Raw genomic sequence first — 144,179 nt, 5'->3', positions numbered from 1 at the left:
TGGAAGAAGCCGGAGAGTGGTAGTAGAGGGTTGCCTCTCTGACTGGAGGCCTGTGACTAGTGGTGTACTGCAGAGATCAATGCTTGGTCCTTTGTTGCTTGTCATAAAAAGGCCAAGGTAACATGTCTGAATGACTGGCGTCCTGTCACACTCACCACAATAATAAGTACAAACGTTTGTAAATGCTTTGAGAGGCTGGTCAAGGACTGCATCTGCAGCATGCTACCGCCCACAATGGACCCCCCACAATTCGCCTATCGACACAACTGATCGACAGATGATGCAATAGCCACAGCTCTACACACTGTCCTTACATATCTGGAGAAGAGGGATGCTTATGTGAGAATGCTGTCCTTGGACTACAGTTCAGCATTCAACACCATAATTCCGTCCAGGTTCAACAAGAAGCTCAGAGACCTCAGCCTTCACCCTGCCTTGTGTAGCTGGTTCCTGGACTTCCTGTCAGATTGCTTGCAGGAGGTAAGAGTGATCTCCCTCACCTCTCCCCTCTGACCCTCAACATAGGAGCCCCTCAGGGCTGTGTACTAAGCCCCTTCCTTTACTCCCTGTATACCCATGACTGCATCACCACCCACAGCTCTAATCTTCTAATTAAATTTGCTGACGACACTACACTGATTGCCCTCATTTCAAATAATAATGAGGCAGCCTACAGAGAAGAAGTCATCACCCTGACACAGTGGTGTCAAGAAAACAACCTCTCCTTCACTGTCACAAAAACAAAGGAGCTGGTTGTGGACTACAGGAGGAATGGAGACAGGCTAACCCCTATTGACATCAATGGATTTGGGGTTGAGAGGGTGAACAGCTTTAAATTCCTCAGCATAAACATCACCAAAGATCTCATGTGGTCTGTACACACCAGCTGTGTGGTGAAAAAGGCACAACAGCGCCTCTTTGATCTCAGACAGTTGAGGAAGTTTGGTATGGGCCCTCAAATCCTAAGAACTTTCTACAGGGGCACAATTGAGAGCATCCTGACTGGTTGTATCACTGCCTGGTATGGGAACCGTACTTCCCGTAATCACAGGACTCTGCAGAGAGTGGTGTGGACAGCCCAGTGCATCTGCAGATGTGAACTTCCCACTGTTCAGGACACTTACAAAGACAGGTGTGTAAAAAGGGCCCGAAGGATCACTGGAGACCTGAGTCACCCCAACCACAAACTGTTCCAGCTGCTACCATCCGGGAAATGGTACCACAGCATAAAAGCCAGGACCAATAGGCTCCAGGACAGCTTCCTCCACCAGGCCATCAAACTGCTTAACTCATGCTGAAACAACTGCATTACTGACTATTCTGTTGTATATACTATTTACTATAAATTACTATAAATTGCACTTTGCACATTTAGATGGCGATGTAATGTAAAGATTTTTACTCCTCATGTAGGTGAAGGATGTAAGTAATAAAGTCAATTTAACCTTGTTCAATGGTCTGGATGACAGTGTGGTTAACTAGATCAACATATTTGCAGATGACATCAAGAATAGGGGTGTAATGGACAGTGAGAAAGACTATCATAGTTCACAGAAGGATCTGCATCAGCTGGAAAAATGAGCTGAAATATGGCAGATGGAATTTAATGTGGACAAGTGTGAGGTTTTACACTACGGTGGAACCAACCAGGGTAGGTCTTACACTGTAAACCGTAGGGCACTGAGGAGTGTGATAGATCAAAGGAATCTGGGAATACAGGTTCATAATTCATTGAAAGTGGGGTCACAGGTAGATGGGCTTGTAAAGAAAGTTTTTGGCATATCAGCCTTCATAAATCAATGTATTAAGTACAGGTGATGGGATGTTATGTTGAAGTTGTATAAGATGTTGATGAGGCCTAATTTGCGTGCGGTTTTGGTCATCTACCTAGGGGAAGGATGTAAACAAAGCTGAAAGAGTACAGAGAAAATTTACTAAGATGTCGCTGGGTCTGGAGGACCTGATTTATAAGGAAAGATTGAATAGGTTAGGACAGTATTCTGTCATAGAAGATTAAGAGTAGATTTGATAGAGGTATACAAAACTATGAGGGGTTAATGCAAGCAGGCTTTTTCCACTGAGGTTGGGAGGGGCTACAACCAGAGGTCATGGGTTAAAGGTGAAAGGTAAGAAGCTTAAGGGGAACATGAGGGGAAATTTCTTTACTCAGAGGGTTGTGAGAGTGTGGAATGAGCTGCCAGCACAAGTGGTGAATGCAAGCTTAATTTCAACATTTAAGAGAAGTTTGGATAGGTACCTGGATAGTAGGGATATGGAAGACGATGGTCCCAGTGCAGTTCAATGGGAGTAGGCAGCTTAAGTGACTTTGGGATGGACTAGATGTGCTGAAGGGCCTGTCTGTGTGCTGTATTTAGAAACATAGAAACATAGAAAACCTACAGCAAAATACAGGCTCTTCGGCCCACAATGCTGCGCCGAGCATGTACTTGCTTTAGAAATGACCCATAGTCCTCTATTTTTCTAAGCTCCATGTACCTATCCAGGAGTTCCATTAAAGACCCTATCATATTCGCCTCCACCACCATCGCCAGCAACCCATTCCATTCACTCACCACTCTCTGCATAAAAAACTTACCCCGTCATCTCCTTCTGTAGCTACTTCCAAGCACCTTAAAACGGTGCCCTCTCATGTGAGCCATAAAACCATAGTCATACTTCGCTATGACTTTATGACCGAAAAAATGCCGAATTTTATTTCTGTTTCAAGCTAGCATGGATTAGAGAGGAGAGCAAATAATCTATTCTGGGATCAAGGAGAATTCTCCCTGAGTTGTCCCACCTTCTCAACATCTGACTATCAGAATCAAAATCAGGGTTAATATCATCAGTATATGTCGTAAAATTTGTTAACTTGCGGCAGCAGTACAATGCAATACATAATAATAGTGAATAAAAACTGTGAATTACACTGTGTGTATGTGTGTGTGAGAGAGAGAGTATATGTATATGTATAGCTAAATTAAATAATAGTCCAAAAATAGAAATAAAAAAAAGTAGTGGGGTAGTGTTCATGGGTTCAATGTCCATTCAGAAATCAAATGGCAGAGCTGTTCCTGAATCATTGAGTGTGTGCCTTCAGGCTTCTCTCCCTCCTTCCTGATGGTAGCAAGGAGAAAGGGGCATGTCCCGGGTGATAGGAGGCCGCCTTCTTGAGGATGTCCTTGAAGATGTCCTTGAAGATGTCCTGGAATGTTATGATGAGGTTGTATAAGGCATTGGTGAGGCCGAATCTGGAGTATTGTGTTCAGTTTTGGTCACCAAATTACAGGAAGGATATAAATAAGGTTGAGAGAGTGCAGAGAAGGTTTACAAGGATGTTGCCGGGACTTGAGAAACTCAGTTACAGAGAAATGTTGAATAGGTTAGGACTTTATTCCCTGGAGCCTAGAAGAATGAGGGGAGATTTGATAAGAGGTATATAAAATTATGATGGGTATAGATAGAGTGAATGCAAGCAGGCTTTTTCCACTGAGGCAAGGGGAGAAAAAAACCAGAGGACATGGGTTAAGGGTGAGGGGGGAAAAGTTTAAAGGGAACATTAGGGAGGGCTTCTTCACACAGAGAGTGGTGGGAGTATGGAATGAGCTGCCAGACGAGGTGGTAAATGCGGGTTCTTTTTTAACATTTAAGAATAAATTGGACAGATACATGGATGGGAGGTGTATGGAGGGATATGGTCCATGTGCAGGTCAGTGGGACTAGACAGAAAATGGTTCGGCACAGCCAAGAAGGGCCAAAGGGCCTGTTTCTGTGCTGTAGTTTCTATGGTTTCTATGGATACTATGGCTAGTGCCCACGATGAAGCTGACTAAGTTTCCAACTCTCTGCAGCATACTTCGATCATGTACAGTAGCACCCCCCCCAATACCAGATGGTGATGCAGCCAGTTAGAATGCTCTCCATGGTACATCTGCAGATTCGCAAGTATTTTCGGTGACATACCAAATCTCCTCAGACTCCTAACGAACTATAGCTCCTGTCATGCCTTCTTTGTAGTTTCATTAATATGTTGAGTCCAGGTTAGATCCTCAGAGAGAGTGACACCCAGGAACTTGAAAGTCCTCACTCTTGGACAGCCAAGTACCACAAGTAGAATTTAACTGTAATCCATTGTTTCTGGGTCAGATATTTCTAAAATACTTTGAAAATGCATTTGACCTCTCTTCTTTAATAGGCAAAATCATTATAAATTTGAAATATTCTGTATAAACTATGAGGCTGACCCTTTCAAATTGAATTTGGAGCCTAAACAGATTGAAAGAAAGAGAACTTTCAGTGAGGAGTAGAGCCCATTGTCCTGCCTCTCTTTTCACCCAGCACACATTTTCGGTGGCTTTTTTTTTTGATATAAATGAGAAGAAGTGGCATAAAAATAACTCTGTCACTTTCAGTAACAGAAACCCTTTATGCCACCGGCAGGATGCAAACACTTACTCTACACCGTTGTGTGGCAGAATGATACCCTTTGCTGTTAATCAGCCTGGACAGGAAATCTGCATCCTTCCTGAGGGACTCTGCAAAATGATGTCACACTTTCATGACCTTCTCTGCTCATTAAAATGTTCCCAAAGACAGACCTCTGCATGGTGCTACACAGCTTCAATGAGCATGAACTAATTTGCAGCCCTTATTTTGGTCACACAGTGGTGAAAATACTAAGCAATATTTTTCTTTAGAGACAGAGAAATCTTTCAGCAGCTCAGCAGGCCCAAGTGCCCTTTTAAACTCTACACACCTACTGATTTGCTCTTTTCAACACTAATTATTTCATTTCTTCCATTCCTTACAAACTTAATGGTCAGATCTTCATTATTTATCAAATTCAATTCTTTGCAATGCAGCAGCTAGGGGGGACTTTACTGTGGAGCTGCAGGGGGTGAGACTTGTTAGGAAAAAAAAGATGATATAAGGACTCTGTCCTAAAACTGACGGAATCAAAATTTTAGGTCTGCTTCTGTTTGAAGCTAATGGATCCTGCTTCTATAACAAGTGTTTTACCTTTGGATAAAGGAATCAAAGGTCAGTATACCAAGTATTCGAATAAAAGGAATTCATTTTCTTAACATTGGAGATCAAGTGGAGGTGGATATATAAATTTATTTTTCTAAGAAAAGCGAGTTTATTCAATGAAAAAAGGCGTATAGCGTGCTTGCTTTTAGCAGTCAAGGTACTGAGTTCAAAAGTCAGGAAGTTATAAAGCAGCTTTATGGTGAGGCTGCACCTGGTGTACTACATTCAGTTTTGGCCACCCGTTGCACGACGGTGCAGAGTTTTTGAAGAGGGTACCAAAGAGGCTTCCCAGGATGCTGCCTGGATGAAAGGGCATGTGCTTTAAAGAAAAGTGGGAAAATCTCAGGTTGCTTTCTTGGTAGCACAAGAGGCCCTAAGATTCTGAGAGGCATAGATAAAGTAGACAGCCAGTATCTTTCTCCCAGAGTCAGCCTGTCTAATACCAGATACCATGCATTTAAGGTGAGAGGGGAAAGTTCAGAGGAGATGGGTACGGTGAGTTTTCTCACACAGATAAAGATGGGTGCCTGGAGTGCACTGCCAAGTGTGGTTTGGGGGCAGATATGATAAGAAGAATTCGAGAGACTCTCTTTCATCACTTCCTTTAGCCTTGTCCATTCCTAGTCAATGGTGGTTCCATACCAGGCTATGATGCAACCAGTTAAGATACTCCCCACTGTGCATCAATAGAAGTTTCTCAATTTTTTTTTTGGTGAAATACAGCATCTACACAAACTTCTAAGAAAGTAGAGGACCTCTTGAGTTTTCTTTGTGATGACACTTGTGTGTTGGTCCCAGGATAGATCCTTTGATATGTTAACGCCAAGGAATTTAAAGTTACTGACCCTCTTCACCACCCTATTATGATTGGTGCATGGGGCATAGCTTCTTCCTCCTGTAGTCAATAATCAGCACTTCAGTTTTCCTGACGTTCAGTGAGAAGTTGTTGTTTGTCACCATGCAACCTCCCTCCTCAACGCCGATTTGTCACCACCTTTGATTCCAATAGTGGTGCCACCAGCAAACTTAAACACAGCACTGGAGCTATAATTAGCCACACAATCACTAGTATAAAGTGGGCAAAGGAGGGGTAGGCACACAGCCCTGTGGATATGGCTGAGAAGATTTACTTCAAAACAGGATGTGGGTGGAAGAACCGTTTATCTCGTTTCAGTTGTTAGGATCAACAATGGAAAATCTTCCAAATAGTCCAAGATAAAGTAGGACTAATTAGATGTAACCGGGTGACCGTCGGATCTTACTCAGTATCATTAAAAGTGTACTTAGGCATCCATCCGGGTAATGCTAGAGTAGTTGTCTGTGCCTTAAGTAAGATGATGATGTCATTACGCACGCGCGGGATAGTGGGGAGACCATTTTGTTTCTGCTGAAGACGCTGTTGGGGCGTTGGAATTGAGTTCCTCCCCGAGTCTGGGCATGGTGAGGAAAGGTGAGCATTAATTGATGATATCCATGTGAATTTGTTTGGCAAATTGAGAAAATCAGTAATTTGACATGTTTTACATGTGGATGCTTTAGATTTCCACGAGTGAAGAAATCGACGCTGGGTAGCGTGGCTTATACAAAGTTCCTCACCAGCCAAGTAGGTCAGTTTTCCTGTGATTTAACTGCCAGGCAATATCTTGTAAAAGTTGTGCCGAAGTGTACCTTTTGTCTAACTTTATTGTATCAGGACTGATCGTGCATGTAACCGCGTAACGTGAATGTTTGGTCGCTGTTCGGAAGTTCAGCACGTGTGTACGTCTTAGATGAGATGTATTCACTTACATTTTTCGTTGCTATGTATAAGGTGCAGGGTTGGAGAGACTCTAATGTTGTTTGTGTTGTGTTCCTTCAGGATTGCCACTACTGTATTAGTACCGTATTAATTCTGGTATTTTTATACTGCAATAGCAATTCTGTCCATACACAAGGGTGTGGATCGAAAGTTAAACTGAGATTGCAGCGGCAAGAACTGGTTGTAAATTCATTCGTTGTGTTTCACGACCCTCTGCTGGCACCTAAACGTCTAAAACAGATAAAGGAATTAAAACCTGAAAAAGTATTTGTCGTCCTGAGCATGTACTTTTCCCCAGGCTACATAGATGCTTCCCTATTTCTTCTCTCAGAGGATAAGGAACCTCTGGAATTCTCCGTGCTGAGGGGGGTGGATGACAGATCATTAGATTTATTTAAGATGAAGGTAGATAAACATCTGAAAGATGGTAGAATTGAGGAACTAGCACTGAAGAAGAGTTGAGGCTAGTTCGGCCATGATCATATCAGATTGTGGAAGAGGCTTCAGTAAAACTCCATTATGGTAAGGGATTTCCAGTAGACTAAGAAAAACACATATAAGGGGCTTCTCACAGACTCATTGAAAAGACAACATCCTCAGCAACCTAACTGCCTGCAATCACTCAAAGGGAAGGAGGGAGCATCTCCAAGTCTATTCAATGAAATATATGCAGACCAAGTGAACACTTCCAAAATCACAGCCCATACCCCCAGTATCTGACCCCCTTGGCCAATCAGCTCCCACCTCACATATGGTCAAGTGTACAGATCGCACTCCCACCTTGGCCTCATCAATTACCTCACAACGTACGGAATTGAAGTAGAATTAATTTTCCCTTAACTCAGGGGACTCGTTAAGAGAAAGTGAGTCAGAATGGCAAAAACGTGAAAAAGGGTTTGCAGAGTAGAAAAATTAGGATGCAAGCATAGGCAAACCACCTGTCAGCACAGTATTCGTCAATGGCAGTGCTACTCCAGATTATTTAACCTTCTTAAAGATGAATAGGATAGGAGCAGAATGTTGTTGGTAAGGAGTTTGTACATTCTCCCCACAATCATATGGGTTTCCTCCGGATACTCCAGTTTTCTCCCAAAGACACACAGTACACGTTAGAGATGGTAAGTTGTGAGCATGTTAGCTTGATGCCAGAAGCATGGCAACAGTTGTGGGCTGCCCCCAGCACCTACTCACACAGTTTGCTATTGATGCAGATGATGCGTTTCACTGTATGGCTCGATGCACTTGGGACAAATAAAGCTAGCCTTTGACCTTTTTTCAAAGACCAGGATTTAGTCTTTGACTTTGTAAATACCTGATTTTTCTCAACTGTACACCAGTTTCTGGGGGCTAAGATACGCTATGAGTTCAGGGCGAAGAGGTGCACTGCTGTAGTCAGTAATAGAAAGAGAGCTGGAAAAATTGCATCAATTCAGCAAGGGCCAATCAGGGCAGCCTCACTAATTGACATCCCCACCGTTTTGGACAGAGCACTGCAGCTTGATGGCTTCACCATTCTCCACAAAGGAGGTGGAGTATGCTTTATGATTAACTCATCGTGGTGTTGCTGCCTCAGTCCTGATCAGCCGACAAGCAAAATCTAGCAGCCAAATGTCATCCAGTATATCTGCCCAGGAAGTTTTCTGCATTATCTTGGTAGCGGTGTACATTCCACCTCAGACCAACACCAGGCAGGCACTGGAGGAGCTGAGCAATGTAGTCAGCAGGCATGAAACTGCACACTCTGATGCCTTCCCTGTCACTGCAGAAGATTTCAACCAGGCCAGCTTGAAGAAATCTCTGAACAACATATCACCTGTGGAACAGGAGGAGCCAAAATACATGACTACTGTTATACCACCATCAAGAACGCTTACTGTGCCATCCATAGGCAGAGACTAAAGAACACAGCACCAGTAGTGAGGACCAAGATGAGTGCTTACAGGACTGCTTTGAGTCAGAGGACTGGTCAATATTCAGGGTTTCATCTTTGAGTCTGAATATACCACAGTTTTCACCGACTTCATCCAAACCTGTGTTGATGAGTGTGTGCCTTTGAGAACATACCAGGCATACCCAAACCGAAAGGCATTCATAATCTGCTGAGGCCCAGATCTGTGGCATTCAAGACCGGTGATCCAGAACCACACAAGAAGTCCAGCTGCAACCTACAGAAGGCTATTTTAAGGCAAAAAACAATTCAGATTGAGGTTGGATGCATGTCAGCTTTGGCAGGGTTTGCAAGCCGTTACTTCCTATAAAACGAAACCTAACATCATGAACGGCCATGATGCTCCACTCCCAGATGGGTTCAACACCGTTTATGCACGCCTTGAAAGGGACAATAACAGTACATCTGTGAAAGTCCCTGCAGCACCTGGTCACCCTGTGATCTCTGTCTTGGAGGCCAACATCAGGGCATCTTTCAAGATGCTGAACCCTAGCAGGGCATTAGGCCCTGAGGGTGTATTTGGTAGAGCTCTGAAAACCTGTGCCAACCAACTGGCGGGAGTGTTCAAGAAGATCTTTAATCTCTCACTGCTGCAGTCAGAGCTTCCCACTTGCTTCAAAAGAGTGACAATTAAACGAGTGCCCAAGAAGAGCAGTGTGAACTGCCTCAATGACTATCACCCAGTAGCACTCACATCTACTGTGATGAAGTGCTATTAAAGGTTGATCATGGCTACAATCAACTCCTGCCTAAGCAAGGACCTGAACCCGTTGCAATATGCCTATCGTCACGATAGGTCTAAAGGAAATATAATCTCACTGGCTCTCCATGGCCTACGATCACCTGAACAACAGTAATAACTATTCCAGGGTGCTGTTTATTGACTACAGCTCCACGTTCAACACAATCATATCCTCAGTTATAATCAACAAGCTCCAAAATACGGGCCTTTGTATCTCCCTCTGCAACTGTTTCCTTGACTTCCTCACCAGGAGTCCACAGTTTGTGTGGAGCAGAAATAACGCCTCTTCCTCGCTGACAGTCAGCATTGGCATATCTCAAGGATGCATGCATAGCCCACTGCTCTACTCTCTCTACATCCACAATTGTGTAGCTTGGCACAGCTCAAACGCCATTATAAATTTGCCAATGACACAACTATTGTTGACATAGTTTTAGATGCTGATGAAAAGGGCTACAGGAGTGGAATAGATCAACTGCTAAAGTGGTGCCTCAGCAAAAACCTTGCACTGAACATCAGTGAGACCAAGAAAGTGATGGTGGACTTCAGGAAAGGGAAGTTTGAGAGAACACATATCAGTTCTCATTGAAGGATGAGAAGTGAAAAGGGAGGGTAGTTTCAAGTTCCTGGATGTCAACGTCTATCCTGGGCCCAACATACTGATGCAATTACCAAGAAGGTACAACATCAGCTATATTTCATTAAGAGTTTGAAGAGAACTATTATGTCACTATTGACACTCACACATTTGTTCAGATGTACAATGGACAACATTGGTTACATCACCAACTGATACGGAGGGACCACTGCACAGGATCCGAAAAGTGGCAGAAAGTTGAAACTCAGTCAGATACATCACGGGCACTGGGTTCCCCAGCATCCTGGACACCTTCAAAAGGCGTTGTCTCAACAATTTGTCATCCGTCATTAAGGGCTCCCATCACCCAGCACATGTCCTTTTCTCATTGCTATTATCAAAGAAGAAGAACAGGAGCCTGAAGACACACCCTTAACATTTCAGGAGCAGTTTCATCCCCTCCGCCATCAGATTTCTGAATGAACAATGAACCCATGAACACTACCTCACTATTTTACCCCTCACTTTTTGCACTAATTATTTAATTTAATCTTCTTTTTTATATCTATACTTAATAATGTAATTTATAGTTTTTATTATTATGTATTGTAATATACTGCCGCCGCAAAACAATAAATTTCACGACATATGTCAGTGATATTAAACCTCATTCTGATTCTTATTTGAAGAAACAGCTTAAGGAGACAGGGGGTATAAATATTCACCTGCCAATTATCCAGTTACAATAATGAGGTCACAATAATGATCACAACATTAACTTTTATGCTCTCATATTGTTGTTTTACTCTATATCCTCTCAGAATGACTGTATTGAATCTTTATTTAAATTAAGCTGCTTTACTCGTTCTACCCAGCAGATGGCGCAAGCAAAGCAAAGCTCAACTAACCTATTATCATCCAGATTGCTTGAATAGATAAACAGGGTTTGACCACACTGGACTCTAAAATAGTCTCCATTTCGCACATCAATGTTCCATCGATCCCTCAAAGCTGCTGTGCGTGTTGATAAGATGAGTAAGGATGTATATAGTGTGCTGGCCTTCATTAGCTGTGGAATTGAGTTCAAAAGCCACGAGGTAATGTTGCAACTCTATAAAACTCTGGTAAGACCACACTTGAAGAGTACTGTGTTCATTTCTGCTCACCTGATTATAGGAAGGGATGTGGAAACTTTCAAGGGGGTGCAGAGGACTTTTATCAAAATGCTGCTGGGATTAGATAACACGTCTTATGAAGAAAGGTTGCGTGAGCTGTGACCTTTCACTTTGGAGCGATGGTGGATGAGAGGCAGAGACAGGGTGGGCAGCCAGCATTTTTTTTCCCAGGGCGGCAGTTGCCAATACCAGAGGACATCTACTTAATGTGAGTGGAGGAAAGTCTAGGGAGATGTCAGCAGAGAGTTTTTCACACAGAGATTAATGGGTACCTGGAACGTACTGCCAGGGATGGTGGTAAAAATAGATACAGTACAGACATTTAAAGGATTCTTGGACAGGAAAATGTATGTCAGGAAAATGGAGGGTCACAAGCTGCAGAGGAGGGAAGGGTTAGATTGATCATGGAGTAGGTTTATATACTATTTAGTTTGCTGATGACACAACAATTGTAGGCCGTATCTCGGGTAATGATGAGTTTGAGTGCAGAGAGGAAATTAAGAACCTGGTGGCATGGTGCAAAGACAATAACCTATCTCTCAACGTCAGCAAGATGAAGGAATTGGTTGTTGACTTCAGAATGAGTAGCGGACCGCACGACCCAATTTACATCGGTGGTGCGCAAGTGGAACAGGTCAGAAGCTTTAAGTTCCTCGGGGTCAATATCACAAATGACCTGACTTGGTCCAGTCAAGCAGAGTCCACTGCCAAGAAGGCCCACCAGAGCCTTTACTTCCTGAGAAAACTAAAGAAATTTGGCCTGTCCCCTAAAACACTCACTAATTTTTATAGATGCACCATAGAAAGCATTCTTCTAGGGTGCATCACAACCTGGTATGGAAGTTGTCCTGTCCAAGACTGGAAGAAGCTGCAGAAGATCGTGAACACAGCACAGCACATCACACAAACCAATCTTCCGTCCTTGGACTCACTTTACACCGCACACTGTCGGAGCAGTGCTGACAGGATAATTAAGGACACGACCCACCCAGCCAACACACTTTTCGTCCCTCTTCCCTCGGGGAGAAGGCTCAGAAGCTTGAAGACTCATACGGCCAGATTTGGGAACAGTTTCTTTCCAACTATGATAAGACTGCTGAACGGATCCTGACCCAGATCTGGGCCGTACCCTTCAAATATCTGGACCTGCCTCTTGGTTTTTTTTGCACTACCTTACTTTCCCTTTTCTATTTTCTATTTATGATTTTATAATTTAAATTTTTAATATCTACTATCGATTTGTAATCTAGGGAGCGCGAAGCGCAGAATCAAATATCACTGTGATGATTGTACGCTCCAGTATCAATTGTTTGGCGACAATAAAGTATAGGTCGACACAACATTGTAGGCCAAAGAGCTCGTACTATACTGTTCCATGTCCACACAGATCCATTCTGGGCCTGATTTTCCATGGGATAGAGCAGACTCCCAGTGGGGACCAGACCTCAGACAGCAGAACATAAGGCCTTGTCCCCTTGGTTGCCTTTGAAAGTTCACCATGGTCAAAGGGATATTTCACTGTTCTTAAATGTACAGACATTTACCAAAAGTTTAAATGGATTAAAAATGCCATAATTACTTTTGAAGAAAATAAAGCAACCTTAGTTAAAATATATAACAAAGTTGTAAAGTAATTAAAATATAAAGTGAAATAAACTAAAAAAAAACAACTTGAATTTAGGGAGGGAAATTTAGCTCATTACAATTCTGAATTACTGTTGGACTAGGTCGTGTCCCCTGCAGCAGAACAGGAGATCAGAGATGCTGGCCTCTGACTTCTTCATTTCTGGCTATCAAAGCACTGGCCATATCAAAGCACCCCAGTTCAATGTCCTATGTCACTAATTTATAGCTAGCTCTACAGTAACTGATCCAAGTTATCCATTTGCTGGTAAATTTTAGCTTATAATAGATTACGATCTGTCCCAGGTTCAGCATGTAACTGCCATTACCAAGAAGGCACAGCAGCACTTCTACCTTCTTCGAAGTTTGCATAGATTTGGCATGTCAACTGAAACATTGACAAACTTCCGTAGACGCACTGTGGAGACTATACTGACTAGTCACACCATAGCCTGGTATAGAAACACCAGTGTCTTTGAACAGGGTCTCAGTGGAGGATATAAGGGGAAACCTTGGTTGGTTCACTTATTCTGTAACAGACTTGGAAAGCTTTCCAGAGCGAGTGCTGGTCCACCTTTCTAGTGCTCTGAGGTGCAAACTATATGAGGACACAGAAAAGTTCTAGAGCACAGGGATCACAGCTGCTCAGTAGAAATAAGCTTTGTACCAGGCTCGAGGAAATCTGCAGATGCTGGAATTTCAAGCAACACGCATAAAAGTTGCTGGTGAACGCAGCAGGCCAGGCAGCATCTCTAGGAAGAGGTACGGTCGACGTTTCAGGCCGAGACCCTTCGTCAGGACTAACTAAAAGAAGAGCTAGAAAGAGATTTCAAAGTGGGAGAGGGAGGGGGAGATCCAAAATGATAGGAGAAGACAGGAAGGGGAGGGATGGAGCCAAGAGCTGGACAGTTGATTGGCAAAAGGGATATGAGACGATCATGGGATGGGAGGCCTAGGAAGAAAGAAAGGGGGAGGGGGGAAGCCCAGAGTATGGGCAAGGAATATAGTGAGAGGGACAGAGGGAGAAAAAGGAGAGAGAGAGAAAGAATATATATAAAATAAATAAATAACGGATGGGGTACGAGGGTGAGGTGGGGCATTAGCGGAAGTTAGAGAAGTCGATGTTCATGCCATCAGGTTGGAGACTACCCAGATGGAATATAAGGTGTTGTTCCTCCAACCTGAGTGTGGCTTCATCTTGACAGTAGAGGAGGCCATGGATAGACATATCAGAATGGAAATGGGACATGCAATTAAAATGTGTGGCCACTGGGAGATCCTGCTTTCTCTGGCGGACAGAGCGTAGATGGAATATAAGGTGTTGTATTAGGCTTAAGTTTTTGATCTTCAAACACTCAACACCCACCCTTCTCCAGTCAGCCAAAGGACCAGATGACACACTGAAGGCAATGCTGGATTTCATCATCAATGTCGATATTTGTTGAGACATGATTCATGAAATATGATGAATAGTCCATATTTTCTCGGATTCCTGTCATGTAACTTTACTGTCAAATGACACAATGGTGGGGAGTTTTCATTTTGTAAATTGTCTCTTATATTTCAGTGAAAAGTCAATGATGACTTTGAGCTCAATTTCTGAATGTATGCATATGTCATCTTTACTTGCATGAAGCTACTCAGTGACTGAGGCTATGGTCACCTTGGTTACAAAGAAGAGGCAATGTAAGTTGAATGATTTTCCAGAGGCCTTTTGGATTAGCTCCACTGCAGTGGGAGATGAAATAGAACATGGCAGCAAGAAAAATTGAGAGAGGTGTTGACGCACTAACTCAGCCTTGATCATAGGAACAGGAATAGGCCATTCAGCCCATCAAGTCTGCTCCACCAAGTCTGATCCATCATCCCTTTCAACTCCATTCTCCTGCCATCTCCCCATAACCTTTAGTATCCTGATTAACCAAGAACCTATCAACCTCCACCTTAAATATATTCAATGATTAGGCCTGCACAGCAGTCTGTGGCAATGAGATCCAAAGATTCACAGCCCTTTGGCTAAAGAAATGTTTCCTCAACTCTGTTCTAAATGTACGTCTCTGAATTCTGAGGTTGTGCCCTTTGGTCCTAGACTTAACCCACTTTAGGAAAAATCCCCTCCATATTCACTCTATCCAGACCTTTCAATGTTAAACAGGTTTCAACGAGAGCCCTCCTCAGTCTACTGGATTCTAAAGAGTACAGGCCCAGAGCCATCAAATGCTCTCCATATGTTAACCTTTTCATTTCTGGGTCCTTCCCTGGAGCCTCTCCAATACCAGCACACCTTTTCTTGGATAAGCAGCCCAAAATTCCTCACAATATTCCAAGTGCAGTCTTATAATGTTTAGGTGTTACATCCTCGCTTTTATATTCTAGTCCTCTCGAAATGAATGCTAACATTGCATTTGACTTTCTTACTGCCTGCTCAACCTTGTTGTTGCTTCTTTTCACACCTTGTGGTGGATTGGGCAGTTTTTTTTTTGCCGTTTCTGTAGCATTTGATTGTCTTTTACAAGGCCGAGTTGCTAGGCCAACACTCAACCCAGCACAGATAGAAGGCAGGAAAGGAGTCGGCCAGATTCGAACTTGGAACCATTTGTCTCGCAGTCCGGTGCTGATGCTACCACACCACCGGCCAGCATAAATCTGCAGGTTAACCTTTAGGGAATCCTGCACAAGAACTCTCAAGTCCTTCTGCACCTCTGATTTTTTTTAATTTTCATCCCATTTAGAAAAGGTCCACGCCTTTATTACTTGTTCCAATGTGCATAACCATGCACTTCCCTACATTATATTTCATCTGACACTTCTTTGCTCATTCCCTCAACTTATCCAAGTCCTTCTGCAGACACCCAGCTCCATCAACACTGCTTGCCTCTCCACCAATATTCATATCATCCACAATCTTGGCCAAAAAGCCATCAATTCCTTCCTCCAAACATTGACATACAACATGAGAAGAAGCAGACCCAATACCCATCCCTGTAAAACACTACTAGTCACTGGCAGCCAACTAGAAAAAGTCCCCTTTATTCCCACTCTTTGTCTGCTGCCAGTCAGCCAATCTTCTATCCATGTAGTATCATTCCTGAAATACCATGAGCTATTATCTTGTTAAGGAGCCTCATATGTGGCACCTTGTCAAAGGCCTTCTGAAAATCCAAGTACACAACATCCACTGATTCCCCTTTGTCTATTCTGCTTGTTATTTCCTCAGAGAATTCCAACAGATTTGTCAGGCAAGATTTTCCCTTTAGAAAACCATGCTGACTTTGGCCTATTTTATCATGTGTCTCCAAGTAGCCCAAAACCTCATCCCTAATAACAGATTCCAACATTTTCCAACCACTGAAGTCAGGCTAACTGACCTATAATTTCCTCTGCCTCCCACTATTCTCAAAGAATGGAGAGACACTTGCAATTTTCCACCTCTGATGAACCAATACACTTGCAATTTTCCACCCCTGGTGAGCCAATTTAAAATCCAGTGATTCTTTAAAGATCATTACTAATGCCTTTACACCTACTTCAGAACCCTGCAGCGTAGTCCATCTGGTCTAGGTGACTTATCTACCATCAGACTTGGGGTTCTGGTTAATAATTCCTTTACCTTAAGCTTCCTAATCAAATCTATTGCCTAACATCCAGTCTAGAATTGCCATTCTGCTAGTGGGCTCAACCATTAGCAGCTCCAAAAAGCCATCTCATAGGCATTCTGCAAATTCCCTCTCTTGAAAACCGGCACCAACCTGAAATTTTCCATCTACCTGCATAGTAAAATCCCCCATGATTACTGCAACATTTCCCTATTTACATGCCTTTTCTATCTCCTGTTGTAATTCGTCGCGACATCCTGGCTGCAGTTCGGAGACCCATTAGGGTCTTTTTACTTTGTAGTATCTTCATTCTACCCACAAGGATTCTATAACTTCTGATCCTATGTCACCTCTTTCTAAGGATTTGATTTCATTTTTTGCCAACAGAGTTACCCTACCCTCTACCTACCTGTCTATCCTTTTGATTCAATATGTATCCCTGGATGTTGAGCTCCCAACTATAACCTTCTTTCAGCCATGACCACAACATCATACCTGCCAATCTCTATTTGTGCCACAGGTTCATCTACCTTATTCCATATGCTGTGTGCATTCAAATATAACACCTTCAGTCCTGTATTCATCACCCTTTTTGATTTTGGCCCCCATTACACTTTAACTCATCCCACTGACTACAATTCTACCTGTCTTTCCTCATATTCTCCCCACATTTACATCTACTTGTAGGGCACCTTTCCCATCCTCAGCCTTATCCATCCAAATCCCAAACCCCTGCCAAATTAGTTTAAACCCTCCCCAGCAGCTCCAGGTAACTTGCCCACAAGGATATTGGCATTCCTCTCATTTAGGTGTAAACCATCGTTCTTGTACAGGTCATATCTTCCCCAGAAGAGATCCCAATGATCTAGAAATCTGAAGCCTTGCCCCCTGCACTAATTCCTCAACCACGCATTCATCTGCCAAATCATCCAATTCTTACCCTCACTAGCGCACGGCATATTAGGCAATCCAGAGATTACTACCCCGGAGGTCCAGCTTTCTACCTCATTCCCTAAATTCTCTCTTCAGGACTTTGTCCCTTTTCCTACCTACGCCACTGGTAACACAGCTTCTGACCGTTCACTCTTCCCTGTTGGAATGCTTTGGACCAAATTCAAGACAACCTGGACCCTGGCACCTAGGAGGTAACATACCGTTTGGATGTCTCTATCCTGTCCACAGAATCTGCTTTCTACTCCTCTAATTATGGAATTCCCTATCACTACAGCACTCCTCTTCTACACCACCTCCCCCATTCCCTTCTGAACCACAGACCCAGATTCAGTGCCAGAGAGGTAGTCCCTGCAGCTTCCCCAGGTAGGTCACCCCTACACCCAATAGTATTCAAAGTTGTATACTTACTACTGAGGGGATGGCCACAGGGGTACACTGCAGTGACTTCCCATTTACTTTCCCTCTCCTGACAGTCACCCGGGTACCTTCCTCCTGCAACTTAGGACTGACTACCTCCCTGTAGCTCCTACCTATCACCTCCTCTTTTTCACATATGACCTGAAGGTCATCCAGCTGCAGTCCAGTTCTTTAACATGGTCTCTAAGTTGCAGCAGCACGATGCACTTCATGCAGATGTAATTATCAGAAAGACTGGAGGTCGCCCAAATTTCCCACACCTCACAGAAGGAACATAGAAACATAGAAACATAGAAAATAGGTGCAGGAGTAGGCCATTCGGCCCTTCGAGCCTGCACCGCCATTTATTATGATCATGGCTGATCATCCAACTCAGAACCCTGCCCCAGCCTTCCCTCCATACCCCCTGACCCCCATAGCCACAAGGGCCATATCTAACTCCCTCTTAAATATAGCCAATGAACTGGCCTCAACAGTTTCCTGTGGCAGAGAATTCCACAGATTCACCACTCTCTGTGTGAAGAAGTTTTTCCTAACCTCGGTCCTAAAAGGTTTCCCCTCTATCCTCAAACTGTGACCCCTCGTTCAGGACTTCCCCAACATCGGGAACAATCTTCCTGCATCTAGCCTGTCCGATCCCTTTAGGATCTTATACGTTTCAATCAGATCCCCTCCTCAATCTTCTAAATTCCAACGAGTACAAGCCCAATTCATCCAGTCTTTCTTCATATGAAAGTCCCGCTATCCCAGGAATCAATCTGGTGAACCTTCTTTGTACTCCCTCTATGGCAAAGATGTCTTTCCTCAGATTAGGGGACCAAAACTGCACACAATACTCCAGGTGTGGTCTCACCAAGGCCTTGTACAACTGCAGTAGTACCTCCCTGCTCCTGTACTCGAATCCTCTCGCTATAAATGCCAGCATACCATTCGCCTTTTTCACCGCCTGCTGTACCTGCATGCCCACTTTCAATGACTGGTGTATAATGACACCCAGGTCTCGTTGCACCTCCCCTTTTCCTAATCGGCCACCATTCAGATAATAATCTGTTTTCCTATTTTTGCCACCAAAGTGGATAACTTCACATTTATCCACATTAAATTGCATCTGCCATGAATTTGCCCACTCACCCAACCTATCCAAGTCACCCTGCATCCTCTTAGCATCCTCCTCACTGCTAACACTGCCACCCAGCTTCGTGTCATCCGCAAACTTGGAGATGCTGCATTTAATTCCCTCATCCAAGTCATTAATATATATTGTAAACAACTAGGGTCCCAGCACTGAGCCTTGCGGTACCCCACTAGTCACCGCCTGCCATTCTGAAAAGGTCCCGTTTATTCCCACTCTTTGCTTCCTGTCTGCTAACCAATTCTCCACCCACACCAATACCTTACCCCCAATACCGTGTGCTTTAAGTTTGCACACTAATCTCCTGTGTGGGACCTTGTCAAAAGCCTTTTGAAAATCCAAATATACCACATCCACTGGTTCTCCCCTATCCACTCTACTAGTTACATCCTCAAAAAATTCTATGAGATTCGTCAGACATGATTTTCCTTTCACAAATCCATGCTGACTTTGTCCGATCATTTCACCGCTTTCCAAATGTGCTGTTATCACATCCTTGATAACTGACTCCAGCAGTTTCCCCACCACCGACGTTAGACTAACCGGTCTATAATTCCCCGGTTTCTCTCTCCCTCCTTTTTTAAAAAGTGGGGTTACATTAGTCACCCTCCAATCCTCAGGAACTAGTCCAGAATCTAACGAGTTTTGAAAAATTATCACTAATGCATCCACTATTTCTTGGGCTACTTCTTTAAGCACTCTAGGATGCAGACCATCTGGCCCTGGGGATTTATCTGCCTTCAATCCCTTCAATTTACCTAACACCACTTCCCTACTAACATGTATTTCGCTCAGTTCCTCCATCCCACTGCACCCTCTGTCCCTTACTATTTCTGGAAGATTATTTATGTCCTTCTTAGTGAAGACAGAACCAAAGTAACTATTCAATTGGTCTGCCATGTCCTTGCTCCCCATAATCAATTCACCTGTTTCTGTCTGCAGGGGACCTACATTTGTCTTTACCAGTCTTTTCCTTTTTACATATCTATAAAAGCTTTTACAGTCCGTTTTTATGTTCCCCGCCAGTTTTCTCTCATAATCTTTTTTCCCCTTCCTAATTAAGCCCTTTGTCCTCCTCTGCTGAACTCTGAATTTCTCCCAGTCCTCAGGTGAGCCACTTTCTCTGGCTAATTTGTATGCCTCTTCTTTGGAATTGATACTATCCCTAATTTCCCTTGTCAGCCACGGGTGCACTACCTTCCTTGATTTATTCTTTTGCCAAACTGGGATGAACAATTGTTGTAGTTCATCCATGCAACCTTTAAATGCTTGCCATTGCATATCCACCGTCAATCCTTTAAGTGTCATTTGCCAGTCTATTTTAGCTAATTCACGTCTCATACCTTCAAAGTTACCCCTCTTTAAGTTCAGAACCTTTGTTTCTGAATTGACTATGTCACTCTCATACTACTACCTCCAGACTCATTCTCTGCACTCTCGCTATGTACTAACAGGAAAAATAAACTTCCTAGAAAATTTCTTGCTTACTTAGAACCTCAACCTGTGTTTGCCCAGGCCTGTTCTGTCCTAAGACCACTGAGCTATCGCCAGACCACTCTAGCAATACCCCACTCCAACAATGGTCGCTACATTTACACGTCTTTTCTTTTTATTGGCCCTACACTTATTGCTCACGCTGCGTCACCAATGAATGACACCTCATGCGGATTTCAGCCCACCAAAAACATTATACATATAAATTTTAATGTAAGTATTACAATATATTATGCTTATGTTATATAATATATATTTATAGAGTCTGCAGCATTGTTTAGGAACCTAACAATTGGGGGAGAATAATTAACAAGCTAGAAAGGCAAATGCAGAAAGAGAAAGAGGGAAAACTTGAAATAACGGTTTAAAAACTTTCTCAAAATATAAGCATGTTGATTCAAATATGTTTGCTATATTATCAAATAACCAGCATGGTACTTATAACACACACACACAGCATGGGGTTGATGCCCCCTGCTGGTTCTTCTCCATATCTCCATATTTTTTCAATCATTTGCTGGTAATTTAAATTTTCTGTGTTTTTTTCCAGAGAAGTAGAAAACAAATACTGACTTGAGGGGGGTGAATACTAATGCAATCAATTATTCTGTGTTTTATTATTTGTAATTAATTTAGATCACTTTGTAGGGATTTGTCTTCACATTGAGACAAAAGAGTCTTTCTGTTGATCAGTGTCAAAATAAGCCAGATTAAATCCACTGTGATTCAATGTTATAAGACAATAAAACATAAAAACTTCCAAAGTGGTGAATGCTTTTTACGGGCACTGTATTTACACTGGAGATGACCATGCTTTCTGTCTTCTTGGTGTTGATTGAGAGGCCTCTGCGATTACTTTCTGCTGCCACTATAGTGAGTAGTTCTTGAAGTTTAGTTTCAATGTGTGATCAAGATCGGAAATACAAACATCAAACAAGTCAACAACTTCAGACATCTTGGCAGCCTAATAACAAGTGATGGCAGGTGAGATACAGATATCAAATACAGAATAGCAATGGCGAAAGAAGCTTTCCAAAAAATGAAGACCATATTAACAGACGGAAAGATGAGCACGTACACTAAAAACAGAATACTGCAGTGCTACATTTATTCTATCCTGATTTATGGAAGTGAACGCTGGACCATTTCCCCAGCCATGGAAAACAGACTAGAAGCAGCTGAATTATGGTTCTACAGGAGAATGTTAAAAATATCATAGACCACACACACATCAAATGAAGAAGTTCTCAGAAGAGCCCAAGCAGTTCAATCACTCATACCAACAATAATAGAAAGACAACTCAGATTCCTAGAACACATCATGTGGAAAGATGAACTAGAAAAACTCATACTCTCTGGAAAGATCAAGGGGAGCAAACCTAGAGGAAGACCTCGGCTTATGTACATCAAAAGCCTAGCCAGGTGGCTACACATCGAGGAAATGGAAGTCATCCAAAGAACAAGAGATAGTTCTATATGGAAAACCATGGTCACCAACATCCGCATTGGATATGGTACCTAGACAGACAGACAGTATTTGCACTACCAAGTTACAATTCACTTAGTAACTTCTTTCTACTGACTTCAATGAAACCTTATTTCAGAAAGAAAATACAACATCAACTCTTATATTGCATGGTTAGTGACCAGGAATGAATGAACGTCTTCTCAGCAGGTCAAGCAGCATTTATGGAGGGAAATGAACAGTCTCTGTTTCAGGCTGAGAACTTTATGTCTAAAATTTCCACTGTTTTTGCCCTCCATAGATACCAACTGACTTGGTAAGAATACGTTCATTTATTCCTGCAGCATTTGTGTGTTGCTCATATTTTCAGCATCTGCAGAATCTCTAGCGTTTAAGAACTTATTCTGAAGCTTTCAACATAGATACTTGAAGTGCATTGTGCATTGATAAAGATTTTAAAATGTTGCCATCCAGAAACCTAACATAAAACAATTTTAATTCCACATCCCATTCCCATTCTGACATGTCCATCCACGGTCTCCTCTACTGTAAAGATGAAGCCACATTCAGGTTGGAGGAACAACACCTTATATTCCGCCTGGGTAGCCTCCAACCTGATGGCATGAACACCGACTTCTCTAACCTCCGCTAATGCCCCACCTCCCCCTCGTACCCCATCTATTACTTATTTTTATACACACATTCTTTCTCTCACTCTCCTTTTTCTCCCTCTGACTCTCTGAATATACACCTTGCCCATCCTCTGGGTCCCCCCCACCCTTGTCTTTCTTTCCGGACCTCCTGTCCCATGATCCTCTCGTATCCCTTTTGCCTATCACCTGTCCAGCTCTTGGCTCCATCCCTCCCCCTCCTGTCTTCTCCTATCATTTTGGATCTCCCCCTCCAACTTTCAAATCCCTTACTCACTTTTCCTTCAGTTAGTCCTGACGAAGGGTCTCGGCCTGAAACATCGACTGCACCTCTTCCTAGAGATGCTGCCTGGCCTGCTGCGTTCACCAGCAACTTTTATGTGTGTAACATAAAACAATGAGGGTTCTGAGAATGAGCAACATCAAGGCAGTAACTTTAATCCTAAAGAGAATGGCTTGGGGAGAGATATGATGTAAACCAGTGGTCCCCAACCACCGGGCCGCAAAGCATGTGCTACCGGGCCGTGAGGAAACGATATGATTTGGCGATATGAGTCAGCTGCACCTTTCCTCATTCTCTGTCATGCGCACTGTTGAACTTGAACACATGCGAGGTCATGACCCGTGCGTCATCCATGTCAGCGCGGGAAGGAGAGCAACTCCTCAAGCTTGCAAATGATGGCAGGCTGAAAAATATGTTTGACATAACATCTCTGCCGCCATTCCGGATCAAAGTCAAGACTAAATATCCTGAGGTAGCCACGATAGCACTGAAAACGTTGCTTCCATTTCCAACATATCTCTGCAATGAATGCAACGAAAACTAAATTGTAGAATAGACTGGACATAAGGAACCCCCTTTGAGTATCGCTGTCTCCCATCACCCCTCGATAGGACCGTCTTGTTGCAGGGAAACAAGCCCAGGGCTCCCACTGATTCAGCGATATTGGTGTGTTGCAATGATTTTATATGTTCATACGGGGAAAATATGTGCTGTGTGTTTAATATCCAAACGTTACTTAAAATGTTATGATGCTATTGACTTATAAGTGACTTATATAACCATATAACCAGGAGATTAGTGTGCAAACTTAAAGCACACGGTATTGGGGGTAAGGTATTGGTGTGGGTGGAGAATTGGTTAGCAGACAGGAAGCAAAGAGTGGGAATAAACGGGACCTTTTCAGAATGGCAGGCGGTGACTAGTGGGGTACCGCAAGGCTCAGTGCTGGGACCCCAGTTGTTTACAATATATATTAATGACTTGGATGAGGGAATTAAATGCAGCATCTCCAAGTTTGCGGATGACACGAAGCTGGGTGGCAGTGTTAGCAGTGAGGAGGATGCTAAGAGGATGCAGGGTGACTTGGATAGGTTGGGTGAGTGGGCAAACTCATGGCAGATGCAATTTAATGTGGATAAATGTGAAGTTATCCACTTTGGTGGCAAAAATAGGAAAACAGATTATTATCTGAATGGTGGCCGATTAGGAAAAGGGGAGGTGCAACGAGACCTGGGTGTCATTATACACCAGTCATTGAAAGTGGGCATGCAGGTACAGCAGGCGGTGAAAAAGGCGAACGGTATGCTGGCATTTATAGCGAGAGGATTCGAGTACAGGAGCAGGGAGGTACTACTGCAGTTGTACAAGGCCTTGGTGAGACCACACCTGGAGTATTGTGTGCAGTTTTGGTCCCCTAATCTGAGGAAAGACATCTTTGCCATAGAGGGAGTACAAAGAAGGTTCACCAGATTGATTCCTGGGATGGCAGGACTTTCATATGAAGAAAGACTGGATGAACTGGGCTTGTACTCATTGGAATTTAGAAGATTGAGGGGGGATCTGATTGAAACGTATAAGATCCTAAAGGGATTGGACAGGCTAGATGCGGGAAGATTGTTCCCGATGTTGGGGAAGTCTAGAACGAGGGGTCACAGTTTGAGGATAGAGGGGAAGCCTTTTAGGACCGAGGTTAGGAAAAACTTCTTCACACAGAGAGTGGTGAATCTGTGGAATTCTCTGCCACAGCAAACTGTTGAGGCCAGTTCATTAGCTATGTTTAAAAGGAAGTTAGATATGGCCCTTGTGGCTACAGGGGTCAGGGGGTATGGAGGGAAGGCTGGGTTCTGAGTTGGATGATCAGCCATGATCATAATAAATGGCGGTGCAGGCTCGAAGGGCCGAATGGCCTACTCCTGCACCTATTTTCTATGTTTCTATGTTTCTATGTTTCTATAACAATTACAGCACAGAAACAGGCCATCTCGGCCCTTCCAGTCCGTGCCAAACGCTTACTCTCACCTAGTCCCACCGACCTGCACTCAGCCCATAACCCTCCATTCCTTTCCTGTCCATATACCTATCCAATTTTTCTTTAAATGATAATATTGAACCTGCCTCTACCACTTCTACTGGAAGTTCATTCAACACTTACTTCAAGCTCCCCTGATAATTGACTTATCACTATATTCATGCGGAGAAAATACGCGCTGTGTGTTTAATATTAAATTCGTTAGATAAACCCTTTTAGAAACGAAAATGAGTGTATTAGCCACTTATCACCTATATTCCGGTCATGATTAACACCCCCCCACCGAACAGAATCGCCAAAAATGATTTGTGGGAAAAAAAATTGGCACGTACACGCATGTGCACACAGGTGCCTGCGCAAGGCTTCATGGTCATTGTAGTCTTTCTCAGGGCAAACACAACGTTTTGACTGCTACTCTTCTCCGTTGGCAACCCTACCCCCACCCACCACCCCACCCCCACCGAGTCAGCCGGTCCAGAAGAATATTGTCAATAATAAACCAGTCCGCAGTGCAAAAAAGGTTGGGGAGCCCTGATGTAAACATGTCATAAAAATCCTAAACCTGACTTTTGTCTTTGTTAGAGTGGGCCGAACAACCTAATGGAACTCAAGAAGCTGAACAGCTACATAAATAGGGAGCAATTTAAATCAGTAACTCTGTTACAGATTTAACTCCTGGCCTAGTGATCTTCTCACTCTTACAGGGAAACAAGCAGGTCAAGAGTGGAAAAGTGAGCTTTGAAGAAAAGTGCCCTGATAATACCGCTTTTTTAAATATTGTATGCTCTGGAATTAATTCTGAACAGAACGTAGAGAAACAAGGTCTTCCCAGAAAACTAGGCTTCTTGTCCAAAATGCTCTTCCTGCCCCAAGCCCAGCCACTACTTGAGCAGAGAAACTGGATAAACAAGTACAAATCTGCTGGATAATTATGACAAGGGTTGTTCTAGTATGTACAAAATCAAGTAGTAAAATAAACAGAGGCACGTTGAAACATCAGCAGACATACAACTGAAAGTTCACCTTCTTCCTGATGGCAGCAGTGAGAAGAGAGCATGTCCTGGCTGGTGGAAGCCACTTTCCTAAGGCAGTGTTTCATGTAGATGTGCTCAGTAAGGGGGGAAGGTTTACTTGTGATGGACTGGGCCATATCCACTACTTTTTGTGGCATTTTCAGTTCAAGGGTAATGCTGTTTCCATACCAGGCTGTTATGCAGCCAGTCAATATAATGTCCAATACACATCTAATACATATATGATAAACACAAGCTTCCCACAGTTAGCTACCTTGTTCCACAGCACTAGCCTGTAGATTCTACGACCGATTTCAACCTTCTTAATAGCGCTTTTCCCAACCTCTCCTGTAATCCCAGGTGGAATCATCAATCATAAATAAACAATTTGGCCCGGCCCTCATTGGCTTCTATTCAATTTCTCTTCATAATTTATTTTCAGAAGTGAGTGGTGCTCTCTCCATTAATTGACCATCGTCTGGAGTCCTTAGAGCACAAACACATAGTGCATTTCTTGGATATGCGGTGACACACCTTCATTGTAAGGATTGTAAACACAGATATCAAACTGCCATCTGACAAAGATGAGATTCCTTGTGGCTTTGGCATCTTTATTAAATGAGACCACAAGGCTAAGGCCTCCAACGTGGCCACAACCTTGCCATTATTTGGAGGCTTGCATCTCTCAATGACCCAGAGAACTATGCTGGCTTTATACTTTGGCTCTTGGTCGGGTCACCCATGCCAAACAGGTCAAAGAGTAGAGGCCAGACTAAGAGTGGTCCACCGTTCCTCCAGGTTCAGGGGTTCAGCTCAGGGCTAACAACCCTGACTGGTCAAACAAAACTGTTACGGAAACAACAGTGAAGAATCCTTCTGCATCTGTGTATGACTGTATTCCTGAGTCTCCTCCGGGGAATTGCATGACTGTCAGTAATTGAAAGGAAGCTACTGACACAATGAAGGAAGCCGTGACTGCCGCCAGAAATGGAGGACCTTCATTGCTGCCCTAAACGCCATGACCAAAAGAACATGGCTAAGGAATGCTCGTGAAGTCCACCTAGCAAGTTGCTGCAATCCGAACAGTATCTATCACAGTACTAATGAAAATATGAGTATACATTGCATTTAATACACTGCCTTGATTTAAATGGTGTAAAGCTGAATGCTATTGTAGCAATCACAGGATAGACCTTCAGATGATATAAATGTTTCTTCAGGTCAAGAAGTAGGGCAATCATTTCAGCACATTTAATCTACACCCTAATTTTGCAGTTAAGTTCCTGATTCTATAATGTTGGCTGTATAGGATTCAGTAATGGTGCTTTGGAAATCAGAGAAAGGATTTTATCCCCTTTGTGTTGGAATTATCACTATAAATGTGTCAAAATGGTTGTTGTGACGCGTCTAGTGTGGTAGTGTAGTGGGTAGTACTTGTTGCTCTCACTTTCAGCTTCCATCGCTGGCTAGCAGTCTTGTGAAAAGGAGAGCTGAACGTCTAAGTATCTCCCAGGCAGTACACAGCCTCTGCGACAGCAAACCTCACGTCGTGCCTCCTCGCTGGCAACACACGGAAGCTGAACTGCTTTTGGCCTCAGGCTGAACTACAGCATATGGGGAGGAGATCTAGTCCCTGCACACAGAGCACGCAGGCCCACCAGTGTGTGGACATGCCCTGGCGCTTGTGAACCTGTTCCCCAGCTATGGGTAAGTAGCCCCACTGCCTTGTGGGCAGCCTCGGGAGAGATGAAGGCTACAGGAGTAAACCCAGACAGCAAATCCAGAGTGGAGCCCCTAAGGCGGCTGGACGTCATTGAACATCCTTCTGGTGGCTCCTGCAGCCAAGTTGGTGCTAAACGTATTGCTTCATAAGTTTTCCTTTGGACTACACTGGTGAGGCCAAGTGGGGGATCTTGACAACTGGGTATCTCAGGATCTCCATACCTTCCGCCCAGACTTGTGATGATGATCATCATCACCCATCGTCCTTCAAGACAGATGGATGCCTATACAACATGTCCAAATATTACTACTGCTATCCATGTTCTGTTGCAAGCTGGTAATAGCTGATTTGAAATCAAAGGAGCTGTGAAAGGAATCAAACACGGCAGATCCATCATGAGCACAGGACAGCAAGTAGGTCACTAATAAAGATTGGTGTACGAAATCTCACCAGATGTTATTTGTAAACACAAGAAAACCTGCAGACGCTGGAAATCCAAAGCAACACTCACACACACACAAGATGCTGGAGCAACTCAGCAAGTCATGCAGCATCCATGGAAATGAATAAACTGTTGATGTTTCAGGCTGAGACCCTTCCTCAATACTGGAAAGGAAGAGGAAGACACCAGAATAAAAAGGTTTAGGGAAGGGAAGGAGGATAGCTGTAAGGTGATAAGTGAAGCCAGGTGTGTGGGAAAGGAAAAGGACTGGAGAGGAAGGAATCTGATAGGAGAGGAGAGTGGACCATGGGAGAAAGAGACAAATGAGGGGCACCAGGAGCAGGTGAGAACAGGCAAATGCCAGAGTGGTGAAGAGAAGAAATGGGAAGCGGGGTGAGTTTTTTACTGGAAGAAGAAATCGAGGTTCATGCCATCAGGTTGAAGGCTACCCATGTCATGGTCCGGATCGGGGGTCTCTTTAAATTTACTTTGTTTATGTTACGATCCGGACCGTTGACTCCCTGTTTCCTTTTGGTTCCCTGTTTTCCCGTGTCCCTCGGCCTTGGTGATTAGAGGCAATTTACTCTCGGCTGAACCGATAGTCACCAAAGGTACTGCATGCCAATGTCATCTGGCCGGAGCAAGCCTAGTCTCCGCCCGAAGCGAGTGCCGGTAATTCACCTTTCCTCACCGGAGCAACCCTGTCAAGTTACCTCGCCAAAGCGAGCCTGTAAAGTTTCCTCACAGAGGTGGGTCCGTCAGTTAACCCGCCGGAGGGAATCAAGAACCGCTGTCTACTGTTCCCGGGCTGAGTCGAGAGCTCGCCCCTACCCGGAGGCTCCAAGTCAAGTCCTGGCTCTGGGGGCATCCAAGTACCGAGTCAAGTCCTGGCCCTGGCGGTCTGTGATTCCTGTCCTACTTCCTGTCTGAATCCCTTCTCTGCCCCTTTCGCCTCTAGCCCTCGTCTGCAGCCATCGCCTGCACTTCAGTCTAGTTCTATCGCTGGAGCTAGATAGGTACTGTCCAGAGTTCTTTCGTGTTGGTCTTGTCCTTTCCTCGCCTCCGTGGGGTAAGTCAGGCCATCTTGCTGTTGCCCCGCGGGGGGTCATGTCTTGTCTTATCTTGTCCTCGCCTCCGTGGGGTAAATCAGGCCGTCCTGCCGTTGCCCCGCAGGGGTCATGAGTCCCGGCCCTATGTCCTGAACCCAAGGAGGGGTCCCGACTGTGTTATGTGTATGTGTCCATGGTTCCATGTACCTGCTCTCCCGAGACCGAGGCTCTGTTTTCCACGTTCCTCCTCTCCCTAGCCCATGTCATGTCCTTGCCTGGTTCTGGGGTCTGAGCCTGAGGCAAGACCCAGGTACTGGGTCCTTGCCCAGTCTCTGGCTCAGAGTCCATATCCTAGCCTCTTCATGTCTCCTCTAGTTCTGGGAGCCGATTCAGAGTCCAAGCCCAGACCCCTAGTCCCAGCCTGGTCATAGTCCTGAGTCCTTGTCCAGTTTGCTATTCCTGCTCCTGCCTTGCTCTCCTGGTATCGAACAATAAACTCAATTCAATTACCTCACGAGATGTGTCTTGCATTTGGGTCCACCCTTGATCCTGATGCCCCACCACTGTGACAACCCAGACCAAATATGAGATGTTGCTCCTCCACCTTGAGAGTGTCCTCATCGAGGCATAGAGGAGACTATGGACAGACATGTTGGAACAGGAATGGGAAAAAGAATTAAAATGGTTGTCCATTGTGAAGTTCTGCTTTTGGACAATGGTGCTCCACAAAGCAGTCCTCCAACTTACCAATGTAAAGGAGGCTGCATTGAGACCACTGGCTAGAATAGATGTTCTCTACAGATTCGCAGGTGAAGTTCTTCCAGGTACCTCACCTGAAAGGACTGTTTAAAGGCAGGGTGGAAGTTGGAGGCAAAGTTAATTAAATTGATGAGCTCAGCATGGGTGTACGAAGCAGCACCGTGGCAGCTGTCAGTATAGTGAAGGAAGAGCTGGGGAGCATTACCAGGGATTCTTAGGCTTGGAACAGGGACTGTTCTATGTAGCCAATGTAAAGGCAGGCATAGCTGGGCCTACGCATACATATCCCTTGAGTATGGAGAAAGTGGGAAGAGCTGAAGGAGAAATTGTTGATTTGAGTTTGGAGCTATACTGTAGATGTAAACTAAGGGAAACTAACCAAGGGAAATTAGATAAGGGAAATTTCGTAAGAAAACCCAGTCCAATGTTATATTTAGGTCAGGACTAAACTAACCACTTCTAAATTTCCCTATTTTAGTATATTGCCGTTTTGGCCAGAAGTGAACTTTAAGCCTTATAAATCTTGTACAATGGTGTGATTCAGTGAATCAGCTCTAATATTAACATCAGGTGGGTGTAGACAGGCGGCTGTTCTTTCTAAGAATGAAAGGATAAAATAAGGCAGCGAGGGTTTGTGTGTTGAAACACACGTAGCCTTTGATCACGATGCACTTGAAAGAACACAGGTTTAAGACTGCCAGTAAAGACTAAGTATGAAAGAGAGTGATAGAGATAAAATCATCCAGTACAGTCCACTGTGTCAATTTACACAAGAATCATTTATCAGAATCAGCTTTAATATCTACTTGCATTTGTCATGAAATTTGTTGTTTTGTGGCTGTGTGTGTGTGTGTGTGTGTGTGTGTGTGTACGCGCCCTTAACTCCTGGTGGAGTCGTCGGGGCGCCATCTTGACAAGTTTTTTTTGATATGCTCATCTGCTCATCGTACGGCGTATCTTGGGCATCTGAAACCTGGTGGAGCCCATCCCTCTCCAGGTTTTTTTTACGAGATCAAGTTGTTAGCTCGGCACTCAACCCAGGCACGGATGGAGAGCACGCAAGGGAGCCGGCCAGATTCGAACTCTCGACCTCTCGCCCCAAAGACCAGCGCTGATGCTGCTACGCCACCAGCCGGCTACAATAGTACATTGTAATACATAATAAAAACACTATAAATTACAAAAATACATAAAAAGATAAATTAAACAAGTAATCAAAAAGAGAGGAAAAAAATTAAAATATTGAAGTAGTGTTCATGGGTTCACTGTCCATTCATAATTCTGATGGTGGAGAGGAAGAAGCTTTTTCTGAAATATTGAGTGTGTGTCTATATGTTCCTGTACCTTCTCCTTGATGGTAGCAATGAGAAGAGGACAAGACCTTACTGCTGGGGGCCCTTAAAGATGGATGCTGTCTTTCTGGGCATCAACCTTGGAAGGTATCCCGTATGCTGGGGAGGATATTGCCCATGCTGTAGTTGGCTGAGTTCACGGCTTTCCGCAACTTTTTTCCAATCCTGTGCGGTGGCCACTCCATACTAGATGGTGACACAACCAGTTAGAATGTTGTCCACGGAACATCTGCAGAAATTTGCAAGTGTCATTGGTGACATACCAGTTCTCCTGAAACTCATAATGAAATATAGCCTCTTTCGTGCATTCCGTGTAAATGCATCAATGTGATGAGCCCAAGATAGATCTTCAAAGATGTTGACACCCAGAAACTTAAAATTGCTCACTCTTTCCACTGCTGATCCCTCAATAAGGACTGGGTGTGTTCCCTTGACTTCCCCTTCATGAAGTCTACATTCAATTCCTTGGTCTTATTGATGAAGAGGCAAGGTTGTTGTTGCAACACCACTCAACTAGCTGATCCATCTTACTCCTGTACGCTTCATCACACCATCTATGCAAACAGTAGTAGTGTTATCAGGAAATTTATGGAAGGCATTTGAGCTGTGATTCATCGGTGGTGAGAGAGTAGAGCAGTGGGCTAACCACGTATCCTTGAAGTCTGCCAGTGTTGTGTGTCAGTGTGTTACCAGCGTTGTTTGTCATACTCACTGACAAGAATCACTTACACTGATCTTACATTAATGTCACTTTATTCACCCTATAAACACTGCAACTCTCCCCAGACTCTACCCTTCCCTTGTACACTAGGGGAAAATTTACTGGCCAGTCAACCCACTGACTTGTATGTCTTTAGAATGAGGGAGGAATTTGGAGCAATTAAAGGGGATCACAGGTCAACATAGTCAGCTCCAGAAGTCAGAATTGAACCCACGTCATTGGAGCTGGATAGCATCAGCTCTATTATCTGCACCATTGTTTCACCCTCCAAAGCTTTAAAAAGCACAGTCAAGAGCTATTAATTTCTCATCAAGACATGTTTATATCTTACTTAGGAACCAGAAAAAGACAACAGGCAACAAATGTCAAAAATATGTAAACAGCACCGATACTGTAATCCATCCTCTGTTCTGTTGGCTAGGTTGTGTTGCCGGGAAATGTGACTGAATGAGAACTGGTGCCTGGGAGAAGGTAGCACTAGAGACAACAAAAGTATTACACGACTGCATGAAATTTAATCTGAATCACTGCAAGAAATGTACCAGCTGGTTGAAAAACAATGACCAGTGACAAGTATGAATTCATGATAAAATGGCAGAAGGAAGGGACTTTGTGTCAGCAGGGAGGCCGGGTACAAGAGCGGCAAGAGTTGCAGATCCCCAGTTGGGATACACAATGTTTATCCAAAATCTACTTTCAAAGGCATCATCAAAAACCATGTGCTTCCATCGCACATAGAGTCATAGATCTATGAAGCTGTAGAGTTATACAAGATGATGACAAGTATTTTTGCCCATCTTGACTATGCCAAATACGGTGTCGACCTAAGCTGTTCCCATTTACTCGCACTTTCTATCCATCTATGTGCTCAAAAAAACTTTTAAAGATCGTTCTGTAATTGTACCTGCCTCTATCACTTCTTCTGGCATTTTGATCCTTATACCCACCACCTTCTGTGTGGAAATATTTGCCCCTCAGACCCCCTTTCTATCTCTTCTCTCACCTTAAATCCATGCTCTCTAGTTTAAAACCATTCTCCTGACCTTGGGAAGAAAACTGTGACCTTATCCATCTTATGAATGTTGAAAGGCCCTGATAGAGTGAATATGGAGAGAATGTTTCCTACAGAGGTGAATCTAAGACCAGAGTACACAGCCTCAGCAAAGAGGGACGTCCATTTAGAATTCAGATGGGCGGGGGATTTCTTTATCCATTGAGTGGTGAATCTGTGGGATTTGTTGCCAAGGGTGGCAGTGGAAGCCAAGTCATTGGGTATATATAGGGCAGAGTTTGATAGACTATTGATTGGTCAGGGCATGAAGGGGCAGTGATTGGGGCTGAGAGGGAAATGGACCAGCCATGATGAAATGGCGGAGCAGACTCGATGGACCAAACGGCCTGATTCTGTTCCTATATCTTATGGTCTTCCCGACGCTCCTCAGGATTTTATAAATCTCTGTAACGTCACCCCTCGGCCTCCTTCACTCCATGGTAAACAGTCCCAGCCTAACCTCCATCTCCCTTTAACTCAAGCCTTCCAGTTCTAGCAAATTCCCTGTGAATCTTTTCTGCATCTTTTGTACAGCACATGGTAAATAGAACTACACGTAATATTCCAACTGTAGTCCCAAAGTCTCGTACAGCTGTAATAGGACATCCAATACTCAGTGCTCTTTCTGATGAAGGCGACCGTGCCATATGACTGCTTCACCACCTTCTCTATTGTGTTGACATCACCTGCAACCTTGGCAGAAGCACTGCTCTACTCAAGGACCAGTGCCTGGTCTTAATGACAAAATCAAAGACCGTGTGAGTTACACCAGTTTGTGCTGAGTTCCTCCAGCATCTCTTGTGCTTATGATTAGTTTTCCCTAGGCGCAATGTTTGGAAAAGATTGCATGAAACTAGCTACAAGAATGATTCGATGCTGGCCATGGAAGACAAACAAAAAAGTCAATTTTATTTTGGCAAAATCAATTAAACTGTGAGTATCCTGTCTGAGCAAATCATTTCGCTCAGGCTACAGCCTCCTTTCTCTTCTAAGTGCAAAGGCCAAGCCAAGTATCCACAGCTCAATTATATTCAGCCCCTGCCAATGATTAAGAAGAGAAGACTAACAGTCTTCTCACAAAACTCAAGATTTACTCCAACATTTTCAGCATTAATTATTTTAACATCGGTAACAACTGTACAGCCAATGGTAGGTTGTATTTAACACTTGAAAGAAACACAGCAACAATTGAAATTGGCTTAGCAATGCCAGGATCCTGGAATAAAGATAACCACCACACAGCACACACACATTGGGGTTATGAAAATGGAAGCTAGAGAACTGCAAAAGTACAGTTAAGCCACGTGGACGAGAGGAAGAGGAACAAACATACAAATGAGGAAGAATTCACAATAGGAATTTTCTGTAGAAGTGACAGGTGAAAACAAGACCACTTAATTTTTTTTCCAGAATTATCAAGATGTTGGGAAATTCCACAATTCATATGAATCTGCTGATAGCAAGGTCAGAAATGGAATTTAACAATTGAGAGAGTATTCTGCACTGTAAAGCTGATTTTCAAGACTGACCTGACTCTGTTAGTTGAAATGACAGAGTCAACTGTCAGTCAACACACATAAAACTGCTGGTGAACGCAGCAGGCCAGGCAGCATCTACAGGAAGAGGTACAGTCGATGTTTCGGGTCGAGACCATTCGTCAGGACTCACTGAAAGAAGAGATAGAAAGAGCTTTGGAAGTGGGAGAGGGAGGGGGAAATTCGAAATGATAGGAGAAGACAGGAGGGGGAGGGATGAAGCTAAGAGCTGGAAAATTGATTGGCAAAAGGGATACGAGGCTGGAGAAGGGAGAGGATCATGGGACAGCAGGTCTAGGGAGAAGGAAAGGGGAAGAAGAGCCCAGAAGATGGGCAAGGAGTTATAGTGAGAGGGACAGAGGGAGAAAAAAAAGGACAACAATAATAAATAAATAAATAAATAAATAGATAGATAGATAAAGGATGGGGTACGAAGGGGAGGTGGGGCATTAACAGAAGTTAGAGAAGTCAGTGTTCATGCCAAGAAGTTGGAGGCTACCCAGACGAAATATAAGGTTTTGTTCCTCCAACCTGAGTGTGGCTTCATCTTGACAGCAGAGGAGGCCATGGATAGACATATCAGAATGGGAATGGGACGTGGAATTAAAATGTGTGGCCACTGGGAGATCCTGCTTTCTCTGGCGGACAGAGAGTAGGTGTTCAGCAAAATGGTCTCCCAGTCTGCGTTGGGTCTCGCCAATATATAAAAGGCCACATCGGGAGCACTGGACGCAGTATATCACCCCAGCCGACTCACAGGTGAAGTGTCGCCTCACCTGGAAGGACTGACTGGGGCCCTGCATGGTGGTAACGGAGGAAGTGTAAGGGCATGTGTAGCACTTGTTCCGCTTACAAGGATAAGTGCTGGGAGGCTTACAAGGAAACTGTCAGTGTTCACAATCGGTACATTTTAAAAGTGACAGCACCTGCTCTTTACGCATGGGCAATCAAACATACAGAGGAGCAAAGACTGCTGTTAATGATACTCTGTTCCCCTACAATGCTGCATTCTGTGTTGATCTGACCAGAACTTCGAACGGCTGGTAATGGCATATATCAAAAACTCCATTCCTGCCGCACTGGGCACTCACCGGATGCTTACCAACAGAATCACTCTACAACAGATGCCAAAGCATCTGCCATGCACCTGGTCCTAACACATCTAGAAACCAAGGACACTTATGGCAGAATACTGTCTCTGGTATTCAACACTATTCTCTGCAGATCTTGGTGAACAAACTCCTACTCCTCGGTCTAAATACATCACTGTGCCACTGGGTATTGGACTTCCTAACCAATACACTTCAGGCAATCAGAATACACAACTGCTCCACCCTCTCCATCATCCTCAACATGGGTGTCCCTTGGGACTCGTGGTGAGCCCACTGCTGTACACACTTCTCACACATGACTGCACAGCCAAACACCCGAGTAATCACGCCATTTTGCCAACGTCATGACAGTGATGGGACTCACCACTAACAACAATAAGATGGCCTACAGAGAGGAGGTGGAAGAGCTCGTTGCCTGGTGCTAGGCAAATAACCTCTTCCTCAATGTCAACATTGACTTCAGAATGCCACCGCAAGGGCCTGGTGGGGAAGGACCACGGTTTAGGGTTCTTCTCCTGTGGGAGTGGGAGGGGTTGGGTGGAGGGGAGTATCCTCCTCAACAATGATGTGGTAAGGTGAACAACTGGAGTACCACGTGGGTGGCCATAAGAATGGATATATACAGACTACAATGGAAAGGTATGTAAAGGATGGAAAGTTATTGAATGGTTTATTGTATATAATTTTATTTTTGAATAAAGTATATTTTGAAATAAAAAAAACATTGACTTCAGAAGAGCTCGTACCACTCACACCCCTCTTTACATCGGTGGCACAGTGAGCAGATTCAAACTCCTGGGAGTGCGCACCTCACACAACCTCTCATAGTCCCAGAACACATCGTACACAATCAAGAAAGCTCACCAATGCTTCTCTCTACTTTCTGAGGAGGCTATAGAGAGCTGGGCCATGTACATCTGTACCATAGAACCATAGAACACTACAGCACAGAAAACAGGCCATTCGGCCCTTCTAGTCTGTGCCGAAACTTTATTCCGCTAGTCCCATTGACCTACACGCAGTCCACCAGTATCTGTCATTCTTGGAGAGCATGCTAACAAGTTACATCACTGCGTGGCACAGAAACTGTATAGCAGTGTGTGGGAAGGCTCTACAATGGGTAGTCAAAACCGTCCAATGCATCACCAGCTCCAGCCAATCTGCCATCAAGGATACATACACAGAAAGGTGTTTGAAAGGAGCCTTTAACATCAAGAAGGATCCCACCCACCCTACTCATTGTCTGTTTGTGCCACTCTATTAGGAAGGAGACTATGTAGCATCCACACCAGAACCACCAGACCCAAAAGCAGGTTTTCCCCAAGCAGTAAGACTGATCAACACTTCCACCCACTAAAACACCCCTTGACACCCCAACCACCACTACTTTATCATTTCCTGTCAGCCACCTTATGTACACACATTCATATGCCTACCATTATTTTATGGACATACAATCCAACTGTGTATATAAGCTATCTTATGTATTTGTATTTATTGTGTTATTTTATTATTATTGTGTTCCTTATTGTGTTTTTTTGTGCTGCATCCGATCTGGAGTAACAACTATTTTGTTCTTCTTTACTCTCGAGTACTGGAAATAATATAACACGATCTTCAATCTTATTTTGCTTTCTGGAAAATTGAAAAAGTTAAATAGAATTATTGTTATAGAATAGTACAGCATAAATATATTATATATTTTCTGCCATGATATGTGAGAATTCTTCAGTTAGATTGAGTGTGCTGCCTGATTGATTACATCACTGCCTTTTGATGGCATAACTACCTATAGGGGGCGCCTGATTTGCAATTTCCTAAGCTTGCAGCTACTTAGGAAATGAAATCAACAGAACAGAGAAAGGTGAACAACAGGAATTCTGCAGATGCTGGAAATTCAAGCAACACACATCAAAGTTGCTGGTGAACGCAGCAGGCCAGACAGCATCTCTAGGAAGAGGTGCAGTCAACGTTTCAGGCCGAGACCCTTCGTCAGGACTGACTGAAGGAAAAGCTAGTAAGAGATTTGAAAGTGGGAGGGGGAGGGGGAGATCCAAAATGATAGGAGAAGACAGGAGGGGGAGGGATGGAGCCAAGAGCTGGACAGGTGATTGGCAAAGGGGATATGAGAGGATCATGGGACAGGAGGTCCGGGGAGAAAGACAGGGGGGTGGGAACCAGAGGATGGGCAAGGAGTATATTCAGAGGGACAGAGGGAGAAAAAGGAGAGTGAGTGAAAGAATGTGTGTATATAAATAAATAACGGATGGGGTACGAGGAGGAGGTGGGCATTAGCGGAAGTTAGAGAAGTCAATGCTCATGCCATCAGGTTGGTGGCTACCCAGACGGAATATAAGGTGTTGTTCCTCCAACCTGAGTGTGGCTTCATCTTTACAGTAGAGGAGGCCGTGGATAGACATGTCAGAATGGGAATGGGATGTGGAATTAAAATGTGTTGTCACTGGGAGATCCCGCTTTCTCTGGCGGACAGAGCGTAGGTGTTCAGCAAAGCGGTCTCCCAGTCTGCGTCGGGTCTCGCCAATATATAGAAGGCCACATCGGGTCCCAGAGAAAGCAAGATCTCCCAGTGGCCACACATTTTAATTCCACATCCTATTCCCATTCTGACATGTCTATCCATGGCCTCCTCTACTGTAAAGATGAAGCCACACTCAGGTTGGAGGAACAACACCTTATATTCCGTCTGGGTAGCCTCCAACCTGATGGCATGAACATTGACTTCTCTAACTTCCGCTAATGCCCCACCTCCCCCTCGTACCCCATCCGTTATTTATTTATATACACACATTCTTTCTCTCTCTTTCTCCTTTTTCTCCCTCTGTCCCTCTGACTATACCCCTTGCCCATCCTCTGGTTTCCCCCCCTTGTCTTTCTCCCCGGACCTCCTGACCCATGATCCTCTCATATCCCCTTTGCCAATCACCTGTCCAGCTCTTGGCTCCATCCCTCCCCCTCCTGTCTTCTCCTATCATTTTGGATCTCTCCCTCCCCCTCCCACTTTCAAATCTCTTACTAACTCTTCCTTCAGTTAGTCCTGACGAAGGGTCTCGGCCTGAAACGTCGACTGTACCTCTTCCTAGAGATGCTGCCTGGCCTGCTGCGTTCACCAGCAACTTTGATGAGTGTAGCACAGAGAAAGGCTTCTCTGAGGTGAGCAAGAATCAATCCCTCTCTGCTGATCAAAGCAAACATTTCCCCAAATGATGATGGCTCATTGACCTGAAATATTAACTCTGTTTCTCCCTCTAAAGACACTTCCAAATCTCTTCAGCATTTTCTGTTCTTATTTCACATTTCCAATGTACGAACTTTGTAGATTTTCAATTAATGCACAATCCTGAATTTGAGAGAGATGGGAAAAGTTAGAAATTGTGAATCAATTGAAAAAAGTAGCTGCGGTCCATATGAATTTGAAAGGAAGATTCTCAATGCATATGTTGCCTTAGGACAAACCTGAAAGTCACTCACCAAGAGCAAAAATACTATACAACAGCCCTGCTAACAGTAGATTCTATCTTGTGCAGCCATAAGGCAGAAATCGGTCTCTGCACAAGTATAAGCTTGATTAAATTAGAAGAACACATCTCTTTGGTTTACATAGCTGAACTCACACCCCTCTTTCAACATAATCAGGAATCTCTACTGATACTGTATTATGGTAGGCAGAGGTAACTGTACTGTTGGACAGTTAATGTTTTCCAAGCTGGTTCCAATGCTACAAAGATCAAAAATCTCCTCCTGGTCACCATTACTCTCCTCCAACAAATTAAATTAAAAATGATCATCTCTTGGTCATATGTGCAACTTTGGAATCCCAGAGAATGAGCTGAAAATCAATACAAATAAAAAATATCATGGAGATGTGAAAAGTATGGGGCCTTGAAGAAAAATATTATTTTCACATTTTACTATCTCATGTTCTAAATTTAAAATATGTTGAAGTAGGATTTTTGAGCTAATCTATAAAACATTGGGCATCATGTCAAATCAAAAGAAAAATTCCAAAAGCTGTCAACAATTTACTAAAAACTAAAAACCAGATTTGTGAGGCTGAGAAAGTACTTATCCCCTTTATAAACACTATGCTAACTTTCTTCCAGTACAATACTGTGTATGATCTTACCAACTCACCCAATTTGTTGATGCAGAAATTTGGAGGATCTCCTGAATAAATAGCTCCTTCTCTTTGTAAGGTCCAACGGTGTGGTAGATTTTCAACAGACCAAATCAAAATGAAGACAAAAGAGGATCTAAGACAAGTCATGGAAATGATAACAGAGAAGCACAAACCTGGGGAAGGGTACAAGACCATCTCAAAGGCACTGAACGTACCTCAGACCTCAGGGCAGTCCATCATGCAAAAACAGAAAAAACAGGAAACCACAGCCACCCTTCTTGGTTCTAGCCACCCCTCTGAAGCTAGTCAAAGGAGAAGAATGGCACTTGTAAGAGAGGCTACTGTGATACCAACAGTCACTCTGACTGAGCTACAGAAGTCAGTGGCTGCAATTGGAGATGAAGTTCATGACTCTGCAATCTCTAAGGCCTTGCACAAAAATGGTATTTATGGAAGAGTTGCAAGGAACAAGCCCTGGCTAAAACCAAGAGCACATCATTGCCCATGAAGACTTTCCAAAGCTTCACTTGGAATATATGATAAAGATGTGGAAGAAGGTCTTGTGGATGAGACTAAGGTGGAACTAAGCAGTATGTGTAGTGGAAATCTAATACTGCGCTTCAGCCAGATAACACTGTCCCTACTGTAAAGTATTTTGGAGATAGCATCATGCTATGGGGATGCTTTTCTGCAGAAGGGACTGAAAATCTGGTCAGCAGTGATGGAAAGATGAATGCTGCTAAACACAGAGTGATCCTGAATAAAAATCCGCTAGACTTTGCCAGAAAGCTTGAACAGGGAGCTCCTCCAGCATTTTGTGTGCGTTGCAGGGAAGGAAGTTTATCTTTCAGCAGGACAATGGCCCAAAGCACACTGGGAATTGATGTCCTTGAGTGGCCCAGTCTGAGTCCTGACCTTAACCTGATTGAACATCCTTGAAAAGACCACAAGATTGCTGTCCACTACCACTCCCTGATTAATATGGCACAGCTTGAGCAATTTTTCGAAGTGGAAGGGGCAGATCTTGCTCCATTACGTTGTACAAGACTAATAGAGATTTATCCAAAAAGACTACTGGCTGTATTAGCTGCGAGAGGTGGTTCAACTAAGTACTGGGCAAAGGGGGATGAATAATTTTGAACTGCTGATATTTCAGTTTTTGCAATTTTCCCTGTTTTTTGGGCTCTACTGTATTAAAGCAGCATGAAATAAAAAACCTCAGTTTAATTGATCAAATCTCTGGTTGTATTACTCATTTTTTTAAATTTCAAAATATACTTTATTCAAAAATAAATATATACAATAAACCATTCAATAACTTTTCATCCTTTACATACGTTTGCATTATACACAGTACATATCCGTATTTATAGCCACCCACGTGGCACTCCAGTAGTTCAGCTTACCATATCATTTCATTGTTGAGGGGTATACTCCCCGCCCTACTCATGTATCTGAACAAAGGGTTGGGGCCTGAATACCTTTGAAAGGCACTGTATTACTGATCTGCCTCCCTTATTTTGCGGAAACACATCAAATCAAACATTACCTCCCTCTGTGTGAATAATCAGGTTAATTTTATCAATGTCGCTCTTTTGTTTTGCCACAGTATAATTAATTGAAGACTCTAATTACCATTAATTACACTCCCAAGCCTTAATTTCCTAATTATGTTAAACTGAGCTCCGGGGTTGTGTGAAATGATTAATACAACTGAAGCTTTGAATTTGCAGCTTTGCATGTTACTTGTTTTATAGGAAGAGAGGAAAATGTTTAAAAGTCATTTTGGTGTCTAACCCTGCCTAAAATAGGACAGAGTTGAAGCAAAAGATTTAAGTTTCAACTGTGAGTGCAGAAATACAAATTATATACATCTGAATCATTACACAGATCAAAAAAAAAAGCATATTTGCATTTCAGAGAGACATTTAAAAAGACATACTGAATCTTTATAAAATAATATTAAGTAATTCTCAAATAAATCCTTCTGAGGAAATTAAACTCAGTACTTTATTTTCTAAGGTTTGGAAATTGTTCAGTAATAACTATGTCTAAACTTGCTATTCTAAAGCTCACTCCTTCAGATTGAAGAAGGCTTAAAATGTTCATTAGTGTTTACAGAAATGAAAAAATATATAAGTTAAAAAAATTGTTGATGGAAACTGCCAGATTTCTGGGTTTGAATGCCAAAATTGGTTGGTAATCTACACTCAATAATAACTTGTGACTGCTAACAGCCTTGCTTATATCACCACTAAAAACCCTAAGTCAAAGTAACAGTCCTGAAGAAGGATCTTGGCCTGAAATATCAACTGTTTGTTCATTTCCATGGATGCTTCCTGACCTGCTGAGTTCCTCCAGCATTTTTTGTGTGTTGCAACAGCTATTGGTTCCTGTGACAAAAGGGATTCTGCAGATGCTGGAAATCCAGAGTAACATAGAAACATAGGAACATAGAAAATAGGTGTAGGAGTAGGCCATTCGGCCCTTCGAGCCTGCACCACCATTCAGTATGATCATGGCTGATCATCTAACTCAGAACCCTGTACCAGCCTTCCCCCCATACCCCCTGATCCGTTTAGCCACAAGGGCCATATCTAACTCCCTCTTAAATATAGCCAATGAACTGGCCTCAACTGTTTCCTGTGGCAGAGAATTCCACAGATTCACTACTCTCTGTGTGAAGAAGTTTTTCCTAATCTCGGTCCTAAAAGGCTTCCCCTTTATCCTCAAACTGTGACCCCTCGTTCTGGACTTCCCCAACATCGGGAACAATCTTCCTGCATCTAGCCTGTCCAATCCCTTTAGGATTTTATATGTTTCAATAAGATCCCCCCTCAATCTTCTAAATTCCAACGAGTATAAGCCTAGTCGATCCAGTAACATGCTGGAGGAACTCAGCAAGTCAGGCAGCATCTATGGAAAGGAATAAAGTCGACGATTTGGGCTGAGACCCTAGCATTTTGTATGTGTTCTTGGTGTCTGTGCACATTCTGTTAATTAGATAAGTTTGTAAGTCAGAACTGTAATATTGTCAAATTGACAGTAACGATTGCTGGTGATGAAAATATCAGACTGGATCCTTTTATGCCATTGAAATTCCATTTCATTCTCCCTCTGGTCATCCTGCCATCATCAAGAGGTGATAGCTCTAGAAGGCAGCATCCATTACAAAAGGCCCTCACCATCTGTGACATACTCTCTTTTTCTGACTACCATCACGGAGGAGCCTAAAGACCCACACTCTATATTTTAAGATCAGCTTCTTTCCTTCCACCGATTTCTGAAAAGTCCATGAACCCATGAGCAGAACCTTGTTATTCCTTGGTTTGCACTATTCATTTATTTTGTAATTTATAGTAATTTTTATGTCTAATTGCACTGTACTGCTGCTGCAAAACATATTTCACATCATATAAAGCAGTGATAATAAATCTAAGTCTGATTCTGACTGTTTAACTACCATCCCTATTTATAACAAACATTAAGTCTAACACCTATGTTATTGCCTAAGGAATGATTTAGCTGTCAGAATGCATATTTGAATCCCTACAGTAATTAAGAAACCACACAAGGCAACATTTAATATCCTATCTATTCTGATAACCTTTTTCCAAGATCTTATTACGTCTTTATAAACACAAAGTACAGTATAGTTCAGGTTAGTTTAGTTTAACTGTGCTTTTCTCATTATCATGATTGACAAAAGCATTTATGCAATGCTGGAAAAATCTGGCTTGTGCAGATGAAAACTGTGAATTCTTGGGAAAGTTAATGCCCGGTGTTAATATTGCGTATTCTTTTTGGTATGAGATTTTCTTGTAATATAGCTCTTTTTGTCTGGTGTCTGGCTGACCTATGACATCATCAGTTGCGCAATGTTTAAAATGTGTTTCTCGTGAAATTGTTTAAATAATAACTAGTGCAGCTGACTTGTGGAAGAGTTCATTGTAACTAAGTGAAGGTTCCAAAGCAGAGTTTTTTTTTCAAAGGCTAGACATTCTTCTACTGCATGTATAGCAATATGGTGCACAACTCTCTATGAGATAAACCTTATACTGGGATCCCAGACACCACAGCACCAACTAGTATCGGCAGACTCCCCCTCAAAATGTAGTGCTCAATAATGTGAGAAGAAATCTTCCAATAATTGAAGTGGTGTGCCCATTAAGTGAGAAAAGAGTGAAAAACAAAAGGAATTGACAAGCAGTAAAGCATGTAGCACCTCATCCATCTTAGTTTTAAGGGGAAATCATCATCTTATCAACATCAATTTCTCAAATTTCTGGTAATTGCCCCCCCCCTTCACTATTCCCCATTCCTGTGCATCTCTCTCTCTCATCTTTTTCTTTATCTGCCCGTCACCTCCTTCTGGTGCTCCTCATCTTTCCCTTTCTTCCAAGTTCTTCTAGCCTCTCCTATCAGGTTCCCCCTTCTCCAACCCTTTATCTCTATCACCAATCAACATCCCAGCTCTTTACTTCACCCCTCTCCGTCTCCTAGTTTCACCTATCACCTACCACCTTGTACTTCTCCCTCCCCTCCCCCCACCTTCTTACTCTGTCTTTGCATCTTTTTTTTCCCAGACCTGATAAGGGGGGCCTCAACCTGAAACATCATTTCCATAGATGCTGCCTGACCTGCTGAGTTTCCCCAGCATTTTGTGTGTGTTGTCTTGGATTTTCAACACCCACAGATCTTCTCGTGTTTGTGATCTTATCAACAATATCTGCTGGAGCTAATTTCACAAAGACCACTCTTCCACTAGATCAGGGGTTCCCAACCTTTTTTATGCCATGGAGCCTTACCATTAAATGAGAGGCCCGTGGACCCCATGTTGGTAACCCCTGCACCAATTAGTCCTCATTCAGTTCTCGAATCCCAGAAAATTTGAAGCCAAGTCATCCTCATTGTCAGAAACAGACTGAGGGCCCTTTCAGGCTACTTATGGTAATATATGCCAAATATCTCGTTTTGCTTCCCACTACTGCAGTATGAAAATCATCTTTCAGGCAGGGTCATATTTATATTTTGGTCAATGTGGCTTTTAAATTCAGAGTTGTCAGCAGCATTTCTCTCATTACAATGGTTCCCAAAGTGCAGATATTTAAAGTGGTTACATGTTCTGCTACAGATATTCTTGACACTTACTGTGAAAACCATCCCTACACAAGGAAGATACATACTCGTGTGCTGTACTTCAGCAACATGAGCAAGTTCTTCTGCACCCTCCAACCCCCTTACCCCCAACATCCCCATCTCCAGTTTCAGTATAATTCCATGGAAAGATCTCAAGCTGCCTGTGATGATCATTTCCAGCAGTTGTTTATGCTGAACAGACCTGGCAGGCACTCTGAAGAAAATGAACGTTGAAAGCTAATTGTAATTGGTCTTGAGATGTATTAGGTAAGGGTAAGTGGAAGAATGCAAGGGAATTAGTGGGAAATAGATGTCCTAATTAATTAAATGACATGATATTTCAACCCAACATAAAATGTTCCTATCTCAGAATTTTGTTCCCAGCATCTCATTGCGCCAAACCAACTTTAAGTTCCCAGGGTCTCATTAAGACAGAAACCCTGCCTGTTTACGAGATCTCACTGAGATCAAAACTCTAGATATCCAGAATATTGTTGAGGCACAGACCCAGTCTTTTCCCAGGGAGACAAGAGCCTTCTGTCATCCAGAAGTCATGTTGGCATTTCTGGGACACCAGTAGCAGGGCCAGGATATTGAATACTATAGGGAACTCAGTGGAGGCCTGAGCTTCACCAATTGAGGCTGAAGCTGAATGGAAGATTAGCAAAAGTTTACCAGAGATAAACGAAAGAAAGATTCAATGGGGGCTTCATATATAAGCTTTTACCCAACTTGTCCAAGCAAACTAAGATGTCTTTGTGAGCTGGTCACATTTGGCCCAAATGACCCTGATTTTTTTTTTAATCCATGTACCTATCTAAACATTGTATAAATATTGTAATTGTACCCACCTCCACATCTTCCTCTGGAAGTTCGTTCCCTACACCTACCGACCTCTGTGTGAAAAATATTTCCACTTCTGGTCCCTTAAGCTTAAATTTATATTCTTTAGTTTTAGACTCCACTACCTTGGGAAAAAGGATGTAACTATTCATCTTATCTATGCCTGTCATGGTTTTATTTTGTAACTCCATAAGATCACTCTCAGTCTCTAATGCTTAAGGGAAGAATGTTCCAGCTGATCCCACCTCTCCTAACTCAAGCCCTACAGTTCCAATAATATCCTTGTGAATCCTTTCTGCACCCTTTCCACCTTAATGATAACCTTCCTATAGCTGGGTGATCAATACTGCAGACAATACTCCAAGTGTCTCACCAACAACTTGACAGTTGCAATGTGATATCCCAACTCCTGTACTCAATGCCCTGACCAATGAAGGCAAGCATAGCAAATGCCTTCTTCAACACTCTGTCTATCTGTGTTGCCACTATAAAAGGACCATGTACCTGTTACCGAGGTCTCCCCAATCTGCAACACTATCCTGGATCCTACCATTTACTGTGTATTCCTGGCCAGGTTTAACTTCTTCATTTCATTGAAATCCCATTGTAAGCTTAGATAATTTTCATCATAGTCCACCACACCACAATTTTGATGTCATCCGTAAAGTTAATTACCATGCTAATAAAACTGTCATCCAAATTATTATTATGCATGACAAACAACAGGGGACCCAGCACCGATCCACTGGCTACAGGTCTCCAATCTGAATAACATTCATCCACCATCACCCATTGTCTGTTTCCACAGAGCCAATTTTGTACCCAATTGGTTAGTTCACACTGGATCCTGTATGATCTAAACTTCCAGACTAGCCTACCATGCAGAACATTGTCAAAGGCCTTGTTAAAGGCAATGTAGACGAGGTGAACTGATCCATTCTCATCAATAGCCCTTGAAAGCTCTTCAGGAAAACTCAAATAAGTTTGTAAGATATGATGTCCCATGGACAAATAATAAAAGATAGGCACATTGCAGGAGATTCATTTTGTTTGTATCATCCTATGATGCCGATATCATTGGACATATTCTATACCCTTAAAGGCTCCTCTTTATTTTAACTTCAATATTGTTTTGTGCATTAATCAACCTAATAAATATAGGTCTTTTTAATGTATCACATTATATACAGGTAACTGACTTACTTGATCTCAGCTCACCCATCCCCTGAAATCTGTTTAATATTGCATCCATTTTTGTTCAGTTATAGCTCTACAAATGATGCCCTACAAAGGCAAATTATTGTTTATCTCAAGCTTTGCAGGGTTCAGTTGGTGCCAACATGAAAAAGGGTGACAAGAGCTGCCAATAGTTATCAAAATTCTCCAAATAATGCTGCTTGATGATCAGGCCATTCATTATAATGATTATTGTGTACCATATTCACTCAGATTTTTGGTAGTGTGAGGCATGAAACAAATGATGATGTTCATGTTGTTACTAGAGGATCTGTAACAGAAAGAAATGTTCTCTCATTCCACTTTCAATGTTTACCACAAATCACTCACATGACAAAGGCCCAATGAAAGGAAATCCTTTAGTAATTTTGCACATGCTTCCATACACCACATACAAAAAAACAAATCATGTTTTCATGTTTGATCAGGTGCCAATAGCAATAAAAACATTCCCATGATTGCATGTGAATTTATTATGTCACTCCACTTGGTCTGCTTCCGTTTCTTTTGAAAAATGAACAACAGACCCTGAGAAGTCTTCAATAACTCAGAGGCGACATTACTGGCAGAAAGAGTTCTGAGGTACATGGGACAACTGTGATCCATGTCCCAGTGATAGATATGAAAACAGGTGCAATGGTTACATCTGTTATGTGTCTTATATGTTCTTGTGTGGAATGAATACAGGATATAGAAGAGTACCGCACGGGGGCAGCCCTTTGGTCCACCATGTATGAGCCATGATGCCAGTCTAACTGATTCCATCTGGCTGCACATGATTGGTATCCCTCTGTTCCCTGCCTCTTCATGTATCTGACTGTCTCTTAAATGTTGCTATTACATCTGCCTCTACTACCTTCTCCGGCAACATTTTCCATCTCTCTACCACTCTCTGTGAAAATGTCTTTCAACTTTAAACTTTAAAGTTTTACTTTAAACTTTTCTCACCTTAAACCTATGCCCTCTTGATTTAGACTCCCTTAGTCTGAGAAAAAGACTGTGATCATCCATCTTACGATTTGCCCCTATAACTTTATATACTTCTATGTTGTCACTCCTCAGGCTCCTATGCTCCATGGGGAAAATGTCCCAGCTTACCCAGCCTCTTCTAGTGATTCAAATCTTTCAGTCCTGGTGAATGTTTTCTGAAACCTCCCTAGCTAATAAAATCCATCCGGATTTTATTAGCTAGGTGATCACAACTGAAGACTATATTTTATTTTATTTGGAGATACAGCGCAGAACAGACCTTTCCAGTCCAACAAGCCACTCACCTAATTAACCCAAGCCTAATCTCAGGAAAATTTACAATGATCAATGAACCTACTAACTGATATCTCTTCAGACTGTGGGAGGAAACTGGAGCACCCAGAGGGAACCCACATGGTCACGGGGAGAACCTACAAACTCCTTACAGACAGTGGTAAGGATTGAACCCGGGTCGTTAACCCTGTAATAGTGTTACACTAACTGCCACGCTACCATGCTGCTCCAAGATGATCTCACCAACGTCTTATACAGCTGTATCATGACATCCTGATTCTTGAATTCAGTGTCCTGAATTTGACACCAAGCATGTCAAGTGCCTTCTTCACTACCCTACATACCTGTTTGCCACTTTCAGGGAATTATATACTTGCACCTCTAATCTATGCTCGACAAGACTCTCCAGTGTTCAGCCATTAACTATGCATGTCCTGTCCAGGTTTAACTTCCCAAAATGCATCACTTCCCACCAGTATGAGTTCCATTTGCCTATCCATTTCTCCATTTGATCCAGATCTATGTTTGCCTCTCCACAGATACATCATGACCTGCTGAATATTTCCAGCACTTTGTGCTTACTTCAGATTTTCAGCATGCAGTTTTTTGATTTAATTTTGAGTTCCAGGTGTCAACATGATATATGTTTAGAAGTGATTACACAAATAGAAAGACACAAAACCATGATGACAACTAAATACCAAGGAAGGCTTTCAAATCTAAGATACTTAGGGACTGAAAGTCAATGTAGGTCAACAAAGTAGTAGGTGAATGGGAATATCAGCTATTGACCATACCATTAATACATAACAATAGAACACACCATTGCAATGAATCATTCCATGATAGCAGCTGTTATGTTCATTATTCCCCAAGCAGTGATTCTCCAAATCTAACAATACTCTCAGTAGAAAGTTCCAAGCAAGGACAAGATAATTTTTCATTCTTATTTGTATGTTTATTCTTGGTATGATCCCATCAAAGCCTATAGTGGATTTTTTTTTGTATTTCTTTCTCATCATTCAGTGCAGAGTACCCAGTACAACTTAGCCATCGTTTCAAAGAGATCTGATTCACTCTGAATATATCCAACACACAGTTTGCAGGTTAATTGTTTCTGCAGTAACCTTGGGCAACTTAATTAGATTGATGTGATTATTCTGCTTGGACATTTTGTAGTCTTGGCCTTTATAGAAGTTGTTTTAATTATGATATTCCTCTCACTTATTTTGATTTGCCCATGTTGACATGACATAACACATTTTAGAGAGTATCCTTAGGCTCAAACAAACATAACAACACAGCTGGAGGGTTATGTCAGTTATGTGGGTATTTTACTGTCACTTGGACAAAATGTGAGGATGAGTCACATACTCATGAGCTTCTTCCCTGATTAAGATTAATAAAGTTCTATGTTGCAGAAACTTTGTTTTTGTATATCCCTTTTGAAGTCTGTAATGAACATGTAATTCATAAGGGAAGGCAGCACATCCTCTCTGCTTCCAGGAAACCCCCTCCAATCTCTCACAAGCATGTTAATCTCTCAAATTCACTTAAAGATGCTGTTTCTAATTAACTAAATCACACATACAAACTAATAAGATTTAGAAATTGTTTTGTTTTCACATTGTCTTGACACTTTAAAATGAAGAAGTGAAATTTCCATGGTAACTCCTGTTGTTCAATTGTAATTAGTGGGCACTCTAATCAATAAAGGGTTCTCTATTTTGATAAAAACCTGTTAACAATCTTTGATATTTCCTTTTGGTTCTTTTTCCAGTTTCTTTGGGTGAATGCCTGGTGTTTCTCCTTAAGAACAATCTTTATCTGTAAATAGTCTGTTGGAGTTGAGGTTTTAAACCACCTGGCATTTTTGCAGTAACAAATGAAGTCTCAAAGATGCAGGGCGGTTGTGGTGTGCCATGTACAGGCTGAATCGTGGCACTGGGATCCAGGCCGGAGAGTGCGGAATGGTCCTATATATGAATATTGCTGGAGGGAATTTAGAGGCAATTCAATGTGGCAGAACTGAAGCGAGGCAAGTAGAGAAGGACCCCGAGCCCCCAGAGCAAGGAAAGACCCGAGATTCGATTGATTTAAGCACCGAGCCAAACTGGAAAGATCAGGGTGTCGGGGCTGGAGGTGAGGATGGGCTGGTTCATCTTGCTGCTCCACAAGGTTTATTGGTCTCTGCTCTGAAGGGAAGCTGGGGTCTACAACAAACAGGCTTCTGAGTCAGAATGCAATGCTGCCTGGCTGTGGACTCACTTTCATGACTTTAAATTTTGAACATTATTTGCTTACTTTTATTTGCATGATTTGTTTTTTTCTCTCTCTCTCTCTGCATATTAGGTGTTTGACAGTCTTCTTTTTTAATGGGTTCTACTGAGTTTCTTTGCTTTGTGGCTGCCTGTAAGGAGACGAATCTCAAGGTTGTATAAAGTATACATATTTCGATAATATTGACAGCACATTACAGGCCCTTCAGCCCACAATGTTGTGCCGACCATGTGACCTACTCTAGAGTCTGCCTAGAATTTCCCTAGCACATAGCCTTCTGTTTTTCTAAACTCCATGTACCTATCTAAGAGGCTCTTAAGAGACCCTATTGTATCCATTTCCACCAGTGCCACCAGCAGTGCATTCCACACATCCTTTCTGTGTGAAAAACTTACCCCTGACATCCGCTTGGTACCCATTTACAAGCACCTTAAAACTATGCCCCCTCATGTTAGCCATTTCAGCCCTGGGAAAAAGCCTCTAGCTTTCTACACGATCAATGCCCCTCATCACCTTATACATCTTATATTTACTTTGAACTTTTGAACTTTGTACTTGTGCATTTGCACAAGGCTGGTCTATTTATTCAGACAGATTGTCCAATCAAATTAGCTATTAATCAAAAGGAATTAACTCTTCTAAATACTGATTACTGAATGGTCTGTGAACCTAATGTTTCTTCTATTTGTTTTCCTTCTTCCCACTTCTTATGTCTCCTTCTCTCTGGCAAACAATAGATGTTCAGAATAAAAACAATTTTCAGATACATCTTGATTGATGAAGAACTTTAAAACAGTTGTAAACGAGTGTGTCCTCACAAAATCATTCAAGAGCCTTCCCCAACCAGAAGTCCTGGATGAAACATGAGATCCACGATCTGCTGAGGGCCAGGTCAGAGGCAATCAAATCTGATGACCAAGAAAGTTACAGAAAGTCCAGGTACGATCTCTGGAAAGCCACCTCACAAGCAAAGTGGCAATTCTGAACGAAGCTTGAATCAATGAAGGATGCTTGACAATATTGGCAGGGCTTGAATGTCGTCATCTCTTATAAAGTAAAATCAAGCGACATTGGTGAACAAAGTGCTTCACAACTGGATGAGCTCAATGCCTTCAATGCTCACTTTGATGGTCAAAGCATGGAGGAATCATCACAAGCTCCCCCAGCTCCCGATGATATTGTGATTTCAGTCTCCGAGGCCGAGGTGCAAGCAGTGTTTCTTTTTGTATTTGTTCAGTTTGATGTCCTTTTCACACTGGTTGAATGCCCAAGTTGGTGCGGTCTTTCATTGATTCTATAATGGTTATTATTCTATTATGAATTTATTGAGCATTCCCACAAGAAAATGAATCTCAGGATAGTGTCTGGTGACATATACAGTATGCACTTTGATAATAAATTTACTTTGAACTTTGAACTTTTCAATTAAGGCTGAAATGCCATTTGTCTTCTTAACTACTATTTTGACCAGTCCACTAACCTTTATTGATTCATGCACGGGAGCCCTCAATTCTTCAGCTTAAAAAAAAATTATCATGGACCTGTTTCTCAATACTAAATCAGTGCTGCAGAGTGAATTGTCATTTTAGGATTGGTCTTAGCTTTGAATCTCAAGCAAGTGGCTAATTGACCAAATCAAAGGAGACTCTAACGAGAATACTTTAAAAGTGAAAGTTGCCTTGGACAAAAGATCTTTGGAACCAAAGCAGATCTTAGTGCTTCAAACTGCTTTGCCTGACGTACATGCATGATGATATTGTTCTTTCGTGGGGTTGTAGAGATCTCCAGCAAGGCCTGGACGTTCATTCATAGATCTAAAGCCCTACCTAAACAACAATATGGATTCAGCAATGAGCCACAATGGGTCAATTGTTCACCTATTCCTGCTCCTGTGTCTTTGGCATCTACCACAGTCATTCTTATAACAATTGATCTGCTGCTAGACTAGTCCAAGGATTTTCCACTTTCCCAGCCAATCTCAGACCACAAGCACCATGAAACTAGAAACCAGTCATGTCTAGGGTTTAGAGCAATAATAGGAAATGCGTTGACCTAAGGAACTTCATTACAAAGGGTCTCCCACTCAATCTGCAAAAATGCCAGAGGCGTGAGAGCTCCTGAAAACTGATTACTTTGCATCAGGATGTCTTGGTTATTTCCCTCTCCACCACCCCAGCCCCCGCACCACCCCCCCCCCCCACCGCCATGGGATAGATTCATCGATGTCAAAACTGTCAACGTAGCAGTAAATATCTCAATGGGAGTGGTTTTGGAAATATTTAGATTAATTTCAGATCCAATGAAATCCCATGCTACTGTATCCAATCGATTACCACTCTATCTTGGCTAATAAGTTTGTACTCTATTATGGTAAACACCACTTGAGAATTGTGGCATTAGTGTTTAAGACTTGTTCACTGGAAGCAGCCTACTCCCTAGCCAAGTTTTTATAATACATCTGAAAGTTGCAAAGTCACCAACTTAAGTCACCTTTGCCCTGTAAATCAGAGAGATGTTACTTGAATGTGAATTGGAAAGTGAAAATAAGATTTAATTATCAGGCTTTCGGACCACAACTTTGACATTGACCATTCAAATTATTGCTAGGTCTACCTCTTAAATACGAGTTACTCATCCATCATCAATTTCTAATGAACATAGTCCCCTGTGCTACAAATATCTGAATCACTACAGCAAGTCAAAGAGTAATTACTAGGGAATAAAGACCATCCACAGGTAGCATGGATGATGCCAAAATACAACCCCTGCTTAAGGTGAAGAAGAAACCAAAAAAGGCCAAGCTAACACACACAATCTGATAAAACACACAATAGTTGAAAGAAAACAGAACTTCTATTTCCTGTTATACCGCTACAGCTGTGTTGGCACGTGGTCAAGTGGTTAAGGCGTCGGTCTAGTGATCTGAAGGTCGCCAGTTCGAGCCTCAGCTGAGGTAGTGTGTTATGTCCTTGAGAAAGGCACTTAACCACACTCTGCGATGCCACCAGTGCCAAGCTGTATCGGCCCTAGTGCCCTTTCCTTGGACAAAATTCATGGCGTGGAGAGGGGAGGCTTGCAGCATGGGCAACTGCCAGTCTTCCATACAACCTTGCCCAGGCCTGCGCCCTGGAAACCTTCCAAGGCGCAAATCCATTGTCTCACAAGACTAACGGATGCCTATATAAAGCTACAGCTTTAGGGAAACTGAAATCACTGAAGGGCAAGGGCAAGCTTGTGATGTAGTGAAGGGGTAAAATTAAGAAGTTTACTCATATATCACTTTCAGCTTGTAAACCTGCAGAGATGGAGTTTGACGGTGAAGTGAAATGTAAGAATGATATTTAGTTATAAGGTTTCTAATCATAATCTCATTATTGACCAACCCAATACCTGCTCTTGAACAATACCTGTTCTTTTGCATTTAACTATGCTCCATCTTCTCCCACCAAAGGGAAGTGTATTGGAAGCATTATGTGGAATCAGTACTGATGCTCTAAGTGTCATGATTGAAAGCTGGTATTGCATGCAGGCCATTAGATACAGCCGTGAATTGCCAGTGGTGTTAACTGTATAGGGTAAGGTGGAATATACATGTAAATAGGTATGCATCCTGATTGTTACAGCCTGGTGAGTAATGGAGATGCTTTGTTAAAATTGTTCATATTGGAGGTTAGTGAGGCAATTGGTAAGTTAAGGCACATGAAGGTATATTCACTAACTTTGAACATTCATATGATGTCACTGAACTTCCTGTGGCATCGCATCCAGGTACAGAAGATTTCACTCTTTACATTTTCTACCACAGATACTTCACCCCATGTGCTCTTGCCTTCTGGTATCTTGGGCATTCGAAGTATCTTTCCTACTTTCCAGCTCCTATCACAATGATACCTCATGCACCTGGAGTTCATTTCCTCCAAACTTGGAGCTTGCTCATTCCCACAATGTACATTTCTTCTCTATTTTCCAGGACAATTCACTGTTAAAAAGGCAACCAGCACCTGCTCCAGTCACAATACACCTCTCCTTTAACAGCTGTAGGCTAGTGTTAAACAGCTCAAGCTGACCTTACCTGATGCCAACTATCAATAACATTGGCTCCTGGCGACTGATTCCAAATTAATCAATCAACAGTGTGACAAGCATAATGAGAAGCAGAACCTGAGATCAGTATGTGGTAGAAAGCTGTCTACATGAATTACTAAGGGATTTAAATTGAGCACTCTTGTGCTTTTAAAAGGAGCTGTCAGGTTCAAATCTAGTTCTGAATGGTGTTACACCAGTGGTGTAACATTGGATTTGAGAAACTTAAACAGCTATATAGGAAACACGAGGAAATGTGCAGATGCTGGAAATCTAAGCAACACACACAAAATGCTGGTGAACGCAGCAGGCCAGGCGGCATCTATAGGAAGAGGTACAGTTGACATTTCAGGCCGAGACCCTTTGTCAGGAAGAACTGAAAGAAGAAATAGTAAGAGATTTGGAAGTGGGAGGGGGAGGGGAGATCCAAAATGACAGGAGAAGACAGGAGGGGGAGGGATGGAGCCAAGAGCTGGAAAGTTGATTAGCAAAAGGGATTGGAAAAAACTCTTCCTTCAGTTAGTCCTGACGAAGGGTCTCAGCCTGAAACGTCGACTGCGCCTCTTCCTATAGATGCTGCTTGGCCTGCTGCGTTCACCAGCAACTTTGATGTATGTTGCTTGAATTTCCAGCATCTGCAGAATTCCTGTTGTTTGGCAAAAGGGATAGAAGGCTGGAGAAGGGAGAATATCATGGGGTGGGAAGCCTAGGGAAAAAGAAAGGGGGAGGGGAGCCCAGAGGATAGAGAGCAGGCGAGGAGTATAGTGAGAGGAACAGAGGGAGAAAAAAGAGAGAGAGGAAAAAAGGGGGGGGGGTAATAATAAATAAATAAATAAGTGATGGGGTATGAAGGGGAGGAGGGGTATTAACAGAAGTTAGAGAAGTCAATGTTCATGCCATCAGGTTGGAGCCAGAGGGAATATAAGGTGTTGTTCCTCCATCCTGAGTGTGGCTTCATCTTGACAGTAGAGGAGGCCATAGATAGACATATCAGAATGGGAATGGGATGTGGAACTAAAATGAGAGGCCACTGGAAGATCCTGCTTTCTCTGGCAGACAGAGCGTAGGTGTTCAGCGAAACGGTCTCCCAGCCTGCGTCGGGTCTTGCCAATATATAGAAGGCCGTACCAGGAGCACCGGACGCAGTATACCACCCCAGCCGACTCACAGGTGAAGTGTCGCCTCACCTGGAAGGACTGTCTGGGGCCCTGAATGGTAGTGAGGGAGGAAGTGTAAGGGCATGTGTAGCACTTGTTCCGCTTACAAGGATAAGTGCCAGGAGGACGATCGGTGGGAAGGGATGGGGGCGACGAATGGAAAAGGGAGTCACGTAGGGAGCGATCCCTGCAGAAAGCAGAAAGGGGGGGAGGGAAAGATGTGCTTGGTGGTGGGATCCCGTTGGAAGTGGCGGATATTACGGAGAATTATATGTTGGACCTGGAGGCTGGTAGGGTGGTAGGTGAGGACAAGGGGAACCCTATTCCTAGTGGGGTGGCGGGGGGATGAGGTGAGAGCAGATGTGTGTGAAATGGGGGGAGATGTGTTTGGGAGCAGAGTTAATGGTGGAGGAAGGGAAGCCCCTTTCGTTAAAAAAGGAAGACATCTCCTTCATCCTGGAATGAAAAACCTCATCCTGAAAGCAGATGCAGCGGAGACAGAGGAATTGCGAGAAGGGGATGGCATTTTTGCAAGAGACAGGGTGGGAAGAGGAATAGTCCAGGTAGCTGTGAGATTCCGTAGGCTTATAGTAGACATCAGTAGATAAGCTGTCTCCAGAGATAGAGACAGAAAGATCAAGAAAGGGGAGGGAGGTATCGGAAATGGACCAGGTAAACCTGAGGGCAGGGTGAAAGTTGGAAGCAAAGTTAATGAAGTCAACGAGCTCAGCATGCGTGCAGGAAGCAGCACCAATGCAGTCGTCGATGTAGCGAAGGAAAAGTGGGAGACGGATACCAGTATAGGCTTGGAACATGAATTGTTCCACAAAGCCAACAAAAAGGCAGGCATAGCTGGGACCCATACGGGTGCCCATGGCTACACCTTTAGTTTGGAGGAAGGGAGAGAAGCCAAAGGAAAAATTATTAAGAGTAAGGACTAATTCCGCTAGACGGAGGAGAGTGGTGGTAGAGGGGAACTAGTTAGGTCTGGAATCCAAAAAGCTTTGGAGAGCTTTGAGACCTTCCTGGTGGGGGATGGAGGTTTATAGGGACTGGACATCCATGGTGAAAATAAAGCGGTGGGGGCCAGGGAACTTAAAATCATTGAAAAAATTTAGAGCGTGAGAAGTGTCACGAACATAGGTGGGAAGGGATTGAACAAGGGGGGATAAAACAGTGTCGAGGTATGCAGACATGAGTTTGGTGGGGCAGGAGCAAGCTGAGACAATGGGTCTACCTGGACAGGCAAGTTTGTGGATCTTGGGTAGGAGGTACTATATAGGACCCTGGTCAGACCTCACTTGGAGTACTGTGCTCAGTTCTGGTCGCCTCACTACAGGAAGAATGTGGAACCCATAGAAAGGGTGCAGAGGAGGTTTACAAGGATGTTGCCTGGATTGGGGCGCATGCCTTATGAAAACAGGTTGAGTGAACTCGGCCTTTTCCCCTTGGAGTGACAGAGGATGAGAGGTTACCTGATAGAGGTGTATAAGATGATGAGAGGCATTGATCGTCTGGATAGTCAGAGGCTTTTTCCCGGGGCTGAAATTGCTGCCACAGAAGGGCACAGGTTTAAGGTGCTTGGAAGTAGGTACAGAGGAGATGTCAGGGGTAAGTTTTTTACTCAGAGAGTGGTGAGTGCGTGGAATGGGCTGCCGGCAACGGTGCTGGAGGCAGATACGATAGGGTCTTTGAAGGGACTTTTGGATAGGTACATGGAGCTTAGAAAAATAGAGGGCTATGGATAACCCGAGTAATTTCTAAGGTAGGGACATGTTTGACACAACTTTGCGGGCCGTAGGGCCTGTATTGTGCTGTAGGTTTTCTATGTTTCTATGTTTCTATCCAGACTTTCGTCCTTCGCAGAAAAAGGAAACATATTAAACCACGCAGTACAGTATCTGGTTACCATTCACTTTTCAAAATATACAATCCAAACTAAGTAGTGCTCAATCATCAGCTATATTATCAATTTATATACAAAATAATTACCAAACAGGAAGTCAAACCTTATGTGAGTGTTTTCCTCAGACAAAAGTCCAAGTAGTATTAATGCTGCTGGCTGTAAATAACTCAAATCAGGTTACCGTGGGTTGTGCTTAATTGGCACACAGTACACCAAGTTACATAATCACACAACTTTAGCACAGAAACAAGTGATAGTCACCTAATGTGTCTACAAGCCTCATTTTTATAACTCTATTAAGATAGCTTCATAATCATTTATTCGTTCACGTATTTATTATTAAATCTACTTCTCTCACCTTTACCTAATTTTATTCTCTGTTCCAAATTTTTATCATATTGTGATTAGATTTCCCCATGTAGTATTTCCTATTAGATTTGTTGGTGGCTATTTCGGGATTTCCACAACCAAAGTGGAAATATTTTCTCAATGCCTACACTTTCAATCACGTTTTATGATCTTAAGTACTTCAATCAGATCATCCTCCGTCTTAACTTTATCAAGAAAATTGTCCCAGCAGGTCTGCCTTTTACAATCGCTACAGTTTTTTCAGTCTTATATTTTCTAAGTGTTTCCTGAACCCTATCTTTAAATCTATAGAACTGTGAATATTACTCCATGTGGCCTAGAAAAGTCCTATGAGTTTCACATAACTTCCTGACATTGCAGTTCTATGATTTTTAAAAGTAAACCTTACTGTTTAATTTGCTTTTGTAATGGCCTTAATATGTGTTGCTGCTTTTTAGTGGATTCTGTATTTGAGTCCCTTAATTCGATTAATACTCTCCCCTATTTTATGGATATCTTCCAAACAATCTATAGTCTCCCATACTAATCCTACCAAAAAGCATCACTTCACATACACAACAGAAAGTACTTGGAAAGTTGGAAGCCCAACTCTCCCTTTCATAATGCTTTACTGTATTTTGATACTTATTTGCTTTGTTCTCCCAATTTGGTACAATTTCCAAGAATTGAGATTATAATTCTTATTTCTAAATCTGAATTGTTAATTTAAGTTGTGAATAAAAATATTCCTGTCCTTAGTCACAATGGAATAGCCCTTACCTCCTTTAACCTGTGTGGGTAGCTATCCTAAAATCTCTTATCTTTGTTGTCTATTTTTTGGCCAAGTTGTTATCCATTCTGGCAGCCCCATTCAATTTTGGTTATGTAAATTATTGACTGCCTTCTGAAAATCCCAATATATCAGATCAGAAATATTTTTATTATATATGACATTTCTTAATTATACATTTACATCAGCTATATTTTAAACAACTCATATGGATTCTGTAAAAGTGATGTCTAAGCATTTTTCTACTTGAATGAAATATACAATTTATGGCAAGGAAATGGCTCCTACCTGGATATAACTGTTTGATGTTCTTCCACTCTGCGTGCTGTCCCTGTACCTTTTACTGAGATATCCAGTCCCCTTTCCAGTTAATACTGCTGACTTCAAGTGAGAGTCTCACATAAATATACCACTACAATTCTGCTTCCTCTTTTTCTCGGTCAATGGAGTTTCCTATGCCTATATCCTAAAAACAAAACCTTTAGTATTATTTTTGGACCAGATTTTTAAGATGAAAGGCTTTGAAAAGCAAGACATTAATACTTCTGTAACAATTAATCTAAATCAGATGTAATGTTAAATACTGAATTATACTCAAAGATATTGTTCTGAATGAAACCCATAATCATATTTTGAAATGGGCATTTATTTATGATATTCTAAGATGTGTTCTCTTTGCTCCAACCTGGAAAGGTTGTATAGATTAAAGAATTGCAAAATAAAAATGTAAAATATATTGAAACTCTAAGCAATACAGTGAAGTCTGTCACATGTTTAATAATGCTTAGAAATTGCCTAGTCACTGGATCATCTGACTAACTGCAACAACACAATGACATGTGATTAAGCATAATCCTAATAAGCATGATTATTGGAAATTTTGATTTATCTTTATACTGCAATAAACTCAAAGTCAACTTAAAAACTTAGAAAAGAAGAAACTTAGGTTACTATTTTAAGTGTCCCTTAATAATATTTTCAATAGGTAGTTTCTCAGTACAAAAAAAATCATCTCCATATACTTGAAATTGGTTATATGTTTTATACGTATTCAAATACATTTGGACCTCATTCTATTAAAGTCAAAGTCAAAGTAAAAAAAAATAACATGAATAAAAATAAAATGAATAATCTGGGTTGTTTTCTACAAATGTAAATAAACAATTAATTACCAATGAGTAGTAACCTGTAGAAATGTGTAGAAGTCATTTCTCCTGCTGACTAAGCTATATGAAGATTTCCAAGATCTAATTCCCAAACCACTAATGCTACCTACAAATTGGATGGTACATTTACATTACTAATTGCTATCTTATACATTGGAGTAGGAACATGTATAGGAATTGGTACAAGGAATCCAAAGGACTTCAATACCAGTAGAAGGAATATCAGGAAGAAGTAGGGTCAATTAGGGAACAAAATATTTCATTTATTGAGACACAGTGTGCAATAGGCCCTCCTGGCCCTTTGAAGCACACTGATTTAACCCTAGCCTAATCACAGGACAATTTACACTGACCAAGAGACACAGGCACTAAAGAGCACTTTTATTTTATTCTTCAGATGATACCATTGCAAGCAAGGCCATCGTTAACAGGCAACCCCCATCTGACTTGAACTCGATGAATTACTAAGGATTCACAGTTCAGTCATATTGCTGTAGGTCTGGGTCACATATACATAGGCCATACCAGGTTAAGGGCAGGAGATTTCCTTCCTTAAAGAACATTAAAGAAACAAATACTTTTTAAAACAACCCAGCAATTTCATGACCATCATTCCTGCTGTTAGTGTTGCGTTCAAAATTCATTAACTGAATATTAAAAACCCATCATCACAATGAGTCTAACTCAAGCCAGTGGTTCTTCAGAACAAACCAGCAGATGATGAGATATACCACAATACTTAAACCACTATGCTGCTCTACCCAGTAGCATCATTGCTAAACAATGGATTTTCTCAATGTTATTGTAACAAATATATTGTAAGATGCTTAGAAGATGTAAACAGGTAAAAGAGGAAGCATAGAAAAGGTTGATCTTTTTTAAAATGAACAGGTCAGTTGATCTGCCAAGGTCCTTACTATCACCAAATTCAGTCTTCAACCAATTTTATTCCCTCCACACAACAACAAGGAAGAACATGAACATTCTGGATATTCCTTTCTTCCTCTCTGCCATCCGATTCCTAAATGGATATTGAATCTTTGGACACACATCATCATCATCAGGTGCCATGCCCAGTTTGAGCTTTGACTGCCATGGCCCACACACTCCTGTTTTGGGTCAAGTGGATCAATTCATTGGTATTCATTTCCAGTTCTCTGGCTGCTGTCTCCATCATCATTTGTCATTGCCTTCCTCTTGCTTTCTTCCCTTCAATCTTTCCCATAATTACCGTGCATTCTAACTCCTCTTTCCTAATCACATGTCCAATGAAGTTACGTTGCCTTTTCATGATCTCATACATTATTTCTCTTTTTGTGTTTGCTCTGTTCATGACATCCTCATTAGATATTCGTTTCATCCATGATATTCTTTGCATCCTCCTCAAAAACCACATCTCTGCTGCTACAATTCATTTCCCCATGTTACTAGATATTGTTCAACATTCTGAGCCATATAACATAACTGGATAAACGTAACATTTCAGTACTCTGAGGCGGGTTGTCATGCCTAGTTTAGTATCTCATAAAGGTGTCTTTTGCCATCCCTGTTCTTCTTTTGATGTCCAAGTCACACCCGCCATCTGATGTCATCCAGCTTCCTAAGTAGCAAAAGTTCTTTACTTGTTTTCTGTCTTCCCCATTTATTCTCAGCCTGCAGATAGGATTCTCCTTTTTTTTTGGATATCACCATACATTCTGTCTTTTTGCAATTGATAGATAGACCTATTTTTGCATTTTCTTCAACAGTTATGTCAATTAAGTTTTGTAGTTCTTCCTCCGTACTTGCAATTACACAGTGTCATCTGCATATCTGAAATTATTGATGTTTTCACCACCAACTTTGATTCTCAAGATGTCTCTTATTTTTTGTAATATTGTTTCACTGTACACATTAAATATATCAGGGGAGAAAACACACCCTTGTCTAATGCCTCTCTTGATTTTCGTTAATGGACTCACTTCTCCATCTATTCTTATAGCAGCAGTTTGTTCCCAGTACAGATTTCTGATTAGGTGGAGGTCTTTCGAATCTAGAGCTAGAGATTTCTGTAATATTTCAAATAACTTATTGTGCTTCACTTTACCAAATGCTTTTGTGTAGTCGATAAAACAAACAAATCTTTTTGCCCTTGAATAGCTCGTTCTGATAGTATCCTTAACATCAATATTGCATTTCTTGCACCTTTGTCTTTCACAAAACCACATTGTTCTTTGCCTGTTTCAGCTTGTATCTTATGTTTAGCTCTTGTCATCAAAATTCTTAGAAGTATCTTGGTGATATGACTCATTAAACTTATGGTCCTATGTAATTCACATTCTATTGCTCCAGCTTTCTTCAGAAGAGTAATAAATACTGATTTTTTCATCTCTTCCGGTATTATTCCAGTCTCATAAATGTCATTGATTAAATCAGTAAGTTTTTCAATTCCATAATCTCCAAGGGCAATAATTTGTTCTATCACTAATTCATCAGGACCTGTTGCCTTTCCTTTCTTCATCTTATTTATTGCATTACGAACTTCAGATTTTAAATTACTTGGACCTTAATTTCTGTTTTTTTTGCCTCAATCGTCTTCAAACAATTCCTGAATATACTCAGTCCATCTGTTCATAAATTCATCTTTTTCCATGAAAATGGTACTGTCCTTTGCTTTCAAACATCCACCTGAAGAACAGAGGAGCTTTTTACCAGTGATATTCTTGATTTGTTGACGTAACCTTTTTGGATCAGTAATAGGGACTCTTTCTATTTGCTCACATTCCTGGTCTTTGGCTTTTTGACATAAGCTTTTAACTTTTTTATCTAAGGACATATTCTACAGGATTTGCTTTCTTCCATCTCCTTTCTTCAATTAGATTTTTGATTTCATCTGTCGTCCATTTATTCTTTTTGTTTTTTTTCTTTTTTAGGAATTGCTGACTTTGCTGATTCTACCAAGGCATCCTTTAGAGAGCTAAATTTCATTTCTACATGATTGCTATCATCCTCAACAGATTCTATTTCTAGACTTTCAAATCTATTCCTTACTTCAATTGTAAATTTTTGTCTTAAGTTTTCTTCTTTAATTAACTGCAAGGAGCCAAGGGATTGTTCAGGTTTTTGCTTCTTTAGTTTTTTAAGTTTAACTTTTATATGACATACTACTGAGTTATGGTCACTATTACAGTCTGAACCTGGATATGTTTTGCATTGAGTCACTGAGTTTCTAAATCTTTGGTTGATAGTAATAAAGTCAATTTGATTTCCAGTGTTATCACCTGGACTTTTCCAGGTCCACAAGTGTCTTGGATGGTTTTTAAAGTAGGTATTCATAATGACTATACCATAATATCATAGGAAAATTTGGAAATGGGTAGAGTGGTGCAAGATCAATAATCAGGTCATTATGAGTACCTACTTTGGACACTACCTCACTTTTTTTAATATCCAGTTTTTGCACATTCTTAAAATCTATTCATATCTATCTAAAATAATTATCTATACGTAATTGTTTTACTTGTTTACTTATTATTATTTTTATTTTATTTATTATTGTTTTTTCTCTGCTAGATTATGTATCGCATTGAACTGCTGCTGCTAAGTTAACAAATTTCACGTCATATACCGGTGATAATAAACCTGATTCTGATTTTAAATGCAATGAGTGCTGAAAACATTGGATTCTACAAAGGCAATTAGCTCTGACATTGTGGAGACTTGCAATCCAGAATTAGATATGCCTCTAACTGAACTTTTGTATTATATTTAGAGCACTGGCATCCCAACAACGTAGAAAGTTGCCCTGCTATCTCCTGATCGAAAGGAACAGGACAAATCTTACCTGATCACATGCACATATTCAGTCAACAAGAAAACAACATTAGAAACATGAGAAATTCTGCAGATACTGAAAATTCAAAGCAACACATGCAGGAAATGAAAACAACATTGATAGTGGTGTTAATCACTTACTCAACAATACCTGCTTATCAATGTTTAGACTGAGTTCCAGCAAAACTGTTTAAAGCCTTGAAGCAATCATGAAAAAGGTCAATGTCTGTTGGTGAAATGAGAGTGACACTTGTTGAAATCAAGATAGGAATTTACTGAGTGTATAATCGTGCAACACAAATAAAATTAAGCTCCAGTAAAATATAATTGTTTGTGCCATCTTATTTTAGCCTTTTACAAACGGTGTACGCAAAAATTAAGGCATTATGTAGTCATTTACTTTTTGGAAGATACTTTCAACTGAATTCAAGGGGCTGGCACCTTGTCTTTCCTAAGAGTATGTCCTCCTGGTTTATAAAAGTCAATCCTGCAGTTCCAATATTCCCTGCAAGAAAATTGCTAATATGAGGGGGTGTAATTCTAAGGTAATTGGAGGAAGGCATAGGGGGTATGTCAGGGGTAAGGTTTTTACACGGAGAGTGGCGGCCAGGAGTAGTATTAGAGGCAGATACATTAAGGGCATTTAAGAAACTCTTATGTGTACACTTAGATTGTAGAAAAATTAGATTATGAAGACACGCAGTCCTCTTTTATTGTCATTTAGTAATGCATGCATTAAGAAATGATACAATATTTCCTCCGGTGTGATATCACAAAACACAGGACAGACCAAGACTGAAAAAACTAACAAAACAACATAATTATAACATATAGTTACAACAATGCAACAATACCATAACTTGATGAAGAACAGTCCATGAGCACAGTAAAAAGTTCAAAGTCTGTCAAATGTCCCACATCTCACGCAGACGGGAGAAGGAAGAAAAACTCTCCCTGCCATGCCTGACCACAGTCTGACTCTGAGTTGTCCGAAAACTTCAAGCCTCCGATCAGCTCTCCGACACCGAGTACCAAGCACCATCTCTATCCAAATGATTTGACCTCAATCTCGGTCGCCAACAGCAGGCAAAGCCGGGGATTTTGAGGCCTTCCCTCCGGAAGATTCTCGATTGCGCAGTAACAACAGCAGCAAACCTGCGTTTCAGATATTTCTCCAGATGTTCCTCTGTGCTTTCACGTCTGTCTCCATCAAATCAGAATTGTCCACGACCCCTATTTAATGGATACAATATTATTTTCACCAGAGGGCTGCGTATGGAGGGTTACATAGGAGGGAAGGATTAGACTGATCTTAGATTAGATTAAAAGGTCAGCACAATATCGTGCCCAAAGGGACCTGCACTGCTGTTATGTTCTGTGTTCTAAATTCTATAATATCATTCAAGCAAGCTAATAAAAATAGAGAATGCTAGAAATATTCAACAGGTCAGAAAGCAGTTGTGGAAAGAGAACTTTGTTTCAGATTTAACTCTCTCCACAGAAACCATCTGGTCTGCTGATTTTTTAGCACTTCTGAATCAGGCCTTCAGTCCACCAATTCTCTGCCGAAGATCAAGCATTCTCTTATAGTAACCTCATAATAATCCCATTTCATACTCCACATATTCCAATCAATTTCCCTAGTTTCTATCACCCATTCACAAACTAGGGGCATTAGTACAATGATCAGTCAATCTCCTTAATTGCATGTTGCTGGGATGCAGGAAAAGACGAAAGCACCAGGAGGAATCCCACAGAGTTACAGAGAGAAATTCCACAAATGTAGCACCAGAGGTCAGGATTGAATCTGGGTCATTGAAACTATAAGTCCTACTGTCTTTTGTGCAGCCTGATTGCTTTTTTTTTGTAGCATTTTGTTGTATTGAATTGGATGCCATATTCCCCTGTACCATGTCAACAAACACATTCCATTGCTCATTAGCACATGCACCATTTGGAACACCTCAGGATATTTCAAAAAGAATTACTTGAGTACAAGGTCTTTTTGTCTTTCATAAGAGTTGCTGGCAAGCACGGCCATTTTATGATGCCAGACTTCATTAATTGAACCTGTTCTTTGAGCTTTTGGCAGTGAAAAGAACTGATGTCATACTGTACAAAGTTGTCAATCTTCACTGCTTTTGCCACAAATCTCTCTCTCCCTCTCTCTCTCTCTCTCTCTCTCTATCTCACTCACTCTCTCTCTCCCCTCCCTCTCCTTCTCCCTCCCCTCCCCCTCTCCCTCCCCTCCCCCTCCCTCTCCCTCCCTCTCTCTCTCCCCTCCCTCTCCCTGCCCCTCCCTCTCTCTCTCCCCTTCCCTCTCCCTCCCCTCCCCCTCCCTCTCTCTCTCTCCCCCTCCCTCCCCCTCCCCCTCTCTCTCTCCCCTCCCTCTCCCTCCCCCTCCCCCCTCTCCCTCTCTCTCTCTCTCTCACTCTCTCCCTCCCCTCCCCCTCTCCCTCCCCTCCCCCTCCCTCTCCCTCCCCTCCCTCTCTTTCTCCCCTCCCTCTCTCTCTCTCCCCCTTCCCTCTCCCTCCCCTCCCCCTCCCTCTCTCTCTCCCCTCCCTCTCCCTCCCCCTCCCCCTCTCTCTCCCTCTCTCCCTCTCTCTCTCACTCTCACTCTCTCTCTCCCCCTCCCTCTCCTTTCTCCCCTCCCCCTCTCCCTCCCCTCCCTCTCCCTGCCCCTCCCTCTCTCTCTCCCTTCCCTCTCCCTCCCCTCCCCCCTCTCTCTCTCCCCCTCCCTCTCCCTCCCCCTCCCCTCCCTCTCTCTCTCTCCCCTCCCTCTCCCTCCCCCTCCCCGTCTCTCTCTCTCTCTCTCTCTCACTCTCTCTCATTGTGCAATATACTGTACATGAAAGTAACTATGACAGACTCAAAATAATTTCATGGTAAATGTCATTTCCTAAAATAAAATATTCCACATCATATTAAGTCAGACAGATTTTAATGAGCTCTTCAGAATGGAGAATGGAAATATATCACCAATAAATAAAAGTGCTGTTTTAAACTGAAAAATATATTGTTAAGTCAGAAATAATATTTTTGAAATGCCGGAAGCTGACTCCAGGGATGTTTTTTAGTGCTTCTAGCCAAAAATCACTCTGGATGGTTCTTGCTGTCTTGACCAAAATCAAGCCAACACCAAGTTGTCGGATCAGACAGGTTCACCAATGTTAACTTCCAATCTGAATTAATCAATGGCATAGAAGTCCAGCAAGGCAGCAATTCCTTTACATGAAAAGATCAGAATCAGTAGCAGGTTTAATATCACCGACGTATGTAATGAAATCTGTCATTTTGTGGCAGCAGTACAGTGCAATACATAAAACAATATAAATTACAATAAAAATATATTAAAAATTGAATTAAATAAGTAGTGCAAAAAGACAAACAAAATAGTGAGATAGTGTTCATGGGTCAGTTCGTTGTCCTTTCAGAGATCTGACAGTGAAGGGGAAAAAGCTGTTCCTAAAACGTTGAATGTGTGTGTCTTCAGGCTCCTCTCTGATGGTAGTAAGAGAAAGAGCACGTATGGCTGATGGAGGACTTTAATCATGGATGCTGCCTCTTTGGAGCATTAGAGTGATTATATTATATTGAGATCATATAGTGACCAACATACATTGTAGTTAATCTGGTGTGGAAATCAAAAAGGTACCATTCCCATTTAAAGCTAAATAAACAAACTACTAGAGGAACTCAGAGGGTCAAGCAGCGAGCTGTGGAGAAAGAGAGAGAGGACATTTGATGTTGAGACCCTGCATCCGGACTGAGAGCATGGAGGGGGTTAGAGCGAATAAAGAGGTGAGCAAGTGGGCTGGAATCTGGCGAGGAGGTAGGTGATGCGCAGATGGAGCTAGTAGGGTAGAGGGGAGAGGTTATGGAGTCAGAAAAAAGTGACTGGTGGGCATAGGGAGAGGCAGATTTAGAGATTTACCTATGCAATCTGTACCTATCACCTACCAGCCAGTATCTCACAACTCCACCCCTCCCCATCCTCTCTCCAGCTTCATCTGTTGACCATCTCCCTCCTTGCCTGGTCCTGACTATCACTTGCTTCTCTCCTCCCTCTTGCAGCAGGAGTAAATGAATTGAAAAACTGAAAATCAACTGAAAATAATCTAACAGACCACAAGAAAATTTAAAAATAATAATGCAGGAAAAATTAACAGCCTGGATCAAACATGCTCTTGGCCGGGGTAAACCATGGTTGTCATGGAATAGATGAAAATAGAAAATTGGTGAAAGTAGTGCAAGGATATTGTATGAAATATTGTTTTTAAATATTTATTGGCAACATTGAAATCATTGAACAAAAGCAGCAGTTGCCACAAGGATATTAAATTGGCTGAGGGATTAGAGTTGCAGTGTGTTCTTTGTCAGAAGGTTTAGACAGTATTTCCCAGGGTTTAATACCACTAATTTCAACATTCAAACTTGAACTCCATCTGGAGCATACAATTCAAAATTTCTTGGTGTGATTAAATTTATATTGAACAAGATGGTAAATTGCTTTAAATGGCATTGATGGGCCAATGAATGGACAGATAACTGGCATACAATATAAAATAAAGAAATTAAGTGAGGAGATGCATTCTGGATTGCAAAAGAGAACCTGTACATTAAATGATGAAAGCTCTGCTGAATATCCACATTAAAGAGGAAAGACTTTGAAAGCAGTACATTAAAACCCTGATGAGTTCAGAATAAATAAAAACTATTTTCAGAGCTGAGATATGGATAAACAAAGAGAATTAATTTAACATAACTAATAAAGGAATCTCGAGCAATATGAGTAAAACATTTTTGCAGAAAGAAGATATGAGACTAGTAATGCACTCTCTGCTTGGGTGACGGATATTAAGCTACTATTGTTTTTTAAAGTGCATTGGTTAAATACTTGGAGGAAAATAAATAGCAGGGATATAAAGCAGAGAACATAGGAGCAGAATTAGGCCCATCAAGTCTGCTCCACTATTCCATCATTGCCTCTTGACCCATTCTCCTGCCTTCTCCTTGTAACCTTTGACATCCATACTAGTCAAGAATCTATTGCGGACAGACCACAGAAGTGATTCCCTTTTGAAAAAGTGAGTTCAGTCACATTCGATTAAATGACTGCCCTTGGTATTATTCTATGATTCTTTCAGCAGAGCTAAATTACAGCCATCAAAACATGTTGTACAGAATTAAATTCTATAAATTTAAATCAAAAATACACTTAGAATGTTAGCATTAATCCTTTTTAATTATACGGGGTTATATTATCAATAAGCTTTCCACGTTTCTCCAAGAAAAGTGGAGCTTGTTTATGAAATTGGTGGGACAATCACATAAACAAGATATTGGTATTTTACACCATGATCCTAATGCACAATGGACAGAGCCCATTAAACTGCCTGTTACAATTAACTTTGTGGTGTTTATTGATTTTGGAATATAACAGAATTTATAATTTTGAAGAATTTGTGTTTGCATTATATTGGACACTATTTAGCAAAATTTGAGTACCCTTGCTGTAATGAGACTAATGAAAGTTTTTTGAAGAATTGATCATTTATTATACTGTATACGAAATGGACAATACTGGTGAGCAACTCAGAGTATTATTCTTCCTCAAACTTATGGTTTGCATAGCAATGGGCAAACAGCTTGCTCTGGCATTTGGACATTTTGGATATGGAATAATATTTTAGTCATTTATATTTTAAATACTTCAGATTTCCCTTGTGCTGAATATGGTGCCTGTTTTGCAAAACTGTAAATAATATTTGTAATTTTATTAAGATAATATATGTATTTCAATGAATTTTGCAATAACTCACAAATTGTCTTAATTCATTGCAATTTCTTCACAGGGGTTTTTGAGTGTCTAGTACAATATGTTTTCTAAATAAATTGCATTAAAAGTGTGGAGAAATTTAGAGGTAATGTGTACACTGGCTGGTTTTACTCTAATTTTGTTGGTATCTGATCCTTACAAAACAGAGAAGGAAGGAAGAATGAAACATTAACCGGATGCCAAGTGACAGCAATTAAACTGGTGGAGGAAGAGCCTGGGACCTATTAATGCTGCATTTAAAATAACATCTGAGTCCTCTGCAAGGAAAGTTACAGTGATCTAATGTTCAGCCATGAAGATGATATTTAAAAACATCTCTCTCTACTTTACGGCATGCTTGATTACATTTTATAGTTTGCCTCAAATTTGAATAAATAGTGTCCTGTTTTTTACACCCCTCACATTGAAAGTGTTTTTTTTTAAATCAGACTTAGAGATTACAACTACTACCTAGGTTTTCTTCTTACATTAAATTTTTCTTAATTTGACCCGATGGAATCCGTTTTTTTTCCTCAAGTGTCAGTTGCAAACTTCCACAGCTCTGAAATCAAAGGGATTTTTTTTTACCCTTATTTCCTACCGAATTACTTGCAACTGAACTTATGTCTCTGAATCCTTCAAGGTAATTCAATAGAGACTGAAATATGAGCCGGAGGATCAAAATTCAAAACAAAATGTCACAGAGGTAAGTTTGAGGCCACTGACATAAAACCCAATCTCCAGTAATAAACAGTTTTAGCTCTTGCTAGAGGCATGGATGAATTATGTGTGGAGTTTCATTACTGCTTACCTTAATGGTTATTATATTAGCAAGCAACAAATAATCAGCCAAAGAAGCTCAGTGGGTTGAACAACATCTGGGGAGGGGGGGAGGAATTGTCATGACTTTGGATCAAAACCCTGCATCAGCTCTGGAAGCCATGTCGGATAAATGATGTACCGTCTTGATCTGAAATCATGACAATTTCTAAGCGTTGACAATTTCCCCCAGGTGCTGCTGAGCTGGTGAGCTCCTCCAGCAGATTATTTGCACCAGATTTCAGTATCTAAATTCTTTTCTGTCTCAAGTTAATATATCAGTGTAAATACCAGGGGAACAGCCTGAAAAAATGTGCCTAAGACTCATAAATCCAGTCACACAGCAGAAATATCATTCACTAGCTATGGCTGTGGGAAATACTCATTGTGTTTATCTGTACAGCTGAAATATTGGTGGATAAACACCAACCCACATACAATATGTACTACATTCATCTTTTGCTCAAATGGCAGAATGTGACCAGCACAGTCTAGGGTTTCAGCTATTTACAATTTTAGTAACTCAGGTAAAAGAACATATTCAGAATCTCCAGTCCTATCGAAGGGTTTTGGCCCAAAACGTCGCTGGTACTCTTTCAAACAACAGGAATTCTGCAGATGCTGGAAATTCAAGCAACACACATCAAAGTTGCCGGTGAACGCAGCAGGCCAGGCAGCATCTCGAGGAAGAGGTACAGTCGACGTTTCAGGCCGAGATCCTTCAGGTCAGGACTAACTGAAGGAAGAGTGAGTAAGAGATTTGAAAGTTGGAGGGGGAGGGGGAGATCGAAAATGATAGGAGAAGACAGGAGGGGGAGGGATGGAGCCAAGAGCTGGACAGGTGATAGGCAAAAGGGATACGAGAGGATCATGAGACAGGAGGTCCGGGAAGAAAGACAAGGGGGGGGGGAATCCAGAGGATGGGCAAGGGGTATATTCAGAGAGACAGAGGGAGAAAAAGGAGAGTGAGAGAAAGAATGTGTGTATAAAAATAAATAACAGATGGGGTACGAGGGGGAGGTGGGGCATTAGCGGAAGTTAGAGAAGTCGATGTTCATGCCATCAGGTTGGATCCAACCTTCCTAGAGATGCTGCCTGGCCTGCTGCGTTCACCGGCAACTTTGATGTGTGTTGCTTGACGGTACCCTTTACCTAGATGCTGCCTGACCTGGTGAGTTCCTCCAGCTTCTTTATGTGAGTTGCTCAGATTTCCAGCATCTGCAGATTTTCTCTTGTTTGAGAACATATTGTTGTTTGCTAGTGATTCAGTGTATGTTGAAAGAGTCAGAAGGATGTGTGGAGGATGTTAAGCAGGAAAAACCTTCTGCTAGGTGGTAGTACAGATGCGAGGAATTACCCTGCCATCTTCGCTGTCTCCTCAGCTTCTAGCACCACCTTCGACCTGAGATAGGTTGGCACCGGCTGCCCTGCCACCAACAGCTGAGTCTACCCCCATGCTGCTCCAATGGACAATGCAATCTTTTGCAGGTTTCCCATTTGAGTCTGCGTCAGGTTAAACATGGCACAGTATCCATTCAACAGACTGGCGGGCATCAGCTCCTGGGAAAGAGATGAGGAATACTTACTTAAGTATAATTCAATGGTTTTTTATGTATACCATAGTCATTTTCTTACTTGGAGAAAAAAAGGGTTTTTTAAATATATTTTTAACCAGTGCTACAAACTGACTACCTAAGATGATCACACAAAGTCAGGAACTCTAAAAGCTAATGAGCCTGGTCACCTTCGAAATGGTTCTATGAATTCAGCAGCCTACATTCACTAATAAGGCTACAACATTGTGCAAGATTGGGAGGTGAGCTCCCTGAACAAAATTCCCCAGGAGACAGATAGCGTGGCCTCAGATAAGGGACCAATGAGTTTGGGGCAATGGAAGATCTGCCTCAATATGTAGTCTTTGATGCAAAGCAGCTGGGGAATAAAGTTAAGGAAATTGTGCTTCATTAATACCAAACAGTGCTGAAATTACACTTGGAATGGTCATGGCTCCTCAGCTAAGAAAGAATGAACCTTTCAGAGCGAATTCATACATTTTAATAGAATGATCCCTGTGTTGAGAGAATTTTCCTCAAATGAGGCATTATGGAAGAACAATTTATCTTCATTGGAACTTGCAAATATGTAACATTTGTCGAGGGATCAACCAATTAATTACTGAGATGGAAATAACTCAGGAAAAGGTATAGCTCTGGTGGTTGATGGCTGGGTCGAGTTGTTCTCTGATCCTGGAAATCTAATCGCAATCGTTTCGTCACCGTACAAGGAGACATCATCAGCATGCTGTTAGCTTGTGGTGTGTACTCTGAATGTCAACTGATTGATAAGTATATAAAAGCTTAGCATTTGGAGGACACTCCACAAGTGAACAGCGCATTGAAGTCTCTTCATACAGTGATGAAACGTTTGCAAGTAGATTACCAAGATAAGAGAATAACTCAGCGCAACCAATTACTGAGATATTATCCCTTCTCATCCCTAATGAGATCAGTAATTTAGGATGGGAAAGAGGAAGAAATTCTTCATTTGGAAGATTGAAAATCTGTGGAATTCACTATCCCAGAAGACAGTGGATCAGTTATTTAAAGCTGAGTTCAGCACAGGTTTGGGCAATATGACATCAAGTGGCATGACGGAAAAGTGAAATGATCTTTTAGATCTATATGCTTTCTCCATCTCTGATCCCTTACACTAACAAAGTGTAACATGGACCAAATATTTCAACATTTTAAGATACAGCAACTTTCTTAATTCTACCTTTAGCTAAGCTACTGTTGTTGGATGCTCTTGCAGCATCTTCACAAATATCACTGAGCTCTTTAAATACAGGTCTTGAGATTCTTCTAATCCAGTCATTTAACCAATGAAGTCAGTAAAAGAGTTTATTTTAGGTTTGAGCCAGAAACAACTGGGGAAATACCTTCTGCCATTCAGGATACATCCAAAAGTTAAACTTAAGCACTCCCTTGGGATTAAGGTTTGTCATTGTCACATGTAGCGATTCAGTGGAAAATGTTTGTTTTGTATGCCATCCATACAGATCATTCCAATTCCAGTCTCAGCTCATTCCATTTCCACATGTTTGGCCCATATGCTTCTGAACCTGGGATTCCCAGACACCTTGCTTAATGGTAATTTGTCCATGCCACAAAAAAGTTTGGGAACCCCTGCTGTAAACCACTCAAGTGACTTTTAAATTTTGTTACTGTACATGGCTCTACCACTTCCTCTGACAGGTCTTTCCATATATGGACCAACTCCAGGAAAAAGTTGCCACTCAGATTCGTATTAAACCTCTCCCCTTTCACTAATGCCCTCTACTTCTTGATTTCTGAACTCTGGGAAAAAGACTGTGTGCATTCATCCTATCGATGCTCTCATGATTTTATATGTCTACAAAGTCACCCTTCATTCTTTTATTATCCAGTGGCTAAAATCCTAGCCCGCTCAACCTCTCTATAAGTCAGTCCCTGAAATCCAGGCAACATCCTCGTAAAACTTTATTGCGTTCTTTCCAGCTTAATGGCATCTTTCCTACAGCAGGACAAGCAAATCTGAACATAGTACTCCAAGTATGGCCTCACCATCTTCTTGTACAGCTGCAACATAACATTGGCGTGGCTCGTGGATTGGACTCTGTAGTTCATGTTATGATGTGCTTCTGGTTTCCGGTTACTCCTTTTTTAAAATTGTGATTTTGTGCCATTTTCATCGGGATAGATCAGCTCTGCAGCCCACAATGAATGACACAGCGCTAAACTGAGCTGAACTAAACTGAACATTCCTAGATTGTCTCAATGTGGTTTAATGTTTTATAACCTGTGTTTTTTGCTCTTTTTTGCCATTTGAATGATTTTGTTCTTTTTTTGCACATTGGGTGATTGATGTTTTCTTAAACGGGATTGAATTTAAGAGCAGGGAGGTTGTGCTGCAACTGTACACGGTACTGGTGAGGCTGCATATGGACTATAACGTGCAGTTCTGGTCTGCTCACCTGAGGAAAGATATATTGGCTTTGGAGGTGGTGCAGAGGAGGTTCAGGAGGTTGATTCCAGAGATGAGGGGGTTAGACTATGAGGAGAGATTGAGTCGCCTGGGACAGTACTCGCTGGAATTCAGAAAAATGAAAGGAAATCTTATAGAAACATATAAAATTATGAAAGGGATAGATAAGATGCAGGCAGGCAAGTTGTTTCCACTGTTAGGTGAGGCTAGAACTAGGAGACATCGCCTCAAGATTTGGGGGAGTAGGTTTAGGATGGAGATGAGGAAGAACTGCTTTTCCTAGAAAGCATTAAATCTGTAGAATTCTCTGCCCAATGAAGCAGTGGAGGGTACCTCAGTAAAAATATTTAAGACAAGGTTGGATAGATTTTTGCATAGTAGGGGAATTAAGGGTTCTGGGGAAAAGGCAGGTAGGTGGAGACGAGTCCTAGTCAGCCATGATCTTATTGAATGGCAGAACAGGCTCAACGGGCCAGATGGCCTACTCCTGCTCCTATTTCTTATGTTCTTAGTTTCATGGCTGTCTGTGGAAAGATGAATATCAGGGTTGTATACTGCATACCTAGTTCGATAATAAATGTACTTTGAATCTTTTAATTTCTATAGTCATTGCCATGACTAATGAGAGCATTTTTCACCGCATTTTCTATCTGTGACACTATTTGCCAATCCTCATCACACTTACCCAACTGATCATCATCTCTCTGTAATTCCTGATAAAGATCTTCATTATGTATGACACCAGCTTTATGAATGCAATCTCTAAACTTAATTTAAGTGTCATCTGTAAAGTGTCTGAGAAGAGCTAACTTTGTGAAGATATTACGGGTTTCCACATTTATTTTCATGCGGCAATGCTTCTGTTGACGTCGCTGTTTAGGGGCCAGGTTGATGAAATGTCGGAATTGATTAGGTGATGAACAGTTCACCAGATATCATAGGTGTCAAGGCACTGCTGAGATTTGAGATTCCTTGCTCAGGTGACGACACCTTGTCTAAAAACACAACTTCAAAGCTCTGACTCCTGTTATCATGGTGTGTTCAGAGTAGCCTCCAAAGGCAGGTAATGACCACTGATTTTTTTTTTGGCAGAGAGTGTCCATTAAACACTGACATCTGTTCCAAACAAGAGTTACACACACATACACGTTCAAAGGAATATTGTCAGAAATGTACCCAGGGATTGAGTGATTTCAATGTTCTAGCTTCTCTTGGGGTCTGTTATCAAAAAATGTGTATTCCTGCAACTTCAAAAATATTTCTAAGAGATTGATGCGTAATTACTATCCTCCTCCTCTAAATCTACACTAATCTCATCATGAGTAACTGGCCACCTAAAAAAAGTAAACGCAAGTTACTTTCTCTCCCATTTATTTCTAACCTTTACTCTGCATTCCAATTGAGCTGTGACAATTCTAAAACATCTTGCATTTATACAGCGCCTTTAGTGTAACAAAAAAACCCTAATCTTTATCAGAAGAGTGTTAAATAATAATTACCAATCCTTTCCTCACGAAGTATGGAAATTTTACCCATCATTACCGGCGGCGTTAATTTACGATACAATTATTGACCAAGGTAATTCTCATCGAGCCGAGCCAGACAGCGAATAGCCGCTCCCTTTCTCAGTACATAGAGGATTGGCTAGTCATAATTTGAACTGATCATTTATTGGTTAGTGTTTTTGGAAGTCTATGATTGGCTACCTATTGGTCCTTATTGAGGTGATTAGTGCGGGTACTCCTCTCCTTGCATTATGATTGGCTGATGTTGTGAATTGCCGATTGAGCGGAAGTGCCTTGAAACATTGCAAGAGGAGAAGTGTATTGAGGAAAGTAACTGCTGTGTCTGTCACGAGCGCGTTTTCCAGAGGTTTTTTTTTAACATTAGTACCTGCGGTTTACTGACCAGTCTCGTTTAGAAGAGATGGATCTAGAGAATAAAGTGAAAAAGGTGAGAAAATTGGCATTTTGCTTTATCTCCGAGTCTGTACCTTATCTTATCAAGGGCGACACCCATTTGATCGTTTCCTCTTGTTCCTACTTAATGCAACATCTGTAGTGAAATATTTATGTCTAAATGCTGATGAGAGATGGTATTTAGCAGAAACTAGCAAAGAATTGCTGCGTGGAGTGATAGGGAAATCCTTCAGGAATTTAGCAGCCTTGAACAGCGATTTCCGCGAGAGGTTAAAAACTTAACACAAATCTACTGTAAAAGGGTAAAGGACTGAAATGCGACACCAGCTTTGTTGTAGTTGGCCTCAGATGGTTCTGGACCTATTTCTGCTGGTTTAAAATGACGTCATTTATTCAATGAATTGGTCACTCGGGTAGTGTCTTAAAATTGACTGTGAGTCACAGGCATTTGAAGGTCGAGTTCAGTGCTAGGTCTAGGGTTGGGTCGTGCCATCCAGCATAAAGGTTCAACGCTGACAAATGCGGCATGGATGGGCGCAAAGAAAGAACTTCATTCACTGCTTCGGGCTTCTTTTAAAAGGACTCTGCAACTAATTGGCTAATAGTGAATTGTAGTCCCTGTTGGACTGCAGGAAATATGATAGCCAATCTGTGCAGTCCAAATTGTCTCAAATATAATGTGCTTTTGAATACTAGTTGAGGGTTAATTGTTAGTAAGGACATGAGGAAACTTGGAAAGTGGTACAGTGGAATTTCATCTACCTTGGTCAGACAAAGTTAGTGTCTCAGCTGAAGTCAGGCTCTTCAGGTAGTGATTAACAACCTTGGTGTTATATTAGCCTGTAAGCTTTTTTTTGATAAAGTGCCTGATTGGAATTTAATTTACTGACTTTGTACATCCAATTGAGCAGTATGGTAGTGTACTGGTTAGCACAATGCTTTACAGCGTAGGTGATCTGGATTCCTTTTCCACTGCTGCCTGTAAGGAGTCTGTACGTTCTTCTGATGTCTGTGAATTTCCTCCAGGTGCTCTGGTTTCCTCCCACCATCCTAAGATGTACTGGTTAGTGGGTTAATTGGTCATTGTAATTAGTCCAGTGTTTAGGCTAGGATTAAAATCGGGGGATTACTGGGTGGCACGGCTCAAAGGGCCAGAAGGGCCCATTCTGTACTATATCTCAATTTTTAAAAAAAAAGTTGTTCAAACACTAATCCATAGTTGTGATATTTGGGGGAAGTGTAAAATGCCCTGAACAGCAGTTGAATAATCAAGTATTTTTCCACCAGCATCAACAATGTAGACCTGCTGATAAAATATTGCATTGCTGATTGTAACATTGCAACAGTGCTCACATGTATTTGCAAATAAATTCACTGAGATATGGTTATAGAATAACGCAATAACAATTACAGCACGGAAACAGGCCATCTCGGCCCTTCTAGTCCGTGCCGAACTCTTACTCTCACCTAGTCCCACCGACCTGCACTCAGCCCATAACCCTCCATTCCTTTCCTGTCCATATAGCTATCCAATTTAACTTTAAATGAGAACATTGAACCTGCCTCAACCACTTCTGCTAGAAGCTCGTTCCACATCGACCACTTCTGCTGGAAGTTCGTTCCACAACTCGTATTCTGAATACAAGAAGTTTGCTACATAAAAACAAGCTTGGCGATTTTTTAAAATTAAAATCTTAATGTCAGTTTCAGACTACTGTATCTCAACTTCAATCGGTGGGTGTATGAATCAATAATGAATGCTTAATCCCTATTTGAGTGTAATAGATCAATTAATTATATTTCTGTAGATTTATCATTATGATGAATTATTCTATCAGCTTGACTTTTGATGTCATTTGAAAATTAAGTAAAACTGCTAAATGAAAAGTTTTTGTTTAACTTGCAGTGTATAATTTATAAACATCTTCAATGCTTATTTCCTGGGAAGAGTTTAATGCAGAAGAAAGCCTCCCAATGCTTCAGGGAGGAAGCTGTTATCATAGATGTTACTTTCATTTCTAAATTGGGGTACATTACAAACATACTGTGCATTAGGAGAAGAGTACGCCCTTTCACAAGTGAGGACATCATTATCTGTTTGATTTGTGACATGCTAAACTTCATGCCTCTCTAGTTTCAGTCCTCCTTGCCTAATAAGGCCCTCTTTAAGAAAAATAATCTTTTAATGTTCATTACAATCTGATGTTGGGTATAGGAGTTTACAGACTGTCTTCAAAGTCTGCATTTTTAACTTTATTAGATGCTGCAGTTTATCTGTTCATTTGTATAACATTTTAACAAGTTAAGATACTTTTTTGTTCTATAACAGGGACTCAATAACAGCTTCAAAGAGTTTGTGAAATTGTATTTTAGAATTAGAAATCTTGTACTTGGCCTGAGTTTTGAACTTTTTTTGTAAATTGGAAAACATCAATATTTTGGAATGCTTTTGCATATTTCAAGTTGGGGGGAAGACACACATTCTTGTGCCTTTTGTGAGCTCATAGTGATCCCATTAATAATCTTTGTGTGGTCACTGTTGTATTGAAAAATCCAGCCCACTTGGTGCACCACAGGGTTCTTTTTTGTGTAAAAAAAAGCATAATGAATTGAATGGCCATTTGGATTGCTTTAATTGGATTAAGAGAAACTAGGTCAGAACAGAGCTGTTGCTGTTCTTCAGGTTTTACAATTGTATTTGCAATCAAGTAAACACGAGAATATTCAATGTTTTGACCAAAGTATGAGACTTGTGATGGTGCAGGCTGAAGCCTCTGCCAACATGCACTAAGTTCCCGCAATGGAGATGAATTCACAGGCAAATACTGCTGATGTGAAAGAACTTCAGTGAGCTAAATTAAAAAGGAGAGCTATTGCTGCAATAGACAGCTGAATGTAGAAAATTGTGCACAATGTTGGAGATTCATAACAACTCTGCTCAAGCTCCTGTTAAAGCAGTCCTCCAAAGCCTAGAATACTACCTTGTGGGAGTACCTTTACAAAGGTGACCCATCACTTCAAGGGTATTTAAAACTGAGCCATTTGCACTCCCATCATAAAAAGGTATGCATATTCAACTATTTAAATAGTGATTTGAGTGATGCACATTTTGTTGTATGATCAGTAGTCTGATCTTGCAACTGTACTTTCCAAGTCCAGTAATCTTGGATATTTAATAGCATTGCTATCATCAAGACCTCTCCATTGATGTCAAGGAGCCAGCATTGACCACAAATCAAGTAGACCAGCAATTTTAATACAGTGGCCATAAGAACTGGGTAGAGTTTGGGTATCCTTTCGCAGATATTGAAACTCACAACCAAAATAACACACACAGTGCTGGAGGAACTCAGCAGATCAGGCAGCATGTATGGAAATGAATAAGGAGTCCACACTTCAGGACTGAGAAGGAAGAGGGGAAGATGCCAGAATAATAAAGGTGGGGGGGGGGAGGGAATGAGGCTATCGAAAGTGATAGGTGAATCCAGGTGGGTGGAAAGATCAAGGACTGGAGAAGAAAGAATCTGATAGGAGGAAGGGGTGGGGGGTGGGAATAAATAGGCAGTTGAGAAATAAAAGGTCGTGGGGGGGGCAGCGGTGGGGGAAATACCCAGACAGAATACAAGGTGTTGCTCCTCCACCCTGAAGGTGGCCTCATCCTGGCACAAGAGGAGACCGTTGTCTTACACAGTGGAATGGGAGTTGGGATTAAAATGTTTGGCCACTGGGAAGCCCTGCTTGTGGCAGATGGTGCAGAGGTGCTTGACAAAGTGGTCTGTATCTGGAAAGCATAATTCAGTGATGTGATGGAATTCTTTCCAGTAACTGGATGAATGCAATGATACCCAAGTAGCTTGGTAACGCACAGAACAATATCCTTTCCCCCATTCTAATCAGTCATTCCCCTCCATTGCTGCTGCACCAAGGCTACAATGTGTATTGTTGGTGAAATGTACTGCTTAAGCTGTTCCAACAGCAGCTCTAAAACCCATGACCTCTGCAACAAAATGAGAGGCGGAAGGTGACTGAGAACGCCATCACCTGCAAGTTCTTTTCCAGGTTGCACACTATCCGACTTGGAAATATTATCACTTCTTCATTCTCAGGTCCAAATGCTATAGCCCTCTACCCATCAACACTATGGGAGTAACTTTGGCAAAGGATGTCGCATTTCAAAAAGGTAGCTTATTGCTCCTTCCTTGGGTATTTTGAAATGAGTCATTGGTACTTGAATCATGAAAAATTATTCCTTTATTTTGGAAAAGGAATGCAAATCCCACCATGCCCCACCTCCCCTTCGTACCCCATCTGTTATTTATTTTTATACACACATTCTTTCTCTCTCTCTCCTTTTTCTCCCTCTGTCCCTCTGACTATACCTTTTGCCCATCTTCTGGTTTCCCCCCCCCTTGTCTTTCAACCCGGGCCTCCTGTCCCATGATCCTCTCATATTCCCTTTGCCAATCACCTGTCCAGCTCTTGGTTCCATCCCTCCCCCTCCTGTCTTCTCCTATCATTTTGGATCTCCCCCTCCCCCTTTCAAATCTCTTACTAACTCTTCCTTCCGTTAGTCCTGACGAAGGGTCTCGGCCTGAAACGTCGACTGTATCTCTCCATAGAGATGCTGCCTGGCCTGCTGCGTTCACCAGCAACTTTGATGTGTGTTGATTGAATTTCCAGCATCTGCAGTATTCCTGTTGTTCCCACCATTTAAGAATGATTATGAGCCCAGCATGTCTTTGAAGGGATTTGTGATGTCATTAGCCTGAATCACTGCCTACTGAGGTAGCTTGATTTGCTGAGTGGTTCTGGCAATTTTATTTTTATTAACTTTTGTCTTTGAAATTGTATGCTTGTATTGTTCTGGGTTTTCAAAAAGTTTTGAATTTTTGGCTGCTGTTCACACTTAATTCTGAAGGATTTCCAAGGTGGGATAGTATTTGACTTGGAGAAGGGATCTTGTCATGGATTTTTCTTATGGCTGGTGCTCTTGTCTTTCATGGTTGGTTGAAATTGTATGTTGATGTGATGCAGCCAGAGTAGTCCAAGATGGTGACTGCATTTAGCTTTGAAATGAATTTCTATACTTGAACTTTTCTGGGTCTTCAGAAGTTACATTCTATAGGACCGCAGCTGTGCTTCATAATGATGAAGCACTTCACAAAGTATCCCATGAGGTACTTTTAAATTCAAGAACATCTTTCCAAAACTTCAGTTTAGAAAAATGTTTAGTTCTATACTTAATTCCTTTTTAATGCATTTGGGCCTCAATTTGGAGGATTAGAGCATAATTTGTAAACCATGTGCATGCCAGTATAAACAGACATTGACAGCTCTCCACTGCACTGGTAGATATAATTTGAGCCAGACTCTCTAAACTAGTTGCAGTTGGGGAAAATATGCTGTCATTATGCATTTGATCTACGGTCAGTTTAAAATGTGTAGTAGACATTGTAATACTGTCTGAAATCTGACTCCAAGAATGCTCTTGAGCTATTCACTCTGGGGTTGTCTGCTTTCCGCAGTTGGTGGATATGGATATCTTGAAAGACATTCTATAGTATATTGACCTGTACCCAGGTGTCCTTTTAATGATGAGTTAGCTTTCCAAACCCTAGCATCAGTTGTTTGGATAAAGTAAATGTTTTTGTGGAATGAACAACAATTTGGTCTGTGTCAAATTTTCTTCAATCTGATAACATCAGTGACTGAATTCTCAACTATTTTTCAAGAGTAGTAACCTGATTGCAAATGAGAATTTTAGTATAGTGTACTGAATTTTTTTGGGGGGGGGCGGTGGAGGAGAAGATGCATTCAGAAGAAAAAAGCTTGGATTAAGTTGGCTCCAATTTAAAATGACCCTAAAAGGGCAAATTTCTACTGCACTGCAGTCTTTTGTACTAGTTTGATGGATTGTTCTATATACAATGTTTGTCAAATAAATTACTTTTAGGGCACTAAGGCTGGGTGGGGGGGTTGGGAAGTCTGCATAATCAGATGCATTGAACTGCTAGTCACAGATGTACTTTTAATTGTGTAAAACTAGAGCTTATCTGAGGAATAAGACGATCGTAAAGCTACTGTGTGGTAATTCTGCAGCAGCCATTTTGTTTAGTAGTTGTAGCCAGCAGAAATGGAATTTAAAACATAAAACAGACCTAGTTGACACAGATCAAAATATATTATTGTGTTCCACGGCTGCTCCATTTGTGCTGGATGTGAAATGGAGTTCATTTGTTCAGCAACACTTTGAGTGTTCTTTATTAAGGAGTTGGGGCGTTCAGTTTATCACTTAATCTAGAATTATCCTGCACTCGATTTGCTTTAACACAAAATACTCTACAGATGCTGGGGTCAAAGCAACACTCACAACACGCTGGAGGAACTTAGCAGGTCGGGCAGCATCCGTGGAAACGATCAGTCAATGTTTCGGGCCGGAACCCTTCGTCAGGACTGAAGAGGGAAGGGGCAGAAGCCCTATAAAGAAGGTGGGGGGAGGGTGGGGAGGAGAAGGCTGGTAGGTTCCAGGTGAAAAACCAGTAAGGGGAAAGATAAAGGGGTGGGGGAGGGGACAGGCAGGAAAGGTGAAGAAGGAATGGGGAAAGCACAATGGGTAGTAGAAACAGGTGGAACCATGAGGGAGGTGATAGGCAGCTGGGGGAGGGGGCAGAGTGAAATAGGGATAGGGGAAGGGAGGGGGAGGGAATTACCTGAAGTTGGAGAATTCAATGTTCATACCAATGGGCTGGAGACTACCTGGATGGTATATGAGGTGTTGCTCCTCCAACCTGAGTTTAGCCTCCTGGCAGTAGAGGAGGCCAGGTATGGACATATCCGAATGGGAATGTGAAGCAGAGTTGAAGTGGGTGGCAACCGGGAGATCCTGTCTGTTGTGGCGGACAAAGCGGAGGTGCTCGACAAAGCGGTCCCCCAACCTACGTCTGGTTTCACCGATGTAGAGGAGGCCGCACCGGATGCAATAGATGACTCCAACAGACTCTTAAGTGAAGTGTTTTCTCACCTGGAAGGACTGTTAGGGGCCCTGAATGGTGGCAGGAGAGGAGGTGTAGGGACAGGTGTAGCACTTGCACTTACAGGGATAAGTGCCAGGTGGGAGATCCGCGTGGAGGGACATGTGGACCAGGGAGTCGCAGAGGGAACAATCCCTATGGAAAGTGGAGAGGGAAAGATGTGCTTAGTGGTGGGGTCCTGTTGAAGTTGCGGAGGATAATGTGCTGGATCCGGAGGCTGGTGAGGTGGTAGGTGAGGACAAGGGGAACTCTGTCCCTGTTGTGGTGGCAGGAGGATGGGATGAGGGTCGAAGTGCGGGAAATGGAGGAGATGCGGGTGAGGGCGTCATTGATGATGGTAGAAGGGAAACCACGATCCTTAAAGAGGACATTTCATCGACTTTACTTCAAACTTCCACCCAGCCCTCAAATTCACTTGGTCTATCTCGGACACTTCTCTCCCCTTTCTCGATCTCTCGGTCTCCATCTCTGGAGACAGACTGTCCACTGACATCTTCTACAAGCCCATTGACTCTCATAACTACCTTGACTATACCTCTTCCCACCCTGCTACATGCAAAAATGTCATTCCCTATTCCCAGTTCCTCTGTCTCTGCCACATCTGCTCCCAGGATGAGGCTTTCCATTCCAGGACATCTCAAATGGACCATTCAGGGCCCCAAACAGTCCTTCCAGGTGAGGCAACACTTCACTTGTGAGTCTGTTGGGGTCATCTATTGTATCTGGTGCGGCCTCCTCTACATCGGTGAAACACGACGCTGATTGGGGGACCGCTTCATTGAGCACCTCCGCTCCATCTGCTACAACAGACAGGATCTCCCGGTTGCCACCCACTTCAACCCTGCTTCACATTTCCATTCGGATATGTCCATACATGGCCTCCACTACTGCCATGATGAGGCTAAACTCAGCTTGGAGGAGCAACACCTCGTATACTGTCTAGGTAGTCTCCAGCCCCTTGGTATGGACACTGAATTCTCCAACTTCGGGTAATTCCCATCCCAGTTTCACTCTGCCCCCTCCCCCAGCTGCCTATCACCTCCCTCATGGTTCTGCCTCCTTCTACTACCCATTGTGTTTTCCCCTATTCCTTCTCCACCTTTCCTGCCTATCCCCTCCCTGCTTCCCCTCCCTACCCCTTTATCTTTCCCCTTACTGGTTTTTCACCTAGAACCTACCAGCTTTCTTCCCAGCCTCCCCCCACCTACTGTATAGGGCCTCAGCCCCTTCCCTCTTCAGTCCTGACAAAGGGTTCCAGCCCGAAACGTTGACTGATCGTCTCCACGGATGCTGCCCGACCTGAGTTCCTCCAACGTGTTGTGAGTGTTCCTCTATTTGCTTTATCATGTATGATCCTGGGATAACTATTTCCATCTTTTTTTCCATCTATAGAACCTAATCAAACTGGGTTTTATGTAGCACTCCTTCACCACCTTTCAGTCGTTGTGGCTTTTTCCAATTGTTTAGAATCATGCAATGTACCTTTACCTATCATATAGTCTGCTAAAATTTCCATCAAAAACAAGGGCAACATTTTTTGTGTTAGACAGAGTTGTGGGTGGGTTGCCTTGGTCATGTTCCCTTTTAGATGAAATACTAGAAACTTTTTAGTTTTCTATAGGTAGCAGCTTTCCCAATGAAAGTCGCAGTAATGGTTATATGAATAAACAATGTTTGTTACATGAGTTTGTTATAGCCAGGAATGGTATAGGGGATGTGCTCCCAATAGTGTGCGCAGCTGACAGCCAACTCCAGCTCCAAGCACGTGTGGCTTAGCTACTATGCCGGGCGGAACAGTTTCTACTGGCGTGAGAAGGGGCAAAGGTGGGTTACTGGCACCTTGAAACCAGTCACTTCAGGCAGATGGCGTTCGTTGTCCGTGGTTGGCAACTCATCTAGAAGAAGGAAAGTTCTGATCTCAAGCCTCCACTGCCTTGCAGCTATACTCACCCATGGGGAAGGCTTTGGGAGTAAACCTGGGGGGCGGGGGGTGGAATCTAGAGCTGGAGTCCCTAAGGCAGTCCTACATTAAGTTCAATGCTGACTGGCAACTCCTGTGATGCTGCTGGTTCTAAGCTATATTGGTCTCTGCCGTTCCTTTGAGTTCATCAGAAGCGTGGAGAGGAGGAACGTGCAACATGGGCAACAGCCCGCTCTGCACAGCCTCGCATATCTTGACAGCTAGGACTTCGTTAGCTCTGACAAACGGAGACCTCGCATTTCTGCCTACCGATATGGTCCAAAACAAATTCCTCCTGATCGTTTAATCTTTCTATCCTCTATAGATGACCCTGGGACATGAACAAGGAGCAGGGGCCCCATGCCTGAAGTGCAAGGATAAGTGTGAAGGATTTGAACTCCATTTTTGGAGGTAATGTATGTTTAACGAATAAGTAAAGCACCCGTCTCCTTTCCTGTGTTTGACAGATCCAGTGCTTTTAATATATTAAATATTTTGCTTCATCTCATTTGTAGATGAATCCTCCTTTCCACTTCTGCTTCTCAGCAGCTATAAACTGAAAGATGCTTGGTCTGCAGACTATCTTGTAGGTTTATGAAGAAATTATTCTCTCTTTTTTCAAGAAAAGAAACTATTTTGAAGACTACTCTCTGCTTAAAGTTAATCTACACAAAGAATCAAGATTGATATATCAGCTATAATAACATTGACCTTCTGTCTCATCATAGTATGCAATTGGCTAACTGAAAACCGAATAACTGTTCCTTCAATCTTCATTCACTTCCTCCTGATCCCTTTTTAAATAGGATAGCTATGTTCTCCGGCAGAATGGAATTTAATTAGGTTTCAAAGTGGATTTTTTTAAATACGGGAGTTGCATATTTTCGCCATGACAGATTGTAAGTCTCGTACTCACATACCAAAGGCATTGATCAAGAAACACGAGTATCCATGTTGTTCTGTTTGCAGATTTAATTGTAAAATCCAATGACTCATCTGTATTTCCATTTTGCAATATGATTTTCCTGTATTTTTTAAAGTAACTGGTTTATCTTTGGCAATATAAATGTGGGTTTCCCTGTTTTAAAACATCAAATTTTCATGATAGTTAGAAAAGCTTGCTTTTTTTTTTGGTGGAACATTTCAGCCTGAGACTTTTTGAATTATTCTGGATGAATTAAGTTCTCAATTTTCCTCTCCTGATTAATGTGCTTTCAGAACTAATTTTAAAATAGCTTTGTTAATTTACACAGCAAAATCTGATGAAATTATTCATTGTCACAAGTGGTTGGCAATATACTAAGCAATTGAATCCCAAGTAATTTAATCCTCTTTCGAAGGAATAATTTTTCCCTTAAGTATTCAATCTAATTTATGTTATGCCGTCCACTTTCTGGTTGAAAGCTGATCAAAGTCTTTGTTAAAACTTGTCGTAAAGTTTCTACTCTTTTGATCCAAATGATAAACTCTGCAATATTTCTGAAGCTAGGCATATCACTACATTTTATTTAGGACCTGTTTCCACAGTTGAAGGCTTAATAGAATTGTGAGCACAGTCATTGAAGGTCAGGCTAAATATTTTCATGCAGACTGCCTCAGAAATATTGTGAAGCTGCCAGTGGGTTTTTTTTCCCCCCCCATTGAATGAGATGTACTTCTCAATTGTATGCTATAAAACAGACATGAGGCAGTGAACTCATTGAATCTCTACCTGTGCTCGTATCCAAACAAGCCTAATATTTTAATCATCCTGTTATCTATTCATAAGCTTGTCACTATTATCGACAAATCTCAGGGTTGTAGACTGTGTACGTACCACATGGAAGACAAACAACCAATGTGGAAAAGACAAGTTGTGCAAATATAAAAAACAAGCAATAAATATCAAGAACATGAGATCAAGGGTCCATGGGTTGGGGGAACAATTCAGTGATGAGATGAGTGAAGTTATCCCCTTTGATTCAAGAGCCTGATGGTTGAAGGGTAATTACTATTCCTGAACCTAGGGATGTGGGTCCTGAGGCTCCCGTAGCACCTTCCTGATGGCAGCAGCAAGGAGAGAGCATGGCCTATTTGGAGGGGTCCCTGCTGATGAATGCTGCTTTTTCTGCGACAACACTCCATGTAGATGTGCTGAATGGTGGGGAGGGCTTTACCCATGATGGACTGGGCTGTATCCATTACTTTTTTATAGGATTTTCCATTCAGGGGCATTGGTTGCATCATGGCCTTCTACGGAAACACCAGTCAATATACTTTCCTCCACACATCTATAGATGTTTGTCAAAGTTTTAGATGTCTTGCTGAATCTTCATAAACTTCAAAGGAAGTGGAGGTGCTGCCATGCTTTCTTAATTCCATTGAGGTGCTGGGCCCAGGACAGATCCTCAAATGATAACACTGAGGAATTTCAGACATCCCACCTTTCCCGGAAGTTCCGGGAGTCTCCTGCATATTAATGGCAGCTCCCTGATGCCCGCAAATTAATTATCAATATCCCGGAAATGAGAGGGAGAGGGAGATCGACAGTGGGAGCAAAAGCGAGCATCCTGATTGGGCTCTCTTTGTGCTAAGTAGACCTATCAGTTTTCTCTGTGGGCGGGCTTTACAGTCAACCTCTCTCTCTCCATCAGTTCAGTTTAGTGTCCTGCAGTGCCATGGTAAAGTGTTCCAAAAACAGAAAATATAAAATGTACTTCACCCCAGACTACACTAAAGTGTGCCCCTGCCTAATAGGGGTCAAAAATAATGACAGTGTTGCTCGCTGCACTGTTTGCAACAGTGACTTTTCTATTGCCCATGGTGGGTTAAATGACTGTAAAAGACATGTTGAGGTGAGTTTAACAGGTGTCATTTGTTCATTAGCATAGCTAATGTTACTTAAACTAGCTGGCTAGCTGCTAAGGAGCTACTCTATTGATGTCCTACATGATGAGGCCAAACTCCCTGTAGACTTGCTTAAAGTTGTAATAGAATTTAAAAAACAACTCCATGATAATATACAAGTACATAGTTTAATGTCACATTTTCTGCATATACCCAGATTACAGATTAGACAAAATCACTAAACAAAGTATTACATAAGACAATATAATAAGGATACACCTTATGCTTTTATTTCTTTTAGGGACCACAACATATTAGGGAGGCTAATCGCAGGGAAGTCTGCTCAAGTATTTCACAGTTCTTTTCAGCAGAGCCACATCACAGTACAAGGAAAGTTTGCAAAAGAAATAGGAACACACATCAAAGTTGCTGGTGAACGCAGCAGGCCAGGCAGCATCTGTAGGAAGAGGTGCAGTCGACGTTTCAGGCTGAGACCCTTCGTCAGGACTAACTGAAGGAAGAGTGAGTAAGGGATTTGAAAGTTGGAGGGGGAGATCCAAAATGATAGGAGAAGACAGGAGGGGGAGGGATAGAGCCAAGAGCTGGACAGGTGATTGGCAAAAGGGGATACGAGAGGATCCTGTCCCAGGCGGAAGTTCCAAGTGTGCATTTGCAGCAAGTGAAGCTCCCTGCTGGAGTGCCACAGTAGACATGGATAACATCCATCACCACTTCATCACATCACTTAACTATAGCTAGCAAAATTTCAAATAAATCTGTTCTGCAGTATTTTGAAGCTAACTAGTACTACACTAAAGGTGAAAAGTTTGTATTTTGATTATAAACTTGGATTGTAAGCTAAGGTTTTGTTATCCTGAAAATATACATATTTTAATATTTTACTGTCTAAACACTGCCACATAATCAATTGCCACATAATCAATTGTGCCTTTGGTTTATTTGCCATCTATATCTAAGAGTAGCCTAACGTCGGTGGTGGGGAAACTGCTGGAGTCAGTTATCAAGGATGTGATAACAACACATTTGGAAAGCGGTGAAATGATCGGACAAAGTCAGCATGGATTTGTGAAAGGAAAATCATGTCTGACGAATCTCATAGAATTTTTTGAGGATGTAACTAGTAGAGTGGATAGGGGAGAACCAGTGGATGTGGTAAATTTGGATTTTCAAAAGGCTTTTGACAAGGTCCCACACAGGAGATTAGTGTGCAAACTTAAAGCACACGGTATTGGGGGTAAGGTATTGATGTGGATAGAGAATTGGTTAGCAGACAGGAAGCAAAGAGTGGGAATAAACGGGACCTTTTCAGAATGACAGGCGGTGACTAGTGGGGTACTGCAAGGCTCAGTGCTGGGACCCCAGTTGTTTACAATATATATTAATGACTTGGATGAGGGAAATAAATGCAGCATCTCCAAGTTTGCGGATGACACGAAGCTGGGCGGCAGTGTTCGCTGTGAGGAGGAAGCTAAGAGGATGCAGAGTGACTTGGATAGGTTGGGTGAGTGGGCAAATTCATGGCAGATGCAATTTAATGTGGATAAATGTGAAGTTATCCACTTTGGTGGCAAAAATAGGAAAACAGATTATTATCTGAATGGTGGCTGATTAGGAAAAGGGGAGGTGCAACGAGACCTGGGTATCATTATACACCAGTCATTGAAAGTGGGCATGCAGATACAGCAGGCGGTGAAAAAGGCGAATGGTATGCTGGCATTTATAGCGAGAGGATTCGAGTACAGGAGCAGGGAGGTACTACTGCAGTTGTACAAGGCCTTGGTGAGACCACACCTGGAGTATTGTGTGCAATTTTGGTCCCCTAATCTGAGGAAAGACATCCTTGCCATAGAGGGAGTACAAAGAAGGTTCACCAGATTGATTCCTGGGATGGCAGGACTTTCATATGAAGAAAGACTGGATGAACTGGGCTTGTACTCGTTGGAATTTAGAAGATTGAGAGGGGGATCTGATTGAAACGTATAAAATCCTAAAGAGATTGGACAGGCTAGATGCAGGAAGATTGTTCCTGATGTTGGGGAAGTCCAGAACGAGGGGTCACAGTTTGAGGATAGAGGGGAAGCCTTTTAGGACCGAGATTAGGAAAAACTTCTTCACACAGAGAGTGGTGAATCTGTGGAATTCTCTGCCACAGGAAACAGTTGAGGCCAGTTCATTGGCTATATTTAAGAGGGAGTTAGATATGGCCCTTGTGGCTACGGGGATCAGTGGGTATGGAGGGAAGGCTGGGGCAGGGTTCTGAGTTGAATGATCAGCCATGATCATAATAAGTGGCGGTGCAGGCTCGAAGGGCCGAATGGCCTACTCCTGCACCTATTTTCTATGTTTCTATAATCCTACAAGAACTGCTGTATTACACCTGGATGCTGTTACCAACCAATTCATACTTGGCAGCACCTCTTCTGATCCCTGCGCTGCCATGCTGTTGTACTACCTATCTATAATCCAGTACCGGATGAGCAAAACCTGCTTCTAGCTGAAGAATAGGAAGAATAAGGCCATCGTCTTCAGCCTCCATGACAAATTCCCTGGATTACTTACTAATTCTGTCCTCCCTGGTAATGGTCTGAGGCTGAAGCCAGCTCTTCACAGTGGTGCCATATTTGACCACAGGATATGTTTTCAAACAATACAAATGCATCAATTCCAAAGCTACAGTCTTTCTTCTCTCGTATTGCCTGACTGCCTTATGCCAGTTCCTTGACTTTTGATACCTTCATCTATGCATCTGGATCCGCTCAGGGGATCTCCCATCCACTGCTACCAACCTTATAGTTCTCACACCCCCCACTTCCCATTTCTACCTCCTACCCAAGATCCACAAACCTGCCTGTCCTGGTCGACCTATTGTCTCAGCTTGCTCCTGCCCCACCGAACTCATTTCTGCATACCTTGACACTGTTTTTTCACCCCTTGTTCAATCCCTTCCGACCTATGTTCGTGACACTTCTCACGCTCTTAAACTTTTCGATGATTTTAAGTTCCCTGGCCCCCACCACTTTATTTTCACCATGGATGTCCAGTCCATATATACTTCCATCCCCCATCAGGAAGGTCTCAAAGCTCTACGCTTCTTTTTGGATTCCAGACCTAATCAGTTCCCCTCTACCACCACTCTGCTCCGTCTAGCGGAATTAGTCCTTACTCTTAATAATTTCTCCTTTTGCTCCTCCCATTTCCTCCAAACTAAAGGTGTAGCTATGGGCACCCATATGAGTCTTAGCTATGCCTGCCTTTTTGTTGGGTTTGTGGAACAATCCATGTTCCGTGCCTATTCTGGTATCTGTCCCCCACTTTTCCTTCGCTACATCGACAACTGCATTGGCGCTGCTTCCTGCACGCATGCAGAACTCGTTGACTTTATTAACTTTGTCTCCAACTTTCACCCTGCCCTCAAGTTTACCTGGTCCATTTCCGACACCTCCCTCCCCTTTCTAGATCTTTCTGTCTCTGGAGACAGCTTATCCACAGATGTCTACTATAAGCCTACTGACTCTCACAGCTATCTGGACTATTCCCCTTCTCACCCTGTCTCTTGCAAAAACGCCATCCCCTTCTCGCAATTCCTCCGTCTCCGCCGCATCTGCTCTCAGGATGAGGTTTTTCATTCTAGGACGAGGGAGATGTCTTCCTTTTTTAAAGAAAGGGGCTTCCCTTCCTCCACTATCAACTCTGCTCTTAAACGCATCTCCCCCATTTCACGTACATCTGCTCTCACTCCATCCTCCCACCACCCCACTAGGAATAGGGTTCCCCTGGTCCTCACCTACCACCCCACCAGCCTCCGGGTCCAACATATTATTCTCCGTAACTTCCGCCACCTCCAATGGGATCCCACCACTAAGCACATCTTTCCCTCCCCCCCTCTCTCTGCATTCCGCAGGGATCGCTCCCTACACAACTCCCTTGTTCATTTGTCCCCCCCCATCCCTCCCCACTGATCTCCCTCCTGGCACTTGTCCGTGTAAGCGGAACAAGTGCTACACATGCCCTTACACTTCCTCCCTTACCACCATTCAGGGCCCCAAACAGTCCTTCCAGGTGAGGCATCACTTCACCTGTGAGTCGACTGGGGTGATAAACTGCGTCCGGTGCTCCCGATGTGGCCTTTTATATATTGGTGAGACCCGACGCAGACTGGGAGACCGCTTTGCTGAACATCTACGCTCTGTCCGCCAAAGAAAGCAGGATCTCCCAGTGGCCACACATTTTAATTCCACATCCCATTCCCATTCTGACATGTCTATCCACGGCCTCCTCTACCGTAAAGATGAAGCCACACTCAGGTTGGAGGAACAACACCTTGTATTCCGTCTGGGTAGCCTCCAACCTGATGGCATGAACATCGACTTCTCTAACTTCCACTAAGGCCCCATCTCCCCCTCATACCCCATCTGTTACTCATTTTTATGCACACATTCTTTCTCTCACTCTCCTTTTTCTCCCTCTGTCCCTCTGAATATACCTCTTGCCCATCCTCTGGGTCACCCCCCCCCCCCGGTCTTTCTTCCCGGACCTCCTGTCCCATGATCCTCTCGTATCCCCTTTTGCCTATCACCTGTCCAGCTCTTGGCTCTATCCCTCCCCCTCCTGTCTTCTCCTATCATTTTGGATCTCCCCCTCCCCCTCCAACTTTCAAATCCCTTACTCACTCTTCCTTCAGTTAGTCCTGACGAAGGGTCTCGGCCTGAAACGTCGACTGCACCTCTTCCTGTAGATGCTGCTTGGCCTGCTGCATTCACCAGCAACTTTGATGAATATTTGTACTCTACTGGGTTACTCCCCACCTTCCGCCAGACGCGAATGTGATCTCATTCCAAATACTGCCACCTGTAAGCTGGAGCAAAATTGTGCCTGTGAACTGCAGTGGTGTGTTGTGGGCTGCGTACAAAACTTCTAAATATACTCTTCTGAGTTAATCTCGCTGCAATCTGCAGCCTGTAGTTTCCCTTTAAACAACGTATTTTTGAACAGTCTTAATGAACTAGCGACCTGACTATCTTCTGAAGGACTCAGCAGACTTGCCTCTCAAGCATATGGGTACAGCATCTTTAAGCAAGTGAAGGTACATTGCCATAGCCAGAAGAGAGGAAGAAGGGGGGTCTCTGAGATGGAATGGAACTCCCTGTACCTAGCATCTTGTTAGCAAATGTACAGTTGCTGGAGAACAAGACTGAGGACCTAAGCGAAAGATTGCTGTATCAGAGGAAAATGAGGAATTGCTGTGTTCTGTGTTTCATGGAGACATGGATCACTCTAAACACACTGGAAGGGTTGGTATGATCTGATGGCTTCTCTATACACAGGATGGACCAAGCTGCAGATTGGGAAAAGACAAGAGGTGGAGGTCTGTGTTTCATGATACTCATTGTGGTTGGATATGGCAGTTTTGTCATAATCTTGCTCCCCTGACTTGCAACATCTGACAATTAAATATCAACTAATTAACTTACCAAGTGTGTTCTCAGTGATCCTGGCTGCAGTATACATGTCACCAAAAGCCGACATTAATCAGGCAGTTGAGGTATTGAATGTTGCCATTACCGAACAAGAAACAGCCTGCCTGAACACATTTCAAATCATAGTCAGGGACTTCAATCAGGCTTGTTTGAAGAAATCTCTATCCAATTACCATCATCATATCACTTGCAGCACTTGGGAATCCCAATACACTCAACCACAGCTATACTATGGTTAGGAATGCCTAACATTCTATGCCTAGACCACATTTTGCAAAATCTGGCCGTCGTCTTCCTCCTTCCCAATGGTAAAATGAGAAGAGGGTTGTGCTTCTCCTACCTGCACAAGGCAGATGCTAAAGAGGAAGGGACAACAAAGAGGTGGTCATGGGAGGCAGAGGAGTGGCAATGGTATTGTGAAGAGGGCATGGCCTGGGTGGTAGGGATCCTTAACGATGGACACCACCTTCCTCAGCCACCGCTCCTTCAAGTTGGCCTGGGTACTATACACCCATGATGGAACTGACTCATTTTACAAGTTTCTGCAACTTACTTCAATCTTGTGCAATAGTTCCTTCCCCCTCCCAACACCAATAAACAGATGGTGATGCAACCAGTCAGAATGCTCTCCGTTCTACATTTGTAGAAGTTTGAGTGTTTTAGTTGGCAAATCAAATCTCCTCAAACTCCCAATGAAATATATCCACCGTCTTGCCTTTATTGCTGCGCCAATATGTTGCATCCAGGTTAGGTGTTCAGAGATATTGACGCCCAGCAACTTGAAACTGCTCACTCTCTCCACCTCTGATCCTTCCATGAGGATTGATTTGTGTTCCCTCATCTTGCCCTTCCTGAAGTCCGCAATCATCTCTTGGGTCTTGCTGGCATTGAGTGCAAGGTTGTTGCGGTGACACCACTCAACTAATTGGTATATCTCGCTCCCGTATGCCCTTTCGACTCCAGCTGAAATTCTGCCAATGGTTGTATCATCAACAAATTTATCAATACTGCTTGTGCTATGCCTAGCCGCACTCATGGGTGTAGAGAGAGAAGAGCACTGGGCTAAGCACACAGCCCTGAGGTGCAGCAGTGTTAATTGTCAGCGAGGTGGAGATGTTACTTGCAGTCTGTACAGATTGTGGTCTTCTAGTTAGGAAGCTGAGGATCCACAGGGAGGTACACAGGCCTAGGTTTTGTAGCTTTCCAATTGGGACTGTTGGAATTATGGTGTTAAATACTGAGCTATAGTCAATAAACAGCATCCTGACATGGGTATTTGTATTGTCCTTGTGATCCAAGGCTTGGTGGAGAGCCATTGAGATTGCTTCTGCTGTAGCCCTGTTGTGGTGATGGGCAAATTGCAGTACATTCAGACTCCTAGGCCAACAAGAGAGCATCCTTCAGGAGGATCAGCCCACAGAATGCATCCGATATTCGGCTCAGGTGGGGTACCTGGGTGAGTACTAAAGACCTGGGCTGATAAACTGGCTGGAGTGTTCACCAATATCTTTAACCTCTCAGTTCATCAGTTCGATGTACCCATCTGCTTCAAGTAGGCTTCAATTATACTTGTGCCCAAGAAGAACAATAACTATCATCCAGAAGTACTTGCATCCACTATGATCAAGTGTCTTGAGAAGCTGGTGATGAAGCATATCAACTCCCACCCAGGAAGTGACTTGGATCCAATCCAAGTTGCCTACTGGCACTAAAGGTCCACAGCAGATGCCATTTCATTGGCTTTTCACTCAACCCTGGAACATCTGGACATAAAACATGCAAACATCAGGATGCTTTTGATTGACTGCAGCTCAGCATTCAATACCATCATTCCCTCAAAACTAATCAATAATATCCTTGTGCAATTGGATCCTCTATTTCGTCACTCCCAGACCCCAGTCAGTTTGGATTGGTGACAACATCTCCACAATCTGTGTGCTTAGCACCCTGTTCTACTCACATTAGAACCTCACTGTGAGGCTAAGCAAGTTCTGGTGCCATATTTCAGTTTGCTGACACTGCCAGTAGCTAAATCAAAGGTGGTGACTGTTCAGCATGTACGTAGAAGGGAGATTGAAAATCCTGGCTGAGTGTTGCCAGAAAAACACTTGCTCAGTGTCTGCAAGCCCAAGGAGCTGATTATTGGCTTCAGGAGGAGGGAACCAGAGGTCCTTGAGCCAATCCTCATCAGAGGAGGAGAGGGTCAGTAACTTTAAATTCTTCAGTGTTGTCATTTCAGAGGATCTGGCCTGGGCCCAGCATGTAGGTGCAACCCTGAAGAAAGTATGGCAGTTCCTCTACGTAGAAGTTTGTGAAGATTTGGCGTGAAGTCTGAAGCTTTGATAAACTTTATAGATGTAGTGGAAAGATTAACTGGCTGCACCATGGCCTGGTATGGAAACACTAATGCCCTGAAATGGAAAATACTACAAAAAGTAGAGGATACAGCCCAGTCCATCATGGGTAAAACTCTCCCCATTACTGAGCACATCTAAACAGAGCACTGTTGCAGGAAAGCAGCATCCATCACCCAGACCATGCTCTCTTCTTGCTGCTGCCATCAGGAAAAAGGTACAGGAGCCTCAGGACTCACACCATTATGTTCAGGAACAGTTATTACCCCTCATCCATCAGATTCTTGAACCAATGGAGATAACTTCACTTGCCAATCACTGAACTATTTCCACAACCTACGGCCTCTCTTTCAAGGACTCATCTCCTGATCTCTTTATTTGAGTCAGAGTTATAGAAAAGTACAGCACAGAAGCAGGCCCTTTGTCCCATCTAGTCCATCCTGAACCATTTAACTTCCCCGCTCCCATCAATCTGCACATAAATCCGAATCTATTAAAGCTTTCCTTAAAACTTGGGTCCTCAAGTCCCAGCAACATCTTTGTAAATTTCCTCTGTGCTCTTTTAAACTTATCATCCCCACAATTTATCAAACCTAAATTGTACGTCTTTGGAATATGGCTGGAAGCCAGAACGTGCAGAGGGAACCCACATGATCACGGGAAAATGTACAAGTTCCTTCTAGACAGTGCGGGAATTGATCCCCCATCTTACAGCTGGCACTGTAAATCGTTACCTTTGCCACTACGCTATTGTGCCATGTCACCCTTATTTTCATCTTTCCCTGCAGGCTGGTGTATGCTTAGTGAAACATGCAGCCATTCAAGGCCTCTTCAGTCACAATAAAAATGTCTAATACAGTATTGCTCTAATTTAAACCACAACAGCTTGCTTTTCCATTGCTGGAGAGGCTATTGAAATGTCACTGTTACTATTGGGCATTGTCACTAGCTTCAGGTTGTATTCTGACAGCTGAACGAAGCTTTGCTTTTTTCAAAAAAAAAATGATAAAGTTGCTATCAATGAAAAGCAGCTCAAGTAGAACTTATGAACTGTAAATTACATACTACAAGAGGGAAAATCAGTTGAAGAGAGCTGAGCACACATTAAAATGGCCGAGATTTATTTTCCATTATTAGATTGTGAACATTTAAGCAAAACATTGGCAAGGAAAAAGTAACCTTTGAAGTACAGTAGTAAATTTCCCATTGGCCTCAAAGACAAAAACTTGCTCACAATCTTTGCGCAAGTTTCATGAAATTTCTGCATTGAGTTTGCTGAAGAAAATTTTTTGAAGTGCTACTTAACAGCCCAAAATTGAAGCTCTGGAGATCTGAATTTTTAAAAAAAAAAGAACAAAAATGGTTGCCTACTCACCAAGTCAGGTAGCGTTTGCAAAGAGAAACAGTTGGCAATTCATCACCTCTTCACTTTTCATCACTTGAACTGGAAGTTCATTGACCTGCACTGTTTCTCTGCACTGTAGATTATTTCCAGTGTTTTTTCTTTACATTTACACAATATTTTGCTATTAGAATTAATTTAAGTAATTTATTAAATATCTGGAGTGTAGTTAGTGTACAAGTCAGTGTAGTTTAAATTGTACAGAATAGGAATAAATTAAACTTAACTCTTTAGGCATCTCATGATTAATAGAATTTTAAGAATCTTTAATGTTTGTTTAAAGCATATTTCCTTCTGGAATAAATATAACACTGTTTAAACCACGCAAACACGAGGAATTCTGCAGATGCTGGAAATTCAAGCAACACACATCAAAGTTGCTGGTGAACGCAGCAGGCCAGGCAGCATCTCTAGGAAGAGGTACAGTCAACGTTTCAGGCTGAGACTGAATTCCTGATGAAGGGTCTCGGCCCGAAACATCGACTGTACCTCTTCCTAGAAATGCTGCCTGGCCTGCTGCGCTCACCAGCAACTTTGATGTGTGTTGCACTGTTTAAACCACTCTAGTTTAAAGGATAACGGAACAAAATGCCAACCAATTGCCAAGCTGCTGCTTCTGATGCTGTTCCCAGATTACCCTTGGCTGTTTCAACTTCTTTCATCCCTTTGCTTTCCATCAATTTACTTATTCTCATTTTCCTCTCTGGTCTTCACCCCATTGCACTGATGGTCTTTATCTTGTTATTCTCTCCAGGCTCCGCTGCTGCTTCTTTCAAATTCACAGCTCGGGATGGCTGTTCCAGTTCTTCAGGGCGTTCAGTTAAGGTTCATAAGTGCTGTTGAGTTGCTTTTAGTTTTCTGTGGCTTGTATATTTTCTTTTTTTTTTGCTCTGTGGAGCACCAAGTTAGGAGGCTCGTGTATCTTGAAAGATTTCCAAGGCCAGCCTTGTCAAAACATATGCTTCTTGTCCTTGCCAGTAGTGAAGACATTGAAGCTTTGTTCTGTATTGACGGCCAAAACTTTCTGATGGTTTTGATTTGACTGAATTGTGCACAATTGAACTGAATTCCTTGCAGCTGTTCTTTGTACTTTCGTGTTCAGTGAACTGTGGATCTGTACTACCCACACTGCCAGTCAGCCAGTGCTGGACCTGTGTATAATTTATTAAAGTAATGAAGCAAACTTCTTCCAGGCCTTTTGTTAGTCTTGTATCCATAAGTGGGAAATCCCTGGAGGCTGTGTTCTGTCACTGAAATGTGGGTGGCACATTATAAACTATTTATGCACATGTATGTCTGAAGTTGAGTTAATATATCCCAGGAAGACGTATGGCAGTTTCTGTTAGTGTTAAAATCTGACTCGTGTTTGATCTGGGCAATAGCTTATGAATGGTCCAGTGAAACAAATGGAATCTAATGACACTGATCCACAGTCTCATTGTTCTTCACATTAAATAACACTATTGAATAGTGGTATTCCAAAAGTCAAGTTATTACACAGTACTATCAAGAAAATGGGTCAAAGAAGAATTATGATTTTATTAATTATTGCCTTGTTGCATGAAGCATTTCATAACTCCTTTTGGACAGCAAAGAATCTGCTGTTATCAAACTGATAACTTGTCCCTTTCGTCAGTCATAATTCCGTACACTACAAAGGCACTAGTTGTGAATCTCCTGCAACTTGCTGATTCCTGATTCCCAAATGTAAACAAAAGCTTGGTTGCATATAGAATTTAAAAGTCGGCTTTTGAAGGTGTTTCAGACACCTGAGCATAAACTGATGTGGAGGCTGTTGTTGAGTGCCATCAAGTCATCATTGACTCATGGCAACCCTATGGATAGTGGAGTTGTTCCTAGGTTTTTGTGGCAAAATACAGAAGTAGATTGCTTGGCCTTCCTTCTGCACAGATCCTACTGTTGCCCAGGTTGAGACCTGGCCGGACTTGAACTCATGACCATTTCCCTCAAAAGTCCAGTGCTGATGCTACTACACCAACAGCCAGCCCAAATGTAGAGGCTAGACCTCACTTATAAGTACTTCATGGTTACAATGGCAGATTTATTCAATCACAACTAAAAGTTAGTAACTGTACAGATAAGAGTACAGCATTATACAACTTTTGTGCATAGAACCATAGAACGTTACAGCACAGAAACAGGCCTTTTGGCCCTTGGCTGTGCCGAACTATTTTTCTGCCTAGTCCCACTACCTGCACCTGAACCATATCCCTCCATACACCTCTCGTCCATATACCTGTCCAAGTTTTTCTTAAATGTTAAAAGTGAGCCCGCATTTACCACTTCATCTGGCAGCTCATTCCACACTCCCACCACTCTCTGTGTGAAGAAGCCCCCCCAATGTTCCCTTCAAACTTTTCCCCCTTCACCTTTAACCCATGTCTTCTGGTTTTTATCTCCCCTAGCCTCAGTGGAAAAAGCCTGCTTGCATTCACTCTATCTATACCCATCATAATTTTATATACCTCTATTAAATCTCCCCTCATTCTTCTATGCTCCAGGGAATAAAGTCCTCACCTATTCAACCTTTCTCTGTAACTCAGTTTCTCAAGTCCCGGCAACATCCTTGTAAACCTTCTCTGCTCTCTTTCAACCTTATTAATATCCTTCCTGTAATTTGGTGACCAAAACTACACAACACTCCAAATTCAGCCTCACCAATGCCTTATAAAACCTCACCATAACATTCCAACTCTTATACTCAGTACTTTGATTTATAAAGGCCAATGTACCAAAAGCTCTCTCTACAACCCTATCTACCTGTGACGCCACTTTCATGGAATTTTGTTTCTGTATTCCCAGATCCCTCTGTTCTACTGCACTCCTCAGTGCCCTACCATTTAACTTGTATGTTCTACCTTTGTTTGTCCTTCCAAAGTGCAATACCTCACACTTGTCTGTATTAAACTCCATCTGCCATTTTTCAGCCCATTATTCCAGCTGGTCCAAATCCCTCTGCAAGCTTTGAAAATCTTCCTCACTGTCCACTACACTTCCAATCTTTGTGTCATCAGCAAATTTGCTGAGCCAATTTACCACATTATCATCCAGATCATTGATATAGATGACAAATAGCAATGGACCCAGTACTGATCCCTGTGGCACACCACTAGTCACAGGCCTCCACTCAGAGAAGCAATCTTCCACTACCACTATCTGGCTTCTTCCATTGAGTCAATGTATAATCCAATTTACTACCTCTCCATGTATACCTAGCGACTGAATCTTCCTAACTAACCTCCCATGCGGGACCTTGTCAAAGGTCTTACTGAAGTCCATGTAGACAACATCCACTGCCTTCTCTTCATCCACTTTCCTGGTAACTTCCTCGAAAAACTCTAATAGATTGGTTAAACATGACCTACCACACACAAAGCCATGTTGACTCTCCCTAATAAGTCCCTGTCTATCCAAATACTTGTAGATCCTATCTCTCGGTGCTCCGTCCAATAATTTACCTACTACCGACGTCAAACTTACCGGCCCATAATATGTTTAATATTAATTTTTTGCAATTCTTAAACTTGTGTTTTCATAACTTTGCAGATTGTGTTTTTCATTTAATGCCTGTATTGTGAACTTTTAACTTTGTTTCATCACTTTTGTGTTAAGACCATAAGGTATAGGAGCAGAATTAGGCCATTTGGCCCTTCAAGTCTGCTCCACCATTTCAACATGGCCGATCCAATTTTCCTCTTAGCCCTAATCTCTTACCTTCTCTCCATATCCCTTCATGCCCAGACCAATTAATAATCTATCAACCTCTGCCTTAAATATACATAAAGACTTGGTCTCCACAAATGACTGTGGCAAAGCATTCCACACTTTCACCACTCCAGCTAAAATAATTCCTCCTTATCTCCATTCTAAAATGACCCCCTCTATTCTGAGGCTGTGTTGTCTGGTTTGGCTCTCCCACCATAGGAAACATCGTCTCTGCATCCACTCTATCAAGGCTTTTCACTATTCGATACTTTTCGATGAGATCACGCCTCATTCTTTTGAATTCTATTGAATACAGGCCCAGAGCCATCAAACGCTCTTCATATTCAATCCTGAAATCATTTTCATTATCCTGCTTTGAACTCTGTTCAGTTTCAACACATCTTTTCTATGATGAGGGGCCCAAACCTGTTCACAGTACCACAGTACTCCAAGTGAGGCCTCCCCAGTGCTTTATAAAGTTTCAAATTACATCCTTGCTTTTATATTCTAGTCCTCTTGAAATGAGCGCTAACATTGCATTTACCTTCCTCACCACAGATTCAACCTGCAAATTAACCTTTTGGGAATCCTGCACAAGGTGGCTCGTTGGTCTAGGGGTATGATTTCGTGCATCGTGTGTGAGAGATCCGGGTTCAAATCCTGGATGAGCCCTTATTGATGAACTGCCAGAGATGGTGGTGGATGTGTGTTCAATTCTCAACATTCAGTCCATCGCTGTTCATTTCACTGAATTTGTAATAAAGATATTTTGTGTATTTAAAAAAGTTGTCTAATATCTGTAGCTCTCCCATTTTGTTTTATTTTATGTGATTTTTCCTGATTGAATTTTATTTGCCTTTTATTAATTTTAGATCTTTTTCCTTTTTGTAATGTCATTGCTTCTCTGAAGAAACAAGAACGATGTGTGGTTTTTGCTTTGTCACTGATGACTAGGAAATATGAGGATATCAATGTGAAGCTTGGGGAAGATGAACAACTTCCTGTGCTCAATATGAAGCTGCTTCTTTGTCTATTATATGCTCAATATGCTTTTTCATTAAATACTTGCAAGATTAATTCACTGCGATTGCAACTGTACTTCAGAATAAATAGAATCTGCAAATCTCTATGCTTTATGATGTCTCTAAATTCACAGGAAGATCTGTCGTAATTGTAAGTGTGGTCAGGAAGAGCATGATGTTGTTATCACTAATGAAGAAGACAAGAAAGTGGGAAAACTTTTTGAAGATACAAAATACACTGGTCTTATTGCAAAACTTAAAACGGATGGTGTGCCTGTCTACAAGCGCAACATGGTGACTCTTACTAATCCAGTAGCAGCCAAGAAGGATGTATCCTTTAACACTGTTACATATGAGTGGGCCCCACCTGTCCAAAATCAAGCATTGGTGAGTAGATATAAATACTTTTCAGATGTGTGACTAACTCAAAAAGCACCATTGCAAATTGGTCTCTATTCTAAATCTGATCTGGATAAAAAAAAATCATCAGATTTTAAATTCGGATGGTTTTTTTTAAAATCAATATTTTGTTAACTTCCTTTATGAATTGAGATGATCAGAGCACACTTTAAAAAAGAAAAAAAATTAGATTAAAAAATGCAGGAAAAGATCCAAACATCAGAACAATGTGTCCCAATACTACTTATGGAAAACCTGAATATTTTGGCATTTCGCCATTCCAGATGTACTTGCATCGTAACAGCTACACATTTATCTTGTTGCTGTATCTGGAACTGGAAAATCCTCAGTTAAAACTGTAGGTGTGATGAGGACAGGGAGAATAACCAGTTGGGGAAACTCGTTTGTCTTTGTACAGCTGTTGGATCTTCTGCATGTTTCCTCAGAGGCAAATAAGGGAAAAAAGTTATCTTGCCTGACTCACAAACTTGGAAAGCTTTAATTCAGCTAATTTCTTCCTTTGAAGGCTGTGCGCTATATGGAGTTGCTACCAAAAGAGAAACAGCCAGTGGCTGGCTCGGAAGGAGCACAGTATCGCAAGAAGCAGTTGGCTAAGCAGTTGCCTGCTCACGATCAAGATCCTGCAAAGTGCCACGAGTTGTCTGTTAATGAGGTGAAACAGATGGAGCAGTTTGTGAAGAAATACAAGAACGAGGCGCTTGGGGTTGGTGATATCAAACTCCCTGATGAAGTAGAAGCGCAATCTAAAGAACAAAGCAAAGGTGATACTGGTGTGCGAAGTACAACCGCTGCAGTGGGATCAGTGGCTGCACAGCCTGACGATAAGTATGTAAGTATCGGGGGGGGGTGGAGCTTGACGTTATTGATAGGCATTTTTATTATTTAATTTTATTCTTGAGCAATAATTAAAAGATAAGCATTCAAAACAAGTTCTGTTTTTTGTTTGTAATTATCAACAGCATCTCTAGTTTGCGGCTGTTAATTAGCTACAACTAATTGTGCAAAAATTAATATCTTTACACTATAAAATATGTATCGCTCTTTTTAACTGCTTCACAAAGATATTGCTTTCTGAATGAAACTCGAGATACAGGAATTTAGAACTAGTGCCATTATTGGGAGTCAAAGAAGCCACTGCGTGTCTGCGTGCTGCCATGTTGGATATGTTTGAAGTACAAGGTTTCAATTGGTTCATTTTTTTTCAGGATTGTAGCATATTCTGAAAATATTAACAATTTAAAGGAAGCACTATAGTTTATATTTTAGGTGTTGGTATAATTTGATCTGCTCCAATACCGTTCACATAATAGTTTGCAAAGTTGCTTTGGTTTTACCTTGGTTTCCCTGTTGCCTTGAGCAAAATAACATCTTGATGATCCCCATTAAATATATAGTTATTGTGGTAGAGCAATGATCTTAAGCTACAACTGCTACTCTAACAAACACCAAATATGAGTTTATTTACCTTCATCTCAACTTGACACCTGGGTTGTCTCTCCCAAGGCATAATGCCATTGTTCCGTACAATTGGTACGTAGATTTGGAATCTGCTAAAAACTGGAGTTTTTCCTCCTTTGACAGAAGAATTAATGAACTTTGCCTGTGGATCCATGTCATGGAAGTAACCCTGGCATTTGTTTCAAAAGATAACAATCTCAGGGAGAAGAACATACGAGTAATATGATTCCTAAGACTAGACAATACAGCACTACCATGAATCTAGTGTCCATCCTTAAAATTTACACACAAAATCCTTACTGTGATTTCCATTTCTGTGTTTCCTTAATAATTAGTGTACTCTCAAGTATTTAACTGTTTGCAGTGCTTGTCCAGAGATATGATGAAATAGTCTTTCTCTCATTATTTTGCTCAATCCTTGAAAGTATTGAGGGGTCCATAGAACACTGGCTGGGCACTTGTTTAGGTACTTTCTGAACCTTACTGTTTCATGTTCTGCTTCCCCTACCTCCTCACTAACTAGGAGGGGATTACCAAAGGTAACTCTTCAACATAAATAGGGAAGTTCTTACCAGCCTGGGAATGGGAAGGAAATACACTTCTGTGTATATCTACTCATGTCGGCCTCCCATTGAAGGTTGTCATCTTGGGTGGCCCACTTGCAGGGAGCCAAAACAGCACAAATTCTTCAAATGAGGGAGATAACTATTATAGTATAGAGACATAGAATAGTCACGTACCGGGATACTTTGGATGTCTGTCCTGGACAGGGTTGATCACTGAGGGCAGGAGCTGAGTTGCACAGCCTACACGATTGTGTTCTGGAGGTGAGGCTGGTGAAGAGCCTGATTGAGGGATGAGAGAATAATTGGGACAATTTTCAGGATCAGCTAATGGGCTGGTGATATCAGTGTGTTCAGATAAGTCCGTTGGTTGCTTGCAGACTATCTCACTGTTTAATATTTCCCTATGTAGACAGATTAAACTAGGTCCTTCAAGGCAATGCAACATTGGAGTCATCAATCCAGAGTTAGGTCCTGGAAGGGTTGATGAAGCTCAAATAGGAAATGTGGATTTTATTAACTTCTGTGACCCTACAGGCCAAGTCTCCTTTGATCTTACAGACTCGTGCCCCAGTTAGTGCAAGGCTTTTGATTTATATTACTTCCTTAATCTGGCGTGTAGCCTGTAAACCAGGTCGTTTATTTCCAGGGTGGAAATGACTAGCACGAGGGAGCATCATTTTAGGGCAATTGGAGGAAATTTGTAAGAGGGAAGCCGCTGATAAGTTCTTGCTGACATTGAGTGAGAGGTTGTTGATGTGGCAGTGCTCAGCCAGATTTTCAATCTCCCTCCCATGTGCTGATTCGTCATCATCTTTGATTCAGCCAACGACAGTAGTGTTGTCAGCAAACTTAAATATGGTATTGGAGCTGTGGTTAACCATACAGTCATAAATACTAAAGCAAGTAGAGCAGGGGGCTAAGCACACAGCCTTGTAGTGTACCTGTTCTGACAAGTGAGGAAATCCAGGATTCAGTTGCACAAGGAGGTATTGAGGCCAAAGTTTTGGAGCTTTTTGATTAGTTTTGAGGAGATGATAGTTACGTCTGGCACAAAACCGTGGACTAATGTTCTACGTCCACTAGTCGAGTATTGCATTCAGGATCTTTGTGGCTGCAACTAGGGAGAAGACCAGGAACCCCCAAGCCTGCAATTACCTTTAAGTCCCAGAGCTTAAGTAACATTTCAAATCAGCAAAAGCTGAAGCTCAAATTTTGAGTGTTCAGTGATTCGCTGTTGCATGTTCATGCCTTAATAAAAAATGACAGATGGTGATGCTTATCTACAAGTCTGTGCTTGTTTACTACCTAATGTTTAGAGATAGATTAACACTTGAAAACTGGATGCAAAGTGTCTTACTTGCTAGGATTTCTCCAATCTTCCACTCTCTCAACTATTTTCTTGCCCTAACTGAAGTAAGCTTTTGAAAAATAAAATGGAGGATTGAAGGGACATTAAACACTAAGCATTTAATTTTGTTTTAGATCTCCAATTATAGAAGTAAAACAGTTTGAATAAATCTTGCTTTATAGTTTGTAAAGTTTGATTCCAAGCCAATTCAATGGAATGTGGAACAAAAATATTGAATTTGTATGCTGTAGATAAATAACCTTTCCGTATAACAAAAAAAAATTTGGAATAACTGCGTGAGGGAAGTTGCTTTTCCAGGTTAACTACTTGGCTCTCACACTTCAGGAGTAGAAAAGTGTCCCCTAGGGGCCTAATGTGCATGTTGAACTCCAGTTTGGAAATTTGGTTTTAATGTTAAGTCCAGGCACTAAATTTCATAGGACATAGGCTATCATGTTGCAGATAGATCATTCATAAGAAAGGATCAATTCCTACCCTTAATTAAAAGTTTAAATGTGGGATTTCCTTTCTCTATTTCTATTTTATTTTCATTGAAAATTGTATCAAAAGTGATGGCTGACATCTTGATTTGTGTTATGATTTAAGTATAAGCATTAACCGAACAATAGATCACAAAAGAATTGCTATGGACGATATCCATGAATGAGATAAGTGCTTTGGGGAATGTAGGAATTTTTATAAAATGTTTGTTTATTTCTTGCCTAGAGGATTTTTTTTAAAAAAGAGCAAAATGTTGCTTAGCAGTGGGTTTTCTTGTCTTTTTGCCAGCAGTTTGTGATGAAAATAGTTGCTCTTTTCTCAACTTTGTCAGTGATAGCTTTCCACAAAAGGCATATGTACTTGAACCTTCCACATATTTCTGAGCCGTTGAACTCTCATCTCCAGTTTTACACCATTGAACAAATTCAGTTCCCTTGTATTCCTGATTCCAAATAGCTCTCTGTAATCTACATTTACTGATGTAATCTGGTCTGGCATTTTCAACACTCTTATTTTTCAGGGAAAAAAAATAACAGGATACAGCTTATGAGTCCAATACCTTGAGTCATTTTATCCCTCCAGTGATAAACATTTAAAACTGAAAATGGTTTGAATGAACATTTCCAAATATGCCTCAAATCTTTTTGTCCAAGTACTTAAGACCTGAAGGAACCATCCGCTTGTTTTCACTATATTGTGTTGGCTTAACCATTGAAAGAAATTAATCCCCTCTTGTCCTTGTACATATTGTTTAATTCTGAATGTTGGGAGGAGAATAATTGCACTGAAGAAGCAGTGTGTTTATAAACCTGAATCGCATGGAAGACTCTTGAAATGAACAGAATGCATTAGCTAACATGATAAAATGAAGCATACATGTACTACTCTGCTTTTAACTTTGTACCGTATCTCTCCTGTCTTTGATTAGTTCATTTGTTATGTGCCATGTCATGTGACATAGGCAACCATGGTCTCTCCATAACCACAATTGTACTTGGCAAATTTTTCTACAGAAGTGGTTTGCCATTGGCACCTTCTGAGCAGTGACTTTACAAAATGGGTGACCCCAGCCATTATCAATACTCTGGAGTCAATAGTCTGCTGGAGTGTCAGTGGTCACATAACCAGGACTTGTAATATGCACCAACTGTTCATATGACCAATTTCCCGATCGGTCAGGGCATCAAAGGATGGCGAGAAGGCAGGTGCATGGGGTTGAGTACAATCCGGGATCAGCCATTAAACAGGAAATTAGAAATGTGTGCAATAAAGGAACAGCAGTTATAATGGGTGACTTCAATCTACATGTAGACTGGGTGAACCAAATTGGTAAAGGTGCTGAGGAAGAGGATTTCCTGGAATGTATGCGGGATGGTTTTTTGAACCAACATGTTGAGGAACCAACTAGAGAGCAGGATATTCTGGACTGGGTTTTGAGCAATGAGGAAGGGTTAATTAGCGATCTTGTCGTGAGAGGCCCCTTGGGTAAAAGTGACCATAATATGGTGGAATTCTTCATTAAGATGGAGAGTGACATAGTTAATTCAGAAATAAAGGTTCTGAACTTAAAGAGGGGTGACTTTGAAGGTATGAGACGTGAATTAGCTAAGATAGACTGGCAAATGACACTTAAAGGGTTGACGGTGGATATGCAATGGCAAGCATTTAAAGGTTGCATGGATGAACTACAACAATTGTTCATCCCAGTTTGGCAAAAGAATAAATCAAGGAAGGTAGTGCACCCGTGGCTGACAAGAGAAATTAGGGATAGTATCAATTCCAAAGAAGAAGCATACAAATTAGCCAGAGAAAGTGGCTCACCTGAGGACTGGGAGAAATTCAGAGTTCAGCAGAGGAGGACAAAGGGCTTAATTAGGAAGGGGAAAAAAGATTATGAGAGAAAACTGGCAGAGAACATAAAAACGGATTGTAAAAGCTTTTATAGATATGTAAAAAGGAAAAGACTGGTAAAGACAAATGTAGGTCCCCTGCAGACAGAAACAGGTGAATTGATTATGGGGAGCAAGGACATGGCAGACCAATTGAATAATTACTTTGGTTCTGTCTTCACTAAGGAGGACATAAATAATCTTCCAGAAATAGTAAGGGACAGAGGGTCCAGTGAGATGGAGGAACTGAGCGAAATACATGTTAGTAGGGAAGTGGTGTTAGGTAAATTGAAGGGATTGAAGGCAGATAAATCCCCAGGGCCAGATGGTCTGCATCCTAGAGTGCTTAAAGAAGTAGCCCAAGAAATAGTGGATGCATTAGTGATAATTTTTCAAAACTCGTTAGATTCTGGACTAGTTCCTGAGGATTGGAGGGTGGCTAATGTAACCCCACTTTTTAAAAAAAGGAGGGAGAGAGAAACCGGGGAATTATAGACCGGTTAGCCTAACGTCGGTGGTGGGGAAACTGCTGGAGTCAGTTATCAAGGATGTGATAACAGCACATTTGGAAAGCGGTGAAATGATCGGACAAAGTCAGCATGGATTTGTGAAAGGAAAATCATGTCTGACGAATCTCATAGAATTTTTTTGAGGATGTAACTAGTAGAGTGGATAGGGGAGAGCCAGTGGATGTGGTATATCTGGATTTTCAAAAGGCTTTTGACAAGGTCCCACACAGGAGATTAGTGTGCAAACTTAAAGCACACGGTATTGGGGGTAAGGTATTGGTGTGGGTGGAGAATTGGTTAGCAGACAGGAAGCAAAGAGTGGGAATAAACGGGACCTTTTCAGAATGGCAGGCGGTGACTAGTGGGGTACCACAAGGCTCAGTGCTGGGACCCCAGTTGTTTACAATATATATTAATGACTTGGATGAGGGAATTAAATGCTGCATCTCCAAGTTTGCGGATGACACGAAGCTGGGTGGCAGTGTTAGCAGTGAGGAGGATGCTAAGAGGATGCAGGGTGACTTGGATAGGTTGGGTGAGTGGGCAAATTCATGGCAGATGCAATTTAATGTGGATAAATGTGAAGTTATCCACTTTGGTGGCAAAAATAGGAAAACAGATTACTATCTGAATGGTGGCCGATTAGGAAAAGGGGAGGTGCAATGAGACCTGGGTGGCATTATACACCAGTCATTGAAAGTGGGCATGCAGGTACAGCAGGCGGTGAAAAAGGCGAATGGTATGCTGGCATTTATAGCGAGAGGATTCGAGTACAGGAGCAGGGAGGTACTACAGTTGTACAAGGCCTTGGTGAGACCACACCTGGAGTACTGTGTGCAGTTTTGGTCCCCTAATCTGAGGAAAGACATCTTTACCATAGAGGGAGTACAAAGAAGGTTCACCAGATTGATTCCTGGGATGGCAGGACTTTCATATGAAGAAAGACTGGATGAATTGGGCTTGTACTCGTTGGAATTTAGAAGATTGAGGGGGGATCTAATTGAAACGTATAAGATCCTAAAGGGATTGGACAGGCTAGATGCAGGAAGATTGTTCCCGATGTTGGGGAAGTCCAGAACGAGGGGTCACAGTTTGAGGATAGAGGGGAAGCCTTTTAGGACCGAGATTAGGAAAAAGCTCTTCACACAGAGAGTGGTGAATCTGTGGAATTCTCTGCCACAGGAAACAGTTGAGGCCAGTTCATTGGCTATATTTAAGAGGGAGTTAGATATGGCCCTTGTGGCTACGGGGGTCAGGGGGTATGGAGGGAAGGCTAGGGCAGGGTTCTGAGTTGGATGATCAGCCATGATCATAATAAATGGCGGTGCAGGGCCGAAGGGCCAAATGGCCTACTCCTGCATCTATTTTCTATGTTTCTATGGTGGAATGGCAGAGCAGACTCAATGTGCTGAATCCCCTAATTCTGCTCCTATGTCTTAGGGTTTCATGAACCATCTACCACCTGTTCTCATGGCTTCACATGACCCTGATCTGGGTGCAAAGCAGATGCTGCAGCTAACCCTGTAGGCTAGTGGAGGGGAGGAGTGCCTAAACCTCCTTTGATGGAGACGTACCTCCACATTGTCACTGCCTTAGATGAGTAGCTACATACAAACACCTGTGCTGAGAATTCAAATGCGTGGCAACTTTTTTTTGTATGCAGCGCGATTTGATTTGTAAACTGCATTAGGCTCTTCCATGTTCAGATACATCAGCCCAAGGTAGACAGATCCAAACCACCACCATGTAAAACACAACCAAAGTGTTTGGTAATGCATCTGCAACTCGTTTATGGCCATGAGAAAGCCAGTCCACACAGCGTTCCATGAATCCAGTTTACTGTGTGTACCTTTGTATGGTAGAACAGCTAGTCCCAGGATTTTATGTTGGAAAATACACTCTCAGCCTCTTGGGAGTTCCAGTTTGATTTGGATCCAGTAAAGCATTTTTGAGTTGCTGAAGTGATGAAGTGTTGCCAGATGCAGAAAACGTTCTTGCCATGCCCATTTTTAGCAGGGCCTGAAATAACCAGCTCTTTCTGTCAAGACGTTTGCCCAATTCTCCGCTAGCCCTCTCCACAGTACAATGCACAACTAACTAAGTAATGGTCAGTTCTCATGGTCTGTTAAGAATGCTCTTTTTTTTAAACTTGCATCGAGTCCTTTGAGAATTAAAATGCTATTAATGCACATATCTTTTAAGCAACTACAAAAAATGAATATCAAAAAAAACTACAAGATTGGAGCAGAATTAGGCTATTCGGATCATTCTCCCCGCCATTTCATGATGGCTAATCCATTTCTCCCCTTCTCCCCACACCCTTTCACGCCCTGACTGATCACAGTTTTCTGCAACTTCTCTCCAGCTGCACAGCCCTCTAAGTCACCTGGGCTGCGATGCTGCGCTCTTGAGCAGTGCCAATTTTAGTTACTCCAGTCTCTTAAGCCAATCTTTTTTCCCTCAGCTGCTACTTAAAAGCTGCTTGAATCAATTTTTTTTGCACAGCTACTCTGATTTCTCCTTATATGGTTTGCAATGAAATTTTGCCCACTTATCAATTCTGCAAAACACTTCCATCCCTTTGCAATGTTGAAGTTGTGGGTACAAGTATAAATTGAATCATGGATGCCAAATAATCCTTACAGGTCCCATCAGTTGCAGGGCAGAAGTTCGACAACACCTAATCACTTGCACATCTCACTAATTGAGAAATAGATGGATCAATGAACAAGTGGCAATATTAACGGATGCACTTGGCAATTTCTGTTGACTATATTTGTTCCCTGATATGTAGAAGATTTGAGGGGAGATTTGATAGAGGTGTACAAAATAGAGAGTGGGGGGGGCGGGTGGAAACAATAGATAGGAGAAATACACCGAGGCTTTTTCCACTGCGGTTGGATGGCACTCCAACTAGAGGTCATGGGTTAATAAAGATGAAGAGTATAAGGGGAACATGAGGGGAAGCTTCTTCACTCAGAGGACCGTGAGTGTGGAGTGAGCTGCCAGCGCAAATGATGCATGCGAGCTTGTTTTCAACATTTGAGAGAAGTTTGGATAGGTATATGGATGACAGGGGTATGGAGGGCTATGGCCCGGTGCAGGTCGATGGGTCTAGGCAGTTTAAATGGTTTGGATTAGATGGGCTGAAGAGCCTCTTTCTGTGCTGTACTTTTCTATGGCTCTACAAGATGCTCAAATGTGCTTTTTTTTTTGAAAAGGGCACTTTTCTGGTATTTTAATTACTTGACCAATAGTGTAAACAACTCGTGCAAAACAAGAGTTTAAAAAAAATAATAATTTTAATCTTCTGATATTTTTGTGCCATATTCTGCTGTTGATTCAGCTAACTTGGTCTTTACCTGAAGCCATTTCTTTACCTGTATTCTGAATGTCTGAACAAATTTAGTGCTGCATTTCCTATCTCAGTCAGTAGTATTTACAACCACTGGACAGCAGAGGGAGAGCGTCACTCACTTTCTGATGAATCAATCCATTCCATTTCATGATAAGTAGGAATTGGTGAGTAAAATATGAAGGTCCAAAGGTCCAAGCAAATTTCTATTCACACCCTTTGTAATTTTAGCTATATGTTCCCTGAATTTATTTTCACTCGGATTCAATATTTTCAACTACAATTCATGCAAATCTAGCAAAATGGTGTACGTGAACAACTTAAAAGTATGAAGATTAATAGCAGAAATGTTTCTTTAAATATTGGTTTTTGAATTTAACTGATGTTATCTTCATGCGATCGGGTCAAAGTTTTAGTGGAAACTGACCTCATCTTTTAAACAGGATCCATGTTCTTTGGGATTTGGATGCATGACATTGTTTCCATTATTTTCTTTGCAGTTAGCCTTTCGACTTGGGAAAACAAATTCATCATTAGCCTGCGAGAGAGCTCTTCCAGAATTAATAGGTTGCTTTGTTTCAACATCTGTTGTGATTTTCCTTCAGTGCATGGCTTTAAGGTGTGGACGTAGTGAAAGTTTTTATGCTAGATAATGGATCCAGATTTATTGACTTCTGCTGAACTAGTTTATGAAGTTCATAAAGAAGTAGAACACGAACAATTCCATTTTCACAAACCACAATTATTTCATCAGAATGAGCCATTCTTCAAACAAGTGAGATACCTGACAAATTGTTCCCTCCAAGGTCAACACAATTTTTGTGGAAGTACACCATGAATTACTGGTTAGGGAGCCACATCTCTTGCTTTTAATGTTATTCTGGTTTAATGAGGCTTCAATTGTTTATGTGAATAATGCTTTCTTGTAAGATTGCTTCTAATATTTATTAAAACCTTTTGCATTGAATTTATAACAATATTCTGTTTATAGCAAAAAGGCTGTGGATTGGCCCATTTTATGATACATTCAAATTATTTACTGTATTTTAGTATTTGATCTTCATGCTTTCCACTTCATTATTCTTTCCCTATAAACACCTGGGAAAATATTTTGGTTTCTTTGTTAAAATGGAACATTTAGTGACTCATTTACTAAACCACTTCATTCAGCATTTTTGTTTGACTCACCTTTTAAAGATAGTTGGCTTGATATGCTGTGGATTGTTAAGACTAGGTTTGACACTCTGCAATACGATTGGTTCTGTGTTTGACTATAAAAGCAGATAAAATTCTAATTTTTCTAATGATATTAAGATTATAGCTGATTCATAACCCATTTTCAATAAATGATATCAGCAGGGTAATCTTCACAGACATAGAAGGGCCTGATGAAGTCTATCGCAGGTGGCTGGGAGGGGCAAGAAAGGAGATTTCTGGGGGCGTAATAGAACTTTATATCCTCCTTATCCACAGACCAGTAGACTGGAGTATAGCCAATGTTGTTGCTCTGTTTAAAGACTGTAGAAAATTGTAGGCCAAATGAATGGGTTTTGGCCCAAAACGTCGTGTGTTTATTCCTCTCCATAGATGTGGCCTGGCCTGCTGAGTTCCTAAAGCATTTTCTCTCTGTTGCTCTTGATTTCCGGCATCTGCAGGATCTCTTGCATTTCTGTGGAAAGAGAAACAAGTTCACATTTTGGGTTGAATCGTTCCTTTGATAACTTTTGATCTTTCTCCATTAATTTCTGTTCAAATTTATGGTTGGTAAAGATAAAATTAGTCATTGCTAGTTAGTTTTCCCCATGGTCCCTCCTTGTGATTCAATAGCATGCCAAAGAAGCATTTTGACCTAAACTGAAATCTTTCTTTCCACAAATATTGCCTGAACTGCTGTGACCTGAAGAAGAGTTTTGGCTCAAAATGTTGACTGTTTATTCATCTCCATAGATACAACCTGATCTGCTGAGTTCCGACAGCATTTTGTGTTACATTTTTTTTTAATTGTGCATTCATGCTTGTAGATGTCTATATCTGGAATTTGATAAATTAAGTGGCCCTATCACACCTGAGTTTTGTATCTGAAATCTTTAATTTTATTTCTGCACTGTAACAGATCTAGCTATTTTCTGGACTCTGGTTATTAAATTGCAGACTTTTCGTCCTTATTCCAGGCATGCTTCCGTTGCAAGCTGAACATGAAGAAGGGTGACCCAGCTGTGTATGCAGAGCGGGCTGGCTATGACAAGCTGTGGCATCCTGCTTGCTTTGTATGCTGCGTCTGCAGCGAACTTCTCGTGGATATGATCTATTTTTGGAAGAAGGGCAAGCTGTACTGTGGCCGTCACTACTGTGACACCGAAAAACCACGTTGTGCTGGCTGTGACGAGGTAAGAAAATAAATGGTCTTTGGAAAAGCAGATGAAAATGTGCAACTTCAATATACCCTCACTATATTTTGTATCAGAGAAATCCACTGAATTATTTAGACTTTTTAAGAGCAGTAAGAATCCATATGAAGATAGAATTTTTTTTGAGTTCCTTTTACTTTTGCCATTCTTCTAGCAGTCAATAAGATCCAGTCCGTCTCTTGACACAAGATGTGAAATAGCTGCCTCTAGCTATAATCTTACTCTTCAAATTTAGAAATGCAGCACAGTTGTGAATTAGATTGCCACTTAGGTGCAGCAAAATTAATTTGTATGCCAATGCAGTGCTGCAAACTTTCTAAATTCTTCTCAAAAGCAGTTCATTTTTAAAAGGATGAAGGTCATAAGTGTATATGGAACCCCGCAATAAAACCTTAAAATGCCTGAGATATTCACTCCAGCTGCAACTGAGGTGACAGAAACTCGACAATGTGTTCCTGGGGAGGTATCGATGTTTTTTTTTAAATCAGAAATTCTACATACAATGAAACTATTTGTTTATCTTTTGCTCAAGTTTCCTCCACTTCTGAAAGGGTAACAAATCAAAAGTTAAGGATCTTAGAAGCTTAAAATATGCTACAGGTTATTGAAAACTCCTATGGGGGAACTTGCTGGGTTTTTAAGAACATGTCTCTTGCCCCTTTTGACGAGCCGTTTCTTCAAGTGATCCTTGTTCTCTGTTCATAAGAATTTAACTTTGTGTACAGTATCGGGGGTGGGTGGGAGGGCGGTTCTGTGTGGATCAAACTTAACTCCTTATTGTCTGATACACCTCCAACCATCCCTACCCTGAATAATAGGGAAGTTGTGTTCCTAGGAAAAAAGCTTTTGAGTTTCACAATTTTCCATAAAACAAACCAAATTCTGTTTTTCTTGTGCATTTTATTTACTTTTTTTCTTATAGAAACTGAGGGAAAAATAGTGTCAAATTTTGGTTGTGATTTTTCAATTGAGTATGCGTAAAATTTCTGCTCTGAGTTGCCATATAGCTGAGTGTGCACTATATGTAGTTCACCTCATGATCATTTGAACTTGAACAAGTCAGATTGCACGTTAGGCTGTAGCCACAGGATGTGTCTTTACATAAGTAAATAAGTGAGCAGGGAGAGGGCCAGTTTCCACAGAATATGAAACTTTGCTATTTCTCATTTGTTACAACACAATAGGAAGGTGTTGTATTTCACTTTGGTGCCTTAACCAAAACTTGCTAATAGTCTGCCCATTTAATGGACAACTTTGGTGGCTTTCACATATGATATCACCAGATATCTGATTTCACCAGAAGGCCATAATCACAAGTACCTGTCCAAGAACTCTGATAACTGATGAAGTAGGCAGTTAAAATGCTTTCTGTAGCAAAACTCAATTATTCCCCCCCCCAAATAGTATACTGTACACAAAGTTAAATTCTTATGATATTCTGCAGCGAAACTGAATATACATAGCTGCCAATATACTACTTTAACCCTTTTTGAACTTTAAAATGGAATGCAAAACGTTAAGACGCACTCCAACATGAACAGATCACGTAGCTGGCTCCTTAACCCACAGGTCACCTGTCCAGGTAGGAGACCACAGATCAACTGTACAGTTAGAACTTCAGTAAACAAGGTCTGTTAAGTGACTTCTACTTGCTTCAAATAGCATTGCAAAGAAATAATGTCTTTAAATTGAGTTTTTTGCAGACTAGAGAGTCGTCCACATGTGAGGAAAAGTGCCTTGCCAGAGCTAAATGGAAAATATTGAGCTATACAGTCTATTCAAAAGTGGGAAGTCAAAAGTTGAAATTGTGATGGATTTCCTATTTATGAAAGTAGCTTGGATTACATAATTCAATTTTCTACTATTATGCATTTTTTTTACTAAAAAGGGATTTGAAGTAGGATTACTTGCATATTTTTTTTGGGGGGGGAATAATTGAGTTTTGCTACAGAAAGCATTTTAACTGCCTACTTCATCAGTTATTAGAGTTCTTGGACAGGTACTTGTGATTATGGCCTTCTGGTGAATTCAGATAGCAAGCTGTAGCTCCCCCATGTATCGGTCCCTTGAATGACTGGCTACTCACATAGCGTGCAAGAACCTGTTGATTGCAAGACTTGACCTTTCCTAAACTCTTATATCAGTGGAAAATTACTCATAGTCAAAATCCACAGGGAAGCCATTGTTATAATCTGAGTTCAATTGTTTTTTTTGGGAAAAAGTCTAAAACATCTAAAGCAAGTATGCATATGTTAACTTTATTGCTGAGGTAATCATGAAAGAAGAACGTATGGTGGTGTGCACATTAAGTATACTCTACATTAATCGAATTTCCTACCTTTTCACTGGCCATAGTTAGAATGAAAGTTATCCATAGATTTGGTTGAAGAGGAAGAAATTCAATTAATTTGTAATTTTATTTTCCTTAAATACATGTTATTAATATTTTAAACCTGAAAGCACAATACTATTTTATTTATGTGTTTATGAACAAAATTGTAGACAAATATAATGGTCAAATTCAATAGATTAAAGTTTTTTTTATTGAATGCTTAAACGGAACACTTAACAATAAAAGAGTGTGTATTTGGCAAATAAATTTTACCCGATCCTATGAAAGAGACCAATCAGGTGACCAGTAAATGTAACTAGTTGCTCTATTATGTAGAGAGATTTATTTACACAGATCTGCAATGTAAATATAAAAACTACATTTACAAATATTTTTTCCAGACACCCTTCCGTAAAAGTGCTTTGCCCCTCCTACTACTGTCTTATTCTTCTCGAAGACTGCAGTGCCACAGGAGATGCAGATTCATGGCTTGGTGTTTTCTGTAACACCTCAAATTTTCAGATTTAAAAACCTAAGAATCTTTTTTTTCCCCATTTTCTTCTGGTGGTTCAGTTCTAGCCTTGGACTGTAGGTGGCAGTGTAGTGCATGTTCTTTTCATCTGCCCATTGGTCTGATGACCTAGTTTTGAAGCTTTTTGGCTCACTGATTTGCACTTTACCATGTGCCACTCAAACCTGCCACATCACTAACTTGAAATTAAAAGCTGGGAGATCTGGAGTTCCAGTGAAAAAAATTTTCATGGAATATAATTTTTAAAATGAGGATAGAATCTGTTTATCTTGCTCACAATTCTACTTTATTCTTGTTGTGAGACTCCTAAACTTGTTGTAAATCATTATAGTCGATCAATACCATTAAGTTCAACTTGAAGGCCTGTGACTAATGATTAACTTAATTGTGCTTGACCAGAATGCAAATTCTTTCACCAAAACAATAGGTGCCATAGTCCATTTCCAGAAAATGCTCCAAATCCAGTCAATACAGACAGCAAAGTGGTTCAATTCTGTTTAGTAATAATACCCATCAAAATCTGAGAACCAAACCTCTTGAAGCTGGATGTACTTCACTGGCTTTCCGTGGCTCAATAAAGCAGTGTCAAATTTTTGTACCTGTGTTGACAGAATAATGGACACAGGCATCCTGTCATCAAGGCCAGTCCCTGTTACTGTGATTCCTACAGTGCATTAGGATTTAATTTGCAAACTACTTTTTTGTTTCAGTAGACACCTTCCCATTTCCAACAATATTCTGTCTTATCTGGTTTTTAATAATGGTTGTTTTGGTCTAAAAGTAAAAAGATAGAAACAATGCCTATTACACTGGCACACTAAAGATTATGAATTAATCAAATTAGAGTTTTTTTCATTCTAGAACTTGTAGTGCGGTAATTCTGTTCTTTGTAATAACTCCTTAATTAATCACAATGAGTTGAATTCACTGCTCTTGTTATTGCTATCTTTCTTGTTCCCCAGCTGATATTCAGCAATGAATATACCCAGGCTGAAGGGCAGAACTGGCACTTGAAGCACTTCTGCTGTTTTGAATGTGACTCTGTTCTCGCCGGAGAAATCTATGTGATGGTGAACGAGAAACCTGTCTGCAGACCTTGCTATGTGAAGTTTCATGCTGTGGTAATGTATCTCATCAGAAAGTTGCATCTTATTGAAGGTTGATCCTGCTCTTGAGAAATGAAGGCTTTTCAGTTAACTTCACTTCAGTTAAATGATGCACTGTCATCAACTAGCACAGGAGTCAACAATTTGGACCAATGATTCAGCTCTCCAAAGAGCTGTCGAATTGGTTCTCTTCAACGGTTATTTCCCAGTCTTTTACTTCATAAAAGTTGATTTTTTTTTAATAAGTCATATTAGACAGCAGTTTATATCCTAATGATTCCATATTTAAAAAAAAGATATTCTTTGTTTCCCCTCTGATACCTTACCTAATTAACTGCAATTCTTATGTAGGATATAATGCATAATTAAAAATACTATTAAGTATTATGAATATCTAACAAGGATTCATGAACAGAACAAGCGCAAAAAGAGAAATAATGTATGAGATCATGAAAAGGCAACGTAACTTCATTGGACGTGTGATTAGGAAAGAGAAGTTAGAATACACAGTAATTATGGGAACGATTGAAGGGAAGAAAGGAGGAGGAAGACAAAGACAAATGATGATGGAGACAGCAGCCAGAGAACTGTAAATGAATACCAATGAATTGATCCACTTGACCCAAAACAGGAGTATGTGGGCCATGGCAGTCAAAGCTCAAACTGGGCATGGCACTTGATGATGATTAAGTATCATGATATGGGTGATCATGGTCTTGACCATGATTGTCCTTTTGTAAATTTTTCTATAGAAGTGGTTTGCCATTGCTGCCTTCTGGGCAGTGTCTTTACAAGACAGATGACCTCAGTCGTTATCAGATATTGTTTGGCATCAGTGGTTGCATAACCAGGACTTGTGATATGCACCCAACTGCTCATACAAGCATTCACCACCTGCTCCCATGGCTTCAAGTGACCCTGATCAGGGGGTAAGTAGGTGCTAGACCTTGCCCAAGAGTGATCTGCAGGATAACGGAGGGAAGGAATGCCATGCAGTTCCTTTGGTAGAGAAGGATCTCCACCCTGCTAACCTACTATCAAGTATAAACATTAGATAAGTTCAGGTTGGATTTTTCAGTACATGGAAAAGGTTGTTTTTAAAAAAGACAACATTATTTTAGTGTTTTATCATAAATCTGGTATAATGATCTGTTCCGTGTAGGTACATAGAGATGCACAACAGGGGAATAGGCTGTTCAGTCCAGCTGGACCAAGATTCCCATCTAAGCTAGTCCTATTTGCCTGGAGGAAGTGTAAAGATATAGTGGTCAGACATTATCTGGAAGGTGTGCGGGATCATTCTTTGCAGTTAAATATTGCGTAGAAAGAAAACTAGTGCAAAAGGCCAAAGCATGGGATGGAATTGACCCAGTATTAAACAATGGCACTTCCTTGTTTGTCCTAAATTTGTAACGGGTACCAGCTCTGATTATCTGTAATACTCAATTTTTGAATGCCATTGCTCTGTGGCCACAACCTTGAAATGAACACCTGGGAAAATACGTAGTGCAAAAATAGAAATTTTAAAAAAAGTAGTGAGGTAATGTTCGTTCGTGGGTTCAATGCCCATTCAGAAATCAGATGGCAAAGGGGAAGAATCTGTGAGAATGCAGATGAGAAGTAAATATCTTTTTTAAAAAAAAACAGCTGCATGCTACTAAATGCCACGTATCGAATCTTCAGAATGAAGACAATAAGCTGTGCAGTGACTATTTCATTATTTGCGTCAATCTTTTCCTTTAGGTGTGCCAAGCCTGTCATAATGTCATTGATCCAGAGGCTCAGCGTGTTACATATGGAAACCACAACTGGCATGCCACCTCGGAGTGCTTCCTGTGCTCCTGCTGTGGCAAGTGCCTGATTGGCCAGAAGTTCATGCCAGTGGAGGCAATGTTGTTCTGTTCAGTGGACTGCAAGAAGAAGTTGATGTCTTAAGCAGAGGCACAATTAAATGCCAAGTGTGGTATCTTGTTTGCGAATTCTAACTTCTGGTACTGATAGGTTGTGAATTGAGGAATTACTCTGATTTCAAAATGAAAGTATGTGCCAATCAAAGTAATAGGTTTTGCATGATTGTAACTAGAGAATTTGTTAGTGAAATCACCTCCTGTAAAACCACTTATTTTATGCAAAGCATCTTTGTTCTGAAGATCAAAGCTGGAAACCACATTTATAAAAATATAAGAAATGACGTTCCTTTTTGTTACTCAGTAGTACAAAATGTACCTTTTGTATTTCCTTTTTGCTTAAATAAAATTTCAGTTGATAAACACAATTTCAATTGATATGTTTCTTTCTCCCTACGTGTTCTGCAATCTAGACATGAGTTGCTCTGCTGGGCTTAAGACCTAAAACACACCTGCAAACAGCACTCTGCTTCGTCGAGCACCTCCACACCGTCCGCCCCAAGTGGGGCTTCCCAGCGGACAAGTGTTGTAATTCCCATTCCCATTCCTGTTCTGACATGTTGGTCCATGGCCACCACCTATGCCAAGGTGAGGCCACCCTCGGTGGAGGAGAAACACCTTGTATTCCATCCGGGTAGCCCCCAACCCGATGGCAATTTCTCAATTTCTCCTTCCAGTTTAAAAAAAATTCTCTCCCCTTCCTCCTATTTTCCACTTTGACATTTTACCTCCTCTTATCTGCCTGTTACTTCCTCCTGGATCTCCTCCTCCTCCCCTTTCTCCTGTGGTCCACTCTCCTCTCCTATCAGATTTCTTTTCTACCCCCTGACCTTTCCTACCATCTGGCTTCACCTATCACCTTCCAGCTAGCTTCCTTTCCCTGCCACCCCCACCTTTTTACTCTGACATCTTCCCCCTTCCTTCTCTGTCGTGAAGAAAGTTCTCAGCCTGAAACTTCAAAACTATCTGTTCATTTCCATAGATGCCGCCTGATCTGTTGAGTTCCTCCAGCATTTTGTTCGTGTTGCTCTTTCCTCCAAGTTTGAATTACTCCAGATCAAATCTTCTCACCAGTAGAGTGAGCACTAAAATTGACGTTGATCCTCCAGATGAGCAGGGATACTGCTTTAATGCGCTCATTTTTCAGATAGTCATAGTAATCCAGCACAGAACCAGGCCAAGCAAGATGCCATCTGAGTTACAATGAGTGTATTTGACCCATAAAATGTTAAACAGAAGCCTCATTTACACTGTCAGTGTAAAGATCTGGTAGGCTATATATTTTCATAGAAGTGTTGAAGGGTTATCTCCAGTGTCTTGCCTCACTTTTATTTCACGCTGGGCATTTCTAACCACTTGCCTGTTTATTTACAATACTATTTGTGGCAGATTTGTGTATAGGTTTTGACATCTCTGTGAATAGAGCTGGAGAGTACATTATAACTACGAAGATTGAAAGATACAAAATGCAGATCCTTTTCTCTTGCGCACCCCCGCTAAGCGGCTGTTTACGGCTCACTGTCATGAGTTGGGCACAGAGCCAGCACATTGTTTTGGCCGAATGCCTGTGGAGGCTGGGAAATCGGGCTTCAGCGACCACACTTAAAGGCACAGTGCCTTCTGCTAACATGGCAAGTGCAAACGGTTTCTCCATTCTGTGTCTTTTCTGCCCACCCCCTCAATCCCCACATGTTGTACCTTACAAATTTTGTAACTGCTTTTGTCTTTTGTGCTCTCCCCTCACACTAAAAGCCCAGCTTTCCTGAAGATGTGTCTCAATCCAGCTCCAGCAAACACCATCTCTGAGAATGGCAGGTTATTGGGTTACTAATGTTGACACATACAAGCACTGAAGAGGTTATCCAGGAGATAATGTACCTTGTTGCTGGAGCCACTTCTACTCCAACATCTCCTCCTGTTGCCCATGATGCCACAGTTATGTAGCAAGTAACAAACAACCACAGTTCTTGCACACCACTTCTACAAACCTCCCAGCTCACCCTGACAGCAGATGTTTGTGTGGCCGCCTGGTCTTTCATGTGAACTGTGTGGCTGTCTCCACACACGACTGCAGTGCAATGGTCATCATCCTGGTAGCTTGTCAGATTTTGCTAGTAAGTTCTAGTGAACTTCCATGTTCCAGGACAATCAGAGTCAAGTCAAGAGCAAGCTGGATGGTGAGTGGAATTCTGTTCATTCAGCAATTTGAGGATGTGGGATTAGAAGCCTATAAATCAATCGGGTAGTCAACAGCTGCCCTTAGACTGTAAGACCTAGAAACATAATTAGGCCATTTGGTCCATCAAGTTTGCTCTGCCATTCCATCATGGCTGATTGGTTATCCCTCTTAACCCCATTCTCCTGCCTTCTCCCCTTAGGGAGCCTGAAATGGTGCTGAAGCCTCGAACAGTCCTTTCCTGCTTTACTCCATCTGCCGGGAGTGTGAAGTTGTTGTTTCCCCCTTGCAGAATCTTTCTGATCTCTTTAATTACCACCAAGTTCTTGGGATCCTGGATGACTTCCAGTTCTTTGAGCTCTGAGTTGACTGTTGATGTCACTATGGAATCAGCACTGTCTGTGCATAACCAGTCAGGGATGATGTGCTCCTACTGCCATTTTCACTGGGCTTTGTTAATCAGTGCTCCATACACCTTCATTTCGTGCAGCCAGGGGCCAAGGGTATTGCTTCTCAAGATCTCAATGTCTTATATCTCTCACTATAATGCAATCTAACCAGTTGTGTGGCTGAAGCCTGAGCAGTCTTGCTCTGTTTTACTCCCTCCACAGAGTGAGGCAAGTTCTTGTTCTGACTTGCAGATTCAATAATGGTTCTCCACAATAACAAGTATATAGCAAACCACCTGAGAAACAGATTTCTCCTGAGGTCTCCTGCTGCAACCTATTATCACAAACAATAGCCAAAATGAGACGCTAATACCTCAAACACGAGGAAATCTGCAGATGCTGGAATTTCAAGCAACACACATAAAAGTTGCTGGTGAACACAGCAGGCCAGGCAGCATCTCTAGGAAGAGGTACAGTTGACGTTTTGGGCCGAGACCCTTCTTCAGGACTAACTGAAAGAAGAGCTAGTAAGAGATTTGAGAGGGGGAGGGGGAGATTTGAAATGATAGGAGAAGACAGGAGGGGGAGGGATGGAGCCAAGAGCTGGACAGGTGATAGGCAAAAGGGATATGAGAGGATCATGGGACAGGAGGTCCAGGAAGAAAGACAAGGGGGCGGGAACCCAGAGGATGGGCAAGGGGTATAGTGAGAGGGACAGAGGGAGAAAAAGAAGAGAGAAAAAAATAATGTATATAAATAAATAACAGATGGGGTACGAGGAGGAGGTAGGGCATTAGCGGAAGTTTGAGAAGTCAGTGTTCATGCCATCAGGTTGGAGGCTACCCAGAAGGAATATAAGGTGTTGTTCCTCCAACCTGAGTGAGGCTTCATCTCTACAGCAGAGGATCTGCTATTTATTTATTTACACACATTCTTTTTCTCTCTCTCCTTTTTCTCCCTCTGTCCCTCTGACTATACCCCTTGCCCATCCTCTGGTTCCCCCCCCCCCGTCTTTCTTCCTGGACCTCCTGTCCCATGATCCTCTCATATCTCTTTTGCCAATCAACTGTCCAGCTCTTGGCTCCATCCCTCCCCCTCATGTCGTCTCCTATCATTTTGGGTCTCCCCCTTCCCCTCCCACTTTCAAACCTCTTACTAGCTCTTCTTTCAGTTAGTCCTGACAGAGGGTCTCGGCCCAAAACGTTGACTGTATCTCTTCCTAGAGATGCTGCCTGGCCTGCTGCGTTCACCAGCAACTTTTATGTGTGTTACACTAATACCTCTCTGTTTAGCCAAACCAAGGTTCCAAGACCATCACCCACTTCCTTGAAGGCCAGTCACGCCAGCAACTCTCTTCCCACGCATGAAGACATTGGAGACTGCAAATACTGGAATCTGGAGAAACAATCATTATTACTCAATTAATGTTAGTTGGTGGAATGAAACTTCAAAAGACAGCTGGTCCATCTGAGAAAGGGGAAATGTCATGGTAAAGGCTAGATGGGATTTAAAGGCCACTTGGCACTTTTTGTGTCCTGTTGCCCAAATGTTTAAGTAACTGCATTGAAAGATTATTGTCATGTGGATATTTATGGCTACACACTGCATCACCCAAATACCAGTTTGAGGTTCAGATTCAGAGGAAATACTTAACCAAAACCAGCCTGTTTTTAGATCAGGGGTTCCCAACTACTCTTCGGCTAAGGGTAGGGGCCCATAGTGTATATAAGGTTGGGAACCCTCATTTCAAATGGACCTAAAGGACCCCAGGATGCCACCACTAGGACCTAATGCAAGATTTGTGAAATATTTGTATATGGATGCTGTAAGCAAAAAAGAAATCTAATTGAATGTTGTTCTTTAAATCTGTGGAAACAGTTGACAAAAGTAGTAGCGTTATCCATCAATTATATATGGCAGAGGTGAGACTATATCTGGGGTTCTGGGACATAGGTCTGCTTATTTAAGGAAGATGTAAACACCTCAGAGGTTTTACTGGGCTAATACCTAAACTGGACAACGTGTATCATGGGCATAAGGAAAGATCAATGGGCTAATCTTGTGTTTGCTTGCATTTAGAAGAGTAAGAGGAGTTTGAAGGAAACAGATAAGATCCTGAGGGGTTTTGATAGAGTGACTGTAGAGAGAACTCAGCAGGCCAGGCAGCATCTATGGAAAAGAGTAAACAGTCAATGTTTAAGTAGAGAACTTTCATGTGGACCTTTTCCATATTCTTGTCCATGGAAAATAGTAAATATCGATTGTTTACTCTTTTCCGTAGAAGCTGCCTGACCTCCTGAGTTCCTCCAGCATTTTGTGTATGTTACTTTGATTTCCAGCATCTGCAGATTTTGTCTCGGCTGTAGAAAGAATATTTCCTCTTATAAGAGGATCTAATAGCAGTGGCTCACTGTTTAAAATTTAGTGATAACTCGTTGGATATAGATTTGAGATTAAATGTTTTCTCTGAGTGCCACAACTCTTCAGAACTATCCACCCAAGGGTAGTGAAAACAGAGGCTTTGAATATTTTTAAGGTAGGAGTAGAAAGATTCTTGATCAAGAATGGAACAGGAATGTGGAGTTAGTTACGGTAAATCCATCAAGATCCTGTTAAATGACAGCAGTTCTGAGGAGCTACGTGACCTGTTCTGAGAACCTACATAACCTGTTCTTGCTCCTAATTTGTACTTTTGTTGTCTATGTGTGTGGATCTGGATAATGGTTTTTCCTCAGTCAGCACAATTAGCAGATTTTCTGTAGCTACCACAGTAGCCTGTTGTTCTTCCTTTTCGCGCCTCGTGGCATTTTTTTTGCCATTTCTTTATCATTTGTCTGTATTTTTCCGAGGCTGAGTTGTTAGCTCGAAACTCAGCCTAGCCCAGATGCAAAGCATGCAAGGAACCGGATAGATTCAAACCCAGGACCACTGGCCTCAAAGCCCGGTGCAGATGCCACCCCACCACCGCCTGGCAATAGAAGCCTGCTGTACACAAAACAAAGGCCGTAATATGTCCTACGTGAGTATATTTCAGAGCTACTTAATTGGTTGTGATGTACTTCTGGCTGTCCCACAAAGGACACAAGAAGTCTCTTATAAATGTTTGACTTCTTAACAACAGCTGCCTTGATGAAGCAGCGTGTAGTATCCATAATAAAGCACTTCAATGAATGCCTCTAATCCCACCATCACGTTCCCTAGGTGTCTATGAAGGAACACGATTTAAAAGAAAGGAAGGTACAATATGAGCAAATTCTATATCCTGTCATAACCCATATTCATCCCTCAGCTACTACTTTAATACCTATAGATTGAACATAAAGTAATGCAGTCTTTCTGGTCTTCATTTCTAAACAAGCATTCTGGTTGGTTTGTTGAAGGAGAGTAGAGAACGATCGAAGAATGTTAATGAACTCTAGCTGCTATCCTTATGCTGTTACATTTATAGTGAACTACCAGAATGGATCTCTCCATTCAGAATATTTTTTGATTCCAGCTGAACTGCGATTTGTTTTTATTCACGCAGTTATTCACATGGTGGCAGGGTGGAGATAATATCTCCATCAAAGATCCGCTTCTTCCCTTTGCTGGCCTGAAGGGCAGCCTTGAGCAAGGTGAAGCACTTGCTTAGCAACGCGCCCCCCCCCCCACCCCACAACTCCCAATCAGGGTCACGTGAAGCCACGGGAGAAGGTGGTGGATGGTCGTATGAGCAGCTGGTGCAGATCATCAGTCCTGGTTTTGCAATCACTAACACCAGGCAGGTTATCTCTGAAGACTATTAATAATGGCTGGGGCCACCCCTATTGTAAAGACACTGCCCAGGCAATGACAAACCACTTCTGTCGGACAATTTGCCAGGAACAATTATGGTCATGGAAAAACGGTGATGGCCCACGTCATACGACACGGCACATAACAAACAACAAATAACTTTCAATTTTAGTTGCTTAAAATAGGTATTAATTTGTAAGGCTGTCTTTAGGCTTATATTTAATATACCTAATTTAATATACCTAATTTTAGTCCAGCATCGTGGAAGATTTTAAACAAATGAGGGTTCTGCAGATACTGGAGATCTTGAGTAACACCCACAAAATGCTGGAGGAGCTCAGCAGGTTGGGCAGCATCTATGGAAAGAAATAAACGAGTCCTGATGAAAGGTCTCAGCTCAAACAATTGATTGCTTATTCCTCTCCATAGATGCTGCCCAACCTGCTGAGCTCCTACAGCATTTTGTGTGGGTTGATCATGACAGTTTTATATTGGGGGGGATGAAGGTAGATAGTTGTTCTTACCAATACCCATTGATGAGACTAATATGAAACACTATTTTCTATTATTCTAAGAAGTGCACCAAAAAGTTTAAGACAATTCATCAGCCATTTCATGTTTTTAATACTTTAGAAGTGCAATTTGGTGTATCTGAAGTTATTGACTGACAGTGCTCCAAGGTTAACTAGGTAACTACTTGTGGTATAGTAAGTTTAAGGCAAAATAGCCCCTCCTGAGTTGAGACACATTAAGCATGCAGTGCTTGGGATAAGTGCAACATCCATTGACACTGCAATGAGCTTGTACAGCATAAGACCATAAGATATCGGAGCAGAATTAGGTTATTTCATCTATTTTTTCTCTCAACCCCATTCTCCTTCCTGTAACCTTTCATGCCCCAACAAAACAAGAACCTATCAACCTCTACCTTAAATATACCCAATGACCTGGCCTCCATTGCCATCTGTGACAATGAATTCCACAGATTCACCACCTCTAGCTAAAGATGTTCCTCCTCATCTGTGTTCTAAATGGACGTCCCTTTACTCTGAGTTTGTGCCCTCTGGTCCTAGACACCCCCACCATAGAAACATTCTCTCCATATCTAGGCATTTCAACAGTTAATAGGTTTCAATGAGAATCCCACACATTCTTCTAAATTCCAGTGAGTACAGACCCAGAGCCATCAAACGCTCCTCATAAGATAACACTCTCATTCCCAAAATCATTCTCATAAACCTCCTCTGAATCCTCTCCAAAGTCAGCACCTTCTTTCTTCAATAAGTGGACCAAAACTGCGCACAATGCTCCAAGTGACTCAACCTGCATGTTATCCTTCATGGAAACCTGCACAAGGACTCCCAAGTCCACTTGCACCTTGGATTTTTGAATTTTCTAAACCCTGTTTAGAATATAGTCTACATTTTTGTTCCTTCTACCAAAGTGCATGACCATACACTTCCCATCACTGTATTCCAACTGCCATTTACTTATCTATTTTCCTAATCTAAATCCTTCTGTAGCCTCTCTACTTCCTCAAAACTACCTGCCCCTCCACCTATCTTCATATTGTCACAAACTTAGCCATAAAGCCATCAATTCTGTCATCCAAATCATTGACATATAAAGTAAAAAGAAGTGGTTCCAACTCCATCCCCTGCAGAGCACCACTAGTCACTGGCAGCCAATCAGAAATGGCTCCCTCTATTCCCAGTCGTTGCCTCCTGCCAATCAGCCAATCCTCTATCCCTGCTAGAATCTTTCCTGTAACACTGTAGGTTTTTATCTTGTTAGGCCTTCAGAAATCCAAGTACACAACATCCATTTTGTCTATCCTGCTTATATTTTCTCAAAGAATCCCAATAGATTTGTCAGGCAAGACCCTTAAGTAAACCATGCTGACTTTGCCCAATTTTATCATGTGCCTCCAAGTACTCTGAGACCTCACCCTTAACAATAGACTCCAGCATCTTCCCAACCATTGAGGTCAGGCTAACTGGCCTATAATTTCCTTTCTTCTGTTTCTCTCCCTTCTGGAAAAGAAAAGTGATATTTGTAGTTTTTCAGTCGTCCAGAAACATTCCAGAATCTAGTGATTCTTGAAAGATCATTACTAATGCCTCCACAATCTCTTCAGCCACCTCTTTCAGAACTCTAGGGCGTGATTCATTTGGCCTAGGAGACATCTCCACCTTCAAACCTTCCAGCTTCCCAAGTAATAGCAATTGTATTTAATCACTGTTTATTAATTTGTCAATCTGAGATATTATTTTCATTACTAACAAAACTGTAATAGAAAGCAAAGAATGGAATAAATTTTACATTTGAAAATAAAATTAAGTTTGTGGAACCATAGAAAATTTATTTCATTATGTGGTGGTCATGCAGTCCATCATGTTCACATTAGTAGAAACAAAACCATTCAGCTGAATTCCTCCTTCCTATGCCCCTGCAGGACACTGCTCAGAGTACATATCTAAGAGCTCTTGACCTGCCATGAACATTTCTGTTTTGAGACCTTTTCCGAGAATGAGTTCCAGCCCTTCTTGGTTAAGACATACTTCCTCATCTCCTTCTGCCGATTGGTTCACACCTCTGTGGGTTTCTGCTCCTCTGCTGAGGAAAACAGGTCATTCATTTATTATATTGACCCACCCCCCATATAATTTTATGCATCTTGATTTAGTAACATGTCAGCCTCTTCTGTTCGAAAGAACATAATCTTAACTTATCCAGTCTTTCCCCACTGCCACTATTTACTGCTTCAGTGAAGTGGCAGCAACAAAAATTTAGATAAACTGTATTTGTTCTCTTAAGAAGTGAGCAAGATAAGGGAGACATAATTGAAGTGTATTAAATAAAATATATATATATAAATTCTGCAATAGATGCTTTGGTACAATAATTTAATGTTGTAATTTACCCTTGAAGTTCCCATGTGCCAGATTTAAATGGATTAAATATCTTTAGTATACATTTACAATGCAAGTCCAATGCAGAATAATTTCAATCCTACTGTATGAGCTTCAACATTTGCTTAGGTACTCTTATGGGAAACTCAGCTGCAGCAGGGAATTCTGGCTGCTAGTGTTTGAATAAATATAGCTCAAAATAAAGATTGCTAAAAATGAGAATTAAACTTCAGAAACACCACTGAAATATATTGTGAGCAGTTTTGGGCATCTTATTAAACAATGGACGTGCTAACATTGGAGAGGGTTCAGAGGAGGTTCAGGAGAATGATTCCTGGAATGAAAGGCTTATCGTATGAGGGGTGATTGATGGCTCTGGGCCTTTACTTGCTAGAATTTAGAAGAATGAGGGAAGACCTCCTTGAAACCTATCAAATATTGAAAGGCCGAGATAGAGTGAATGTGGAGAGGCTGTTTCCCTTGGTCGGTGAGTCCAGGACAAAAGGCCACAGTCTTAGAATTAGAGAGTACCCATTTAAAACAGAGATGAGGAGAAATTTTTTTTAGCCAAAGGGTCGATGACTTATGGAATTCGTTGCCACATACAGCTGTGGAGGCCCGATCATTGAGGGTGTTTAAGGAGGAGATTGATAGGTATCTGATTAGTCAGGGCATCAAGAGATATGGGGGAAAAGCTGGAAATTGGAACTGGACGGGAGAATATTTTAGCTCATGGTGGAGTGGCGGAGCAGACTCGATTGGCTGAATGGCCTACTTCGGCTCCTTTGTCTTGTGATCTTGTGATCTTTCCTATGGTGGTGGAGTCTAGGACCAGAGGGCATAGTCTTAGAGTAGAGGGATGTCCATTTAGAATGGAGATGAGAAGGAATTTCTTTGGTCAGCAAGTGGTGAATCTGTGGAATTCATTGGCCAGGTCTTAGAGCGGAGGGAGGCTGAAATGTTCTTGATTAGTCAGAGCGTGAAAGGTTATGGGGAGAAGGCGGGAAAATGGGGTTGAGAGGGAACTGGATCAGCCACCATGAAATGATGGAGCAGACTCGATGGGCTGAATGGCCTAATTCTGCTCCTAGGTGCTATGGTATAATGGACTTATGGAAATATTGGTGATGACCTTATCCATAGCCCCGAGTGATGATGGGGTTAAATTCTATTTTGATACCAAGCATGGTAAGTGTATTTATAAAAGTAATTCTTTCAGCTGAACTGATGTATGCAGGTATGTACTGTAAGCACGTGTGTGCAAATCTCCAGCGTGGTGAAACCACAACTGTGGTCAAATTAAAGCGCACACGTGCCAATACCAACTACTCATATTTCCTAAGCCGAGAAAACACCTTAGCCTAAGAAGCAAATCTGTTTCCTAAGAAGCAAATCTGTTTCCTTGGCAACAACTGTAAACATGACTCAGAGTGATGAAACAGAACCAACCTGAAGTAAACACCACATAATAAAAAACACATTCCATTCAGCTCATCAAGTTCATGCCAGCTCCATCCTCCTTCCCTCCTTCCTTGTACCCCACCAATTCATTCTCCTTTACACACCCTCCAAACTGCCTTTTATTCTTTTATATCTACATTAAGCATGTAGTTTACTGTAGCCACTTGACTAACCAAAAGGTGATGTTATGCATGAGGAAACTAGAGCACACAAGAGAAAGTCCACACAGATGGAAGGGCATCATACGTACTCCCCACGGATAGAAATCGAGGTCAGGATTGAGCAGCTCTGAGGCAGTTGTACTAAGCCAGGAGAAAGTTTCTTGCTGCTAATTTGTTTCCTCAAATATACATAAAAATAATCTTCGATGTCTCAATTTTTTAAAAATATGACAAAAGTTCATTCAAATACTCCACTACCATCATACAATTCACTGAATAAATACCATACTTTCAGTATTCACTTAAACAGGAAACATTTTAATTTGATAATTTAACTTATATATAAAACAAACTCAAAGTTTGGAGACACTGAAGTGTACAACAGTGATAATAAGAGGAGTGTTTGGTGTACAACAGTAAAATTGTAGTTGATTATCAACATTATCTACCTGGTATGGGGTTAAAATTACAACATCAGGAAATATTTTTTTCATAAAGGTGAAAGGAATTTGGGCAAACACCTCAGTCAAAGAGAAAGAGTTGTTTCCCTGGTAACCAATGTCAACATGATTAGAGTGCGGCGAGACAGAATCAACACGAATTAAATAGGCATACAACAAAACATACATTCAAAATTGTGAATTTGTTATTATTTAAGCAAAGCAAAATATATGGCCTGCAATTCCATTTTTTAAATAAAAGGTCCTACAGAGTTAACTCCACAACTCAATTCAGTAAAATCAATGTAAGGAATGCTAAACAGATAAATTTTCTAGAAGCACAAGCTGTTAGAGCTGTGGCACTCCACAGGAGGCAGAGTGGCATGGTGTCCAAGCTGGAGTTGGTGCTGCCCCCAAATGTTTGCTCAGCTGAAGACAAGCTGTACTGTGTTTGACTGCAGACTCCTGCAACATCCATGGACAGAGTCTTGGACTATATTTCTTTTTGTGTAACTGTGTTTTATGATATCTTACACGTGCCATACGGACCATGTGCTGTATATGACTAGCAACACACATAAAAAATGCTGGGTGAATGCAGCAGGCCAGGCAGCATCTATAGGAAGAGGTACAGTCGATGTTTCGGGCCGAGATCCTTCGTCAGGACTAACTGAAAGAACAGATAATAAGAGATTTGAAAGTGGGAAGGGGAGCGGGAGATCTGAACTGATAGGAGAAGACAGGAGGGGGAGGGATGAAGCCAAGAGCTGAACAGTTGATTGGCAAAAGGGATACGAGGCTGGAGAAGGGAGAGGATCATGGGACAGGAGGCCTAGGGAGAAAGAAAGGGGAAGGGGAGCCCAGAAGATGGGCAAGGAGCATAGTGAGAGGGAAAGAGGGAGAAAAAAGAGAGAGAGAAAAAAATAATAATAAATAAATAAGGGATGGGGTACGAAGGGGAGGTGGGGCATAAACGGAAGTTAGAGAAGTCAACGTTCATGCCATCAGGTTGCAGGCTACCCAGATGGAATACAAGGTGTTGTTCCTCCAACCTGAGTGTGGCTTCATCTTGACAATAGAGGAGGCCGTGGATAGACATATCAGAATGGGAATGGGACGTGGAATTAAAATATGTGGCCACTGGGAGATACTGCTTTCTCTGGCGGACAGAGTGCAGGTGTTCAGCGAAACGGTCTCCCAGTCTGCGTTGGGTCTCACCAATATATAGAAGGCCGCATCGGGAGCACCGGACGCAGTATATCACCCCAGCCGACTCACAGGTGAAGTGTCGCCTCACCTGGAAGGGGCACTGGGTGGTGGTGAGGGAGGAAGTGTAAGGGCATGTGTCACACTTGTTCCGCTTACAAGGATAAGTGCCGGGAGGTTTATTGGTGGGAAGGAATGGGGGGGAGACGAATGGACAAGGGAGTTGCGTAGGGAGCGATCCCTGCGGAAAGCAGAAAGGGGGGGGAGGGAAAGATGTGCTTGGTGGTGGGATCCCGTTGGAGGTGGCAGAAGTTACGGAGAATTATATGTTGGACCCGGAGGCTGGTGGGGTGGTAGGTGAGGGCAAGGGGAATCCTATTCCTAGTGGAGTGGCAGGAGGATGAGAGCAGATCCGGGTCCAACATATAATTCCCCGTAACTTCCACCACCTACAACGAGATCCCACCACCAAGCACGTCTTTCCCTCCTCCCCCTTCTGCTTTCTTCAGGGGTCGCTCCCTACGCGACTCCCTTGTCCATTCGTCTCCCCCCAATCCCTTCCCACCAATAAACCTCCCAGCTCTTATCCTTGTAAGCGGAACAAGTGCTACACATGCCCTTACACTTCCTCCCTCACCATCATTCAGGGCCCCAGACAGTCCTTCCAGGTAAGGCGACACTTCACCTGTGAGTCAGCTGGTGTGATATACTGCGTCCGGTGCTCCCGATGCAGCCTTCTATATATTGACGAGACCCAACGCAGGCTGGGCGACCGTTTCGCTGAACACCTACGCTCTGTCCGCCAGAGAAAGCAGGATCTCCCAGTGGCCACACATTTTAATTCCATGTCCCATTCCCATTCTGATATGTCTATCCATGGCCTCCTCTACTGTAAAGATGAAGCCACACTCAGGTTGGAGGAACAACACCTTATATTCCATCTGGGTAGCCTCCAACCTGATGGCATGAACATCGACTTCTCTAACTTCCGCCAATGCCCCACCTCTCCCTTGTACCCCATCCCTTATTTATTTATTATTAGTATTTGTTTTCTCTCCTTTTTCTCCCTCTGTCCCTCTCACTATAACTCCTTGCCCATCCTCTGGGCTCCCCTCCCCTTTCTTTCTCCTTAGGCCTCCCATCCCATTATCTTCTCCCGTCTCCAGCCTCGTATCCCTTTTGCCAATCAACTTTCCAGCTCTTAGCTCCACCCTTCCCCCTCCTCTCTTCTCCTGTCATTTTGAATCTCCCCCTCCCCCTCCCACTTTCAAATCTCTTACTATCTGTTCTTTCAGTTAGTCCTGACGAAGGGTCTCAGCCCGAAACATCGATTGTACCTCTTCCTATAGATGCTGCCTAGACTGCAGCGTTCACCAGCAGTTTTATGTGTGTTGCTTGAATTTCCAGCATCTGCAGATTTTGTCGTGTTTGCTTATGTATGACTGTTGGTACTGTGTTTTGCACCTTGGCCCTGGAGTAACACTGTTTTGTTTGGCTGTGTTCATGGGTATTCGTGTATGGTTGAATGACAGTTAAACTTCAACTTGATTGCAGGTGCTAGAGTCTGGAGCAACACACAAAATGCTGGATGAACTCAATGCGTCAGGTAGGAAATAGATGGTCATAATTAGAATTGGTTTTATTATCACTGACATATGTCATGAAATCTGTTGGTTTGCAGCAGCAGTAGAGTGCAAATTGTAAAAAAAACTGTTACAATAAAAAAAATTAAAAAATAAATAAGTAGTGCAAAAATAGAGCAAAAGTGGAGTCATGTTCATGCGCTCATGATCCATTATCCACTCAGAAATCTGATAGCAGGAGGGAAGAAGCTCTTCCTAAAAAGTTGAGTGTGCATCTTCAGGCTCCAGAGCCTGCTCTCTGACAGTAGGAAAGAATAAAGAATATGTCCGAGATGGTGAGGCCCTTAATGATGGATGCTGCCTTTCTGCGGCATCGTCTATTGAAGATGTCCTCAATGGTGGGGAGTCTAGTTCCCATGATGGAGCTGGCTGCATTTACAACACTACAATATTTTCCGAAACTGCGCATTGGTGTCAGATGGTGATGTATTGAGTCTCCGTGGCGCATCTGTAGAAATTTGCTAGAGTCATTGATGACAAACCAATTTATGAAGTGTAGCTGTTCCTGTTCCTTCTTCATAATTGCACCAATGTGCTGGCCTCAGATGTGGTGACACCCAGAAACTTGAAGCTGGTCACCCTTTCTACTGCAGACCCCGTGATGAGGATTGATGTGTGTTCCCTCGAATTCCCCTTCCTGATGTCCACAATCTATTCCTTGCTCTTACTGACGTTGAGTTCAAGGTTGTTGCTGTGACACCACTCAACTAGCTGATCAATCTCACACCTGTACACCCCCTCGTCACGACTGTGTCATTGGTGGGGATATCCTTAAGGGAATCTGATAAATAACAGAAAGAAAAAGTATGCAGTATTCTGAAGAAGGAACAATGGAAGGTGAGGTAAACAACAGGAATTCTGCAGATGCTGGAAATTCAAGCAACATACATCAAAGTTGCTGGTGAACGCAGCAGGCCAAGCAGCATCTATAGGAAGCGGCGCAGTCGACGTTTCAGACCGAGACCCTTCGTCAGGACTAACTGAAGGAAGAGTGAGTAAGGGATTTGAAAGCTGGAGGGGGAGGGGGAGATGCAAAATGATAGGAGAAGACAGGAGGGGGAGGGATAGAGCTGAGAGCTGGACAGGTGATAGGCAAAAGGGGATACCAGAGGATCATGGGACAGGAGGCCTAGGGAGAAAGACGGGGGGGGGGGTGACCCAGAGGATGGGCAAGAGGTATATTCAGAGGGACAGAGGGAGAAAAAGGAGAGTGAGAGAAAGAATGTGTGCATAAAAATGAGTAACAGCTGGGGTACGAGGGGGAGGTTACTCATTTTTATGCACACATTCTTTCTCTCACTCTCCTTTTTCTCCCTCTGTCCCTCTGAATATACCTCTTGCCCATCCTCTGGGTCACCCCCCGCCCCCGTCTTTCTCCCTAGGCCTCCTGTCCCATGATCCTCTCGTATCCCCTTTTGCCTATCACCTGTCCAGCTCTCGGCTCTATCCCTCCCCCTCCTATCTTCTCCTATCATTTTGCATCTCCCCCTCCCCCTCCAGCTTTCAAATCCCTTACTCACTCTTCCTTCAGTTAGTCCGGACAAAGGGTCTCGGCCTGAAACGTCGACTGCGCCTCTTCCTATGGAAGGTGAGGTAACATAGGTTTGATGGACTGAAGTTTCCTTGTGTACTGTATCACTGTTTGTTATTGACCATCTTCCCACCAGGATTCTATCAGGTGGGTGTGGCTAAAAGCACTTCCCAAGAAAGTACCACAGCACCCTCAATTCCAGCAGATTGATTACTGTAATGGAGTGTTTCTATACTGACTTAACAAACTGTCAAAATTCTGCATTGACCATTTTTTTCTGTCAAATGCATGCAGCAAAACAGAAAATGGTTTTATTGGGTTGGAAACAAATTCAAAAGAAGAACATGCAAGGTAAATGGAGATGCCAATTAAATTCAAGAATATTCTTGAAATTTTAAAATGTGTTTTTGTTGAATTAGAAATAATTTATTATTTAAAATTACAATAAAGGTAAAGGATCAGAGCTGAAAGTTACACAATTCATTAGAAGAATATAATACATACAAATTTGGATATGAATGTCTAACAATTACCATCCCATTCTTTCAGCTTCACACAGAAACAAGCTAATTGTTTATCGGTCTAGCATTTTCTGAACTGCAAATGCCTTGATCTCTCTCTCCCCTGTGTCTCTTCAAATTGCCATCAAATTTATCTCACTAAGAACTTGGTTTTCAGTCTGAGCAATAGATCTCAGATTTGAAGGCACGGTAACTGAGCGGTTAGCGCAATCCTATTACAGCTTGGACGTCGTTCAGAGTTCAATCCCAGCATCCCCCACAAGGAGTTTCTGTATGTCCTCATCGTGGAATGCATGGATTTTCTTGGGGCGCTCCTGTTTCCACACACAGTACAAAGATGTACTGGGTAGGTTAATTGTTCATTGTAAGTTGTCCTGTGATTAGGTTAGGGTTAAATCAAGATTGTTGGGGGTTGCTGAGCAGTGCAGCTCGAAGGGCTGGAAGGGCCTAAAGGGCCTATTCCACTCTGTATCGCTAAATAAGTAAATATTTGTTTCCTGCCAACAGCAAGTTCCATTGGACTAATTATCAAAGTCAATGGGGCAGTAAAGATGCTGGTTCTGATTATAGACCCATGCGAAAACTAATAAGGAATCCTATAAAGAATGCAATTTGCCAAGATTTAGGCCTGGATATTCTGACCCTGTTAATTGAAAAAAAACACTTCACCTGTGAGTCGACTGGGGTGATATACTGCGTCCGGTGCTCCTGATATGGCCTTTTATATATTGGTGAGACCCGACGCAGACTGGGAGACCGCTTTGCTGAACACCTACGCTCTGTCCGCCAGAGAAAGCAGGATCTCCCAGTGGCCACACATTTTAATTCCACATCCCATTCCCATTCTGACATGTCTATCCACGGCCTCCTCTACTGTAAAGATGAAGCCACACTCAGGTTGGTGGAACAACACCTTATATTCCGTCTGGGTAGCCTCCAACCTGATGGCATGAACATCAACTTCTCTAACTTCCGCTAAGGCCCCACCTCCCCCTCGTACCCTATCTGTTACTCATTTTTATGCACACATTCTTTCTCTCACTCTCCTTTTTCTCCCTCTGTCCCTCTGAATACCTCTTGCCCATCCTCTGCCCCCCCCCTTGTTTTTCTTCCCGGACCTCCTGTCCCATGATCCTCTCGTATCCCCTTTTGCCTATCACCTGTCCAGCTCTTGGCTCTATCCCTCCCCCTCCTGTCTTCTCCCATCATTTTGGATCTCCCCCCCCCCCCAACTTTCAAATCCCTTACTCACTCTTCCTTCAGTTAGTCTTGACGAAGGGTCTCAGCCCGAAACATCGACCGTACCTCTTCCTAGAGATGCTGCCTGGCCTGCTGCGTTCACCAGCAACTTTGATGTGTGTTTCCTGTTAATTGATGCTACATATCCACGAAGTGGTCTCTTCCACTTTTTATTATTAATTCACCTCCATAAATCCTGCACATTGATGTGGATAGTACATTTATTTTATTTATTTAGGGATGTAGGCTGGAATAGGCATTTCTGGCCCTCTGAGCTGCGTCACCCGGCAAACAAACAATCTATGCCTATCCTAATTACCAGATAATTTACGATGATCAATTGACCTACTAACTGGTACAATTTTGGATGGTGGGAGGAAACCCACACGTGCAAACTTACTTACAGAGGATGAGGGAATTGAGCTCCAAACTCCGATGTCCTGAGCTGTAATAGCACTGAACTAACTGCGACACTACCGTGGCACCCCGAAGGGGTAATTTAATGCTAAGACTTATAGAAACCTGTCCCATGGAAGAGTGTACTGCAATTGCACACTGCAATGCAAACACAGAAATTAAATGGGGCTCGTGGATTTTTGAAGCTAGAAAAAATGGGCTGTACTCTCAGTTGTGAAACAGTTTACAATTGGTAGCTTACGTGAAGGACAAGAGCCACATATTCAATTCAACATAAGAATATTATGCATAAACCATCCACATTTGATTGCACAGTGAGATTGTATTTTTTCCTATCCTCTTTTCAATCTCATTTTGTTGATAATCCCTCCATTATAATAAAGCTGAAAGTCTATCAAGAATCCACGTGCAAGATTAGAACAGACACACAAGCTATAAAATTATTTTGATCTCAGGCCAATAGATTATGTTTCATGACCTTTCTAAGTAAATGAAATTATTTTCTGTATTTTCATAATTTTGCTATGTAACAAAACTACTGTGGCAGAATTAACTAACAACTAGCTTTGATGTAACTCTGACGTCTGAACATTTCTCTGTTTTACATTTCAAGATTCATGTTTACAAAAGACTAAAATTGTCCCTTCCTGCACATGCAACATATTTTAGCAAGACTGGGGGAAATTTTAAACTGCAATAAAACTCAGCAGAGGAATGCAGAGCTGCCATACAGGGTTGTAAAACTAATGAATACCAGCCCACTAAACTATGAGATGTACCAGGGCATTATGCGAGAATGGTTAATATTTAATATGATGTGCCAAATCTGTTCAGAGTATGTTGTAGAAGCTATTCACTTTGGAACCTGATTATAAGCAAACAATTAACCCACCGTTCAATTATACAAAGGCAAAGAAGTGCAGATGAAAACAGAAAATCCTGGAAGTAATTCAATGGTTTAGATTGCATTTGTACAGCGAGACGCAGAATTAATGCTGACTAGATCTTAATGGGAATCAAAGGTTGGCAGTGAAACTGATACTTCAACAAAAAGTGGCCTTTAAAGGAAAGATGGTTCAGATACAGTGTATGTACGTTCCCAGGAGGACAACTAAAGCAAAGATCCAAGGATGGCAAAGAGATGAAAAGCAAAACAAGGACATGTAATATTTGACAATAAAATTAAGAACCAAGCTAAATCCAGTATCCTCAAGAAGTTCAAGAAGACTTAAGAGGGCAAGAAGATTATGAGAAAAGACTACGATAATCCCAAATGTGGAGAGTAAAATGGAGGGGTATGGTCCGGGTGCAGGTTGATGGGAGTAGAGAGCTTAAATGGATTGGCATGGACCAGATGGGATGAAGGGCCTGTTTCTGTGCTGTACTTTACTATGAGTCTAAATGGTTGGTAAAAGGAGGAAGGGGGAGGGAGAGGGGGAGGAGGAGGGGGAGGAGGAGGGGGAGGAGGAGGGGGAGGAGGAGGGGGAGGGGGAGAGGGAGGGGGAGAGGGAGGGGGAGAGGGAGGGGGAGAGGGAGGGGGAGAGGGAGGGGGAGAGGGATGGGGAGAGGGAGGGGGAGAGGGAGGGGAGGGAAAAAAAAGAGAAAAAGAGAAAGAAACAGGAACTAAAGGAACTCTGCACCTGGAGACAGAATATATGGCTGAGGTATTAAATAAATCCTTTACAATAGTCTTTACCAAGGAGGGGAATTTCTGCTGGATACTCAAAGAAAAAAGTAGTGATAATACTGGACAGGCTAAAATTAATAAAGAGGAAGTCCAGGAATTGCTAGTTGTACTTGAAGTGCACCCAAATGAGATGCATCCCAAGTTGCTGAGGTATATAGGGATGGAAATGTTATGAAAACATAAAAATTACTGCTTCATTTACTTAAGGTAGAGACAGATTTAGTAGCCACTGGATAAGTTGGGAATGAAAACCCCATTTCTCTCCTACATGAACTTGTACAAAAGCAAATTATGCCAAGCTAACTTGATAGACATTTACTAGTGAGGGAATAAAGAGTTCCTGAGGGAAATTAAATTGAGGTATAGCATACAATAACTTGGCCACAGATTCAAAAAGCATTTGATAAAGTTTGTCAAGAACATTTCCTCCCAGAGGAAGGCCCCTGCATTCAAATGGTCTCTCTCTCCCTCGATGCTGTCGGGGGATGGTGCCAGAGTCTCGGATCCTGGGCAAGGTTTAATCGACGCAGTTTGTAGATTGGACTCTGTAGTTCACATTGTGGTGGTTTCTGGTCGCTCCTTTCTTCGTTGCTATTTGGGGTGATTTTGATCAGGGTGGCCTGCAGATAATGAACAACAAGGCGCGAGACTGAACTGAACAGAGCTTACCTGAATATGCCTGAACTCTTGGTGTTTTATATTCTGTGTTTTTCACTCATTTTTTTGCCATTTGTGCAATTTGGGGGTTTTTTTGCACGGGGGGCGGGGTTGTTATTTTTCTTTGAACTGGTTCCATGCTTTTCTTTGTTTTGTGGCTGTCGGTGGGGAAGATGAATCTCAGGGTTGTATACTGCGTATATACTTAGATAATAAATATACTTTGAAACTTAAATCTTTGAACATTAAAACCCATGCAATAAAGAAGAATGAGAGCAGGAGTGGGAAGTAGCTGAGCGACAGAAAAAATCGTGGAAGAGAACTGATGTCCTTCAGTCTGGAAGTATATGGCAGAGTTCCGTAAGGATTAGTATAAAGACCACAGTGTTATTCATTACAACTTGGGAGTGTGGTGAACCAGGAGGATAGTAACAGAATGCAGGAGGGTATTTTGGCAAATATGATATAGGCATTACTGAATCATGGCTGAAAGAGGATTATAGCTGGGAGCATAATGTCCAAGAATATACATTGTATCAAAAGGACAGGTAGGAATGCAAGGTGGTATCGCTCTGTTGGTATAAAATATAATTAAATTATTAGAAAGAGGTGACAGAGGGTCAGAAGGTGTTGAATCATTGTGGATAGAGCTAAGGAACTGCAAGGGTAAAAAGACCTAAAGGAACCCCCAAACAGCAGTAAGGATGTGGTCTACAAATTACAATGGAAGATAGAAAATGCATGCCAAAAGGACAATGTTACAATAGTCATGGAGGACATCAGTATGCAGGAGGATTGGGAAAATCAGGTTGGTGCAGGATTCTGGAGGTGGAGGGGGATGGAATTTCTAGAGTGCCTACAAGATGGCTTTTTAGAGCAGCTTCTGGATGTACCACTAGGGGATCAGTTATTCTGGATTCAGTGTTGTGCAACGAGCCAGAATTGATTAGAGAGCTTGAGGTAAAAGAACCCTTAGGGACACATGATCATAATATGATCAAATTCCCCTTGAAATTTGAGGAGGAGAAGATAAAGTCATATGTATTAGTACTACAGTGGAGTATAGGAAATTACAGAGGCATATTGAGAGGAGTTGGACAGAATTGGTAGAAAAGAACACTGGCAGGGATGATGGCAGAGCAGCAATGGCTGGAATTTCTGGGAGCAATTTGGAAGGCACAGGATATATGCATCCCAAAGAGGAAGAAATATTTTAAAGGCACGATGACACAACCATGGCTAACAAGGGAATTCAGAGCAAACATAAAAACCAAAGAGTGGGCAAATAATAGATCAAAAAATTAGTGGGAAGTTAAACATCAGAGGTGCAAAGGGACTTAGGAGTCCTTGTGCAAGACTCCCAGAAGGTTAATTTACAGGTTGAGTCTGTGGTAAAGATGGCAAATGCAATGTTGGCATTTATTTCAAGGGGAATAGAATACAAAAGCAAGGAGATAATGCTGAGGATTTATAAGGCCGCATTTGGAGTATTGTCAACAGTTTAGGGCCCCATATCTCAGAATGGATGTGTTGTCATTGGAGATAGTCTAGAAGAGATTCATGAAGATTATTCCAGAAATGATAGGGTTAACATGTGAGGAGTGTTTGGCAGCTCTGGGTCTGTACTCACTGGAATTTAGAAGAATGCAGGGGGATCTCTTTGAAACGCACCAAATGTTGAAAGGACTAGATAAGGAGAATATCGAAAGGATATTTCCTGTGGTGGGGGTGTCCAGAACCAGAGGTCTCGCCTCACAATTGAGGGGCGACTTTTTAGAACAGGACTAAGGAGCTACCGGATGCAGCGATTCAGATTGACAGGTTTTCGATATACCATCAGGATAGATCTACAAAGTCTCCCAAAAGCAGAGGTGGAGGAGTATGCCTCATGACCAACTCTTCTTAGTGCACAAATATATCAGTGCTGTCCCAATTCTGCTCACCAGATCTGGAATATCTAGCAGTTAAGTGCCACCCTTTTTACCTACTGTAGGAGATCTCCAGAATCATTTTGGTAGCAGTATACATTCCACCTCAGGCCAATGGAAATCAGGCTTTAGATGTCCTGAACAATGGGATCAACATGTATGAAACAGTGCACCCTAACGCCTTCACCATTGTTTTGGGGGATTTTAACCAGGCCAGTCTGAAAAAAATCACGAAGCAATTACCATGAACAGATCACTTCCAGCACTAGAGGAAACAACACACTGGACCATTGTTACACCACCATCAAGAATGCCTACCGTGCTATTCCACACCCTCACTTCGGGAAGTCTGATCACCTGACTGTACTTCTACTCCCTGAGTACAGGCAGAGACTGAAGACTGCAGCACCAGCAGTGAGGACCAAGAATGTGTGGACAAGGGAGGCACAGGAGCACGTACAGGACTGCTTTGACTGTATTCAGGGATTCATCTTTGAACCTTGATCAGTATGCTGCAGTTGTGACCCACTTCACTAAAACATGTGTGGATGCATGAGTGCCTACAAAGACTTACTGTACATTCCCAAACCAAAAGCCATGGATGAACCAGGAGGTGCATCATCTGCTGAAGGCTAGATCTATAGATTCAAGTCTGGTGACCCAGGCCTGTACCAGAAAGCCAGGTATGATTTGTGGAGGGCTATTTCAAGGGCAAAGAGACAATTACAGATGAGGTTGGAAGCGACATTGGATGCACGGCAACTCTGACAGGGTCTGCAAAACATTACTTCCTACAAAGCAAAACCCAATAGTATGAATGGCAGCAATGCTTCACTACCAGATGAACTCAACGCCTTCCCTGCCCGCTTTGAAAGGGAGAATTTAACTGGAACTGTGAAGATCCCTGCTGCACCTGATGACCCTGTGATCTCTGTCTCAGAGGCTGTCTTTAAAGAGGGTGATAGAGTCGCGGTAGAGTACCCAGTAAGGTTCTGAAAACCTACGCCAACCAACTGGCAGCAGTATTCAAGGACACTTTCAATCTCTCACTGCTGTGGGCATAAGTTCCCACCTGCTTCAAAAAGGCAAGAATTATACCAGTGCGTAAGAAGAATAATGTGAGCTGTCTTAATGACTATCGCCGGTAGCACTCACATCTACAGTGATGAAATCCTTTGACAGGGTGGTCAGGACTAGACTGAACTCCTGCCTCAGCAGGGACCTGGGCCCACTGCAATTACCTATCGCCACAATAGGTCAACAGCAGATGCAATCTCAATATCTATTCATACGGTTTTAGACCACCTGGACAATACAAACACCTATATCAGGATGCTGTTCATTGACTATAGCTCAGCATTTAATACCATCATTCCCACGATCCTGATTGAGAAGTTACAGAACCTGGGCCTCTGTACCTCCCACTGAAATTGGATCTTCAACTTCCTAACGGGAAGACCATAATCTGTGCAGAT

The 144,179-nt window shown here is 42.0% G+C and overlaps 1 protein-coding gene across 1 annotated transcript; it reads left to right on the top strand.

Annotated features, from left to right (window-relative positions):
* Window positions 1–76,275: 76,275 nt before the first annotated feature.
* tes (testis derived transcript (3 LIM domains)) lies at window positions 76,276–120,923 on the top strand. Its single transcript, XM_063057859.1, has 7 exons — window positions 76,276–76,446; window positions 85,729–85,814; window positions 102,366–102,618; window positions 103,157–103,480; window positions 114,449–114,664; window positions 118,512–118,670; window positions 120,399–120,923. Exons 1-7 carry the CDS (start codon window positions 76,420–76,422, stop codon window positions 120,588–120,590), a joined length of 1,257 nt encoding a protein of 418 aa, XP_062913929.1. The 5' UTR covers window positions 76,276–76,419; the 3' UTR covers window positions 120,591–120,923.
* The last annotated feature ends 23,256 nt before the right edge of the window (window positions 120,924–144,179 follow it).

This window comes from Mobula hypostoma, chromosome 9 (assembly GCF_963921235.1).
Source record: "Mobula hypostoma chromosome 9, sMobHyp1.1, whole genome shotgun sequence".
NCBI classification, from domain to species: Eukaryota; Metazoa; Chordata; class Chondrichthyes; order Myliobatiformes; family Myliobatidae; genus Mobula; species Mobula hypostoma.
This window is presented reverse-complemented; position numbering and strand designations above follow the sequence as displayed.

What these genes read in the sequence shown, in the direction of transcription:
- tes (XM_063057859.1), top strand. Translation starts at nt 76,420, where the DNA reads ATGGATCTAGAGAATAAAGTGAAAAAG. An exon ending in CTGTCCAAAATCAAGCATTG is followed by an intron (nt 102,619 to 103,156) that starts GTGAGTAGATAT and finishes CTTCCTTTGAAG; the next exon opens with GCTGTGCGCTATATGGAGTT. An exon ending in CACAGCCTGACGATAAGTAT is followed by an intron (nt 103,481 to 114,448) that starts GTAAGTATCGGG and finishes TCCTTATTCCAG; the next exon opens with GCATGCTTCCGTTGCAAGCT.